General features: G+C 44.5%; 3 protein-coding genes across 3 annotated transcripts; 2 read left to right on the top strand and 1 right to left on the bottom strand.

The window, feature by feature from the left end:
• The first annotated feature begins 29,228 nt into the window (after window positions 1–29,228).
• On the top strand, window positions 29,229–32,985 carry pou3f1 (POU class 3 homeobox 1). Its single transcript, XM_010885365.4, has one exon. The coding sequence runs from the start codon at window positions 29,338–29,340 to the stop codon at window positions 30,466–30,468; it is 1,131 nt and encodes a 376-aa protein (XP_010883667.1). The 5' UTR covers window positions 29,229–29,337; the 3' UTR covers window positions 30,469–32,985.
• Window positions 32,986–73,401: 40,416 nt separating this feature from the next.
• Window positions 73,402–77,388, bottom strand: utp11 (UTP11 small subunit processome component). The gene is made up of 8 exons (XM_010885367.5): window positions 77,158–77,388; window positions 76,856–76,917; window positions 76,621–76,723; window positions 75,034–75,156; window positions 74,689–74,782; window positions 74,109–74,239; window positions 73,871–73,981; window positions 73,402–73,724 (listed from the first exon to the last, which is right to left on the bottom strand). Exons 1-8 carry the CDS (start codon window positions 77,368–77,370, stop codon window positions 73,641–73,643), a joined length of 921 nt encoding a protein of 306 aa, XP_010883669.2. The 5' UTR covers window positions 77,371–77,388; the 3' UTR covers window positions 73,402–73,640.
• Window positions 77,389–96,609: 19,221 nt separating this feature from the next.
• On the top strand, window positions 96,610–140,879 carry fhl3a (four and a half LIM domains 3a). Its single transcript, XM_010885368.4, has 6 exons — window positions 96,610–96,816; window positions 129,992–130,176; window positions 131,612–131,786; window positions 133,072–133,241; window positions 134,127–134,313; window positions 138,279–140,879. Exons 1-6 carry the CDS (start codon window positions 96,738–96,740, stop codon window positions 138,434–138,436), a joined length of 954 nt encoding a protein of 317 aa, XP_010883670.1. The 5' UTR covers window positions 96,610–96,737; the 3' UTR covers window positions 138,437–140,879.
• The last annotated feature ends 3,300 nt before the right edge of the window (window positions 140,880–144,179 follow it).

Here is a 144,179-nt window from a genome sequence, read left to right as displayed (position 1 = left end):
CAGACGTGCACACCACGCAGTAGTGTGATGCAGAGGGGGACCAGATGGTGGAAGCCAGCTGTTCCACACCAGTCTGGCAGTGGGCATGCAAGACCTGGTGGTCACACACACAAGCACACACACACCCACGCATACACACATCTGGTCACCCCAGCTGATCTACCTATGGGTGGGTGGGGAGGGGGGGGGGGGGGGTCGTGGCTCCATCCGTCCCTCCAAGGGCACGTCACTATGCCCGCGGAGAAGGCGGATCCTGTACCCGTCCCCCAGCGCTCCGGGGGGAACAGACTGCTCAACCCACTGGCTGGGTCAACGCTGTGGGACCCACATCGGTGGTGAGGCGTCCTGTACGGGTAGTTAAGGTTCCGTCCCCAGCGGAGCCTGCGCTCACCTCTCCCAACTCTACCAGGCCGTGCTAAATGGCTTGGCTAAGTAGCTAAAGTGGAGCGTTTGCCCGGGATCAGGTTGCCTGCTCTGTAGATGATAATTAGCAGCACAGCTGCCTGGCACCATGTGTTATAATAGGTCTCGCCTCTGCGCCGGGTCCGCCGAGAGTTTCAACGCCGCACGTTGCTAATTTCTCAATTTGTCCGACGCTTTCTTCTCCATTTTACTCCGGCTGACCTTTCGCCGTTGGCAGACAGCTAATGTATATCATCGCACGTTTCAAGAGCTTCGTCTAATCAGGGGCCAATTGGCGTTTCCAGGACGATACTCCTTGACGAGAGACTTGTCGTCTGCAGCTTTCCGGATTCAAATGATTCACTGATATTAAACGCGAACAAACAACGCTGTACATGAAGACTCTCTCCCACCAGGGACTTTCTAATAATAAGATGTACATAAGAAAATAGTTGAACGGTGAATGAATAATATGTTTTGTTTAAACGGCGACTGAACAATCCTCTCTAGGTATTTCAGCAAGTCAGTTTTGTTGTTGGTGCTTTAGAAGTGCCATCCGGTGCCTGTGGCTAAGTAAGCAGCACCGTACAGAGGAGGCCCACCTCGGAGGCCAACTACTGTCTACAGGGACCTCCTCCTCATTGCAGTAGCTGGAGGGTTACCAACAACCAGAGCCCCCACCATTCCTTTTCTCCCCTTTCTTTTCCCCACTTTGCGGGCACTTTGAGCGTGTTTATCTAGAAAAGAATAACAAGTTGTTTTATTGGTGTCGACGACGCCGAGTCCCGATGCCCCCGTGAGACACCAGAGACATGGGGTCCCTGGGTGGTCCCTGTGTATTAGAGAGGAGAATACGTCTGTTTTGTGTCAGGCTGCCCACAGCAGTGATAGAATGTAGCACATTGAGGGAGTCCCTACGGTTTAGGGGTCCTTTTGGTTGGGATAAATACTGACACCAATTTGGGTCGCTCTGTGTGACGCTGTCGGGTCGTGGTGGGATACCGACTGTCCAACACCGGGGACGTTCTGTGGCAGATCTGATGTCCTGTAGAGAGGAGAGGGACTTGGCTGTAGGTTAGAGATGTAATGGAAACAGATTTGGAACTGCCTGCGTATTCGAAGGCGGCTGACTGCAGGAGAAGCCTACACTCCTGAAAAGACTGAAAGTGCCTTAATATGTTATTGTGCATATCATTTAGTGTTAGTTAACTACGGTATATACTCTGGTAAGTTTGATCGAACATTTCTAAAAAGATTACACCATTCCTATTCATTCCTGTCACACACATCGGGACATGTTGACTCTGAGCCAGCCGAAAAGGCCTACAGTTGGAATGAAAGCTCTTCCTTACAACATGTGTAGTAAATGCATGCTCTTCTGTGCTGCTTTTCTTGTGTGAATTCCTTCTCAGCATGGTGTTTAATGGCCAGCAATTAAAATATTAATCATCTTACTATTAATTAAGCCAGTTAAGTGCTAGTTGTGGTTTTATTAGTGCGGCTGTTTGGAGGTCTAAGTGACAGTCCTAATGGGGACACTCTAAAAAGACGATAATTGGCTTTGGCAATTCCACTTCCTTCCTCTCCGACCACTCAGTCAGCCACCCTCCTCGTTCCATCAATAATTCATCTAATTACTGATATTGTGGCGCAAGTCACTCTCAATTTAGGAGACAAACATGATTATTTCATAATAATGCCCCAAACATATGCAATTTCTCCTCTCTGCCCTGGCATTATGTCCATCCATTTTTAATGACTTCGTAATACAATGGGTGAGAGCGATTCACTGATTCCAAATAAAGCAACAAAAGAAGACTCCCATCACTGACCTTTCTGGCTAAATACCAGGCTGCCATTAGAATAAGCAGACTCAAAAATATAACAAATATAGAACAAATGCCCGGGCGGCTGCAATTCACACTTTATTGATAAATGGATGGGAGCTTAGGAAAGCTTTGGTAACCTTTCGTGAGAGAACTAGAGTATTACCCAGATTCAGGAGCTCGACAAATAGGCCGGGGGGGCAATCGGTACACTCTTGGCATCCCATAATGATCTCAATAATAACCCTGACGACAGTGTTGGACAGTAAAAGGGATGTGTTTCCATGTGTAGTGCATGGATGGACTGGATTATGTAGAGCAGTAAAACACTGAGAAACTCACTGAATATGCTGGAGGTAAATGAAGTCCCAAGGGTGTAATATTATCCCACTGTAATAAGTCTGCCTCTGTCAAAAGCTGTGCTTGTGTGTGTGTGTGTGTGTGTGTGTGCAGGCACGAGCCTGGGTGTGCACGTGGGTGTGCCTGTCTAAATACTGCCAGACTGAGTCCCAGTCCCTTGCCCTTCTTTTCCTGACTCCCACCGTGGTGAACTCACTGTGGACGGCCGAGGGGGACTCATCCATCCGTTGTCTTGTAACTTCTCCGAAACCCCCTCGACCGAATGACTGGGCAGGCGAGCGGTGTGTTCATCCGTCTTTCTTCTGTCGGCTGAGTGGCGACGGTCAGAGAGAGGGGAACCGACCAACCCAAGCAGGCGCTGGATGGCGGTGGGCTCCGGGCACCGTCGGCTGTTACAATGCAGTGACTGGAAGGATGGCTCCGTCTCCCTCTACACCCTGAACGCCATGACTCTCATTGGCCCTCATTAGCCCTGTGGCACGGAGGTCACACGCAGAGGCGAGGCCCGATTACACGGCTACATCGCGGTGGAAGCGGAGGGAGATTACTAGCAGTGCACACACCTCGAATAGCTCTCTGTTGCGCTGCACAAGGTTAACTACAATACCTCACGCCAAAGCATGAATCCTTGTGGTAGCATTACTGGAAGGTGGATGGGCCCGTTTGAGGTGGTTAGCCCGAGGGCAAAAGCAGTTTTGCTGGTTGGTTGGTTGATTGGTTGTACAAACACGTGTTGTACGACATGTTCCTGGACGTCAAAGAACTTCTTAGCATGGGAACATGTGAGAGAGTGCCCCCGTTTTATTCCATGTTCAGACTGATCATGTTTTGTATCTCTTTTACCCCAAATCCCTCTCAACACAGAAGGGGCCTTTATTTCTCTGTCTTTCTTCCCGTCTTCTCTCCTTTTTTCTCGCTTTCTCTCTCTCGCACGCTCGCTGAACTAGTTCTACAGTTGTGTGTGTGTGTGTGTGTGTACAGTACCTGCATGTGTGATCTCTCAGCCTCTCACACTGCCTCAGGGCTTGCAGAAAACGTGCTGTAGCTGAAATGAGTCTCGGTGGGGAGTATGAGACAGATAAGGTGTCTCTTGTGCTACTGACTGTCACATACAGAGCACGTGTCAATGAGAAGGGACATTAATTGCCTTTGTGCCTTGGCAAGGACCCTAGCAGGGAGGCAGGAGGGCTGGAATGGCGTTCAGGTGATTTTCACCAACCGCCGTGCAAACGAGATGCAGAGGATGACTCAGGTACCTTCTTCCTGAAGATAATTGACCCTGGGGTCCAGCGCTGCCCAAAACCACCTCCCAGGTCCTTGACAGTCCAGGACGGAGTCCCTGATTGGCCCGTAGTCAGCAGGAAGGGGTTGGCCCTTTGACCCTCTCCCAGGCAGTCCCTTCCCATTCCCTCTTCCACTCCAGCTCCTTCACAAGGGTGTCCTGGTGCTGATGTGACGGGGGGGATGGGGGGGGGCTTCAAAATATCCTGTTGTACGTAGTGAACGCTTTCACACACACAAACATCACTAATACACACCCACATACATGCACACGAACATACATACACCCTTACACACAAGCACTTATAAATACCCACAAACATGCACAATTACACACATCTACACACACAAACACCCACTTATAAAAAGACACACACGCGCTTTTCATTCCTCATACTTTACCACACTACCTCAATGCACACGAACAGTCCTTTGTTTTTGTTGCTGTTAGCGCGTCAAGTTTTAATTAGCTAACAACCGCCTTGTCCGGGTATCTGGCCCGGAGGTGGTTCGTTATTTATCGCCCGTGAACTTTAATCCTGCCGCGGTATTCAATCACAGGAGACATCTGAAAACACAGAGGCGACAGCAACCTGCCGGCCCCGTCCCCGGTACCTTGTTACATCTTTGTACCATCAAGTACACAGTACATCTCCTCCCTTAGCTTGTAGCCTGCTGTGATGGATCGCTTCCTTTCATACTGTTGTGCTCTCTCTCTATCTCTCTCTCTCTCTCTCTCTCTCTCTCGCTTTCTATATATATATATATAAAAGAGGTTGTGTTTGTTTGTGTGTACATGATGTGCCCGCATGCATTTATGGGCACGCATATATGGGCCTGTTTGAAATGTCCGCGTTTTTCTGAGTTACCGTCAGTTTGTTTTTCAGACTGTGCTTTTCGAGTGTTTGCGCCCATCTCCACTTTGGCCTCTTACTGGCATAAATCAAGAGTCCTCCCTCCCACGGAAAGCCCAGTAGCCATTGCGGAGGGTGAGCGCTTAGTGTGTTTCATGCTTAATTCTGTGTCAATTAGTTGACTGCTACCTTCCCTCCAGCGAAACGCGCGGGGAGAAACAGCAGCCCAGAGAAATCCTCTGGCTTTGACAGGCGCGCTTTTCAATCATTTATCCCAGGGCCCGCGGCCACGAATCAGTGTCAACAAACATTCCATTGAAACCATATCAAGCCTCCGCTGTTCTTTCATTTTTCTCTCTGCTGCCGTTTTGCCTTCTCTCGCTCCTTCACTCAGCCTTCAGTCACCCGCTTCTCTTTTCCTGCCCCCCGCACCCACAAAAACAGAGGTTTGCATCCTCTTCGGCTGGTCCCTCTTCGCCCTTCCTCCCCCTGTGTCGCCCTCTGGGTTCTGATGGTACCGTGGCAGGGCTGGTGTTGTTTCCTTCTTTCAGCCTGTGTTTGTACTTCTCTCAGGACTTGGCCGGGCGCCAGTGATTTGTAAAGGCTTGTGTTTCGTGTTTAGGAGTCCCCTTAAGCTTGGCAACATAGTACTCGTGTATTTGTGATTCAACAGGAGCATGAACCGAGATCAAGATGAGAACATGACAAACCTGTGCTTTTTAAAGGGTGGCATGTGCACCGCTTACTAAAGGCTTTATAAATAATTTCAAAAGGATGCTTCACAAAGCATTTATAGCATTGTCAATCGTCTTGGTGGAGCATTGCAACAACAGGTTAGTGGCTTCCATCCATAGTAATGTATGCACACACTTTGGATAACAAGCTGTATTAGCGAAAAGGGATGGAGGGTGTGTTATATGGCCAATATACCATGGAATGGTTGTTCATATGTACTATGCAACACAGAGTGCCTAGATAAAGCCCTTAGCCATGGTATACAAGCCATTTATCACAAATCAATGCTACATTGTCATAAAAAGTTCTACTATATCAACTGCTTGCCAATAGGGGAGAGCTGCACCAATGAGATACTAAGGATTTAATCACATGAGTTTTACAGCACAGTGTTACTGGACCACTTTGGGGAATTGAAATGAATGACCAGGTATCTATGGATACATGACAGTAGTTCCCTGTCAGGTATTGCCTAGATGGCACCAAAGAGCAAGTAATATAGTTACTCAGTCACTGTCATCAAGGTGATACCACAGAGGTAGAAAATTTGAGATTGGAGAAGGTTAACTATACATCTGCATCAAACAAGCTGCAGCCTCAAATAAGACAGGACAACAATATGTTCATAGCTTGAAAAAATATGCCCATAACTAGAATGGAAGAAAGAATGACTGTGTGGCTGCACACGCCTTCAACTGTACTCCCTTGTTTGACTGCATACTTCACCTAGATTGGTTGTAAAGTGGAAGTTAGCAATTACGTATTGGTCCACTAGTCTCCTGCCGGGGTTGAGCAACCATTGGAAGAACATCTGGAAACGTCAGCATTGGTCTACCCGTGTTTTTTCAACACATTTCACTTGACATATTCTCTTTGTCGGGTGGAAAACAACAAGCATGACTTGTAGACATGTAGCTATAGCTATCTTGCAACACTGTGGAAAAAAAGTTCTGTTAGATTAGTCTTAACATCATATCTTTATGGTTAATGCTAATGACATCTCTCTCTCTTATTTCTCCAAACAAGTTAAGTCAAATAGAATCCCTAGTTGGCTAGTCATTATGCTAGTTATTGTATTAGTTATTTTACTAGTTACTAACCCAGTCATGTTTTCTGTCCACATACCATGTCGTTGTTATTGTCTGTACAGTATATTATAGTATTCAGCATTTATTACGATCAAAATTCCATTGTTGAAGTCTATGTTTTTGTTTCGTTAATTTAAGCCATGCTTTCCACTTCTATTGTTATTTATTTTTGTGCTGCATGTTAACAAAATGAAAGATCTCTTACTATACATTCTATAGATCGGAGCAATAATTATTTGCTTGAATGACAGCAATATACATGTCTGTTGCTATAAAATTCCAGTCCCCATTTGTCCCTGCCCGTAATGGGAATCCAATCATGAGCAGCTACTGGGTTCGACAGTAAAAAAGATCTACAACTCAGTTTGATTCCCTGTATAAAGGGAACATCAACATTTTTGAATGACCTTAGGACTTTATATTAAGTAGAAGGTTACATTATAATAGGCATTTATGTATGTGTTATAAATGTAAAAATTAGCTCTCCTTGAATTATCACTTTGAAAAAAAACTCTTATGAAAGTTCCAATATTCTGATGGTTTAGCTCATTCATGATTCATAGGTTACTGTAGGGTGTTTGTGTGTTAGAGACAAATTTATTTTGTCTATTTGAAGTTTTCATACCTTAGGATACGTTTCCAACAGGCAGGTGATCCTCTTCTGTCACCATGCTGAAGACCAGGGCTCCACAACAACCTGTTAGAGTGGTGCCAGCATTTTCTGGCTGGTCTTTTCACAAAGGAGTGAAAAGACCAGCCAGTAAGTTGTCAATTTCAGAAGTTGGGAGCTTTAATCAAGGTGAGGATTTTAATGAAGCAGTGTTCTAACCTGCAGTTAGAGTGATTCATCCAGTTAAGGCTTTATTAAACCCTTTTATGTTCAATGACATTTTAAGCAAAACCAAATAGTTGTTACTGATCATTAATGCATATAGAGACATACCTCGGCTTGAGTCTTTATTGCAGCCATCTCTCTCAATCAAGTGCTAATGCACTTTTTGAGCTACACAGACACCCTTATAAAGGAGCAGGTTATTTTAATGTTGGATCAAGTTTAAACATATATTTGATCTCACCATGTAGATACACCAGGTTTTCAAACCTCTGCATATGGAGAATGGGACACCATGGGAGGATGGCTTTCAGTGCTTTGGCATATTGCAGTGCAAAGTCCAACACTACGCTCACAGAGTGTAGTGCCTTGAGAAATGGCTTTGGGGAAAAAGAGAACACTGGATTTTTTAAATTTTTGTTTAAACTCCTGATTCTCTTCTCTCTCATCTGCCTCCCGTTCTACACAACCCCCCTCCTACTCTTCGTCTTTTATGTTGGCCCACTGGAACTCTGGGAAATATGCTGATGCGGAGATATTTGCAGGTAAGGTGGACAGAGGCCAACACTGGGTTTTTACTGGCTTCCCGTGCTTAGGGCTAGAAACAGCAGAAACACAGATACAGAATGAGATAGGGAACAAGGTTAGGAGAATCTTTCAGCATCTTTCCCTTGCTCTATCCCAGGAGAATTCATCCCAGGAGGAAGTCAAGTCACCTGGGTGTTGATTCAGTGTGGAGAGTCATAAATAACTCCATTACGTTAATTATTAAAGACAGCCTAAACGTATCCCTCCCGTTTTCCATTGAAGATGGATAGTAGGATGGTATCCTCTACAGGTTTGGGGTCCAATATATTTTCTTCCTCCTCTGTTTATGTTGCAGTTTGTTTACCCCTTAGTGGACCGATATTACTTCATCCCAAACATGTAGTGCTTATTAAAGGAAACTCACCATTAATGGATAAACCTGTATTAACACATATAGAATCGCACTCCCAACCCAACATACAATAGCACATTGCAAATGTAAACACCAAAAATATTGACTCCAACACGACCTGACATGAAAAGCAAACTTGAAACATAAAAACCAAATAAAAAAGGACTAAAGTGCAACTAGATTATGATGAATTTGAAGGAGTGTTTCTGGAGGTTTCTTGAGGATGGCGTCATTCTGACGTTCTACGAACAAGGTTCACAGGGTGCACACTTTCACTCAGCATGGCATTAGCCATCTACACAGAGCCAACCATCTAGCTCCTACACCGACCACTAATTTGTACCATTGTCCGGTCCAGCCCTACTTGAGTACAGAGAGGGCTTCATACAGCTGAAGTGACACAGAGGCTGGGAAAGGGTGTCCTTATGCATTGTGCCCCCGACACAAAATGCGTTTCCATGGGGTTTTCTCTGCCTTTGTACTATCTAGCTTGATGGCAACCAGTTAAATAGCTGTAGGTCTCTGTTTGTTGGCTAGCAATAGGCTATGTTTTATGCTAGCTATCCCTGGAGGTTTAAGTCCTCTTTCTGGAGATTGCCAGCAATGCCAGGCCCTTTTACTATTAGTTCCACGACAAAGCTAACTTAATATTTAAAGACTATTATGGACTGCCTGAAGTTAAAGTAAAAAACAAGGTATTTCATTGATTGAGCTGGGAGTTCCTCGTAGCAACAAGGCAGGAATAAGCGTTGATTATCTGTGATCTTATTAAGGCAGATCTGATCCCTCAGAGCATATGAAACCATATCAAATATCTAGGAGTATACTGTTTACAGTGTTATACATCTAAGTTACTGTATTGGCCGGCCATAGAGTGATAATCTATTTGCGAAATGGTTGGTGTATTCACTCTAGGGAAATGATAATGCAGTTTTTTGTCTTTGGTGCAATAAATAAATGTTATGTGTATTATTTGAACCAGCACAGTTGGTTTTAAGAGGATGGAGGCTATCAAAATGCTTACATAACAACCACTTTGTCTTCCATTGTTGATAAAAGGATATCAACTTGGCAGAAGACAATAGAATAGGAAATGTTCCACATAACTTGGCCCTATTCCTGTAACTCTTGGAGGCATAATAAAGAGTCAAGTGAGTGTTAATTGATATTCACCCGTTTAGATTTGTTGCTTTTGGAAGCCAAAGGAAGAGCCAATCTTGTTTTGGCAGATTATCCTAACGGTGTTCAAAGTCATGGGTCCCATATTAGGAGTAGGACAAAATACCACAGTTTAATATAATTTATTCAGGACCTCGGATTGGGACTGTGTCAACCGTCTGGGACTTCCATTCCGTTCTTTGGGTTAGGGAGACAGGGAAAAACTGTATTTTGTTTACATTGTCCCTTTCCATGTGATGTTTCCATGATGCACACCTACCAATATGGCACGATATTTTAAGGGATAAACATAACAATTTGCAAGTCATTTTCTGAATTTCTCCTTCATCGGATTCATATAAACTCGTTTGCGATTCCCCACAAAGTCCTTGAGAACAAAAGTGGAAAAGTAGCGCCGTCAAAAGTTTTGCTCTGAGACGTCTACGATGAGGCATGTTCTGGCATTTTCCAGATTTTCTTCAAATTTCAGAGAGGCATGTCATGAATGAACATGGTACGGCGGTGGTGCCTCTGTGTCCCGATGCCAGCTGGCAAGCAACACCAAACAAGTCCCCTAGACAACCACAGGGCCAGCTGGAAACCTGCCCACACATTCAACATGCTCCTCGCCGTGTTCAATGTAATGCAAACTTCATCAGCCCCAACCCTTCACTGACACAATGAAAATAGTGCGGGCACAATAGTGTGGCCACCAATCAGTGGATCGCCTGACTTCTTTTGTTTTATTTACTGGAACTATTGAGCAACTGAAGCATGTCAAAGACGCATCATTATCCCTCTATTAATATCTCTCTACCTATCTCTCTCTTTAGGAGACATTTATGAATGTTATTGCGATGAGCCCTGTCCTGTTTTTCTTCTACACATTTCTGTCTTTCTCTCCTCTCATTCTCTCTATCCACATCTCTCTCTTTAGGAGACATTTATGAACTTAGTTGAGATGAGCCCAGTCCTGTTTTTCTTCTACATTTTTTGCTCTCATTCACTCTCTGTCTGTCTATATGCAAATGATGATGGCTAACTCATAATGACAGCTGAGATTTTTTTATTTTTTATGAATTTACGGCTCACTAATATTTTCCTCATCATCTGACTTCAGCCCATAACTAATAAAATGTGCTACATCACTCTGTGGTCACCATCTGCTATTTTTAAAACCATTATTTTACACAGTTAGATAGAGGAACAAATGCGGCTCAAAATATGTTCAGGTGTCAGATATTTTTATTTCAATCTAACTAAAATACTGCAGATCCCTTGACATCAAGCGTCTGCCAGAAAAGATACATTCTGTGAAAAGCAAGCACAATGCTGATTGCACATGTGATTACGTAGGTTGTGTACATTTTCCTTTCTTCTCTTCAGGCAATATCTATCAAGTCATTTATCTTACAAGGTTGTTGGCACCGACTATCGAGTTCATTTTATCATCTTCAGCCATTTCAGCTGCTGAATTATTGGCCACAAGTTCGTCAAGGCACACCTGAAAAATGCCACAAGGCTGAGTCCATGTTCCTATGGATTCCTACGTACTTATTGTGCAGAGAATGAAAATGATGTTGTGACACTACATGTCATCAGCAGTCACTTGACATACTGACACCACAAGACTACTTCTGGGCGGGTTGATTAGGAAAAGCCTAACAAATTCATTTTAATATTTAACATTGTGGTTTTACAGAATTAACATCCGTTTTTTAGCTGTGGTCAAATGCAGCACATCATACATCATACATCAGACCAGTGAACGTTGGTATTTTGGGTGGTCTAGTGGATCCTAGTGGTCACATTAGCATTAGCAAGTGTGACCTCCTCCTAGGTACTGGACCATGCTGGCAAGACTGAATCATAGAGGGGTTTCTCCTTCAGAAGGCTAACAACAAAATCTTTCAGTTACGGCCCAGTGAATAAGGCGTCCCAAAAGGCACCTTGCACCCTACTTAGTACGCTATATTGGGGTTAGTCTATAGGCCTTGGTAGAAACAAGTCCACTCCGTTATTGGCGAAATGTATCAGTCCAAATTCCCAGACGGCTGAGAACTTTCCGTAGGGAATAGGCTGTTGACTGGAACACAGGCTAAATATCAGTGTCTGATCGGAATGCAGTGGCAGCCTACTCAATAGGCTGTGCATGGCCCCTGGCCAAGTCCCCGTCACTCCCTCACTGGGCAGGCGTCAGAAGCCACCCGGGGCTACTCCCTCATCAGGAGCCACGTGACCTAACTGCCTCATCTGCCTTCAACAACCCTCCCTGCCTCCACTCCTTCTGCTGCCCTCTTCACCTCAGTAACCCTGGCGCTGTTGACACATCAGGGGAACCCAGACATTTTAGAACTAAACTAGTTTACTTTTTGCACAAAAAAAATAAAAACAGAGCTTCACTTTTACGACTCCTGGGCTGAAACTTAACCACAGTGCTTCTTTCAAGTTGAAATTTGTTGATCATTTATTTATTTTTTACCCCCAATTGACATCAGTGCGTGACTGGGTGAGAAATTGATTTGGCTTAGGTGGAATTTAAGATACACCTCACAGCGTAGAGTGTCCGTAACACTCTCTGGCTAGGTTACACTGTTATGGGTTTAGGAAGTGAACTGTAGTCAGCTAGCTTTGCAGTTCATGTGTACCTGCCCACAGCGATGTAGAATGCTCTTTTTATAATCCCATTTCCTTAAACCCCTAGGTGTGTCTGGATGAGCAGTCCCTGCATTCTGCCCGGGGAGCCCCTGTATTCCAACCTGATTATAGGGATCAGATTTCAAACTAGTCATCCAATTCCCTCCGCTATAACCATGTCTTATAGTAGCAAGCTTGACGACAGTGTTAGGAAGATGATCCACGGCTCTATCACTTTGGTGTTGTGGTTGGCAAATGTTTAAGCGATAGAAATAGTACCGCATTGTTTCCGCAGTCTGAATATCAATCAATAGGATGTAGCCAGGTGTTTTCCCATGGTCTCGGGGACCCGGAATTGTGCATCGTTATTCTTTTTGACCTTGCACTGCACACCCAGAGGTCTAATGATGATTTAATTAGTAGCATCGCTAACTCAATCATAAATGTGCACCACTTTGGGTCCCCAAGACAGGATTGAGAAACACTGTTGAACCCTACAGGGACTGTACAATTTAGAAGTAACCTGTGACGCATAACATTCACTTCTGTCGAAAGTGCTCATTTGGTTCATATGGCAAATTTGAAACAATGAGCCTTTGTTTTATGTCAAATGATTTTATTTTAGGCTTTCAGGAATCACAGCAGAAGGTACCAATGAAAACACTGCCCTTCAGGTGAATGTGACGACTCACCGTCCTGCTGGCCCCTAACACCCTTTCACCATGCCAATAGGGTTACGTCCTGCCAATTGTGTCATATCCCCTTTGTCTGGGAAACCATACCCTAACCCTCTGTTTCATGGTCCCCCCCATCCCCGACACCCCCACCCCCTCGTGCATCACACAGGAATCAGGAGAGATTAAAAATTAGGAGGCGTGGGGATTAGGTCTTACTCTGTGACCCCCCCTCCCAAACCCCCCCCCCCCCCCAACCCCAACCCCCACATAATCCACCACAACAATGCTTTCTAAAATAGAGCGATAGGTCCCAAGGCATGTTTAAGTCCTCTCTGTCAGTTACTCCTTATGGGCCCTTTCCCTCGGAAAAGATGCGCGTAAGGGCAGCCAGGTTGTGTTTCCTGTAGCCCGGCATGTCCTCCGACCCGCTTCTTGATGTTCCTCCGCAGCATAACGAGGTAACGGGGTCGATGGGAGCTTGGACTGGGAACCGCGTTGACCCACGGACGTCGATAACACAAGGCGCCGTGTTGTATACGGGGGCACTCGTTGGTCGCCGCGTGCTGTTGCCGATCGCAACGGGGGTTTGGACGGTAACGCCGCCGTCGTCGCCAGAGTTGGTGATAATGAGGATGTGGATTAGAATAATATCGCTGGTGTCCAATGATGTACGTGCGTTTTAAATATGTCAAGGAGAAGGCAGGAGCTATAGCAGGCCATGGGATGCACTTTTAATTTCATCGCTCTGTCAGGTTTTATTAAAACCCATTCGTCACTAAGAGAGAGAGAGAGAGAGAGAGAATGAAAGAAAGAGAGGGAGGGAGAGAGAGAGGGAACGAAAGAAAGAGAGGGAGGGAGAGAGAGAGGGAATGATTAGGCGGAGAGATTTGCAGGGGGTAACAGTAGGGATGGGAGTGGGTGGAGGGGGTCTAGCCGGCGTGGGGGGAGGACTGAGGGAGAGAGGTTTGTCACCTGACTAGGCCTGAGAGAGGTGGAGACTGAGGGGAGAAAGATGGGGAGAGAGGGGGAGAGCTGCAGAGAGGTTTTCAGGAGGGCACCAGAGAAAGTGGGGGAGAGAGGGGATGAGGAAGGGGGAGAGAGTGGCTCACCAGGAGAGATTAATGATGAAGCCGGGGTACCAAGGGCCGAGGGACCAACACCCCCCTCACCCCCCACCATCCCGCTACCCCTCCATCCCCCCAACCCCGCCCCAAATCTCTCCCACCTCCGTGCCCATTTGTAACTGTCTTGGGAGGCCATCACGGCTCAACGCTATGTTCCTTCGTTTTCCTCGAGGTCCAGACCAAAAACATTCAAACCTATCGGCCCTTTGGTCTCCAAGGCTCACACGGGCGTAAATGGATTACTAATTGCATTGATTCAAGCCTAATTACACTCCCTCACTCCTGGAAAACAGGGATGGGAATTTCTTCAGACACAATAAGTGTCGGGTTTATTCAGGCACAGCCGTGCGCTGTCCCCGCAACACGTTTTGAAGTTTCACCGCTTTTACCGTTAACCAGATTACCAGCAGAGTCACTCAGTTGTAAGGGTTTGAGGAAGGAGGGGCACATGTTTGGGAGTATTTATTTATTTTATGCTAAGGTGGGGTTCATAGAATGGTGTGTGTGTGTGTTCGTGTATGTGGCTATGTGCACGCCCAGGTCCTTGCCAGCTTTCCTATCTGTCTGCCTCCCTGCATGTGAGCGCGTCACTCACCCATTCTCTGTCAGATCACTTAGACCAAAGTCTTCCACACCCACCGTCCCCAGCCATCCACCCAGGCCCTGGGTCCTCGCCCCCTGTCATCTCCCGACAAACCCACGCTCGCCCCCCGGGAGCACCCCGATCCACCTCCAATCAAAAAGGAACTTAATGATTCATAACATCTCCCCTCCCGCCTCATCATGTAAAAACATGAAAAATGAAAGAAAGGGAAGGGGTTTCGACTCGGAAACACTTTCACAACGCCTCCCCCCGCCCGGGCCGGCCTGAATAGTGCATGACGGTGGCGGAGGAGACGCGGCGAGAGGAGAAGAACGAGCTGTAGGAAAGGAGGAAGTGTGACAACATATGAATTTCAAATTTCCGAGGAGACATCAAAGTGCCCCATCCCGGGCACCTCCCGACAAGGACACTTTCTGATTTTTAATTCCGTCCCCTGATTGTATCGCGGGGACTAATGAAGAATGGGACCTGCCTCTCTGCCAGTCAGGGACATCAGACAGGGATGGATAGAGTCAGGCGAAGGAGAGGAGGAGGGGGAAGAAGAGCGAGAGAGATCAGAGGGGGGTAAGAAGAGGAGATAGAGAAGGAGGAGGGATGAGAGAAGAAAGGGGAAGCTCGTCCAAACATGGGCGGCCTGGCTCTTTGTTGTCATAGCGATCACAGAGCTTCTTTCATCAGACAGAGAGGAGAGAGAGACAGAGCTCCTCCACTCTCCTCCGTTTGGGCGACGGGTACAGGCTGGGCCGGGAGGTGGGGGGGGGGGGGCCAACGCTGTACCCCCCTCTCAGACATGTTACAGTTCAAGGCGTTTCTACCAAGGACTTACTCTCATGTTGAAGGGTTATGGAGGCGCTCGTGCTGCAAATGTACACGGTCTATAGTGTTTATGCTCAAACATAATATCTGTTAATGGGTGAACTGCCTCGTCAAAACGTGGTTTCATGCAAACTAACAGCGCTTGACTCCTCATCGCCACAGCCGTGATCAGGCTCCTCAAGGCGAACAGAGCTGGCACTCCACAGAAATACAATGAGCGGAGGAGTCTCAAAATCACTGGTGGCAGATAACAGTCAGCGCATCTGACTGGTAACCGGAAGGTTGCTGGTTCGAATCCTCAAGCCGACGTGGTGACAAGTAGTCAACCCCAGTTGCTTCTCTGAGTGGTTCTGCGTCAGAGGGTGTGCTGACCATTTCAGAACCATGACGTGTGGAAACTCTGCAGCCAATGACTGCCGCCCAATGACTGCAGCCAATGACTGGCGCCCAATGACTGCCGGGGAGGAGCCCAACAGGGACCCGTTGACGTCTCTGCTTTCCTGGCACCCTCACAGAGAGTCTGTCATGTCCCAAGGCCCGGAGGCTGCCACGTCCCACCACGCTGCTGGGCAGGGAGGGAAACCCTGCGCAGGCTGAACATCGGACCGCCTCATTCCATTTCGGTTGGGGTTCATTCAGGCGAGTCAAACGTCAAAAGTGCATCAAAGGGTAACCGGGCTTTCTTGTTGCATGGGTTTGACTTAATCCCATCAAAATGCCGTTGACACATCAAAACGGTGCGTCTTGGGGAATCGTGAGACCTCGGGCGAATGTGACAGAACATAGCCGTGAGAACATGAATCAGCTCGGGGGGATGCCCCATTTGAAATATTTGTCTCTGTTTGAAGACTAAGTCAAACCAGTGAAACGGGTCCTATTAATCACCAGGTGACGATGTTAGAATGAGTGGAGAGGTATGTGCTAGAGAGAGCCCTGCAGGACTTCCAGACCTTAACTGGGTTCTCACTGGAGATAACACTTAGCTGTTCCCCGGCAGAGAGCACACCCGGGTTTTGTCTGCGCATCTGAATGGTGTTCCTTCCTGCGAGGGATATGGATGCAGAGCGTATCAGCCTACATCTCCGGCATTACTTTCAGGTAACCCCCCCATCTCTCCTCATGTGTGACATGAAGATGTCCTTTAACCGACGACACACGGCAAACGGAACTGGTCTTTTGAGTAAGGCTTGTTTTTGGTGTTGGGGGGGTTTCTGCCACGACGGTCTATGTCGCACGGACACAAAGATGAAACATTCAGCGTTACGGAAAGGGGTCAGTGGCACCCATTATTATGACCCCCTCCCCTTTCCCCGCCACCCACCCTTTCCCCCGTCCCTTGGTCGCCCCGGAGGGAGAGGTCTGCGGAGGGGTGCAGAAGCAGCTGGGAGACGCGGAGCCACAATGGGCCTTCAGGGGTAGACGGCCTTAATCCCTCCCCCATCCCACAGCACCACTGAAAGGAAAGCTGTCACTCAAACACGGGTACCCTCCGGTCTCCGAGATGGGCACGCCGCTCGGGTGTCAGATTTCAGATTTACCGAGCCCCACCCCAACCATCCCGTTCTGCCCCCCTACCCCCTTACCCTCCTGTTCTTAGACAGTGGCATCCAACCAATAACAGTATGTAGTGTGTGTGTGTGTGTGTTAATTAGAGGGAGGGAATAATAACAAAACAAGATATTAAAACATCCCCTGGTTTGGGGAACTCCACAGACATCCTTTTGAATAGTTTCGATGAATAAAATACAAATTAAACAAATTAAAAAACTCTACCGAGATTTCATTACAATATTTCTTTATTTTGATGTTTTGCATAGTCATTACACAGATTGAAATAATGCATCGCTATACATGATATTACAGCAACACATTGTCAATTCAAATGAGTATTTTATTAATGGAGTTCAGTGAAGCAACATTTGGCGACAGTACAAACAGGCACATTATGGAGAGCTGAAATTTTGATGCAATTCCAGCGAGAGTTTAGCAGCACACACACACACACACACACACACACACACAGAGGAAACACTTATTAGTAGGTGTCACCCTCCAGTCTATGTCCCCCTAGCAGTGAAAGGCTTGAGGTTTGTTTGTGTGAGTGTGTGTTTTAGTTTTTTTGTGCGTGTGTGTATTTGTTTCTGTGTGCCATCATCTGATCAGCTGTGCGGAACAGTTCACTACCTGTCTACGATTTCCAGAGAGATCTGGGTGACAGTGATCAGAGAGAGGGAGAGAGGGAGACAGAAAACGAGAGGAGTGTAGGCACAGAGAGACACAGAGGGAAAGACAGAGAGATCGCCTCCAGCCACCAGCGCCAGGTCTTCATTATGTGTCCCTGTGTTCATGTCTGTGTCGGTATGAATGGTGGGAGGGAGATTTTATGTCGCTGAGTGCCCGTGTGTGTAACAGGGGACACAGTGGTGACAGCGTGAGCTGCGACCTCCAGGGCCCAGACGAGGCCCCTCTGGCCTGGGTCAAGCCTGGCCCACACCCCCCTCCTGGTCCTGGAGGAGTGGCTGCCGTTCATTACTCAGGGCTGGAGCAGTTAACGGAGCTTGGCTGGTGACCGGCATCGTTCACCATACTGTCGCCCACAACCAGCCATCGCTCACGGTGAGGGACAAAGCATGTGTGTGGGTGGGTGTGTGCGTGATCGAGCGCATCCGCGTGTGCTGTCAAATCACTAAACACACCAATAAAGCTGTATTAACTATAAGGATTACCAAATTCAGTTAGATTAATTAAGGCCGTTAAGACGAGTGAGCACCATCAAATCCACGTCCAATCAGTGGACAGTACAGGGTGTGAAACTTTCGACAGATGCCCGGAAATGAGTCAACACTCGACGTTATGAAAAACTGACACGAAACATGTGTACACTTCGTATTTAATGCTACCCTCTCCATCACTAACCAAACCACAGAGCACAGCAGCCCTCCAGATCCCAGACCACCGCAGAGTAAGTTTTAATGGTAAATCAACAAAGCCCCACATGAAAGAAAGGCTGGCTTTCCAGTTTGCGGGGTTGAGAATTATTCATTGGTGGGGTAGTGTTGCACTGCAGGCGAAACCTTGAGCAGAACTCCCTTTTAATTGCCAGAAAATGACTGTAAATGATACTGGGACGGGGGGCAAAAAGGAGAAGTCGAGAGCGTACCGCTAAAAAGAAGAGGCCCCCACCGTTCCGAATTTAGTAGGGGCTTGGAGAAAGAAAAAAAGAAAACTGTGTGGCAATCAGAGGAGCGGAGAGTCTCTTGTCACCCCCCCCCCCAGTCCCCCAAAAATTGAGAGAAAACGCCATGTATAAAAGGAGAGGAGGGTTGGAGGGATTAGGGCTGTGAGAGACTTTACTACGCTCGTTTTGTGCTGGGAACCTGCAGGATTGGAGATAACAAACGTTGGGGAAGAACGCACACCTGCTGTGAGGGAGGGGGCAAGAGAACACCCCCCATCCCCACATGCTAAAACCGCAAGAGTGGGCTTTGGTGCCCCTGTGTCGAATTAAAGGAAGGGTGTGGTGGGTGTGTGTGTGTATGGGGGCGGGGGGCCGGGGGTGGGGGGCAGGTGAGGGATGAAGGGGAAAGGAGGAAAGTGAAAGCAAACAACGGGACGGATGCCAGGTAACGTGTTTAATTGTCGAACAGACAGACGGATGAAATGGCGTGGATTTGTCGTAGCGGGTCGGATCAACACTGAACTCGGATAACCGTTTGAGTACTCGGTGGTCGCGTGCTTTTGCTTAAAAACCCCTTAACATGAATCGCTTCCATCGATCGCACGTACGAGGAAGAGGACAAACAAAATCCTTTCCAACCCCCCACCCCCTTCACTCCGTCAGCGCCTCCCCCCCCGCCCGCCCTTCGCTTGGTGGCTGAAATTGCACCTGGGGTCTAGGGACCTCCCCCTCTCTAATCTTAAATGACCCGAGCACATGCAGCACTCAGACTGGTCAATCAACAATTAAAAGCAGTCTGCGTCCTCTAACTGGATTCAGCCGTCTGGCTCAGTGCCCGGCGTGACCCCGGCTCGACCCACGCAGGGCAGGCGGCGGTGAGACGGGCCGGTCAGTCCTTCGGGCCACGAGCCACGCATTCGGTAAACTCGCTCCTGTACCCGGGGCCCGTGTTCCCATCTTTTAACCCAGCCGGGCATGTTGAAAACCCCGCCAGAACCACAGCGGTATGAGACACCGCTGGATGGTTGAACTTCTGACCGCACCCTCGTCACCGGGTCGTGACCCGGCAGTAGTCGGTCAGCGTATGTGCACGTATCGCCGGCTGCACTTCAACCTGAAAGATTTGACCCCGGTGTCCGTTCAATACTCGACCTTTGGTCGGAACTTAATCAATTTACTGTGTGGCACATTTGGAAATGAGAGCCGCGCACTACCTAACGCACACACGCACACTCAAACAAACGCACTTGCACACAAAACCCCTCCCAACAGAATGGACGCACACACATACACACAATTGCAAACACACACACACACCACCCACGCACGCCTCAATTGCTCCATATGTTTCCCTTATTCGTGGTATAATCACATTCTCTAGAAAGACTTGAAATGTAATATAAAAACAAAAGGGAGAATAACTGCGGGGGCCGGTAAACGAAGCATAAAGACCCCAATTGACCAAGGGGAATTATTTGGCCCCATTAAGCAAGCATTAACATGAATTACTATCTAATTAAAATTAAACAGTTCATTAATAACTTTCCAGTGAGCCTCTGTCTGTAGCTAAGTTCTCTGGTGAGTGTGCAGTAATGTGTGTGTGTGTGTGTGTGCATGCGTGTGTGTGTGTGTGTGTGTGTGTGTGTGTGTGCATGCGTGCGTGTGTGTGTGTGTATGATGTAGAGTCTGTTATTGTAGCAGAACCAGAGCAATCTTAGGGGACTAGTTGCTCCAGAGAAGACTCCTGTATCAAACACAGTCTCTGTCTTTCTGTCTTTCTCCTCTCTCTCTCTCTCTCTCTCTCTCTCTCCCTCTCCCCCTCAACTGCTGTGAAGACGTTTCTTAATGGGTTTGATGTCTTGCGTGTTGTAGGTTTGTTGTCCCTGCTTTATTTATGCTTTGTATGCACAGTAAGCATATCCATACTTAAAGGTAAGAGCAAAATCAGAATTGAGATTAAGTAAGCCTATCTATCTGAACATTTTAAATCCACTACTTGAAAATATATTGAAATGGCACTCAAGAGGTTGTTGGGCACAGACATATGCAGCTTTAATCCTATCCTTCCATAAGGGTTTACAGGTAAGTCTGATCACAGGACATAGAAAGACAATCGCTACAAGGATCGAAAGAAAGTCACTAAGTCAGTCTGATTCTATGGTTATGTACGCAGTAAATAGTATCACTACCTGATATTTAAACCAAAGTGTTCACGGACACTATCATCGCGTACAATCACTTCATATCACACACAAGAAACAATGCAAGAGAACAAGAAGAAAACATGAAGTTTACCTAACTTTTTCCTCAAGAAGAGAAATGCAATGTGTCAATAAGTGTCATCAAGTACAACAAATTAATTTGCTTTTGTTAGCGTGGGCGATCTTGTTCTCTGTCTCCATCAATGTCTGTCTCTCTCTGTTTCTTTCCCTGTCTCTCTCTGTCTCTCTCTCTTTATCTCCGTGTCTGTGAGGATGACAACTAGTTTGGGTCCGGGATGCGGAAAAGATATTAAGAATGAGAGAGGCGGATGTAAAGGATGTCTATGGTGACAGGGAGAACAGGGCAGGTGGACACTTTGCACAGGGAAAACGTGTGTGTAGGACATGCGACTCAGCCCACCACATGGAGTGGTTCGTCCTGTTCTGTCGAGGTAGTAACCTGCATGTTGCTGAGCCGCTTCTGCGTTGTCTTCAGGCCCCTATCAGGACAGAGGTAGAAAAGAGAGGAAGTCAGCACCGCCTCTGTGAGGAACATATGAACGCTTACCCTGGTCAGTACTGTGTAGGGGAAGAAAAATTTTGAAGTAGCTGGAAGATTTAGAAATTATCAACGACAATTTTTTTTAATGAAGCAGAAGAAGACCAGGAATAGATGGAGAAGGAGGATGATGGTTCAAAAAGGCACAAAGTTATGCTAATTTGAGCTGCAACAAAATAAGACCAAACGGGTGCTTCTGAAACTATGCATAATTTCCTAAATAGCCAGGACGTGGGGCTGAGTAACAATCACATAAAGCTGACCACTCATCCTATCCGGAATTCAAAAGCACGAAACCACCACATCCCGTGAAAGAGCGGAAGAACCACAATTCAACAGACTTTCGCGGGACAGGAGAGGGAAGACACAGAGAGAAGAGACGGAGGGATGAGACGGAGGGAAGATACAGAGAGAAGAGACGGAGGGATGAGACAGAGGGAAGAGACAGAGAGAAGAGACTGAGGGATGAGACAGAGGGAAGAGACGGAGAGAAGAGACGGAGGGATGAGACAGAGGGAAGAGACGGAGAGAAGAGAGAAGAGACAGTGGGAAGAGATGGAGGGATGAGACAGAGGGAAGAGACGGAGAGAAGAGACAGAGGGATGACACGGAGGGATGAGACAGAGGGAAGAGACGGAGAGAAGAGAGAAGAGACAGAGGGAAGAGATGGAGGGATGAGACAGAGGGATGAGACGGAGGGATGAGACAGAGGGAAGAGACGGAGAGAAGAGAGAAGAGACAGAGGGAAGAGATGGAGGGATGAGACAGAGGGATGAGACGGAGGGATGAGACAGAGGGAAGAGACGGAGAGAAGAGACAGAGGGATGAGACGGAGGGATGAGACAGAGGGAAGAGACAGAGCGAAGAGACGGAGGGAAGAGATGCAGGGAAGAGATGGCGACGCTACCCAAATGTATTCAGACGCATGCATCTCACCCCTCCAGCCCACAAGCTGTTTACCTCTCTATCAGTCTGACTCTAGGAGAGCAGGGAGCCCATCCATATTCACACAGCCACAAATTCCACTGCTTATCTCGACCAACCCTCTAAAACCTCCCTATGTTCCCCTCCACACATACATACATACATAAACACGTCTTTATGGAGGCAAGAGGCAAACCAAGAGGCTGAGGCACACATGGCCGGGAGGAGGGGGGATAAGGATCACCTTGAATTCAAAGTGGAGAATTGGGTCCCTCTGTGGACAGACAGACAGGCAGGAATGTGCCCAGGTTAGGGCTGATGGCTGGAACCCAGGCACCCCGAGCCCGGGAGACAGGTAGACAGGGCTGAGATGGGGCTTAGGGGATGAGAGCCCAGCCTGATGCTTTAAAACCCCTTACAGAGTTGGATGGAGGGTATGGAAGTCACAGAGTGAAATGCATCACTGATATGGTGAATTGTGTGTGGGCTTTAATTGTGGTATTGATTAGTGTGTGTTTGTGAGTGTGTGTTTACGTTTACCTTTGCTTTGATTAATCTATTGAGTGTTTTCGATATTGTGACATTCTCCTGTGCTTTTTAAACTTTCAATCGTGATTTTAGCTTTCACAATGAACTTCCCTACTACTATTATGATTACAATTACACCTACTATTTTTGATTACAATTACTACTACTATTATAATTACAATTATTAATACTATTATGATTACAATTACTACTACTATTATGATTACAATTACTACTACTATTACGATTACAATTACTACTACTATTAAAACGAAATGGAACAACAAGTTCTCCTCAGCATAAGCATAATTTCCCAAAACATGCAATACCGTTTCCTTGTTGTTGTGTATTATTTATATTTCTCTTTTGGGAAGTGTTATTAAGTGGGCCATTTTGGTGTCTGGCTGCTTTAAAATATGAACGACAGGAAAGGAGCGGACACAAATAGACTGTTCAAAGAGTGGTTGGCTGGGCACCACAGACGAATCTCGAGTAAGGGGACCGGTACCGCATTCCGTTGCGCGCGGTGCTGGTCGGGGATTGAAGTGAGGAACTCTCTCCGCGACTAATTGCGCCCTGGTGCCATTTCATGAATATTCATCTCATACAGTGTTCAGACCCCCGCCTAATTAGCAGAAAGATAGAGGGAGAAAATCTCGCACCTTATACCACAAGAGAAATGTTCCCCTAGCATTCTCAGGGGGATGCTGGCAGAAGCGCCGAGTTCATTAGCCAAAAAGGAAAGAGAAAAAAAGTTACCTGAAAAGCATAGGACGTTTCGGTCCCTTCCACACTAGGCAAATGCGTTATTGTATCGTATAGTTTAGTGCCTATTACGCATGTCTATCAAAAAATAAGAGGGGAGGAAATATAATTATCTGAAATGGGGAAGTTTGTGAATATAATTCAGAATTTTGAAATTCGGGAATGGCAGGTGCAATGGTCGATTACATAACCCTCTTGAAGTGGAATGGAAGTATTTAAAAGCGTACAATGTGTTTACATTCTGCTACTATGCAATGAGATGTGTATCCTACAACGTGCCGTTAATATTAGGAAATTAAAATAATATTTAATATAAATACGGGAAAGGTAGTCTAGTGAAATAGCTTTTCAGAAAGCACAAGCATCCAGTCTCGTTTATTGGAGAGGAATATTAAACATTCAATACAGTTTGAGTTTTAAAATGTTTTACATGGTTACGGTGTACTTGACCTTATAAATTGTTTCAGACGTATGGTAAAAGCTAGGGCTATAATTTTACAGGCAGTGTGTGACATGTGTTGAAGTTGATGAGATCCTAAAAGATACTCTCAGACAGCATGTTCATTTAATCCATGTAACATTATTTAACTTTTCTAAGTATGTTATTGGAGTAATAACATACTTAGAAACCTTTGAATATTGTGTACTAGTTTTGAATAATGTCATTATTAATTATATATATATATATAATTAAGGTGTGTATGTGTGTGTGTGTGTGTGTGTGTGTGTGTGTGTGTGTGTGTGTATTAAATATATAGGCTAATTAATAATGTGCGTTAAAGGGATGTATGTATATATATACATTACTTTAAATTCATATTTTGGACATCTGTGTTCTGGGTGCAGGCCTATTAAGGTCAGATATTTTAATATACATTTGTTTTATTGCTCAATCTTTCTGACTGGGTGGTTGGTTGTTCATTAATGCGCTTCCAAGGTGGTCCCTCGGCGCGAAGCATCCTTTAAGGAAAAATAGAAAGTAAAAGTCGAGTGGGCCAAAAATATCACACAACAACAACGTTGTACTTCACAAATACACATAATAAACACACGCATGATTGGGAATAATTATGATAAGTTTGTAATAGACAGTACCAACATGAAACAAGTACTTACAACCTATTATCTACAAACAGATTGTCAATCTTATTTTAGTACATGTTCTTAGCCGACGTAGACTGCAAGATATAGGGTGACTATGGTGAAGATGGGACACTTTCTAAAAATGTGCTTTCCTTAACCCTTTACAGAGTAATTCCATTGTTTAACCCCAACATCATACTATTTTAAATAGCTTAGGATCTCTACTACGTTATGAAAAAAAACACATTAGTTACTCTTCTTCGAAAATTGAGACTATTTTTTGTTCTCTTGATACCGCCAAATGTATACACCTTTAGTGGCAAGTTGGGACATTTAATTTGTATTAAAAAAAATGCTAAGTGTGGTATTGTCGCCAGTTAAATAAACATTTGTGAAACCTTTGTAGAAGGACTGTTTAACTACGGTCCTGGAGGGCCAAAGCAACATTACTGCCTAGTACACTTGTAACCTGGACACATCTTCAGTATGCCAGTGGGCATCAAAGGTGTGCATTTGGCCTGTAAAGTCGGTTACAACGTCGAACTTCATTCTGGTCAGGACTCGGTGAGGACAAGGCTTCCCTGAAGCAGTATCTGACAGTTCGTGCAGTAGATTATTCATATTCATTAACTGTCAAGATGGCTGATCTCAGATGATCCTGCAGATTAAAAAAAAAGGATATCGAGGTCCTTGGCTGACATGGTTAAGCATGGACTGTGGTTGTGAGGCCTGTTGGACATACTGCCAAAACCGGCTGGAGGCAAATTATGGTGGCATTACATTCTCTGGTAAAAGCTCTGGTAGACATTCCTACAGTCTCCTAACCAAATGCGTGCGACCTCAAAGCTTGAAACATCTGTGCCACCGTTTTGTGTGACAAAACATCCCACTTTTGAGTGGCCGTTTATTGTCCCCATCGCTATAACGATCATGATGTTTAATTAGTTTCTTCAAAAGCTATCTGTCAGGTGGACTGATTATTAAGGCAAAGCTGAAATGCTCTCAAACAGTAATGTGACCACATTTGCATACAAAGTTTAAGAGAAATAAGTTTTAGGCTCATGAAAGTTGGGAAAAACACTGTTTACATGTTGTTGGTTTATGTTGGTAATATGTTCACTGAAAGCTCCACAATAAATTAAACATTACATTGATCCTAAGTGTATCTGTTTTTGTCTCCAGCACCTCAGCTACAGACAGGTCTCAGGTTGTAGTAAGTTAAATGTAGCTAAGCAATACTAATAGGCCTATTGATACCAATACTCATAAAAACGGATAATTAAACACGTTTTTTGTTGGTTTTTAAGGAAAAAAGATTTAGCGTACTAAATATTTGTTTCAAAATACCCACTTTCCATTAAAGTTACCTACATAGGAGTGTCATATTTTGATAATAACAGGTTGTCCCATTTTGAAAGGCATTCGTTTCAATTCTCAATTACATCTCGTAGGAATATAATTTGCAATGATTCACTCTATACCTTTTCTTTATTTTTCATAAACTTAAAATGATTAACCTCGAAACATTTACTTTTCACATGAAGCCTTTGGGGACTGGTGTCAATGCACGTGATGCAATGCCCAAAACGATGATGTCATACTCATTGAACCAGTTGTTAATCTTCACATACTTCCTCTCTAAAATAAACACATTATTTTTGATTATGCTATTGTACACATTCAAATGTATCCATTACAAACCTTAACTTTCACATTTCGTGAATTTGCCCATTTTCACAACAGTCACCCTAAGTAAATTTCTTAACCTATCACAATGAATAGGATTCTAGATGTGCGCAAATTTCTGCATAGGCTAGTGCACTTGGACGTGACCGGACTATAAAAAAGAGCGGTGCAATGAAAAGGGGGTCGGGGAAGGATGTTTAGAAAGGGTTCAATGTGAAACAAGGCAGACTGTTGAAAATGGAGACTCTTATTTTGGGATAGGGTCACTCCGGCTTCCTCAACGTGAATCACAATGTCTCATACTCACTGGTAATCTGAAACCCCATACTTGTGTGTTCCATTGTTTTTTATGAATTCATCATATCGTTTTTTTTTTTTTGCCTTTTCCTGTAGGCGACCGCCTATCATTCATCAGCAGCATGTGCGTGATCCTTTCAACATGCTTTCCATAGCAACCTCGCGCGTCTTAGCAAAAATGCACCTCGCTCTACACAAGGCCATATTCTTTACAAAGAGAGGCAAGCATCTGGATCTTTTTTCCACAGCTTCTCGAGTTGGCAGGCAAGGCACAAGAGTTAGTCTGTGTGTGTGTATGTGACTGTGGCTGCCCCGGCAGCAACGCTTCACAGGCAGAAATGACCGCTTTTAATAGACTTGGAGACCGGAGACGAGTATGACTGAATGGTAACGCATCTTCATTAACTGAGGCATGGAACAAACTTTACCACATCATTCACAACCGGACTGAGTGCCCGCAAAGGCTTCGGGATCTGAACAGTCATTAACAAATATTCCGACATGTTAAAACTAAACACTCTCGTCAGATCAAGTGATATTCACATTAATTTAAACGAAACTTTATATTTGACCCAAATGGAAACATGTAGGTTACTGAATCGTATCAAAGCAGCACACAATATATTTTGATGAGCTGCTAAAATTATTTGCATGTTCAATAGATTAAGAGGTTCCTGTTATTAATTTTGGATATTCTATGAAATAAGGTGGCAAAAAAGAATATAGCCTACCTATAGCTTTAGTATTCAGTCACTGAGCTGTATAACATAAATATTAGCCTATCAATACAAATATATTTCATAACAACTATCATTGCGTTAAAATATATCCTCAAATATTTAACACAATATTTCGTATAATATTGAAAAAGCCCAGGAGGTCCTCAGTAACTTCTAACTGATTCCTAAACTACGCCAGACCAACTCCTGGCTAGGAATTGTCTTCCTTTAGTCATCTAAAATAAATATATTAAAAATGGTTGGACAAAACCACGCCTCAAGAGATGATGACGAGCACCTGTGACCCCAAGAACATCTTATCCACACACGCACTACATTCCTCATGCCGTGCTGTGCCAGACTGAAGCAATAACACTCAGACGAAAATAGTGCAAACTTACCGGTAAGTCGTGCTCTAGTCCCAGGATTAAAATGATTATTAAACAGTTCGTCCCACTGTAGCCTGCAAACAAAGAGCACTGACATGAGAGGCGAGAACACACACATAAACACGCGCGTGAGATAAAAAAAAAATGCATTCAGGTAAATATTTATAATAGTGATGCCTGATCTTCCAAAAATCTTCGGTTTTAGAAGGAGTGGAACATGCGCCTGATTGCAGAGTTTTAGGCGACTGGAACGGGAGAGATGTAAGATTTGTTTAAAGCCCCGCATTTCCATTTAAGAACGTGATTGTGTTTGCAAAGATCCCTTTCAATCTTCGCATCTCCCCCCTCTCTACCCCTCAGCGTCTCCGAGGCTGCTTTGCAATTCATAGAATTGGTAATTTGCTATTGGGACAAAACGTGAAGGGAAAAATAATCAGATCAACCGGGAGAGGAGTGTAGAAGAAGCCAGGAGGGAGAAACAGGATTTTCTCTCGAAGTTGCTGTTTAGTAAAATGCTTCAGAGAAAGCGATATAAAATATACTCTGCTTTTCATGAGCCTTTCTACACTGCAGTTACACATTTTCATGGGTGGCAAAAGTGATATTTGGAGACGCTTTTTGATTCTATTTAGCTTTTAAGACTTAAACACTTCTGGATCCTTAAATGTGTATAGGCATTTATGATATACGCCAATATTACATCATCCTCAAATGTAAGGATGTGTGTTACAATGTTCAAAAGCTCATTTTACCTAGTGACAAAGTGTAAGTGCACATTCGTGTGTGTGTGTGTGCGTGTGAGAGAGAGACAGAGTGAGAGAGACAGAGCGAGAGAGTGAGAGAGAAATGGCGAGAGGAGAGAGAAAGAAATAAAGAAACCTAATGATTTGTTGCAATAAAGTGAGCGTTGATGACGAAATCGTAATATTGGAAATAAAATCAACGATAGGGTGCATTATTAGTGTTGCCTTCATGTCAAAAGAAACGCATTGAGATGTGTCACACATTCTCACCGTATTCATAAAAACAGCCAACATCACACATTGCTTATTTACATGCATCTCTTTTTGTGGGTGGATGCAATTCTGGAACACCGCACTATAAGAATACTAATCTACTTAAATAGAGAGCGCTCCAGTTAGTCATCACTGACTAAAAGGATATCACGGTGGGGTGGAGAGGGCTCAAAAATCCATGTACTCCCCCACGTGTTTATTTGCAAAACAACCCGAACGAACCCAGCGAAACCCAATAATTCCCTACTATTTTTCCAAGCCTTTCCTCCCTTGCTTGGAAAGAGGAGGGATAAAAAAGAAACAGGGCGGCCAGTGGCGAATAAACAGGATCTCTGTTTATAAACAATTAAGAACCCCAAGGGTAGAATAACTGAAACATTGAACATATTCAGCGACCATAACGTTACCAAAAACCTCAAATAGAAATGTAATATATTGAATGTACTTGTTTCTATATAGTGTGAAACCAAGCCATGTCCATGTAACGTTGCGCCTATTGAATATGCCTCTGGTGGGCTTGAATCGGTGAGGAGCCAATACAAGCGAAGGGGAGGCGTGTCTTAGTTCTTCCCCAAGACCTCCCAAAGCAGGTTGTTGCGTTTTTGGCTCTAAAGCCTCCAGACCTCCGAAGTACTAGTCAGTTTTCGAAGTCGGAGCCATGGCGACAACAGCTCAGTATATTCCGCGGAATAACTCCTTACCATCTAACCCACTCATGCATCCGGATTCGGACAGGATGCATCAGGGGACGACTTACAGAGAGGTGCAGAAAATGATGCACCACGAGTATTTACAAGGGCTAGCAGCGACCAACACGGGACATCCGATGAGCCTGACGCACCACCAATGGCTGCCCACCTCCAACACCGACTGGACCAGCAGTACCCATATCGGTACACAGGAGCACAACAAAGCGAGCGTTCAGGCGAGCCGAGAGGACCTGAGCAGCGGTTTCCACCACAGATCTCACCTGGTGCACCAGCAGACGCAGAGTGGCCATCATGGGTCGTGGGCGCCGACCACAACGCACCACTTGTCCCCGCTGTCCCCCGCTTCTAATGGGCACCAGTCGCTAGTCTACTCGCAGCCGGGATACACAAACCTCAATGCCATGCTGAGTCCCCAGCCCGCCTCTCTGCACCACGGCATGCGGGACCCGCTCCACGACGACACAGGTAGCCATGACAACCAGATGGAGTCCCCCCAGCAGGCGTTCAGCCACCACCAGGACCACTCGGATGAGGACGCGCCCAGCTCCGACGACTTGGAGCAGTTCGCTAAACAGTTCAAGCAGCGACGGATCAAACTAGGCTTCACACAGGCGGACGTGGGCTTGGCCCTAGGTACCCTGTATGGAAACGTCTTTTCTCAGACCACCATCTGCAGGTTCGAGGCGCTGCAGCTCAGCTTCAAGAACATGTGCAAACTTAAACCACTGTTAAACAAGTGGCTGGAGGAGACAGACTCTAACACGGGCAGTCCCACTAATTTGGACAAGATTGCTGCGCAGGGCAGGAAACGAAAGAAGAGGACCTCGATTGAAGTTGGGGTGAAAGGGGCGCTGGAAAATCATTTCTTAAAATGCCCCAAGCCCTCCGCCCACGAAATCACCAGTTTAGCCGGCTCTCTTCAGTTGGAAAAAGAGGTTGTCCGTGTTTGGTTTTGCAACAGAAGACAAAAAGAGAAAAGAATGACGCCGATAGGGGTACCTCATCCGAATATGGAGGACGTATATTCTCAAGCGGAGACTCCCCCTCTACACCACACACTACAGAGTCCCGTGCAGTGACTGTTTTCATGAACAATCCTACAATGTCGGAGGAAACAAGAAAAAAAGAATAGAAAAGGGAAAGGACTATGGAGTTTACAGTATTTAATTTTGCTATCGTTTTCCTGAGAGAAAAGAGACATGGCAGGGTTGGACAGACAGATGAGTTTTGTCCCAGTAACTGGAGATTGAACAAATGGAAAATAGTTGAAAAGAAAAACATACACTATTACTGAATTGATTTCATGCATTTGAAATGAAACAAAGATCTTTATTTACCAAAATTCTATGGCTGAGACAAACCATGAAGTAAATTCGATGTTTCGTGGCTGTTCAAAGGGAAACGATTAAATGTTGCAAGTGGGGCCATCTCCTGTCGGTGTGTCTTGAACTGATGGCGCTCATCACAGGGCGGGTTGTTTGCCTGAAAATGACCAACAAAGGAGAGGCACGAAAGAACATTTCGCTTTTCAGGCTTAAAACTGATTAACCAATATTTCTAATTATTAGCCTATTCTTTATCTTTGTTCTATTAATTGTGATGTTTTATTTGTTTTGGGTATTTTAACTTCAGTGTATCTCCTGTTCTGAAGGCTGTGTTTACTGTTTCTTTCATTTTATTATTGCAGGCCTACTGTAACGCATCAAAAGCCTCGTTACTGTTGAGAATACGTCATCTGGTCAGGGTAGTTAGTGAAAAGATAATTGAAATGATGGCACCCGTTCACAAAAAAACCCTCACACTTAAATGTCAAATGCATTTCAAAAATGAAGAATGCAACAGGACATCTCAGTTCTGGCAGCCTTAAAAAATGTATGCTTTGCAGCTGACAACGTCGACATTTGCAGATAGCAACAGACGCTAAAAGAACAATATGGATTATACCGTATGAAACAGGTTTTTCTTGTCGGTTTTTGGTATTTGGTTTGATTATTATTAATAATAATTTCATTTTGCATGGAGCACTTATTCGTTCGTTGATATTATCATTGCAATTTTATTAGTTTTGTTTTCAGGATTTGTTTTCAGGTGGGCCTTTACACACTATTTTCATGTTTACAGGTTCCTAAAATCACTCCAGGGCACTGTCAGCAACTTACATTGCTAACTGCCATGTTATTCCAACTACAACCACACCCTTAGAAAGAGAATGGTTAAATACGGAATGAAAGTGATATTCTCAGGTAACTTCAGTGCCCAGGTCGAAGTGTCACTCTGTTGTCATTCTGTCTATCATTTACAAAATGAATTGGAATTATATACCTTCGATATTGATCCAAAAGATATGCTACACCCAATTCATTTATACCATTCCTATTATTGTATTATTAACACGATATTCAGAGAAATTCCGAAGATTCTCTAGTGAAAAGTGATGAAGGGACCTGTTTTAGATATATTTATTTTTTTCTGGTCTGGAAGAGAAAGGAAAAATTGATGAACTACTTGTGCGCTGTGTCGTTTCTCTAGGGTCTGGTACATTCTGATGGACAGGACAAATGCATAATGTAACAGTGCTATTCGATACCGTGAGGAAACAACTTTTTTCAAAAAAAGATTTTAAAGAAATTGTTGCCAGGATTATTTCCAATGTGTAAATATGTCGAATATGTAAACATGTATTTGTTCTGAGATATTGTTTGTTTTTGTTTTTTTTTCCGGGCAGTTTTGTACACTTACTAATTCCAAGAAGATATTTTAATATGATTTCATTTATGAATCTGACCATTTATATATATATTTATTTCCTAAATGTGTTTGGAGTTTTTTTGTTTTGCTCTGTTAATGGTTATGTTGCAGTGGATTTCAATATTTTTTGTTTACTACATCGGGTTGTATGTTGATTGCTAAATGTAGACTGCAAAGTCACATTTATTCTATTTATGTTATAGTAATATTTTATTACTTACATAAAACGTATATACAAGAAAAGGTCTTTTGTCTTCATTAAGGAACCAAACAGTTGTTCATTTTTGCTAACTATTGTGAAACCACCAGACGAGGAAAAAATATGTACTGTATATGGTAAACAAAGATTCAATGCACAAAGTGTGTTGTGCTTAACAATACTGATTTTAGCGGTCAGAAAGTGTTGACTACAACATGTGTTCAGTTAAAACCAGTATTCCGTTATGTAATTGGATTCATTTTAATCAGACGCTGTGTAAGCCTACGTGTGCTTTTGGGAATAGACAGAACAGTATTTTTACCTCAGGCAGTCATATCTGCATCAAGTCCACACGACCCCTGACGTTGTTCACATCTTTGTGTAATCGCAGTATTAAATTGTGCAATATTAATACGAAAATAGTGTCTTTTCATTGTCTGATGTACCCATTATTACGATCATGATTATTGTTTGTATTGTTGTTGTTATTATTAGGCTATTAGCTAATACTGTGACATGAAACAATTGCCAGGTAATTATTAGCAGCAATGTCTCAGACTGCCTCTTGGTGCGTAGCCTACCAACCTGCCGATATATGGTCATTCAATTTAAAATGAGTAGTCTATAGCGTTGAGGTACTTGTCTGTCCTAAAACAAATACACACAGTGTCTTGTATCTTAAACTTCTGCTTTGAGAACAAATAAAGTGCCTGCAAGGGATTTCTGATTGTCTATACTAATCATGACCAAATTTGGGTCATCAAAATGTAAAATAAGCTCAGTCCAAGATCACACGCACCTCAAGTCTTTTTCATTTTAGGGATCACGATTATATTATTAAAAAGGCTATAGTAGGGTGTAATCAGATTAAAATGCAAAGACATAGCCTTACATTGGCATCATACAAACGCACCAACTCCCTTGAACACTCTGTGGTGTACGCGGTACAGCTATAACTTGGGCTTCCAGATACCCATGCAAGTACATATCTGTAAAACATGTTTTTTCATTCTTTGATATTTATAGTAAACTGATTTCTATAATGTAAATGTTTGGGGAAGAAAACAAAATGTGGACAAAAATTTTAATGATGACAAGCCGTACTGATTCAATAAATAGCGAAAGGCATACTGTTTTACAACTCCTCCGCCAATAGTATTTCATTTTCAGCAACGCGTTTCAATAGCGTAAAGCATTGAAGAAGTCAACAACAACTGCAAACCGAAACAAAATTAAATGTATCCAATATATTAGAGCGAGTCAAAAGTTCAATTAAATATCACATATCTTCATATTGGCTGTGAATTCAGCACGAAAAGCAGGCTATAGTCGTTATGTTTAGTCTATCAAGGTCTTTTAGTAGGCCTAAAAGTTCCATCTGTGTACTCCATGGATATCTGCAGATAAAGAAATGCTGATTTCTGTCTTCTTTATTTCGTTATTTTACTTTAGCCTTATTCTCAACAGACATACTTTCGTTTACGATATGTTTAATTAGGAGGAATAGAGTCATGCAAACATTTTCTTTCATAAACAAATTATATGATGTAGATTGGATTGATTAAATTAATTATAGCATACAATAAAACCGAGTAAGATAATTTACATAAATTGTTGGGGGGAATGAAAAAGACCACACTTATTTATAGTAGACTGAGTTGCACAACAACAAAAACTTGCGTGAAGACAAACTTTTTGTTAGAAGGAAATCTTGAGCTGATGTTCGCCAAAAAATGACTCTAAGATAGAAAACCAGAGACCATAAGAAAACTCTCTGCAGGTGCAACCTCACAATTCAAATAATTTCCAAACGTTATCAATGACATAGTTTGATTCCCTTAGATTGTTTGATGCCATGGCACTTTATAATAATCCAATTAACCAATTATAGGAATACTTTTTTTCATGGAATTCCGTCATCCAAACAATACGGAGGACTTATAATAATCATTAATAGCATATTACAGATAAATAAAAATGTATTATTATGGCGCACAAACACGTAGAAATATCAAACATCAACTTGGGGTTCACCGAATTTACAAAATATAAACTTTCATAATCAATAAGTATCTATGAAATAACTTCACTTAGATACGTAATATAGTCTCTGACCGTGGCAAATTTCAACCGACTTTAGGACTGACGATAGTGAACCAACAGAACAGCGAGTCTCAAGCGCCCCCAAACGGTGAATTTGTGTTCCTACAAATGTAAGAGCTCAGACGAGTAAACAGCAATTTATTTCGAGTGTATTGGAAGAATAATGGATAGTATTATAACTGTATCATATTTAACAGGGATTTATATACATGGCACATCACAAGACAAATTAAAACAGCTTTTATACAAATCTATATTCAGCATTATGACTGATAGGTCCAGAGCATCTTGTGAAGTGGTTGTAGTAGGCTACAGATGATTTTAACTGCTTTCTAAATAGCATCCTATTCCCCACTGCACTAATTTTCATTTTAGCCATGGTCAAATAAAGTGCACAAGATAATAGGTTGCCATTTAGGACGCTAGTGATTCAAAACACCGCTAAACTGTCTGCCTTAATCACATATTCCCTCTGGATCCACATGAGACACCTGGGATTTTTACGTTATTTGTTTCATACCTGAACAAATATTTCAACTGCAGAATGATGGTTATAATGTATTATGGCCCAGGCAGTCTCCACTTTCTCCGGCATCACTCATTATCTGGAGGGAAACTAAACGGTGGCACCTTTGGGCATACACAAGGAATTAATGAGAATACGTTTGTACGAGAATTTGAGTTTAAAAATCTCCACAAAATCCCTCAGACAATCTGGATCTCGCTCAAATTCCGTCATGACTTGTCATCTATTAAAGCAGGTTTTGAACCACCGACTTAAAAAGGCAACGTCAGTCACGCAATCCAATCCGACCGGCCTTTTGAAAGTCGTCACTCGGTCACGTGGCTGAAGTGCTTGCTGATGACTGTCCTGAACTACAAAGATACATAATGCCATATGCCCAGTGGCTTGGATATATGCTAGTGTATTTGTATGGCCATCATGCAGTAGGAAGTAGTCCGGCAACGACATAGGCCTATTCTCATTTGAGTCATAGATCGTCAGTTTTTCAGTCCATATTCCTACTCCATCCCTTGCGCTCCTTCATAACTTTTGAACTTTAAAAAAAAAGGCGGGTGATGGAAGAAGATCGAGCTGAGCATTTCAAATTGAGAAAATACCATAATAATGATTAATTGTCTTTCACCAGCTCCATCCCCATTTGCCATGTGCCACACATCACTGGATGGACATCAACAGCAACAACGCCTTCCTGACACTATGAGTGTTTGCTAAATGGCACCCTATTCCCTACATATTGCACTACATTTGACCACAACACTACAGTAAGTAATACACTACAGAGAGAATAGGGGAGCATTTGGTAAATGTGCTAAACATATGTAACAATGTGAATATGTAACCCCAGATTTCAATACTGGTGCCCTATCCATCAGGGGAATTAAATAAAAGGGGAGTTTCACTCAGAAATAGTTACTTTTTCTTAAATGCCGTGGGATGTGGTTTTGTTTTGTCATTGTAAAGTTTCCAATACATTTTAGATATTGCTAGTAGAAAAACATTTTAAGTATGGCCTACATTTTGGACCTTTGACTTTCAGAATTTCACTGGGGGAATGGTGTGATTTTGGTTCAATGGAGTAGTAATCTGTTTAACTGTTCAGTCAAGTTCGAAGTTAACTAGTGACTGGTTCGAGATCTCTTTAACAATGACCACAAGTTGGAGGACTCGGAAAGACAGTCCCAAGAGATGTGTGACTGGACTAATTATCTTCCTGTTCCCTCAGAGTTAACTACTCAGTGTTACCCGCGCAGTGAAGGCTTCCAGTCATCATCAAGAGGGGTTCTGGAGCTAGCACTGAGCGCGTGAGCACAGCACATGTGTGCCTGCCTGTCTGCCTTCATAGCCCTTCATCAGGGAAGTATCATCAAACACAGGAGATGTGGATTAGCGATGATTAGCAGGGATTATAGCTGGTTAATGGTGGGAAAATACATTAGGAACCAGCGGCTCGGGGGGAGGGGGATTGTGCTCGCGCTAGCGGATTTGCATTGATCCGCAGCAAATGAATGAGGATTAGCCGCATCTATCTGCCAACAGATAAATAACATTAAGCGCATTATACAGCGCCGCCTGTTATCAACGACATTACAAAACAAGCACAACAATGCGGGTAATGGTGGAATTCTCTCATTTCCCTCTCATTAATCGCAGAGGAGATGCAGAGCGGCTAAGGAGATGGTAAGAGGCCGCTGAAGAGCTATGCTCTTGGGGGTGACACTTCCAAGCCCCGGTTGAGACTGTTACTAGGCCCTCAGGTGTTCATTGTTTGGCATTTCTTGGTACAGTAAAGGCACCTGCACGTGTTTAACCGAGCTGAGCCAAGGATGTGGTCCTGTTACTCCACCACCACATATGGAAAATGTGAACACATTTTTGTCCCAAGCAGAACACGGATCGAGTTAGCACGAAAGTTTGTTGGATATTAGGATAAAATGTGAATTAGATAAGTGTTCGCTGCAGAAATTGTTTAGCAGATTCCCCAGTCCAGATTTCCAATGTATGTCCGTGGTTTAAGCTTTCTAAGAAATGTTCTAGGCCCAACGTCAAGTTTAACGGCTGCTATGACTATCATGTGGTAGCACAACCCAAATGAAGTCGCAGCCATCAGACTGAGTTGAAGAGAGACAGGTGGCTGAATTGCCCCATAAAGTGTAACTCTCTCCTCTAGTGCAGACAGCGGAGAGTTCCAGCAGATTTGCCTCCGTCTCATCCTTCGACAGAATTTCTCTTTCCACCTTCCAGCCGTTTATGTAATAAATACTCCACACCCACTGTGAGAGCCCTAGATGTGGGGGAGTGGTTGGACGAGGTAGAAAGGTGGAATAATGCATTTTTTCATCAAATATTCCTTTTTTTCCCGCACCTCAAGGTTTCTTTTCCTCTGAGTGATTTGAAAGAGGGGCAACAATGTGGTTACCATATGAAACGCTCCACAGCTCCAGTTGTGAACCGGTGGAAAGAGGAAGGGAGGAGAGTGCTGTGTTATTTATGATACTGGGCCTTGTAGCTATATGGCTCCCCCTTCATGTAGACTCCAAGGGATATACCTATGGAGGGAGGGCTGTAAGTGCAGGTTTAAAAAGTTCCTCTCCCCCCTACCTCCCACCTCTCTTTAGGACTTTTCTGGGTTTTGAAGAAGAAGAGGCGTCGATGCTCTCCTGGCTTCATGGCTGTGAGGGGCGCCTTTCAACCAATGAGCGGCCTTTCAAGGCGACAAACAGTTGAGAGAGCAAAGCTCTTACCACACAGCGTATGGCCTGCAGGCTATATACATTCCAATTAGAGATTTGAAGTATTCAAAGACAGATTGTTGCTGATCTGGTTCACATTTTTGGAGGGACTCGATTATTGAGAGCTGGACATTCAAAAACGTAGTGAGAGTTTTAATAGTGGTGGCGTAGTATGCATGAGCTAAAATTGAATTTGTAAGAGTAGAAGTTGCCCTTAACTCACTCCAAATCCCTTTCCCACCTCTCTCTCTCTCTCACTCTCGCTCTCTCTCTCTTTCTATTAAGACCGATGTACAAGATTGCAAAATAATCGTTTGCCTATAAGGCTTTTCTCTAGAGAGCTGCTTGTGTCAGATGCTAAAGGTCGGCCCCTTGCTTTACCTTCAGGCGTGCCCTTTTGTTCACAGCCATGAAGGAGTGACTTTAATCACAAGGTTCGCCATGGACAACCGGAGGAGAAAGAACTCAACGACAGATGGGTTCGGAAAGGAGAAGGCGGCGACAATCAGGAGGTCCTCCGGGCTCCAGCATCACTGAGATGTGTCATGGCCAGATGTCATCTAGGGTCTTCATGAACATGGCGATTCCTATTTGTCAGATGTATAGGTAGCCTCAGTGAAGACGAACATAACATGGCGTTGCTGAACACACTGTGCGCGTGCGCGTGCGTGATACAAAAGCCTTCTTTCTGTTAGAGTCATACAACATTTAGCTGAATTCACAGAATTCTCTCAGGATCATAATAGAAACCCTATGAAATATCACACCACCACCATTCTGGACCTTGGAAACAGGGTCAATTTTCCCAGTCGTACAAATATCTCCACCTTTGACTCATCTGTCCGTAGAACATTCTGTCTGACTCATGACTAGTCTTGTCAGGTGCTAACAGGTGTGTTTAGACAAACTTAGGTCAACCATTTGAACAACATAGGTACCATTATGTCTGATGAAAAAACAACATTTTGTTCCACAGTATTGCCCAAATAGCATTGGTATGGAGGTGGCAGGGTGATATTTTGGGGATGTTGGCTGCATAAGGACTTGGCATCATTGACGGGACCACAAGTTCTGCTCTGTTTGAGATAATTCTAATAGAGTGTCAGGCTTGTGTAAAGCAGCAAAACAATCATTCAAAACACACAAGCAAGTCCACGTCAGAAGACCTGAAATGTAAAACATTTAATGTTTTGGAAGTGCATTTATCCCAACCTAAATCCAATTGAAATGTTGTGGCAGGACCTGAAACTAGGAGATAATGCTCAAAAACCTACAACTGTCGCGGAGCTAAATCAGCTCTGCAGGGAGATATGCAAAAATAAAGAAAAGTCGAAAGATGACAAAAACTTTTTAAGACACCGTTTACAGTAGTCAGATTAGTCAATGCAAATTTGTTCCCAATCCAATAGATGCGTGACAGTGGGGCTGTGAAAACACCTAAATAGGAAATTGACATTAAAGACGATCCACATCAAAGATTATCTGGCTAACCCGACGGTCCGCTTTGGCCCTGTGTCGCCGCATTCAAAGGAGAGAACCATGTGTGAATGAGTCGTGTGGTAAACACACACTCTTACACACACACACACAGACACACACACATACACACACACTAGTCAACAGAACAACAACAAAGATGACAAGCAACAAGCAAATAAATAAATATAATAAGGAGGGAAAGAAAGAAGTAAGGGAAGAAAAAGAGGGGAAGAGAGAGAGACAGAGCAAGAGATGAAATGGAGACCTGCCACTGAGCTCAAGGACGCTGCATGCGACTCAGTAATTAGAAATGTACACAGATGATTTAGATGCAGCGATATTATTCAGAAGGGGAGAAGATGAAGCAGCCCCAGTCTTAGTCTTAATCAGCTCTACTTCTAAAAGATCCTTCAGGAACATGCGAGGGGAGGTGAGAGTGTGTGTGTGTGTGTGTGTGCGGGGGGGGGGGGGGGGGGGGGGGGCAGACTGGTACACAATATGACACCCCCCCACTAACGAACAGAAGTAAATTATAACGATGGAAAGATTGACCATTAACTAATACCAACACCTGAGTGGCCCTCTTGATTCTAGTTAACTTCGTCACCTACTTTATGAGGTCAGAGGTTAGCAAGAGGACAAAACCTAACGTTTATTAAAAGCACTATTCGTATCCTTTAGGCATGGGGGACGCTGCCCGAGAGAAAATGGTCTCTTCTTCCCATAATAAGGGAATAATAACCAATTAAAAAAAACCACGCCTGCCCTCCACCCACTCCATCGCTTCCTTCCTCCCTTCTTCCTATCCTCCTCGGGTGCCCTGTTATTGGCAACCTTTGACCTCAGCTTTCAGCTGTGTCAAAACTACCATTTAGGGGGTTCCCCAGGGCTGGGGGCGAGTGCTGCTTGTCGATCGCATCGCGACCCATAAATCATTACAGACCCTAGGGGTGTCTGACGGTCGGACAGGGTGGGTGGGTGGGGGGGCTGGCAGTGTGACATTCAGACCCCTCCCCCGTCCATTCCCCTAGGAGTCAGAGGTCGTCGGCGACCTATGGATTAGGGATACATCCGGCGGACCCCCCCCCCCCCCCCCCAAAACACACACCACACCCCATGGCACGGTTTCAATTTTTAAACAAGACAAAGGTCAGATGGCAGTGACCACGGCCCGGCCTCATTGACGTTTCCCCATGTGACACCTCCTCCATACTGAGGATTCTTCATTTCCTAGCACCTACAGACACACAGGGCTTTTGAAGTTAAAACGCTTTACGTTTTTTCAGATGTCTGTAATGATCGCCTGTCTGTTGGTGTTGATTACTGACCATCATTATTACCCGTATCTGTTTAGTAATGATGACGCAGACAGTAAACATACTGAGTCCATGTCTCCCATTCGCTCCTCTCACCTCCTCCGGAGCTTGAAGGCACCTCACCGCCTGAGTACTCTTCTGGCTGTACGTTGGCCAGATGCCATCCCTCTACACAACCACACACACCACACACAACCTCTCCCGTTTTCATTGTTATTAACCTGTTAAGAAAACTTTATAAATGTGTTATGAAGGTGTTTTCATAGGCCAGCGTTGACAGATAAAGGTGAGGATGGATGATGTGGTTTACAATAGGAAGTGATCGGATGGGCAGGGTTTATAGTAGGAAGTGATCGGATAGGCGGGGTTTTCAGTAGGAAGTGATTAGATGGGCAGGGTTTATAGTAGGAAGTGATTGGATGGTCAGGGTTTATAGTAGGAAGTGATCGGATAGGCAGGGTTAATTGTAGGATGTGATCGGATGGGCAGGGTTCACAGGAGGAAGTGCTGGAATGGGTGTGGTTTACAGTAGGAAGTGATCAGATGGGCGGGGTTTACAGTAGGAAGTGATCGAATGGGTGGGGTTTTGGTTGCCATTGTTGGATCCTTCGGTCTCCCCACACCCTCATAGGTCCCTCACACCCCTGCCTCTGCCCCAAAGGAACGACCCCACCCTCCCTCCGCCTACCGACGCCCCAGTGGGGTGGCCTAGCCAGGGGGGCTGGGCGTCAAATGGGACGGGCCATTTGCAAAGAGGATTAATTGGCGAGGCACCTCTTTGGTACGCATGGCCACGCCAATTAAATGGTGGCCCTAGGCCCTTGATCGGTGGCCATTATCTTGTGGCTGACAACACAGCAAATTGGGCCTCTCTTCCATTTGTGTGAAACACGTTTATGAATATGGTTCTACATGTTTGTGCATTTGTGTGCGCCCAAGAGAGTGCACGTGTCTGTAAGCATGAGAGAGCGCATGTGGGTGTGCGTGTGTCTGTATGGTTGGTGCAGAGACGTGTACAGGATGTGGAAACAAGGCCAGAGGGTCAGAATAGGACCAAGAATAAGAAGTGGAGGGCTAGTGTATGTACAGTGTGTGTGTGTGTGTGTGTGTGTGTGTGTGGTATCTGGTGGCTTTCATATAGCTCGCTCTGTCTCTCCCTCCAGTCGTCAATTAGTGGGCTTGGACTTGAGAAGGCTGCACACTCTTTCAATCATGTCTTTGTTCCTGGCACATTGACTCTCCCTCCCTTTTTCTCTCTCTCCCTCTCTTTTCCCTCCCTCCGTCTCTTTGTCCCTCTCTCTATCTCTCTGTGAGCCCCAGCGTTTGAAGGTTAAGATAAGACACGAGACAGGTTACTGGAGCTCCTCTTTCTCCGTCTCTCCTGGGTTTAAGCTCCACAGGGCCTTGAGAGGGACTGATGCAGAGACCACGCTGAGACGGCAGAGTCCAAAGACCTCTCAGAACACAAAGGCACAGGAGCACAGACGTGGCCACCGACAGCAGAGCCCGGATTCACAGAGCTGAGTGCTGACCCAGGACCGGTTTAGACTACTCTGTCATAATCGCGTGCGTTTAGATGGACAGGGGATTCTGGGAAGATACGTGTTAAAACGCGGCGGTCCAGCGGTTTTTCAGCTGACCCTGGCTCTCCCTCCCCATCGCCCCCGTCAGTCAACAACACCAAATGCAGGCCTGAAAGAAAATCTGTCATTTCAGTTAGATATCCAGCTGCATCTTAATGCAACCTGACTTCCATTCAAGTCGAGGTGCCAGCTGGGCGAGGAAGCGCACCGGTCCGCGTGGAGTAACACACCTAGCGTGTTTTCATGACCGAGGCAGCGAGTCACCGTCCTCCCACTGGTTATACAGCCTGGCCAGCTGTTTCCCCTAGAAGGTGAAATCAGACAGCGTGTGTCTAATGAGTGGCTAGACATCATCACCCCCCCCCGCCCCCCAGACACTGGGACTGGGAGAGGGGGTCCGAGGGGTGTCCCGGGCCCCAGTCCCATCCATCACGGCGTCTGACCCGCCCCGCTGTGCCGAAAAGACCACCGTTATCACTCACCGGTGACACGGCCGTCGATGCCACCCCCACCCCGCCTCCTCCGCTCGTTCTGCCGCCGCCGCCGTCTCTCCGACTGAGACATCCCCTCCTGTCATCCCACCCACCTCCATCCATCACCCCTCTTTCGGAAACGCCAGCACGCTCAACAGATGGGTGTTGATTGGACAGAATGGACGGCTATTCGATAACATTGCGAGGAAACCCCCAGGAGGGACCAATCGCAGTGCTCAGAGTGAGGAGAACAGGAGGACGCCATTTTGAAAGAGCTAATGTGATCTTCAGGACCACAAGCTGCTCTGCGTTGTTGCTCCCTGTGACAAAGGCTGCCTTGTCCCTCTGTGCTTGATTACACATGTATGTGTAGATTGCAAAACAATGCAAGAGTTTGGCATTAACACTGATAGTAACAGTCAGGGCTGCTGCCTGGGGTGGTGGGCAGGCTGGTGTGTGACGTCCAATTAGTGTGAAATGCCACCAAAAGGGCCAGCTGCAGAATACTGTGAATGAGTGTTATGGGCACGAAAGTTATTCCTGAGCTAACACTGCTACTAAATGTGAGTTTCGAAGTCCAAGTTTGGTCCAACAAATTAAAACAAATGAAACCTACTGCACACAATATTTCAAAATTGTTTGGAAAAATTGTTTCATCAAGAGCAGTTGTTTGACGGGTCAATGGACGTATCCATCATACGTCATTTCTGACTTGAGTTATGTCACTTGGGTACGTATGTGGCTCTAGTGATGTTTTACTTCGGACCCATTCAATCAACGCTGGGTCGATGTGTATGAAAGATACACAGGACAATGGGCACACATAACGCCCTGTTCCTCTGGGGTTCAGAGGTGGTCCGGGCAACCCACGTCAACAGGCCGTCACAAGTGAAAGCGGAATGCCAAGGGTCAGTGCAGACTAAAACCTTAGCTCTGCCACTCCTCCAAACACACAGGAAACTATGTGGCACCCCCGTCAGCCCTGAGTCCTTAGACCCTTTTTCCCAGAGAGCTCACCGCCCACCCTGCCCCCCCCTCGCTAACTACACACGGGCAAACGTAGATAACAGGCCTCCTGATGCCCTGCTGATTCCCTGACTGACATTTGGTTGGATGGAGACAAGAGCTCGCACAGTTAGTTTGTGTGCCTCGGAAAGAATCGAAAAGAGAACGATACAGTGTGTTTTATTGTGCGCGCTCATCAACGCGCGTATCCTCGTTGAGCCTTGTCCGCGAGGAAGAGTGTGCACGGGAGGGATACAGCGCGCGCGCGCGAGCGAGCACATGCGTCCGGCTTTAAGTGTGTGTCTTAGGTGACGAGCACTCGGGCGCAGATGTCCTGCAGCAGTGGCTCATGAAAGGCTGCTGTTGTGAGCGCCACAGGAAAACGCGTCGGAGGCCTGACCCACGCAGAGCAGCCATTAGAATGGGTGGAATTTAAGATGGCCCAATAGAAGAGCCGATGCGTGCAGACCGAACACAATGTGCCCTCTCTCTCTCTCTCTGTCACTCTCTGTCACTCTCTTTCTCTACACCGCTTTCTGTTTCTCTTTTTCACTTTCTCTCCCTTTTCTCTTTCTTTCACGTTTCCCTCCTCTCCTCTCTTCAACACCTTATTTAGTTTAACTCCTCAGTATGGGAATTCGACAGGAAGATAAGAGGAAATGATTGGCCTGTTTCCTAATTAACAGAAAAGCAAAAAAAACAGACAAGGTGACTTTGAAAAGATGGGTCATCTTCCTTCTTTCTTACAAAAAAATCCCAGAATAACTGAAATGAAGCAGCGAGAGCCGAACCATGCCTTCATTGATTTGAAGTGGTAATTTTATGATTGATCTATTGATTTGCTGTCTTAGCGGTCCTCCGCTTGTTAACAGCAAGCATTTGCCTTTGCTCAAGGGATGTCAAGTAAGCCTCCAGTGGTCTACACCCCTCTATCTCCTCCGCAGCCAACCCTGTTCAATATCCCAAGCCCCCCCAACAGTTGTAGTCTACGTCCGCCAATCTGACCAAACAGGAAAACGAGACAGGAATGGAGGACAAAAAGGCTTCTCTCAACGTCTGTCATACAAGCCTAACATGGCCCTTGTTCACGGCGACGCATTCGGCAGCTTGAGAGGGAACGATATATCTCAGGTCAGAGAAGAAACCAGTAAACTGTTTCAATTTGCGGTTTCAGGCCACGTCTATCTGATTGGGAGAACGGGTCGCCAGTTCTAATCCCCCGACTGACAAGGTGAAAAAAAAGGTTGTTCTGCCCTGAGCCAGAGAGTTAACCCTGAGAGAGTTAACCCTGACTGTTCGCCTGTCGTTGCTGTAAATAAGAATGTGTTATTAGCATATTTAAATGGTTAAATAATGGGAAACATTTACAGATGTGAAATATCTTTATTTAACCAGCCAGCTCAGACGGAGTCATGTAAGTCCAGCACCTGGTGGTGAGAGGAGGACAGCCAGACGACACAGCGTCTATTCACTCTCCTCAAAAAGCAACACAACAACACCACCCACGGCCCAGCATATCATGGGGAAACACAACAACACCACCCCCGGCCCAGCACATCATGGGAAAACAGAACAACACCACCCCCGGCCCAGCACATCATGGGGAAACACAACAACACCACCCCCGGCCCAGCACATCATGGGGAAACACAACAACACCACCCCCGGCCCGGCACATCGTGGGGAAACAGAACAACACCACCCCCGGCCCAGCACATCATGGGGAAACACAACAACACCACCCCTGGCCCAGCACATCATGGGGAAACACAACAACACCACCCCCGGCCCGGCACATCATGGGGAAACACAACAACAGGAGACTCAGCAGGGTGCCAAAGCCATGAGAATTTCACATGTGGACTCGTACGGTTAGGTCCGGAAATATTTGGACGCTGACACAATTTTCATAATTTTGTCTCTGCACGCCGCCACAATGGATTTGAAATGAAGCAGTTGAAGTGCAGACTTTCAGCTTTAATTCAAGGGATTGAAAAAATATACAATGTGGTACGTTTAGAAATTGCCACAATTTTTATACAGTCCCCCTTATTTCAGGGGCTCAAATGTAATTGTACAAATTAACACAATCATAAATAAAATGTTCATTTTTAATACTTTGTTGAGAGTCCTTTGCAGACAATGATTGCTGGAAAGCTGGAACACATGGACATCACAAGACGTTGGGTTTTCTCCTTTGAGATGCTTTGTCAGGCCTTTACTGCAGCTGTCTTTGGTTGTTGTTTGTTCGTGGGTCTTTCTGCCTTAAGTTTTGTCTTCTGAAAGTGAAATGCAAGCTCAATTGAGTTGAGTTCTGGTGATTGACACGACTATTGCAGAATATTCCACTTCTTTGGCTTAAAAACTCCTGGGTTGCTTTCGCAGTATGTTTTGGGTCATTGTCCATCTGTAAAGTGAAACACTGTCCAAACTTCTTCGCTGAATTTGTCTGAATCTGAGCAGACAATACATCCCTATACACTTCAGAATTCATCCAGCTGCTTCTTCTATCTTCATCACATCATTAATAAACACATATGACCCAGTGCCATTGGAAGCCATGCATGGACATGCCATCACAGTGCCTCCACCGTGTTTTACAGATGGTATGGTGTGCTTCAGATCATGCCCCATTCCAAGCCTTCTCCGTACTTTTTTCTTCCCGTCATTCTGGTAAAGGTGGATCTTACTTTCATCTGTACAGAGAATGCTGTTCCAGAACTGGGCTGGCTATTTTAAATGTTTTTTGGCTAAGTTTAATCTGGCCTTGGTATTCTTGAGGCTTATGAATGGTTTGCACCTTGTGGTGAACCCTCTGTATTTGTTTTCATGACGTCTTTTCTATAAGGTAGACTTTGATAATGATATGCCTACCCCCTGGAGAGTGTTCTTCACCTGGCTGGATGTTGTGGAGGGGTTTTTCTTTACCATGGAAAGGATCCTACGATCATCCATCACTGTTTTCTTCTGTGGACATCCAGGCCTTCTTGTGTTGCAGAGCTCACCAGCACATTCTTTTTCCCCCAGATGTACCAAACTATTGATTTGGCCACTCCTAATGTTCCTGCTATCTCTATCTTGCAGACTAAGGCTGGCCTGTTTTGCTTGCATTGAGACCTCCTTTGAGCGCATGTTGTGGGTTCACAGCAACAGCTTCCAAATGTGAATGCCACCCCTGGAATCCACTCCTGACCTTTTACCTACTTAATTGATGAAGAAATAATGAAGGAATAGTTCACACCTGTCCATAAAACAGCTTTTGAGTCAATTGTCCAATTACTTTTGGTCCCTTGAAAAAGAGGGTGGTAAATATTAAAGCTGTAATTCCTAAACCCTTCCTCCAATTTGGAAGTGAATACCCTCTAGTTAAAGCTGAGACTGAACTTTAAGCCCATATTCATTATTTAACTGTAACTTGAATATATTTTGGTAAACAGACAACATTTAAAAATGTGTGTCAGTTTCAAATATTAACTGTACATTAATAACGTACGGTGTACATGTAAACCCATGTGAATGTAATGTAATCTTGTGTCAAATGTGATCACATGAAAAATTACGGTATTTTTAAAATGTGATGCCCGCATGTGAAACATGTAAGCACATGTATAATGTTCCAAAAACACGTTGGAAATGCATAAGGTTTTGTGAAATGCATGTGTTTTTACTGTAGGGAAAACATCAGAATGTTGAACGACTGAAAGAGAGAAAAACATAGTGTTGTCTTGTAGGGGCAGTTGTTTCGCTTTGTCCTGGTTCCTGGGTCCCGGGGTGTGGGCAGACCAGCAGAGATTAGAGGGAAACATTATCTCTCTGTCCACTCTGGTCGGGTCCAGTTTACTGGGCCTCCAGTCAGACCAGGCCGGCCTGGCAGAGGTCCAGGCTCCACTAGGTAATTCAGTCTCTGAGTGGCCCTTGTTCATGGGAAACAAAGTGGCGGCTTGTTGGAGGTCCACTTTCTGAGGGTGACTCCCCCCCATCGCCCTCTCCCCATCCCTCGGCCGTCCTCTTCCCGTGCCCCGGACCCGCCGCGGGGCTACCGAAGTTCAAGAGTGGCCACGTGTTGCCCATTAAACCTCCCACAATGGGCCTCTTGAGTCCCAAAAGTTAGAGTCCCATAAAAACATTATTGTCCAGCTCCTGGGATCGTTTGTCCACTCCACAAAGGGATAGAGAAAACCAAAATGTTAACTTCGCCCGGTCTCATCCAGGCACATTTTTCAAATTCTAGACTGCCCCCCCCATCACCCCTCCCCCCCAAGTGCCACCACATTGCACCCACGTTGTTGTCCCACCCACGAGGCGCTGCCTTTTAGGCCACAGCAGTCAGAGGAAAGGTATTTGAAGGGTGTGGTCCAAGCTGCTCATAAATTGTTATTGTGCCATGTTTTTGTGTGGGGGGGGGCAAACAAAAAGCTCCTGTTTATTTCAAAAAATATATTTTGGTTGGTTTGGACTATTAGGCTTAAAAAAACTTATTTTTCCTGTTTTTGCAATATGTTCCCAGAAACATGTAACCACTGTCCTTTTACCGATGCGTCAGATGAAACATCCGTTTAAGGTTTTGCTCTTTCAGTCTCTGAATACGGACACTTCATAAGGCTGTGCTCCGGTAGCAAATGTCTGCTGGCTGAGTCAATCGGCAAGGTCATGCCAGCCTAATAACCATATTAAAACCTGGCCCATTATGGTAATTGGGGAGCCCTAATGCAAGTTAAGGTTGCTTAGCGCCCATCAATTAACCCTGATGAATGCCTCTATGATTAGCGGTGAAAGGTAGTACCGCCTTCATGCTGCCTTGCTTTCACAAGCTTCTGGTCTTGAACTGTGACCTCAGTCGCATCCACTCAGGTCTGTTCCCAGCATAACATTTCTGGTCACCTCTGCATTCCCTCTACATCAGTACAAAGATGTTCTAAGTAGGTCAAAACGCCAGGTTCCCAGAGAGTTCCTAGAACTAACTTTCCAGAGAGTTCTTGACAGAGAATCCCAGGGATGTTCTTTAAGTCCCCATACAATATTTGTAATTGTTACTGTATTTCTAATAAATCACAATGTGGGTTTATTTAAACATAAAAAATAAACAAACAACAACATGAGCCTCCTTTGACTCTTGCAGTTTTCCATCTGATTTTGAAGGCATTAAGAAACAAAATAACAATGACAAGATATTTACACAAACAGCCCTGATCAGTTAATAAGAGGGTGTAGAGTCCACCCATCCCCATCATTGATCTCTCACAACCAGATTAACCTTCTAACATTTAAACAAAGGATCAGATGTGTGTTGTTTACTGTAGGTAGTGATCAGATGGGTGTTGTTTACTGTAGGTAGTGATCTGATGGGTGTGATTTACAGTAGGAAGTGATCAGGAGGGTGTGATTTACAGTAGGAAGTGATCAGGTGGGTACAGTTACAGTTTAGGAATTTCGGTGAGTTATTGTTCTTTAGTAATACGCCCAGATGACTTGGGTGTCTGAAAGCTAAAATGAAGTTCTTAGTCAAAAGAGCATGTTCTTCCATGCATTGATTTAGCTAACTTCCTGGTTCCTTACACAGGATTTTCCATCTGCCACAAATGCTCTTGGCCGTAACAAAAATAGAACAGCTCCTGATCTGCCCAGTCAAAACTCTTCTCAATTTTTGGGACCCCAAAAGTGGAACCAATTTTCCCTTGAGGCTAGAACTGCAGAGCCCCTGCCCGTTTTCAGAAAACATCTAAAACGTTATCTTTTCAAAGACTACCTAAAATAACTTCACAGTCACCTCTTCCGTTGCTTTCGTGAACTAACGCTAGCTCTGTTCATTTCTGTTTTAGTCCTCTATCTAGCACTGACTTGACATAGTGATTCAGCAGGATGTGATAACTATTATTGAGTTGTTAGGTTCTCTCAACTAGCTGCCTTAAATGTATGCACTAACTGTAAGTCAATTTGCAAAAGAGATTTTACTAAATGGCAAACATATAAATGTACATTTTGAGTGAGTTGTGGACTGTACATGTTTCAGAGAACCCGTTTCTCGAACCCTGTCACTCCCAAGCCCACTGAAAAATGACAGGATAACCATAGGAAAAGAATCTTCAAATGTTGTTTTCAACGTTATGTAATGTCCTAGAACATTCACTGTCTGCAGGGGTTGGAGAGCTTCGGGTGTCTGTCCCAAATCGGAACCCTTCATCTAAAGTAGTGTACTACAGTATAGGGCCCTATGAAAATATAGCCTTGGATGTTTGCCTCAGAAACCTCAATGAGTACAATAATGAATTCTACCAAACTGCAAGCCTTTTCATTCACTGTTTGGTTGAATTATAACATTAAAAGAATCACCACTGACAATGACAAAAGCATTCACCGTTTTTCTTAAAATAAAATATTGTGTTTAAAATCCCATCACACCCATACATACACACACACACACACAGACACACACACTGCCTTCTCTGTCCTCATCCCGCCATCCACTCCTCTGTGAGCGGCCCTGACTGGGTCCTTCTGGGAGGAGAGCGCATTCTCCTTTCATCCCCTTTTAGAGGACAAACATCAGTCCCATCTCGTTGCCCATCCATATTCATGAGCCTCTTATAAATATCTGATAGCAGCCTCACTACAGCTGTTTGGCTCGGAAAGCAACATAGTAAGCCCTACTACACACACACACAGACACGCACACACACACACACACACACATATATAAACACAAACAGAATGGAAGGAGACACATACACACTCTGGTCGGAAGAGGCCTGATCTCGGGCCTTCATCTCCCTAGCGCTGCGCCTGCCGATGTGGCCCCTGATATCATCGGCTCATTGGCGGAGTATCGTTGGTGCCTTAATTAAAGCATAAGTGTGACCGCCAAATGAGAGAGGAATCCTTAAGTGGCGTGTTTACCTTCCACCCTGACAGTCCCAGTGCTTATCAGAGAGATGGTGTTTTAAAAGAAGCAGGGTGAGAGAGGGACCTAACTAATCGCCAGAGTCACACACACTTGCAGGCATGTACAGGATGAGTATACACTTACAAACACACACACACAAACACACACTGTCCTTCCTTGGTTAAAGGTAATAGACATAGTTAAAGGTAACTGACAGGGGCGACTGGTCGTTAGGGGCAGGTGGGGCACAGAAAGAACTGCAACAACATTGTTATTTTTATTTCTCAAAGATTACTTCCTATAATTTATTATCTATGAATATAGCATCTTCCTAAATTGCATATAATTGGTGTTAGGATTTTATTTCATGTTAGTTGGTCCCTGCCTTGCTGCTTCAGCCTGCGTTCTGCCGATTTGAGTTTGCAGTAGTAGGCCATAGGCTAAGCGTGAATGTGGGGCTAGCCCCTCTCTCACAATGCAATGTACATTGTGCGTGTGAAAATATTAATATGCATGCTCAGAATGTTAGTGTGATCAATGTAGATCACACATATTTGATGCCAAGTGGGGCTGACAGCCGGTAGCCCCACTACAGCATCATTTCGTATTTCAGACCTGATTGGATGTCTGTCTGGTGCCAACATTAGTCGGCAAGAAGAGCAAGGAGGGTAGAATATCTTAGCTAGCTTGTTAGCTTCACAAACGTTAGATAACTTGAGAAAATTTATAAAGTGGATTTCATACTCGAGCACCGGATTGAAACCCTCAATTTGGAGAAGAAACTTGAAGTAGAGCGACTTGGTGCCCATCAGCCACAGGATATTGTTATCATTCAAACTGCTGGTAAAAGTAATAGCGGCTTTAACGTGGAGTGATTTTTGAAGAAAAAGTGGCTAATGGTTAGCATACAAAAGAAGGCACTCTTCTGTTTTCCATGACTGCTATTTGGTGGAGATGGTACTTGGTCGAGGATGGGTTACAAAGATTTGAAATATATTTCTGAGAGGACTGCAAAACATGAGAGCAGCGGGAGTCATCTGGACAATGCTGTGAAATTGGCTCACTTGGAAGGGTAAATGTCACAGCCCAAGTTGACAGTGCATACAGGCGCTCCATTGAGCAGCATAACAAACAGGTGGAGGAAAACAGGTACGTTCTCAGTCGGATCAAAATGTGGAAAATGTGAAACCACACTGCGGGGCACGACGAGTGTGTGGACTCCCTGAATCCTGAAATATTCAGATGCATTTTGGAGACTATGTGTGAGGGCGATTTGAGACTTCAGAGGCACTATGACATTCAGGCCATCTTCAAAGGGACATCTAGCACTGTACGAACTGTTAGACTGTATGTATGAAGTGTACAAGGAGGAGATAGCCAAGCAAGTGGATGAGACATCATTTGTTGCCATACAGGCAGATGAGACGACTGATGTCTCCTGTAAATCACAAAAATGGTGGTTGTGTTGCGACACACGTTGCCTGACAATACAGTGACAGAGAGGTTTTTGGAGTTTGTGGAAGCCTAAGATAAAACTGGACTTTTTAAAGCTGATCGCTCAGACTTATAATGGTGCGGCTGTAATGAGTGGAAACAGGGGTACATACGCTAATGAAAGAGACATGCCCAGTTTGTTCACTGCTATGCTCACCAGCAGAACCTGACCTTGCAGCAATTTTGTTCAGCAAGGATGAGCATCCTGAAGGTGTTTTTTGCAGATTTAACTGCTTTTGCCACTTTTTTCTCTGGCGCTCCAAAACATGTTGCGGCACTTGCTGAGGCAACACAGAGACGCATTCCAAGGCCACCCGCTGTACGATGGAACTTTAAAAGTAGAACTGTCAATGCAGTTTGGGAAAACCGCGCTGCACTGCTCCTGTGTATGGAGGACATACGCACACTACCAGGATGGGATGAGGCCACGGACTGTCAAAAAAACTCTGGGACTGTGCCTTTCTGTAGCTGCTGGAATTGTTTTTCTTTCTTATGCCAGAAGTTGATGTTTTATACAATACTCTGCAAAAACGGAGAATTGATGCATCTGGGATTAGTAGTGCGCTCACCCGTTTCAAGGACAATGTCCAGAATATGTGGAAGCATACAGATGACTGGCTGCCACCGTTTCACGATGGAACAGACGAGCCAGGCCGACGAGTAACCAATACAGCTGCCAAGCTGGTTGACAGCTCGCTCTTCCCACAATTTGTCCTGTCATTCCCTACATCTGAGCTTGACTGAGCGGTGAAACTATGGCCTCTAGGAAACAAGGAAAAGTTGAAGTCTGAGCTGACCACTCTGTACTGCCTCACTGAGCTTCACACTGGTAAGACGGCCCTGTCTCTGTTAAGATCCATCCATGAGAACAACCTAGAGGAGGCTTTTGCTGAGGCCGTCACTCTTCTGAAAATTATCGTAACAACACCTATGAAGACATACGAGTCAGAGAGGAACTTTTCTACCTTGAAGAGGGTAAAAACCTTCACTCGCAATACCATGGGACAGCCGCGACTCAACGCATTGGCCATGTTGTCCATCGAAAGCCAGCTGATTCCGCAGCTGCATGACTTGGTGAGTGAAAGCATATTTTATCATCCTGGCTTTGTGATTCTGGTCCATGCATTGGTCATATTTCTGTGCCTGATTGATATAGATGGTGACGAGTGTCAGTGTGTCCATGCTTATCTATTAAGGTTGTTGTCATAGAATGGATCTGTATAACTAAAAAGTTGTCTTTCTGTTTCATTGTGGCCTTCAGTGGTGTTGAGCTCATTGCTGTTTGCGTATGGCCCTATAGGCACATTGGTTCTGAGCTTGGTTGCATGCCTAATTTAGGTTTGTAAATTTGACAGTGGTAATTTTACATGTGGGGAGAGAGAAGGAGAGAAATTACACAAGAAGGTCTCTCTCTCTCTCCAGTATGTGTCCTACAACACCTGGTAGAAGAAGGCTGCTCTGTCATTAAAAGTATTTTGTGGAGCCACGCTGTTTGTTAAATAAACACATCAGTAGCAACAGGGAGTTTTGTAGATTTACTGGTATGTATCCTATATTTTGAAATGGTTTGAGCCCCACCTATTCTTTACATATAAAAATGCCACTGGTAACTAACATAGGTAACAGACATGGTTAAAGGTAACAGACATGGTTAAAGCTAACAGACATGGTTAAAGCTAACAGACATAATTAAAGCTAACAGGCATAGTTAAAGGTAACCGATATAGTTAAAGGTAACAGACATAGTTAAAGATAACAGACATAGTTAAAGGTAACAGATATAGTTAAAGGTAACAGATATAGTTAAAGGTAACAGACATAGTTAAAGGTAACAGATATAGTTAAAGGTAACAGACATAGTTAAAGGTAACAGATATAGTTAAAGGTAACAGACATAGTTAAAGGTAACAGATATAGTTAAAGGTAACAGACATAGTTAAAGGTAACAGATATAGTTAAAGGTAACAGACATAGTTAAAGGTAACAGATCATTAATGTAACCTCATTTTATTCTTTTCTAATCCGTTTCTTGATTCAGTTATGTGCTTTCTGTAAAAGACCATCAAAAGCATTTGATTGGCAGTTCCTCATCTTGACTACAGGACAACATTTTTCAGTGGATAGCAACGTTTGATGTTTTTCAGAATGTTTACCTCATGCCACGTAAATAGTTTGTAACTACAACAAATGACTCCAAACGTCACAAAAATTCTTAAGAATGTAAACTGTCTTTGAGGGATAATTATTCAAAGAAAAAAAAAGGCATTGACACTGTTAACATTGAGTGTGCACTCTCCCTATACCAAGATAACCCCTGTTTAACCAAGGAAACCTTCCATATACCAAGACAACACACATTTTACCAAGATAGGTCTGCCTATACCAAGACAACCCTTTAACAAGATAACTCTCCCTTTACTGAGATAACCCTCCCTTCACCGAGATAAACCCCCCCTTTACCGAGATAAACCTCCCTTTACTGAGATAAACCCTCCCTTTACTGAGATAAACTCTCCCTTTACTGAGATAACCCTCCCTTCACCGAGATAACCCCCCCTTTACCGAGATAACCCTCCCTTCACCGAGATAAGCCCCCCCTTTACCGAGATAACCCTCCCTTTACTGAGATAAACCCCCCGTTTGCTGAGATAACCCTCCCTTCACCAAGATAACCCCCCCCTTTACTGAGATAAACCCTCCCTTCACCGAGATAAACCCTCCCTTTACCGAGATAACCCTCCCTTTACCGAGATAAGCCTCTATTTGCCAAGATAAACATCCCTTTACCAAGATAACCCTCCCTTACCAAGATAATCCTCCCTTTACATTGAGAAAATAACGAAGGTATTACAGTTTTTCACAATTACTAAGACACATTTCTTAAAGCCTTCACCCATTTTCTCAAAACATTAAACACAGATCCAAATCTTCCAGCTACATTCATAAAACCCTTGATTCTTCTGTCAAAATCAAACTCACCTCAAAACCATTTAATCTTTTCTCATTTAAGCTTTCAAATCAAATGCTTTCAGATCATACGCACAGCCAGTCAATATATAAACACAAGTGCATCACTGTGCGAAATGTGATTTAGTGACTGAGAATGAGTTTTGCAAACAGAGTGAATGCAATTTGCAAATGGTGTCTAACTACCTGAATTTGTTTTAGGTCAAAAGAGTGACTGATTCAAGAAATGGGTTTAGACCACTGAGAATTTGGTTCAGAGAAGGGGGTTTAGTGTTTAAGAAATTCAGAAAAACTGTAACCTGTCTGGAAAATGTTCACCAATCTCTAATGCATAGTTAAACATCTGGATGCAAGAACTGACCAGCCATGAGAGTAAAATCATATTTTGTGTGATATAGTTTTACATTGATATGCCACTTTATCAGATCAGACTGCTTAATACTGTTTTTTAGGCACTATCTTTGAAACTATAGGTCATTTTGCGAAACTCAACCAAAACCAAACCAGCAAAACAATATCCATATCTTGCAAATACAGACAATTCTTACAAAACTCTTTCAAACAAATGGTGCTTTTGCATCAAATCATAATTTGAATAAGCACATGAAGCACCAACTACGTACTGATAGTAAAAATGAAAAACACTTGTGGCTGTATCTTTTTCTGTGTGCAGGGCATAGCAGTTTACAATAAAGTTCTGTCATACATGTAAACACACATACACACAGGGATCCAAATGTGTAATATATGGATGTGTATTCTGAACATAACATCAGTACAAATAAAGGGGAAAGTTAGTATGTTTTTCTCAAAATGTTCTTACACTTCTCAAACAACAGAAGCGCAGTAGAAGAACACAAAAACATTAGTGTTAGAAAAAAGAGAACAGAAAAAATGTAGGCCACATCCGCCCTTCAGTGTGGGTCATAAGACTTCATCCACTTCACATGCCATGTCGTCTTGAACTAGGCAGCGAATACTGTCATTAATAATGTCAACCAAGTCAATGGTGAATACTGTCATTAATAATGTCAACCAAGTCAATGGTGAATACTGTGATTAATAATGTCAACCAAGTCAATGGTGAATACTGTCATTATTAATGTCAACCAAGTCAATGGTGAATACTGTCATTAATAATGTCAACCAAGTCAATGGTGAATACTGTCATTATTAATGTCAACCAAGTCAATGGTGAATACTGTCATTATTAATGTCAACCAAGTCAATGGTGAATACTGTCATTATTAATGTCAACCAAGTCAATGGTGAATACTGTCATTATTAATGTCAACCAAGTCAATGGTGAATACTGTCATTAATAATGTCAACCAAGTCAATGGTGAATACTGTGATTAATAATGTCAACCAAGTCAATGGTGAATACTGTCATTATTAATGTCAACCAAGTCAATGGTGAATACTGTCATTATTAATGTCAACCAAGTCAATGGTAAATACTGACCTTAATAATGTCAACCAAGTCAATGGTGAATACGTCATTAATAATGTCAACCAAGTCAATGGTGAATACTGTCATTATTAATGTCAACCAAGTCAATGGTGAATACTGTCATTATTAATGTCAACCAAGTCAATGGTGAATACTGTCATTATTAATGTCAACCAAGTCAATGGTGAATACTGTCATTAATAACGTCAACCAAGTCAATGGTGAATACTGTCATTATTAATGTCAACCAAGTCAATGGTGAATACTGTCATTAATAACGTCAACCAAGTCAATGGTGAATACTGTCATTATTAATGTCAACCAAGTCAATGGTGAATACTGTCATTAATAACGTCAACCAAGTCAATGGTGAATACTGTCATTATTAATGTCAACCAAGTCAATGGTAAATACTGACCTTAATAATGTCAACCAAGTCAATGGTGAATACTGTCATTATTAATGTCAACCAAGTCAATGGTGAATACTGTCATTATTAATGTCAACCAAGTCAATGGTGAATACTCTCATTATTAATGTCAACCAAGTCAATGGTGAATACTGTCATTAATAATGTCAACCAAGTCAATGGTGAATACTGTCATTATTAATGTCAACCAAGTCAATGGTAAATACTGACCTTAATAATGTCAACCAAGTCAATGGTAAATACTGACCTTAATAATGTCAACCAAGTCAATGGTGAATACGTCATTAATAATGTCAACCAAGTCAATGGTGAATACTGTCATTATTAATGTCAACCAAGTCAATGGTGAATACTGTCATTATTAATGTCAACCAAGTCAATGGTGAATACTGTCATTATTAATGTCAACCAAGTCAATGGTGAATACTGTCATTAATAACGTCAACCAAGTCAATGGTGAATACTGTCATTATTAATGTCAACCAAGTCAATGGTGAATACTGTCATTAATAACGTCAACCAAGTCAATGGTGAATACTGTCATTATTAATGTCAACCAAGTCAATGGTGAATACTGTCATTAATAACGTCAACCAAGTCAATGGTGAATACTGTCATTATTAATGTCAACCAAGTCAATGGTAAATACTGACCTTAATAATGTCAACCAAGTCAATGGTGAATACTGTCATTATTAATGTCAACCAAGTCAATGGTGAATACTGTCATTATTAATGTCAACCAAGTCAATGGTGAATACCCTCATTATTAATGTCAACCAAGTCAATGGTGAATACTGTCATTAATAATGTCAACCAAGTCAATGGTGAATACTGTCATTATTAATGTCAACCAAGTCAATGGTAAATACTGACCTTAATAATGTCAACCAAGTCAATGGTGAATACTGTCATTAATAATGTCAACCAAGTCAATGGTGAATACTGTCATTATTAATGTCAACCAAGTCAATGGTGAATACTGTCATTATTAATGTCAACCAAGTCAATGGTGAATACTGTCATTATTAATGTCAACCAAGTCAATGGTGAATACTGTCATTAATAACGTCAACCAAGTCAATGGTGAATACTGTCATTATTAATGTCAACCAAGTCAATGGTGAATACTGTCATTAATAACGTCAACCAAGTCAATGGTGAATACTGTCATTAATAACGTCAACCAAGTCAATGGTGAATACTGTCATTATTAATGTCAACCAAGTCAATGGTGAATACTGTCATTATTAATGTCAACCAAGTCAATGGTGAATACTGTCTTTATTAACGTCAACCAAGTCAATGGTGAATACTGTCATTATTAATGTCAACCAAGTCAATGGTGAATACTGTCATTATTAATGTCAACCAAGTCAATGGTGAATACTGTCATTATTAACGTCAACCAAGTCAATGGTGAATACTGTCATTATTAATGTCAACCAAGTCAATGGTGAATACTGTAAATGCTTAGCATCATTTCTGCACCCCCTCATTTTTCCCTTTTGCATAATGTTTAATTTCACACTCAATCACAAAAACTCACACAAAAAAGACACAAAATACAGACAGACAAACACAGTGGTGGATCACCCTTTGCTTTTATATCCAGGAGATGAGTGAGGGTCCATGCTCCAGGAAAACCATGAAAACAATCGGCACGTGGGTTGGTGCACCAGTCTCCAGTGAGACTGTAATAATGTGAATCCATTTGTTCAGCACATATCCTGTTTCTGGATTACGTGCACATGTACCTCGGATATGTACAGTGGGGAGAACATGTATTTGATACACTGCCGATTTTGCAGGTTTTCCTACTTACAAAGCATGTATAGGTCTGTAATTTTTATCATAGGTACACTTCAACTGTGAGTGACGGAATCTAAAACAAAAAATCCAGTATATGTATGATTTTTAAATAATTAATTTGCATTTCATTGCTTGACATAAGTATTTGATCACCTACCAACCGGTAAGAATTCCGTCTCTCACAGACCTGTTAGTTTTTCTTTAAGAAGTCCTCCTGTTCTCCACTCATTACCTGTATTAACTGCACCTGTTTGAACTTGTTACCTGTATAAAAGACACCTGTCCACACACTTAATCAAACAGACCCCAACCTCTGCACAATGGCCAAGACCAGAGAGCTGTGTAAGGACATCAGGGATAAAATTGTAGACCTGCACAAGGCTGGGATGGGCTACAGGACAATAGGCAAGCAGCTTGGTGAGAAGGCAACAACTGTTGGTGCAATTATTAGAAAATGGAAGAAGATCAAGATGACGGTTAATCTCCCTCGGTCTGGGGCTCCATGCAAGATCTCTCCTCGTGGGGCATCAATGATCATGAGGAAGGTGTCAGGGATCAGCCCAGACATGGCAAGACCTGGTCAATGACCTGAAGAGAGCTGGGACCACAGTCTCAAAGAAAACCATTAGTAACACACTACGTCATCATGGATTAAAATCCGGCAGCGCACGCAAGGTCCCCCTGCTCAAGCCAGCGCATGTCCAGGCCTGTCTGAAGTTTGCCAATGACCATCTGGATGATCCAGAAGAGGAATAGGAAAAGGTAATGTGGTCTGATGAAGCAAAAATAGCGCTTTTTTGTCTAAACTCCACTCGCAGTGTTTGTAGGAAGAAGAAGGATGAGTACAACCCCAAGAACACCATCCCAACCGTGAAGCATGGAGGTAGAAACATCATTCTTTGGGGATGCTTTTCTGCAAAGGGGACAGGACAACTGCACTGTATTGAGGGGAGGATGGATGGGGCCATGTATTGCGAGATCTTGGCCAACAACCTCCTTCCCTCAGTAAGAGCATTGAAGATGGGTCGTGGCTGGGTCTTCCAGCATGACAACGACCTGAAACACACAGCCAGGGCAACTAAGGAGTGGCTCCGTAAGAAGCATCTCATGGTCCTGGAGTGGCCTAGCCAGTCTCCAGACCTGAACCCAATAAAAATTATTTGGAGGGAGCTGAAAGTCCGTATTGCCCAGCGACAGCCCCGAAACCTGAAGGATCTGGAGAAGGTCTGTATGGAGGAGTGGGCCAAAATCCCTGCTGCAGTGTGTTCAAACATGGTCAAGAACTACAGAAAACGTATGATCTCTGTAATTGCAAACAAAGGTTTCTGTACCAAATATAAAGTTCTGCTTTTTTGATGTATCAAATACTTATGTCATGCAATAAAATGCAAATTAATTACTTAAAAATCATACAATGTGATTTTCTGGAATTTTTTCACTCACAGTTGAAGAGTACCTATGATACAAATTATAGACTTCTACATGCAAAATCCTGCAAAATCGGCAGTGTGTCAAGTACTTGTTCTCCCCACTGTATATTGTGGATTGTGACCAGATGCACGACTGTGCCTGTCTTATGTTGTCTCGATATCATGGTTGGGATCTTACCTGTCATTGGCTAACCAGCTCTCTTCACTGACCACACGTAAGGTCACAAATCAGGGAGGATTGGAGGATGTAATATATGTCACACAAGTACTTCTCGAGTACAGTAAAGTGTGGACAGTATTGCCTGCAGTGCCATATCCAGGCCTGGCATGACCCCTGATCGACGTCTCCACAAGCCTCCTCCCTTGACTATAGAATGGGTATGCATTGGTGGGGCTGGCGATCGTACTGCATACCTTCCAACTCCATTTAGAGAATAATTCTTCAATACAGTTCTGGAAAAAAATAAGAGACCACTGCAATTCTTTCTTTCCTTTCCAAAGAAAAGTTGAAAAGGAAAGTTTTGAGTGAGGAACAGAAGTGTTCAATTTGCAGTGGTCTCTTAATTGTAACCAGTGTTCCTCACTGAAAACCTTCCTTTTTGACTTTTTTGGAAAGGAAAGAAAAAGGTGCTGTGGTCTCTTAATATTTTCTTTTGTATTTTTAAAGAACAGAGAGTATGGGTTGAGATTGTGTGTGATGAAATGTGTGTGACCTGTGCACCAATTGCAGACCACGGCAGCCGGTGGCATTGTCCCAGATGATAACAGCCCTGGCCTGCTATGGCCCCTGGTCAGTAGGAATTAGTCTGTTGTGGAGGGTGTCCAGAAATGGGATGGGATGTATACAGTGTGGTATGGGCCTAGGATTGCATGATGGTGAAGGACGTCGTTGACTAACAGGCGCACACATTGTCATTTTGCCACCACATTGTCCAGGGACTTTGATGATGGCTCTGTGTCCGATGATATTTCTGCCACAGCCTCTTGTTTTTACGAGGTTGAAACCTGTCTCGTCCACGTATATAACAGTGAGGGAAACATTTGCCCACTGACAAAGAAATTATCAGTAAAATAAAGAGACAGAATAACAACAAAACATCCATAAAAAAGCATGTCAACATTTTTATAAAATGATTTGCATTTTAATGAGTGAAATAAGTATTTGACCCCCTCTCAATCAGAAAGATTTCTGGCTCCCAGGTGTCTTTTATACAAGTAACGAGCTGAGATTAGGAGCTCACTCTTAAAAGGAGTGCTCCTAATCTCAGCTTGTTTCCTGTATAAAAGACACCTGTCCCCAGAAGCAATCAATTAATCAGATTCCAAACTCTCCACCATGCCCATGACCAAAAGCTGTCCAAGGATGTCAGGGACAAGATTGTAGACCTGCACAAGGCTGGAATGGGCTACAAGACCATCGCTAAGCAGCTTGGTGAGAAGGTGACAACAGTTGGTACAATTATTCGCAAATGGAAGAAACACTAAAGAACTGTCAATCTCCCTCGGTCTGGGGCTCCATGCAAGATCTCACCTTGTGGAGTTGCAATGATCATGAGAACGGTGAGGAATCAGCCCAGAACTACACGGGAGGATCTTGTCAATGATCTCCAGGCAGCTGGTAACACACTACGCCGTGAAGGACTGAAATCCTGCAGCGCCCCCAAGGTCCCCCTGCTCAAGAAAGCACATGTACAGGCCCATCTGGAGAACTGGGTGAAAGTGTTGTGGTCAGATGAGACCAAAATCGGCATCAACTCAAATCGCCATGTTTGAAGGAGGAGGAATGCTGCCTATGACCCCAAGTACATCATCCCTACCTTCAAAGATGGAGGTGGAAACATTATGTTTTGGGGGTGTTTTTCTGCTAAGGGGACAAAACAACTTCACTGCATCAAAGGGACGATAGACAGGGCCATGTACCATCAAATCTTGAGTGAGAACCTCCTTCCCTCAGCCAGGGCATTGAAAATGGGTTGTGGATGGATATTCCAGCATGACAATGACACAAAACACACAGCCAAGGCAACAAAGGAGTGGCTCAAGAAGCATATTAAAGTCCTGGAGTGGCCTAGCCAGTCTCCAGACCTTAATCCCATAGATGATCTATGGAGGGAGCTGAAGGTTCCATTTGCCAAACGTCAGCCTCGAAACCTTAATGACCTGGAGAAGATCTGCAAAGAGGAGTGGGATAAAATCCCTCCAGAGATGTGTGCAAACCTGGTGGCCAACTACAAGAAACGTCTGACCTCTGATTGTCAACAAGGGTTTTGCCACCAAGTACTAAGTCATGTTTTGCAGAGGGGTCGAAATACTTACTTCACTCATTAAAATGCAAATCAATTTATAACATTTTGCGTTTGCTCAATTTTTTCTTGTTATTCTGTCCCTCACTGTTCAAATAAACCTACCTTTAAAATTATAGACTGATCATTTCTTTGTCACTGGGCAAACATACAAAATCAGCAGGGGATCAAATAATGTTTTCCCTCACTGTAGGTCACGATGGACTGCATCTGCTTCTAGCTCCATGACTCTCTGAAAGGGACAAGACAAAACAATGTAGCGCAGTAGCAAAAGACAGAGATCAGTCAAAATCATGTAGCACCATACACATCCAGGTCCAGTACCAGTGATAAGATGATATAGCTTACCTGCACATATTCATATCTCAGTTGTTTCATGCGGCCTGAGTTTCTTTCGAAAGAAACTCTGTACAGCTGCTTCATCCTAATTTTATTGCATTTCAGTAGACTAGATAGTGCAGAGAGACTCCCTCGGTTGACGCTGTGGAATACAGTTTTATCTGTCATTATGTGGTCCTGCAGTTCTGAGTCTGATACAGGTACAGTTTTACCCAACTGAAAACACACTATTCTCTGAATAACACCTAAATGCCCCTAAACTGTTAACACAAAGCCCATTATAAAAAGTCACATCTCCAAAATCTTACACACACAGGGAAAAATTAAATTCTGTCCTAAAAACTATACACACAGCCCTCAAAATCACAAGTCCCTGTGTGCCCTTTTTTATAGCTGACAGAAAAAGGAAAACTGGGTGAACAATTTGGATAATTAGGTTTGCGCAGTTGAAGTGTGTTGTAATGCATTCGAATTCTGAGTTTTTTCTGGTAACTCACGTGTTCTCACAAATGGCGCTGGTGTTTTCTCAATGACATCACACATTGAGAGTTGTGTTTTGCAACATGAGTGAATTGGGATCGCAAATTCAGTTGAAGCAAGTAGAATGTGTGCTTGGTTCTGCAGAAATGGTTCATGGTTCTGGGATCTTAGATTGAACATCTGATCACTGTGTATGCTTTCAGTCAGTGTATTAATGACTGGGAAAAACTGTATTCGCAATGACCAGATACACAAGGTCGGGTGAACAGTCAACGTCTTCCGCCAGAAATGGGTTTTCTTGTAGTTCTGCAAAAACCTTTGAATGGTTTTAGGGATAGATCCTTTTCATTACGAACTTACATTACTGTACCAATAAGACATGCAGCACTTACAGTAATTTACAGGATCTCCTTTAGAAATATTCGGATGATGCCTGCAACATTACAGTGGCTCATATTTGGTTAAACCTGTTACCTAGCCTCCCTCATGCTCATCCAATGGTCCACAGTCATTCTGATTTAATCAGTTCTTGTGTTCCTGACTTCGCTTCCTCCTCCTGCAGCTCTGCAGCAGAAGACCATGATGGACAGGTCTGAACAGGAAGAGAAGTGTACAGTGGGCAACAGGATGATCGATGATTGGAAAAACATGATACATCCTGTCCTCTGTTGTAAAACAGAAACTTATATTTTCAGTATTCATCCTGAGTTAGATTTAGGGTTAGTTTTGGCACAGGCTTAAAATAGACAAATGAAAAAGATAAAATAGTTAGTGCCAAGCACTGGAACTTAACCCAAGACGTAAGAAATAAAACTTAAAGTTAACTAAAGTTTAGCACATCCTCAACCCCGACCTCCACACCGTCCTCAACCCTGACCTCCACACCGTCCTCCACACCGTCCTCAACCCCGACCTCCACACCGTCCTCCACACCGTCCTCAACCCCGACCTCCACACCGTCCTCCACACCGTCCTCCACACCGTCCTCAACCCCGACCTCCACACCGTCCTCCACACCGTCCTCAACCCCGACCTCCAAACCGTCCTCCACACCGTCCTCAACCCCGTCCTCAACCCCGTCCTCCACATCGTCCTCAACCCCGTCCTCAACCCCGTCCTCCACACCGTCCTCAACCCCGTCCTCAACCCCGTCCTCCACACCGTCCTCAACCCCATCCTCAACCCCGTCCTCCACACCGTCCTCAACCCCGTACTCAACCCGTCCTCCACACCGTCCTCCACACCGTCCTCAACCCCGTCATCCACCTCATCCTCCACCCCATCATCCACCCGTCCTCCACCCCGTCCTCAACCCCATCATCCACCCCATTCTCCACCACATCCTCCACCCCATCCTCCACCCCGTCATCCACACCGTCCTCAACCCCGTCCTCAACCCCGTCCTCCACACCGTCCTCCACACCGTCCTCAACCCCGTCATCCACCTCATCCTCCACCCCATCATCCACCCGTCCTCCACCCCGTCCTCAACCCCATCATCCACCCCATTCTCCACCACATCCTCCACCCCATCCTCCACCCCGTCATCCACACCGTCCTCAACCCCGTCCTCAACCCCGTCCTCCACACCGTCCTCCACACCGTCCTCAACCCCGTCATCCACCTCATCCTCCACCCCATCATCCACCCGTCCTCCACCCCGTCCTCAACCCCATCATCCACCCCATTCTCCACCACATCCTCCACCCCATCCTCCACCCCGTCATCCACACCGTCCTCAACCCCGTCCTCAACCCCGTCCTCCACACCGTCCTCCACACCGTCCTCAACCCCGTCATCCACCCCATCCTCCACCCCATCATCCACCCGTCCTCCACCCCGTCCTCAACCTCATCATCCACCCCATCCTCCACCACATCCTCCACCCCATCCTCCACCCCGTCATCCACTCCATCCTCCACCCCGTCATCCACCCAGTCATCCACTCCATCCTCCACTCCATCCTCCACCCCGTCCTCCATCCCGTCATCCACTCCATCCTCTACCCCGTCATCCACCCTGTCATCCACTCCATCCTCCACCCTGTCCTCCACCCCATCATCCACTCCATCCTCCACCCCGTCCTCCACCCCATCATCCACCCCATCCTCCACCCCATCATCCACCCCGTCCTCAACTCCATCATCCACCCCTTCCTGCACCCCATCCTCCACCCTATCCTCCACTCCATCCTCAAGACCAGAACTTTGACACATGCTTACTCCGTAGTAGGGGCTCCTAGCAGACTGTAAGAAATTGCCATGGAAATGAAATGCCAAGGCGTCCCTCAACCAGAGTATTGTTAATAACACCTAGGCAGTGTGTAATCCACCAGACGTTGGGGTTTGATTCCCATTCCATTCTAGTTGCTTTTTAATCCCTTCTTCTTATTCTCTTCTACCTTTTGCTTTGTGAGGAAAAGCCTGTGTCTGCTGTATGAGGAGGCATGCAGCCATTTACAATGCAGAACTCATTTGAGAGGAAAATAGACGGACCCTCTTCCTCAGGCTTCAGATTAAAAAGGTGATAAGCACACGGCACGCTGTACCTCTGCTCGTTTGGTCTACAGGCTTCCTATCCTAATCACATCCCTGGAAACGATACAGACAGACTGAGAATGAGAAAGAGACAGAGAGAGAGACAGAGAGAGAGAGGCAGAGAAAGAGACAGAGAGAGAGAGGGTTGAGAATGAGAAAGAGACAGAGAGAGAGAGGGGCCGAGAGATGGGAGGGGGTTGAGAATGAGAAAGAGACAGAGAGAGAGGCAGAGAGAGAGAGGGGCCGAGAGATGGGAGGGGGTTGAGAATGAGAAAGAGACAGAGAGAGAGGCAGAGAGAGAGAGGCAGAGAGAGAGAGGCAGAGAGAGAGAGGGGCCGAGAGATGGGAGGGGGTTGAGAATGAGAAAGAGACAGAGAGAGAGAGAGGCAGAGAGAGAGGCAGAGAGAGAGGCAGAGAGAGAGGGGGGCCGAGAGATGGGAGGGGGTTGAGAATGAGAAAGAGACAGAGAGAGGAACAATCTGGAAATCAAACTGCTCTGTATTTGCCAAATCTCAGATACCAGGGACAATGACAATATTCAAAGGTGACATACTGCAAAAAGGGGAACGTTGGACAACATTGTCCTGTGTCGAACAGGGGGCGACGAGGAACACAACAAACGGCACTTCTGAGGAACTTTCTGTCTGCTTTATTTACTTACAGACACCGCTTCCAGTACCCTCCAACTCATTAGAAACATTAGAATTGCTGATGCCGGCAAGAAAATACATTTTGCTTCGGTCTCAAGAAATTCTTTGTTCTGTTTCCAGTACAAATAGAAGGACATTTAAATATTGTGCTCTCCCTCTCATGTGTGTGTGCCTGGGTGTTTGCGAGCGTGTGTGTCTGCGTGTGTGTCTGCGTGTGTGTCTGCGTGTGTGTGTGAGATAGAGTGTACATGTGTACACATGAGCATGAGTAGATGTATAAGTGTACAAGCATGTACATGTGATTTTAAGTATTTTTATCCCTTACAGTCAGCTTGTCAGCTTGTCAGAAGAGTTGTCAAAATGCGGTCGGACAACGACGCATGAACGATGCATGGTGGGGCTAAAACCATGAGAGTAATTAGCAGAAGTCCGGGGTAACTACAGACAAACAAAATACCCATAAGTACCGTGAGGGTTGAATCAAAGTCAGGAGAGGGGGGAAGTTAGTGGGGTTCAGAAGGAGCCGAGGCTATGAGCTGGAGAGAGACAGAGGAAAAAAAACGAGAGAGGGATTTGTGAGGGGAAGATGAAACAAGGGAGGACGAGCAGAGGGAAAGCAGACAGGAGAGTGAGAGGAAATGAGGGGCAGAGAGAGGAGGGGTAAAAGACAGTAGAATGACATCACTGGCAGGGAGAAAGTGGATGGAGAATAGATAAGAGAGAGAGAGAGGGAGACAGAATGAGCGAGGAAGGATTGAGTAACAAAAACACAAATAGTGAGTGGATGGGGGGAGAACAGAGGAGAAAAGAGAGAGGAAGAGAAACAACAGAGGGTGAGGAGAGAGAACAGAAGAGAGTATAGAGGAGAATATAGAGTGAGGGAGGGAGAGGAGGGTAGAAAAAGACAGGGGCAGCATAACAGACACAGATGAAGAATGAAAGTAGAAAGAGCATTACAGACAGAGAAATAGAGAGCGAGAGCGAGAGAGAGAGAGGGAGACAGTAGCTAGTGTTTCTAGTGTTGTTTCTCATTACAGATGCAGAGCGTCTACCTCCTCTCCCACACCTCCCGGCTCATTACAGCCTAGGCCTTGGCTGCGAGCGCGCCCTCATCCCTTACCACCCCCACCACCAAGAACCCCCCCTGTCTCCCGTCCCCCGTCCCCTCCCCCCCAACACCCACCCCCGTACCACTCTGCAGCCCCCGTAATCACGCCCGCAATCACAGCCTCTAATTAGGTTAATTAATTTGTATCAGCCCTTGTAGGGACTTGGCTGATGAGGCAACCATCATAGCGTTAGCGCTTGGCCTCCTCCACATAAAGAGAGAGAGAGAGAGATAGAGGGAGGTGAAGAGAGAGAGAGAGAGAGAGAGAGAGAGAGAGGGAGGTGAAGAGAGAGAGACAGAGGGAGGTGAAGAGAGAGAGAGAGACAGACAGAGGGAAGGTGAAGATAGGGGTGGGGGGTGTTTGTCTAAGACTGAGACGTTGCTCTTGCCTGTGATGAGACAAGGCCGTAAACCACAGGGGTTCGTCCCATCAAGCCATTTCCTTACACACACACACACACACACAGTCACGCACGCACACACACACACAGGCACACACACATACACACAGGCACGCACGCACACACACACACAGGCACACACACACACACACAGGCACACACACACACACACAGGCACACACACACACACAGGCACGCGTGCACACACACAGGCACACACACACACACAGGCACACACGCACGCACACACACACACACAGGCACGCGTGCACACCAGAAGGCACCAGAATGCAGCACAACCTTCCCCAACCCCCTACTGTTCATTTTCATAGGGGATCATGTCCACTGGGATGGAAACATTCCCATATTGGTGTTTGAGATTCAGACCTAGAGAGAGAAAGTGGGAGAAATACAGAGGGTGGGAGGTGGATGAGGGTAGAGAGACTGAGGGAGAGGAGTGATAGAGGACTTATGTAGCGAGGCTAGGTGGTGTGTCTTTGGCATGGTTGTGCTGTCGTCAGAGATCTCGGAGGCATCACATTACAATCAGCGGCTCAGCTCGCCTCTCATCAGGACCCTGACGAACACACTCTGATTAACACCCAGATCTGATTAGAGCAATCACACCCGTACACCACGGTGCCGCCCCGGCCACACACAGGCGCACACACAGGCACGCACACAGGCGCGCACACAGGCGCACACACAGGCGCACAGAGAACATGTCATGTTAGATCATGATGAAAATGACAGGATGGGTGGAGAAGTGGAAACCAAAAAAAAACAACCAGCCCGGATATCCAGGTGGAGGCCTGACTGGATCTCCCTTTGGATGTGTTCTCCTGTGGGGTGGGATGGAGAGGAGACAACACCCTCTCTGGGGCCTCGATGTGTTCTCCTGTGGGGTGGGATGGAGAGGAGACAACACCCTCCCTGGGGCCTCGATGTGTTCTCCTGTGGGGTGGGATGGAGAGGAGACAACACCCTCCCTGGGGCCTCGATGTGTTCTCCTGTGGGGTGGGATGTGGAGACAACAGCCTCCCTGGGGCCTCGATGTGTTCTCCTGTGGGGTGGGATGTGGAGACAACAGCCTCTCTGGGGGCCCTCTCCCTCTGTGAGACGGATAATGACGTGGCGGTGAGAGACAAGGACAGATCCGGTAGTTAAAGCGTAATGAACGCGTGTTGCGGGCGGGTACCCCACCTCACGGGGGGGATGATGGACTGCCAGTAATACCCGGGCAGATGGCCGCGCCCCCCACCCACCCCCGGCCCATCCTGTCCCCTAGCGCGCGGTGTGCACCCCCTGTAGGTCTTGCGGGGTCCCGGCAGGGGGGCGGTGGGACGAGACCCCTATCGTGATTTAGGCTCCCATGCAAATTTAATCAATTGGAGTACCTCTCGCCTGCCCGCCCCCTGGCTCATTACTGGCAATTTAAAAAGGGGGCTCAGTGATCCCCGACTCATAACATGTGCACACACACACATACACGCAAACACACGCACGCACGCAGGAGTGTATCCTCGCGCGCGCGCGCGTGCGTGTGTGTGTGTGTGTGTGTGTGTGTGTGTGTGTGTGTGTGTGTGTGTGTCGGGGGGCACTGTCAGGGTTGTAAAGATTTTCCTTCAGACGTCTTTCCTCTGGCACGAAGCCATCCTGACACCCCACCCCCCACCCTCGCCATACACCACTTCAAACACAGTGACACCCAACTCAAGTGAAAGGGAAAAGATTTAAGGATAAAGACTAGCTGGCCACTGTTGTTGTCCCCCCCCCCACACACACCCTCCCCACTCTCTCGCTCACTCTCTCCTCAACCCCAGGCTAAACTCTTTCTTCTCAGCCTCTCTCTCTCTCTCTTAATCTGGCTCTCCTCTTCTCCTGTCTCCTCACTGTAAGTGGAAGATCGATTAAGTGTTATCCTTAACCATCCTTAACCTCGCCTACCATCGAGGCTGTCTTTTAGCCAGAGGAGGGCTGAGGAGCTGGACACTGCATGAGCTGGACCTTGTTGGGGACAGCACAGGGTTAATGAACTCACTGTGCCTCGAAGGAATCCTCTGGCTACTAAAGAGCTAATATAAAAAGTGTCTTCATGAGTGAAAGATTAGCATTCATCCAGAAAAAAAGTTTAATCAAGCCGTGTTTGATAATGGCGAGTAAATACAGAAACCCAGTTTGACTATTATTCTGCCTATATAACAGCATGTATTACTGTATTACATTGTATGAGAGCAAGTATGAGAGCAACGTACCAGAAATAGTTCCAGACATAGAGGTTGAGGAGCAAGTATTCTGTATAATATCTTACATTGAAATGCACTGATTAATTGTTGTCAATTGTTTTTTAGTATTTCATAATAACTAGCTGGCTGCTTATATTCGTCCTATTTCACGCACGTTAATGTTGTGTTACACACGCATGTGAATTTGAAAATGGGTTGTCTGCATTTCCCACTTTCCTTGAGTCAGCCTCTGAGAGCAGGATCACGGCCAGGAGATCAGAAATGTTTTACGCTGACCCCGGAGCAATTAGGATGAACTGCTCTGCTCAACAACACAACAAAAGACATATAACCTTGTCTGCTTGGGATTTCATTTTGGCAACCTCTCAGTCACTAGTCAGACGCTCTGACCGCTAAGCTACTTTTCCACACTTTTCTACTAGGCTACTGTGCACTTTTCCACACTTTTCCACTAGGCTAATGTGTACTTTTCCACACTTTTCTACTAGGCTACTGTGCACTTTTCCACACTTTTCTATTAGGCTACTGTGTACTTTTCCACACGCAATCACAAACTGCCTTTTTGTGACATTATTTCATGATACGTTGCTTGTGTCATCCGTTTTTCCATGAATATCGCTCTTTCTTTTTACAGTATCTCCCCTCAATAACCAGGCTGCACTTGGACTCTTCTAAACCACAGTCGAGAGCCGGCTGTATAAGTGACACGGCGGCCCCCTAAAACCCCCTCCGTCCCATTTCACTGTTGACCCTCAGGATTTCATTAACAAACCTCCGGGGGGCTCGATTGGGGGGTGGGTTGGTGTGTGTGTGTGTGTGTGTGTGCGTGTGTGGGGGGGGGGGGGGGGCAGGAAGTCTTACGCACATTGCCAGAAAGAGCTGGTACGGCCAAATAATACTGATAAACGTGGAGGAATGTTGGTCTATATCTTTAAAATCGGAGGGTCACCACCCTTCCAAACCACATTGCTACCCACCCTGGCCTCTCCTCTCCAGGCTCTGGGTGCATGAAAGGCGGGCTTCACGCGGAAACACTGGTCCGTCTGTTGTGGCTGGAGAGAGAGGGACAGAGGGGTCCCGGAACTGCGCACACAGCGGTATGACCCCAGTGACCTATGGGCCACGCCTACAATAGACACCCGTCCTCCCCCGGCCGCAACCCAATGACAACCCCTGGACCAGGAGGTCCTGACTAAGGCACACTCCACCAGCCATGTGACGCAGGGACGGATGAAAAGGCTGTGAGGGAGGAGAGAGAGCGGCGGAAGGGGGAGAGGGGAAATAAGAGGGGACAAAGCGAGGGAGGAGAGAGAGAGAGGGGGCGTCAGTCACTCTGTCACTGGGTAGAGCAGGACTCATGGGTCAATATTAAAATGGCACACAAGTTAATCAGCGCCTGCGTGTGTGTTTGTGTGTGTATCAAAGTGTGTAGCTTAAAAACCTTTTCGTACCTGCCATTTTTATGCTTTTTATTTGATAGAAATTGGGGAAAGTTGGAGAGTGGGTGGAAGTCAGCCCCATGCTGAAGCAACAGCTGGCCCACCATAGGCCCTTTATTTCCAGAGTCTTCAATGTTATGTAATAACTCTCCCAGAAAGCATCACTTAACATTGGTTTTGTGGCTTAATTCCAATGCCTCAGGCTGTGTAGAAATAGGTGAAAAAGTATTGACCCCTTGACTTTATTTGTGAAGTGGGTTAAATAGCAGCAACTCGTTTCCTATTACGACAGCCTTGCAGGGGTAAGTAGAGCCACTTCGTGCGAGGCCTAAACCACTCAGCGTTTTCTTGAGGCCCCTCCCGCAATAGCAGTTTCACCTTTGCACTGGTCAACACCACAACGGGCCAGACCTGGGCCACCAACCTCCACCTCTCCCAGGGCCTGGTGACATTTTAGCTGGGCTCTTTCCTTCCTGACATGGGTCCCATGAGAAACTGATGGATGGGGCTTGTTCATGAAGCTGCTACCACCAGTGATCAATCAAGCCTGGCTCGGTGATTTGGGTTCAGAGCTGACATTCGCCACAGATCAGCTCTCTCTTTCGCTCAAACCCTTGAGAAATCTGTCAGGGATTCAACACAAGAGCACACTGACTGTTTAGCGTCTCACATGAGCTCCTCTCCTGTTTAGCGTCTCACGGTTCTAGTGGGACACCTCCCTTCGACTGGGTTGTGACGGATAATGGCTCGGTAAGTTTTTACTCTGACCATTCAGGGGGAAAAAGTAGCACTTTTACTGGAGATCCGAAGGTTTGCGCATTAGCACATCACGTTCAGCGCATGAGTTCTTTGCATTTGTGGGACACCTCTTCACCTTCCAGGGGCACGGTGAGGCGTCTATTCCCTGAATGTTTTTAAGATGTGTAACCCGTTTGGTTTTCAGCAGTTTGTTACCCTACATCAAACATACTGAAGGGAGGAATAACATCTCCCAGCTGCCATTTTACATATCACTGCCTGAGTTGGATTTTCGCCATACACCATAGGCCATATAGTTTACTGTTGGTTCAAACGGGTGCACGTTTTTGATTTTGTCCTGTTTAATCTCAGATATTAAAATCTAAGCAGTGAAGAGACAGAATGCAACCATCCTGCAGTAGAGAGAAAGGATTAAACACAATCAAGGAACATGATCCGCACAAAGGCATGTAGAACTTTCATGAAGATGGACTCTCGACAGTTGGAAGAGAACATGTACGGCAGCAAGTCCAATGCTGGATCCAGTATGAGAATGAATCCCGGGACCTATCTTGGAGCCCGCTGTAGGCAGCCTGAACATCGGCTCCAAGAGGAAAGTTCAGACATCAGGGAGAAATGAGAGCAAACAAGAGGGCAAATACGAAACAGAAAACTGGGTAGGGAGGTTAGAGGTTAAGTTGCCGTTTATATTCAGCAGAGCGGGCAGGGCAGAGTAATTGGCAGGTTAAATCTGATAATGAAAAGTTTGCTCCAGAACTTGCGTTCCCAGCTTTTACTAAATAAACCGCATATTAATTTCAAACAGGTTTAATGAGTGATATCAAATTATGATTGGTCTTATTTTTGTTATGAAGAAACTATAATTGGTCTTATGACAGCAACTTATTGAACATTTCCTAGACTATGATGTGGTAGAACTGAACAGTCCTCAGTGAAGAGCAGGTTAAGCACCACTTCCCTTCACTGTATTTCTCAACTTCAGAGCTGCAATCCAGACCTACTTGTCCCCAATTCTAAAACGTACATCCATGTGTTACACCAGTGCCAGCTACTGGTAGAATAAGAGCACAACACAATGAAAAGACATTAGTAATAGAATGAGATTTGGCACAGACATACACACATTTGAGGCTTTAGAAATGTGTTTAATAACTATAAACAAAACAAATCCTTAAATATGTACAAATAATTTGCTTTACTGCAATCTAAGCCAAAACGATTGTATTCCTTGGCCATTTCACAATATCCACAAGCACTGTGCTGGACCATCCAACGCCCTGAGGATCAACTCATGGAGACCGGCTGGCGAGGGGGCAACAGGTTCGTTGATGATGCGTTTCCTGTGCTGGCCGTTAAAGCGTTCTCATCGCTTCCTCTTAGCTTCAAACTTGTAGACGGCGGCGGCATTGACCGTTTCTTTGCTGACTCTCACCTTCTTGTTCTTATCCTAGACAAGATGAGACCGTTACTGGGGAGGAGGGGACAGGGAAGTGCCTACACCAATCCCAGTGATCCAATTCACCAGGGAAAACCGAACGACCACAGATAATTAGTAAACCCACGTGGCGTGTAGCCTCGTCGACTCCTACTCACTTGCAGGTCCTTGCGGGTCTGGATCTTTTGGCTGATGACGAACAACTTCTTTTCCCTCTCTATCCGCTGGGACAGGATCCTATACTGGAGCTTCCTCTGCTTGGCCAACTTCTATTAGAGGGTAAAACAAGCACAGCAATCAATACGTGATTGTGAACCAACAGGTGTAGCGGGTCTCAGTGGGTGTAGTGTTACCACACAGTCAAGACAGATGTCGTTTATGGAAGCCCTGACTGACCTTTATAGCGGGGAACTCCACTGCACCTTGGATGGACCTGCTCTCCAGCGTGCGGAAGGTGGGCCGGTTGTACACTCTGTCCACCAGTTCAGGGGCCGTATCCAGGTGGGCGGCCAGATCGAAGTCTGCCACTGGGGGAGACGCAAAACCAGGAAATATCAGGGATCTGGCAGGTACAGGTGGACTTTAAAAAGCAGAAAAAGTTTACCTCCTAAATATCCTGTCCAATAATCATGAAGCACCTCTAGGATCAGTTCATAAAGTGAAACATCACATGGACAGGGCATGATGTTAAAACAACAATGCTACTCAGATTCTTCCAAGCACAGCTAATCTTCTTCGGTGTACAAAGTAGAAAGAACTGTGCACGTCCTGTATCTTAATTGGATATTCCAATAGTCAAAGAAATTGCAAACTTGGACTGTACACTTTTTTTGTAGTTTAAAAGGCTACCAGAGTTCATCACAACCACTTGAATTGGCCTTAATGTGAAATATGAAAACACTCAAAGTAGATTTATTAGTTCCTACAAATGACGATGCAACCGTGTGGAAAGGCTTGGGATGTGTGACGTTTTTACCTTCTGCCTTTGAGTCCACGAAGAAGGTGTGCTTGTTTTTCTGTTTGCCGTCTGCTTCCAGAAGATGTAGTTCCGATTTCAGCCTGTCAATTTTCTGAAGGCAAATTAAAACACCCCGGTCTACAGATTTACCACTAAATACAACCATTACCAGCATCAATGATTCAACTAAGTAAGAGCAAGAAAAACATCCAATCTGAATGTTCCAAATCCCACAGACCCCCCTCCCCCCCTGACTTTGCATGTGCTTGCTGTATCGTTTTATCTTTATAATTAACTGTAAAATCCAAACCATAAGGTACTTGGAGGACTTGAGGAGCTGTAACAGTTCATTCCAGGTCTCACCTTGGCCTCGGCCACCCTCTTCAGCTCCACATACCGGAGGTCCTTCGTCCTCATCAGCTTCCTCTCCTCCTGCGTGGTCGTCTCCTCCGCACCTTTAGCCTTGTTTGCCACGTGTTCGCCATCCTTTCGGAAACACAGGAGGACCACAGGCAAGAAGCCATGTTATTATCGGACTGCGGGAATTGACCAGTTATCACCAGCAGGGATGAGACAGGGAATGAAACGGTTAAATGGTGAAACACGTGGAAAAGATCATACATGCAAGCTCTTGCATTAACACAGCACCAGACTGTTTGCTAACTATGCTACCTCCATTTTAGCCATGGAAGAGACAGGGGCAGTAACAGGACTGTGACCAGGCTACTCGTTGATCTAGGTAGCACATCTGTTTGGATACATACACGCATATGCTCAGGACGAATTACTCACCATGTGAAGCTACGAAGAGTACATACACACAACGGCCACTTTATTAGGCACACATCTAGTATCGGGTAGGATCCCCTTTGGTGAATGTTTTTTGTTTATCGCATCCATTCTCTGTGAACTTATTTTTCTGTAGAGCGTGAAGATCCCAGGAGGTCAGCAGTTTCTGAGATGCTGGAACCACCACGTCTGACACCAACAATCGTATCATGGTGAAAGTCATTTAGATCACCCTTCACGATGTTTATGTGTGGTCAAACAACTAAACATCTTGACCATGTCTGCGTGCTTTATAAATATCATGTTGCTGCCCCACGTTTCGCTGTTTAGCAGCAGACCCTAATAAAGTGGCGGTGGATGTAGTTTATGTGCCAATGCAGTGGGGCTGCATGGAGTATCCCACCAAGACGACTAGTAAAATCAATCAACTTCCATTTCAGCCGTTAATTAGTAACTTATTTGTTGCCAATATTAGCTTGCATATTCAACTCTGAACAGAAGTCTCTCTGGCGCATTACTCGAAAGGTTTATGAGCCGACAGGGAGCAGTGCCTAACCCCGAATGGCATCCTGATAGGTGGACGAAATAACCTACATAATTTTTTTTAAATACAAAATTATAACCATATGCGGTAAAATAGGCTCAGAATTGGTTTTCACCATGAGCACAACTATGCTTTAGCCCTTAAAACAAAAGCATACAGATATGGAAGGTAGTTTGGGTGTCTGCGCCTCCAATCTATTGCTTTTCAAAGGGGTAAACTGGGACACTTGTGCCTATTTATTTATTTTTAACCATTTTAGGTTAGATATACTTGCAATATGTGGTTTACATGCGAGTGGTTTTGATGGGGCACGTACTGTGTCTGCCCATACATATGATATGGTACACTATTTTCAGAGACATGTTTTGGCTCAACAGCATAACATGTACAATCAGTGGACAAAAATACCATACTGCTTTAACTGTTCTTTAACTGTTTGATTCTCAGTTGTCAGACCATTCAACCAAAATCAATGTAAAGAAAACAGGTGACCGCTGAGGAAAGAGACTGGTGGTCAGAAAAGAGGAGGAGTGTTTGAATATAGTACTTAGTCAGCATCTATGGTGAACTGCAATGTGTGCAAAAAAAAATCAAGTACTTTCTGAGTTATGACTGACCTTTAGCTGAGACCTGACCATCTTGAAGTAGAACTCATCAGGGTTCTTGTCCAAGGCTTTTTTACGCAAAGCAGTAAGGGTGTTTTGTTTCTTGGCGTAGTCACTGAAAATGCCCAAAAAAAGCTGCTCAAATCAGAAAAACTGATGATACCACTGGCCACACAATGCAGACCTAACACTGTCCAGCAAAGGTGAATAAGAGTTATTTGGCCAACCATGAAGTAGATATACATACTCTGCACGAAGTTTGTAGTCCTTTTTCTTCTCAAGATGACCCAGATGCTTTCTGAAACCCGGCTATGTGGTTGGGAATAAAACGGTTTAGATAGCTAACGTAAGTTAGCTATTTGACAACAGGTATCAAATGCACTCATTGTCATTAGCTAACTAGTTTTATATTGGCAGCATGTCATACATTTTTTTTGGTCAATCAAAATTATCAACAGTTGGTGCATTTTACATTGGTAAACATAACGTCAATGCTACAGCAGCTAGCTATAAACTACAGTACTAGCCTTGTTATATAAATATTCTTACCTGAGATCTTTCTTTGTGGTTTTTTTGCTGGGACTTTAAAGCCTTTCTAAACGAAGACATGTTTGACAAATTTGTAATAAAAACTACTGGGGGAAAAACGTATACAACGCAATAGTCTCCCCGGCTAACTAGCTGCTTGCCACATTCAAAGAAACGTAATTTATTAATCTTGAGCGTAACACGTGGGTATAACAGGAAGCCACGATTTTCCATCAGAGCAGATTCGTCATTTCTTCCCCATCCGCAAGCTACTTTTAAAATCGAACAGTGTTGGATGAAAATAAATATATTTTTGCTATTTTGTTTTGTTAATAAAAATACATTTATATCTAAAATAGATCCAAACTACGTATAAATTACTATGGACTTATTTTCTAATCACTGCCATTTTCTGGCATGTAATTTGTTTTTGACAAACAAATTGTACATTTCAAGAAATATGTTCGACTCTAAAATATGTTCGAAATTTCTAAATCTGGATGTGGCCCTTGAACCCAAGTATAACACCCCTAAATGTTGGAATAAATACATCCCTATTTCCCAAATATGGCTGTTGCAATATTAGAAATTAAACAACGGATGGCGCTGTTGCACACATTTTGACAAAGTAGTTCCTGATGTTTCAAGGTATCAGATGCTAGAGATAGAAGTGTTTAGACAGTATAGATTTCTTTAAGCACCTGAAGGCATTCACTTGTACTTCAGCAGCCAAAATGTTTCTGTACCCTTCAGAAATGATTCTGCTGCTGTTGGCAGCGGTTCCGTGAGGCTAACTAGTGATTTGCACTTTGCACTTAACTTGTGTAGTCCTGTTGGTGAGGTCTTCTCCAAATGGTAGAAATCTGTAGATCGTTCAGCCTCTCAACAGATTTATTAAAATGACTTTCACACTCTTTAAACCGAATGTTAATAAACATCAATAGCAGACTGCAAAGGAAAAGCAAAGTCCAAAGCTACTACAAAACGCAAGACAAGTCAGAGGTCATGGAACACTCCTGCCTAACCCAACACTCCTGCCTAACCCAACACACCTGCCTAACCCAACACACCTGCTTAACCCAACACTCCTGCCTAACCCAACACACCTGCCTAACCCAACACTCATGCCTAACCCAACACTCATGCCTAACCCAACACTCATGCCTAACCCAACACTCCTGCCTAACCCAACACTCAGTACCCTGAAATAGGGGACTATGTATAAAAAGGGTTGTCATCAAGGCACAATAAATCAGCAGTAGCTACATCTATATTAAAATGAATGATTTAGGCATATCAATTGTTATATATATATATATATATATAAAATACCACAAGACAAGTACATTTTTCATATCCCATCACAGTCCAATAAATGTGTTTGTTTTACTTCAATATTTGTCTGCTATTAAAATAAATCTTAACAAACACTGTATTACACAGCTTCGAAACATGGTTAAAGCTACAATTTTGATAGGAAATAATTTGTTTCATCCAAATCTCTGTTTATGAATTGGAGAATGGTTACATCTCTCCAGCCCAATTCCACAGCTGCTATCCAGAAACAGGGCCGGTGAGACAGCTTTGTTATTGTTTCCACGGCTGATTGTCCTTTTAAACTTTGATTTATGTGAGGGTGGCTTTATATGTTTTACTGTCGCTTTAATACCTCAACTTTGACCTTTTTTCTTCATGCAGACAATGTCTGATGCCAACATCCTGCTATAGAGACACTGAGCACACACCACCACATTAGCTTTATACAGCATTTTTAATCATTCGCATCCATCACTGCGATCGTCCTGTCACATTCTGCATAAGGCCAAGCTTGGAACCAGAAAGAGATCCATAACAAACACAATATCACTGTACTGCTCAGTGGATACATCTCAGCCGCGGTGTTGATGCTCCAAATGACTTTGGTCACTATAATGAAGGCTTGCCTTAGCCAAGGGGTTTGGTTAACACTAACAGATAATACATTTGTGTTTGTCCAACATACATTTTTTATGTTTCCTGCTCGTGTCCAGAGCCCAATTTTGGATTCATGGGTTTCATTCCTCGGCTTTGACATTGCTGACGCCTGACAGAACTTACAACACTTGGATGTGTAATTTACCTATCAGATAAGAGAGCACAACCTTGAAAAAGTCCTGGAAAACCTTATTTTTTTTGGCTGTCTCGATCAGAACGATAAAGGAATAAAAACAGTATTTATTTTTCTTACATCTACTTGTTTTATTAGTCCTACAAACATATAGTCAAGTTGTAAAATAAAAATGTATTTGGCTCCAAGGACATACAGTACTTACATGTTATGGCTTTGTGCGCATTTGAAAGGATCAAAACCACAATGTATCATGGGTAAATTACATTTCAATAAACCACAACAATATTTAACTAGCTGCTATGATATGAGGTGATTTGTATCAGTCAATGAAACAATCGATGACATGGCGCAGAACCATTGGCTAATGCATACAATGTCTGAGCAACCGACATAACCTACGTTTTAAAATAACCCAAGACAACTGCCTCTTTTGATGGACATCTGAGGGGATCTCCCCCTCCCTACTCCCACATTCCCCTTGCCCGTATTTCCGTCAGTGTCAAAACATGTGGGGACACAGCGCATGAACCAGAACCGTGTTGGGAATAACATCCCGCCCCCCATCTCTCCGGCGCTATTGTTTATTATCATTGAATCCACCCCATGTACTGTCGCGGTTTGTCACAGACATGGAAAGCATGCTCTTCTCCTCAGTGAAGTGGTTCCATGACCACAACATTCCATGTAGAGGATAAGGGGTTCACAGATCCTCCTTGGGGAACGCCACTGTCTCTCCCCACTTCCTGATATGAGGTTCCAAGGAGGGACCAGACAAAGCCACACTGGCACCACCTCCCTATTCCCTAACTTTGCACAATATTCCCCAAATTTGGGAATGATGCGGTAAAAGCCCAAGAAGGAAAAAGGATATACCACTATTCTACCAACAGTTTATTTTTTGCGCGTCACACTCTCTGCCAAAAACTATGTTTAATCTGTGAGATTTGTCCAGCCAGCGAGCAGAATGCACTGTGGGTGATGAAAAAATCCTCTAAATGCAATCATTGATTATACACCATGTCACCCTCAATTTTTTTCATCCCTTTCATCTGTAACATCTCCGCAGTTAGGAGTCCGCCTCAGGGAAACTGTGACATACTATCCAATAACCTGAGTCTGATTACCAAAACACAGACAGCACTCAAATATTTATGGGTTAAATATCTACATTGGTACTGACTAATCAGCACCCTGTATAATTTTGCGTAGTAATTCTTGATTTCCTCAAGCCTCTTGAATTATTTGAAGTGGTGAATAGTGGAATGGAGTTTGTGAGTCATAACAAGCAGAGGGAGGACAAGGACGACAAAAGGTTGAGGGTTCACTAAAGGTCAGTGATTTTGGAATGCCCTTCTGCTGGCAGATCTATGGCTTGGCTGGTTTTTAATATGACTGTGTAAAAGGTACATCAGTGACATAAGCCAACTGGACAGCGGCTGATCTCAAAATCAGGTATGTCTCCCCTGGCACTGACCAAGGAGAGGCCTCCCCTAAAGCAGGCTGATACAAGTAGTCAACAGAATGAACACTGTAAAGCACATTAACATTGATTTATAATATGTTATAATGTATATGATATAACGTTTTAATGAAAATCTGGAATTGGTCCAACATAATTTTTTTCTTCTTCTGATTGAACAATCCTATAGGATTTTTATTGGAGTTTTCATGTTGGATGGGTTTCTCTGAAAATCTCTTAGGCAAAAAAATTTACCTTTTAAGTTTAAAGGATTAATTCCTCTTACAGTTGAATTAAACAAAATGAATAGGAAGACACCAATAAGAATCCTATAGGATAGTCCCAAGACTAGACTGTTAAAGTGGGACAAATATGTATAGTGGTATTCCTTCCTGTCATCCCTCCTGTCCTCTCCCTCTGCTCCTTGAGAGCACGCAACACTCCTGTTATTCCCACCCTCAACTCTCTGACCGCAAATTCCTGTAAAACGTAAATCATCTGTAATTAACTGCTAAGTCTGCTGCTTATTTTCTCCGCTTGAGTTTGTGGTGTATATTACTGGATTACCTGTTTTATTACGGATACCCACAGTGAGGTAGAGTGGGTGGTGGATGCTGTAAGACTCCAAAATATGTCTGCAATCTTGAGGTAAATAGAGTTCATCTCAGGGCTTGGGCTCAAGCAGCTGTGAGCAATAGGCCAATGGTTCCCTTATTGTCAATTAGTTACAATATGAATAGCTTACATTGTATATTTGGACAAGTAACCATTTGGACGTTATGGCTGGATAAGCATCTACTCTTCTTAGACATGGTTCAAAATAGCTACTATAACCCATGGTGACCCACTATGGCTAATCCTCTAAGCTGATTTTACAATTGCACTATTCAGAAATGAACATTTTATTTTTAGTGAATTATAATATAATTTGACAGACTTATTATAGCTGATGTGTGTTGGGTGTTCTGTCACAAATTGGACAGTGTCTATCGGCCAACTGCGTGCCACATTAATGGTGGATGAGGTTTCTCCTTACTATGTAAATCACTTAGAGCACCTCAGTTGGAAGAAATCTGGTAGATATCTGTAATTTGTACATGACAGTGACCTTGTTCAACTCATAACAGCTCATACCAGGTTGCATTCCTAACCAGATCCTACTCTGATTCTACATTGTACAACCATGTTTCCAGAAATGTTGGGAAAATGTAAATAAAACTGAGAGCAATGATTTGCAAAACGTGTGCAAATCATTTAAACCCTATATTCAATAGAAAAAAGTACACTGGCAAAATATCACATTTTGAAACTGTTGAGACATTTTATTGTCTTTTTTACAACTTTTAAATGCAAAGAAAAATAATTGTATGATTTTTAATAGGTCCAAAAAGCTGGTTGAAAATATAATTGCACTCACGTGCTTAGATGTCTATTGAATTAAGTCTCTGCAAATAAATACTTAAGGATATGGCTGGATGATAAACTGTCTTTTAAAATACATGTTGATGAACTCTGTAAAAGGCTAAAAATCTAAGTAGTTTCTATTTCTCTATAGAAACAGAACATGTTTTTCCTCCACAGATCTCAAGCCTGGATTACACTTGAGGCCAGTACTCGTTCTCTCAGTCGAGGGCTCCCTAGCAGTCGGAGGACCCCTAGTGGACAGGAGGCCCCTGCAATCTCCACAGAATTGTATATGACTGCCTTTTCCTGTTACGCTCCTTTTTATGGAATATCTGCAGACCAAACTTAAACTTGGGACTCTTGTCCTCCTTGCCCATTTCAAACATTTATTGGATTATTTTTGTTTCTGTGTTGCCTGTAGTTATTGTAGGCAATGCAAGTTCTTGTGCTGTCAGGGGAATACCCTCTGTGTAAATGTAACAATCTGCTGCTGTCTTTGTGTTAACTGTGGTCATTTTACCTAAACTGATATTTCTTGTTGTTTTGCTTGTAACTGATTTTGCAAGCTTTTGTATTTTATGCACTGACAAAGGGACAAGACTTAAAAGATGCTACATGTTTTGATGTTTTGAAGGGCTTTGTGCATGTTCTGTAGGCCGCTGGGTTAAACGGTCACAATCGCCATACATTGAACAGTGTACATTTTGTTTTAACGACATACACATATTTGTGGGAGAAATTGTGTAAATATTTCAAAACAGGCCATTGGATGTACGTAATCTTCCAGAAAGGTACGTCGGGGATGCTCAGATTGTACATGACTTATACACTGCTTGCACAATGATTAGGCAATTGAGTATTCTGATCTTATTATTATTATGCACATTTTAAACCTCCAAACCATATAGACTTGAATGCTCATTGGATTGAATCATATTCATGTGATATGTATTTGTGTAATGAGGGAGGGTCTGGCAACAGTGAATAACACCTTATATCAAGGTGTGCATAATTATTAGGCAGCTTTATGACCTCAGGTAAAATGGGTCATAAAGAGATTTAACTGACACTGATAAGTCAGAAATTGTAAAATGCTTTTCAGACCGATGCAACACTCTTGAAATATCTAAACTATTGAGGCGTGACCACTGGACACTCAAACATTTTGTTGCGCATAGTCAACTGAGGTGCAAAAAATGCATGGAGAAGAAAATACGCAAATTAACTGTAAAAGACTTGAGAAAAATCTAACATGAATCTACCAGGAACCCATTATCCTCCAGCGCCATCATATTCCAGAACTGCAACCTACCTGGAGTGTCCAGAAGTACAAGGTGTCAAGTGCTCAGAGATATGGCCAAGGTCAAGAAGGCTGAAAGAAGACCACCACTGTATACGATTCACACATTAAAGTGTATAGATTGGGCAAAGAAACACCTGAAGACAGATTTTATGGACAGATGAAATGAGAGTGACTCTTGATGGACCAGATGGATGTGCCCGTGGCTGGATCACTAATGGACAGGGCATCACTTCAAGTTAGGCACCAGCAAGGTGGAGGAGGGGTACTGGTATGGGCTGCTATCATTAAGGATGAGGTAGTTGGACCTTTTTCCGGTTAAAGATGGACTGAAACTCAACTCCCAAACCTATGGCCAGTTTCTGGAAGATACTTCCTTCAAAGATGCCCGAATAATGACCTGGCCCCCTTCCTTACCTGACTTAAATCCTATTGAGAACTTGTGGACACTTCTCAAACGTGAGATTTACTTTCAGGGAAGACAATACACCTCTTTGAACAGCATTTGGGAGGCTGTGGTTGCTGCTTCAGCGAAAGTTGAACGTGAACAGATCAAGAAACTGACAGACTGCATGGATGGATGGCTCATGGGAGTTATTGAAAAGACGGGTGGCTATATCGGTATATAGGTCATTGAATATTTTCGGTCACTGAATATATAAGGCCAGAAATGTTACTGAATTTTTTTGAAACATTTTGTGTTACTTATTTGTTGCACTTACTCTAAAAATTTAGAATAAACAAGTGAGTTGGAGAAATTATTTTTGGAATTTAGTTGCCTAATAATTCTGCACACAGATTGCTGTCTAATAATTGTGCACATTTACAATGAACAAAAGTATAAACGCAACACTTTTGTTTTTACCCCCATTTATCATGAGTTGAACTCAAAGATCTAAGACTTTATGTACACAAAAGGCATATTTCTCTCAAATATTGTTCACAAATCTGTCTAAATCTGTGTTAGTGAGCACTTCTCCTTTGCCAAGATAATCCATCCACCTCACAGGTGTGGCATATCAAGATGCAGATTAGACAGCATTATTATTGCAGGTGTGCCTTAGGCTGGCCACAATAAAAGGCCACTCTAAAATGTGCAGTTTCACTGTATTGTGGGGGTCCGGGGGGCACATTTCCGGTGAGTATGCTGGCCATGCAAGCACTGGGATGTTTTCAGCTTCCAGGAATTGTGTACAGATCCTTGCAACATGGGGCCATGCATTATCATGCTGCAATATTAGGTGATGGTCGTGGTTGAATGGCACAATAATGGGCCTCAGGATCTCGTCACGGTATCTCTGTGCATTCAAAATCCCATCAATAAAATGCACCTGTGTTCATTGTCCATAACACACACCTGCCCATACCATAAACCCACCCATGGGCCACTCGATCCACAACGTTGACATCAGCAAACCTCTCACCCACACGTCGCCATACACGCTGTCTGCCATCTGCCCTGTACAGTGAAAACCGGGATTCATCTGTGAAGAGAACACCCCTCCAAAGTGCCAGACGCCATCGAATGTGAGCATTTGCAAAATGAGCTTCCCTGAGACTGTTTCTGACAGTTTGTGCAGAAATTCTTTGGTTATGCAAACAGATGCTAGAAGTGGAGGTCCTGGGCTGGTGTGGTTACACGTGGTCTGCGGTTGTGAGGCCGGTTGGATGTATTGACAAATTCTCTGAAACGCCTTTGGAGACGGCTTATGGTAGAGAAATGAACATTCAATTCACAGGCAACAGCTCTGGTGGACATTCCTGCAGTCAGTATGCCAATTGCATGCTCCCTCAAAACTTGCGACATCTGTGGCATTGTGCTGTGTGATGGAACTGCACATTTTAGAGTGGCCTTTTATTGTGGCCAGCCTAAGGCACACCTGTGCAATAATCATGCTAATCAGTATCTTGATATGCCACACCTGTGAGATGGATGGATTATCTCGGCAAAGGAGAAGTGCTCACTAACACAGATTTAGATAGATTTGTGAACAATATTTGAGAGAAATAGGCCTTTTGTGTACAAAGAGAAAGTCTTAGATCTTTGAGTTCAGCTTATGATAAATAGGGGCAAAAACAAAAGTGTTGCATTTATAATTTTGTTCAGTGTATGTATTGAGGTTCAATTATATTTTGGATTGACTGAGAGCATTGTGTTTGTTCAACAATAAAATGTATATTGAGAAATACAATTTGTCTAATAATTTTGCACGCAGTGCATGTAAACCTTGAGAGTATCACATGATTTGTATTTTCAGAGGTGTTACATGCATTTGTGAGAACCTCATGTCAGAACCTTTTCCACCTTTAATGTGACCTATAACACGAACAATTTAATTGAAAAACAAACCAAAATCTTTGAGGGGAAAAAATGAAAAATAAAAAACTCACAATAACCTGGTTGCATAAGTGTCTACACCCTTAAACTAATACTTTGAAACTTTTGAATACTTTTATGAAACTTTTGATTTTATTACAGCACTCAGTCTTTTTAGGTATGAGTCAATTAGCATGACACATCTTGACGTGGCAATATTTACCCACTCTTCTTTGCAAAAGAGCTCCAAATCTGTCAGATCTCATTTGCACAGCCCTCTTCAGATCACCCCACATATGTTCAATTGGATTCAGGTCTTGGCTCTGGCTGGGCCATTCCAAAACGTTAATCTTCTTCTGGTGAAGCCATGCTTTTGTGAATTTGGATGTGTGCTTTGGGTCGTTGTCGTGCTGAAAGGTGAACTTCCTCTTCATCTTTCTTACAGATGCCTGAAGGTTTTTGTGCCAAAATTGCCTGGTATTTGGAACTGTTCATAATTCCCTCCACCATGACTAAGGCCACGGTTCCAGCTGAAGAAAAACAGCCCCAAAGCATGATTCTGCCACCACCATGCTTCACTGAGGGTATGGTGTTCTTTGGGTGATGTGCAGTGTTGTTTTTGTGCCAAACATACCTTTTGGAATTATGGCCAAAAAGTTCAACCTTGGTTTCATCAGACCATAACATTTTCCCACGTGCTTTTGGGGGACTTGATGTTTGTTTTTGCAAACTTCAGCTGGGCTTGGATGTTTTCCTTTGTAAGAAAAGGCTTCGGTCTTGCCACCCTACCCCATAGCCCATTCATATGAAGAATACGGGAGATTGTTGTCACATATAGCACACAGCCAGTACTTGCCAGAAATTCCTGCAGTTCCTTTAATGTTGCTGTAGGCCTCTTGGAAGCCCACCTGACCAGATTTATTCTCATCTTTTCATCAATTTTGGACGGATGTCCAGTTCGAGGTAATGTCTCTGTTGTGCCATATTTTCCCCACTTGATGCTGACGGTCTTCACTTTGTTCCATGGTATATCTAATGCTTTGGAAATTCTTTTGTATGCTTCCCCTGACTGATATCTTTCAACACTAAGATCCATCTGATGCTTTGGAAGCTCTCTGCGGACCATGGCTTTTGCTCTGTGATGCAACTGAGAAAACGTCAGGAAAATCCTACTAGAACAGCTGAACTTTATGTGATTAATCAGAGTCACTTTAAATTATGTAATGACTTCTATTTAACATGAGTTTGAATGTGATTGGTTAATTCTGAACACAGCCACATCCCCAGTTATAAGAGGATGTGCACACTTATGCAATCAGGTTATTGTAAGGTTTTAATTTTTCCCCCTCAAAGATTTCAGTTTGTTTTTCATTTGAATTGTTCACATTATAGGTCACATTAAAACTGGAAGAAGTTCTGACATGATATATCTTTGTCTTATTCTTTTACATCACAAAAACCTGTCTTTTTAACAGGGGTGTGTAGACATTTTCAGAGGTGGGGGACTCGAGTCACATGACTTGACTCGAGTCTGACTTGAGTCACATTTTTCAGGACTTGTGACTTGCTTGATTAAAGTATGAAAATTACTTGACTTGACTTTGACTTGAGAACAAATTACTTGAGACTTCACTTGACTTGAAGTGGAAGACTCGACAATGACTTGAACTTATAATAAACAAACAGCAATAAAATGATTGTATATGTTGTGACACCACTAATCAGCGTATGTGCCATTAACGCTGCACAATTCAAACCGCGCCAAACTTGGCAGACAGTAACGTTAGTCGAGCTCCACAAATAGTATTGTTTGGATACAAGGACTTTGAACTGGACCGTGTGAATAAAAAAAGATTTGCCAGATGCAAAATATGCAACACAAGAGTATATGACACGACAACAACAACGTCAAATTTCATTCGTCATTTCAAGAACCACAAGGAAAGGATATAAAGTAATCTTTTTATATTCAGTTTCACTACTAAGATCTATAACGATTAAGTTACTAATTTAATGAATTAATCTTTTGTTTGTCATAATTTGGCCTTGGTTGCATATTGTTTAGTTTTTTTTCTTGTTAGAAATGTGCCCATTATTTTACTGAATACGTCTGGTAAATAGATGTAAGGGAATTTCACTATAACAGTGGCATAGCATGAAATGTAATGTTGATGGGCATCTTAAAATGAGCGGGCATGTATATTATTACACGTAGGCTATGTCTGTATTAAATGTGCGCATTTTCAAGTGTTTGTGGACTGCGTGTGGAAACTAAAAAGCATTGTGCTTACACCATTACAGTTAACTTTACTGCATGAAAAGCTAACATGGATGTGATTATACTAGCACCTAAACATTTCGAATAGTTTTTTTTTTTTTACTCATACAGACAAGAATAATTACAGCGTAATTACTTATTAGGCAGTTTTTCATTCATTCATTTTCATTAGTTTATAAGGTTGTCATTATTAGCCCGTATTACATGGATTGGCTGAATTACAGTGCAGAATGCATGTTATTTCTTGATAACAGACTGTTGCCATGAAAAACATTGCGTTGCTATGGACGCAGCAGGATTCTAACCAGAGACGGAACGGACTATTTTCTTTAGAGGAAGCAATACAATCGTTTTTAAATCAATAAATTCCTTTTGAAATCAATATTTTGTGTCTAATTATTGATTTATTTGGTAGGTAGCCATGTAATAAGCGGGATAAGGTATAGCGAGGCGGTTGTTATAGCGAATACAACCCTTTCAGGCTGATTCCCTCCGCTTCGTCCACCCAAAAAATTGTACTGCGGAGGAGAAAAATATTTGATTTTGAAATCGAGCTTCGCACCGAGCGCACGTCAGAAACAGAGGACAGTGTGTGTGTGTGTGTGTTCATCTCTTTAGTACTGTGACTTGACTTGACTTGAAACTTATACGGACTCGACTTGACTTGCTTAGGGTGAACCCTTGACTTGACTTGCTTGATTTTTCTGAACTGTGACTTGAGACTTGACTCGAGACTTGATGGTTAAGACTTGAGACTTGCTTGGACTTGACCATGTGTGACTTGTCCCCATCTCTGGACATTTTATAACCACTGTATATATTAATACACCGATCTGCCATAACATTATGATCACCGGCCGAATATTGTATAGGTCCCCACTTTGCCGCCAAAACAGCCCTGACCATCGAGGCATGGACTCCACTAGACCTCTGAAGGTGTGCTGTGGTATCTGGCACCAAGACATTAGCAGCAGATCCTTTAAGTCCTATAAATTGCAAGATGGGGCCTCCATGGATTGGACTTGTTTGTCCAGCACATCCCACAGATGCTTGATTGGATTGAGATCTAGGTAATTCGGAGGACAAAACAACACCTTGAACTTGTTGTTGTGTTCCTCTAACTGTTCCTGAACCATTTTTGCTTTGTGGCAGGGTGTATTATTCCAATTTCATCAGGGAATACTGTTGTCATGAAAGGGTGCACATGGTCTGCAACAATGCTTAGGTAGGTGGTACGTGTCTAAGTAACATCCACATGATAGGCAGGACCCAAGGTTTCCCAGCAGAACATTGCCCAAAGCATCACACTGCCTCTGCCGGCTTGCCTTCTTCCCGTAGTGCATCCTGGTGCCATGTGTTCTCCAGGTAAGCGACACACACGCACCCGGCCATCCACGGGATGTAAAAGGCAATGTGATTCATCAGACCAGGCCACCTTCTTCCATTGCTCCGTCGTCCAGTTCTGATGCTTACGTTCCCATTGTAGGCGTTATTGGCAGTGGACAGGGTTCAGCAAGGGCACTCTGACTGATCTGCAGCTACGTAGCCCCGTACGCAACAAACTGCAATGCACAGTGTGTTCTGACACTTTTCTGTCAGTACCAGCATGACATTTTTCAGCAATTTGAGCTACAGTAGCTTGTCTGTTGGATCGGACCACACGGGGCAGCCTTCGCTCCCCACATGCATCAATGAGCCTTGGTTCACCGCTTTTCTTTCCTTGGACCACTTTTGATAGGTATTGACCACTGCAGACCGGGAACACCCCACAAGGGCTGCAGTTCTAGAGATGCTCTGATCCAGTCGTCTAGCGATCACAATTTGTCCCTTGTCAAAGTCACTCAGATCCTTACGCTTGCCCATTTTTCCTGGTTCTAAAACATCAACTTTGATGACAGAATGTTAAATTGCTGCCTAATATATCCCACCCACTGACAGGTGCCCGTGATAACGAGATTATCAGTATTATTCACTTCATCTGTCAGTGGTCATAATGTTAAGGCTGGTTGGTGTGTATGTATATGTATGCTTCATATACTGTTTCCAACGCATCTGCTGCATTTGTTTAGTTTACTACATTACTAAACCCTGGCCAGGACCAATATCCACACAAAAAAACTGAGGCCTCTGAGGAAATAATACCGGTATTTAAAGCAATGTACCTCTTGGGCTATCTGTGAGTGTCTTGTTTTTTCTGTTCTCTGTGGGATTTTTTCTCTTTGTTTTTAATCATTGGACCTAAACTATATGTGTAAACATATATACAGTAACATGAACTGACACCTTAACGTGGTGGAGGGGTTTGAGTACCCGACTGACCCTAGGAGCTATGTTGGAACAGGTCTTAGGCGACGGGTCAGACTAAGAGCGGTTCAAAACCCCCTTAATGATGCGTAAGATTTTGAGTACTGTGACGTCGCCCGGTATGGCGCAGCCGGGGCCCCACCCTGGAGCCAGGCCCGGGGTTGGGGCTCGTATGCGGCAGTCGAAGGCAGGGGCCTAGGCAACCCGATCTCTGGACACCGAAACTGGCTCTAGAGACGTGGAACGTCACCTCGCTGGCGGGGAAGGAGCCTGAGATCGTGCGTGAGGTTGAGAGGTTCCGATTAGAGGTAGTCGGGATCATCTCTACGCACGGCTTGGGCTCTGGAACCACACTCCTTGAGAGAGGATGGACTCTTCACCACTCTGGAGTTGCCCATGGTGAGAGGCGGCGGGCTGGTGTGGGTTTGCTTATAGCTCCCCAGTTCTGCCGCCATGTGTTGGAGTTTACCCCGGTGAACGAGAGGGTCGTTTCCCTGCGCCTACGGGTTGGGGATAGGTCTCTCACTGTTGTTTGTGCCTACGGGCCGAACGGCAGTGCAGAGTACCCGACCTTCTTGGAGTCTCTGGGAGGGGTGCTGGAAAGTGCTCCGACTGAGGACTCTATCGTTCTACTGGGGGACTTCAACGCCCATGTGGGCAACGACAGTGACACCTGGAGGGACGTGATTGGGAGGAACGGCCCCCCTGATCTGAAACCGAGTGGTGTTCAGTTATTGGACTTCTGTGCTAGTCACAGTTTGTCCATAACGAACACCATGTTCATGCATAAGGGTGTCCATCAGTGCAAGTGGCACCAGGACACCCTAGGCCGCAGGTCGATGATCAACTTTGTTGTCGTCTCATCTGACCTGCGGCCGTATGTCTTGGACACTCGGGTGAAGAGAGGGGCGGAGCTGTCAACTGAACACCACCTGGTGGTGAGTTGGATCCAATAGCGGGGGAGGAAGCTGGACAGACTCGGCAGGCCCAAGTGTACTGTAAGGGTCTGCTGGGAACGTCTGGCCGAGTCTCCTGTCAGAGAGATCTTTAACTCCCACCTCCGGCAGAGCTTCGACTGGATCCCGAGGGAGGCTGGAGATATTGAGTCCGAGTGGACCATGTTCTCCACCGCCATTGTCGAAGCGGCTGCTCTGAGCGGTGGCCGTAAGGTCTCCGGTGCCTGTCGAGGCGGCAGTCCCCGAACCCGGTGGTGGACACCAGAAGTAAGGGATGCCGTCAAGCTGAAGAAGGAGTCCTATCAGGCCTGGTTGGCTTGTGGGACTCCTGAGGCAGCTGACGGGTACCGACAGGCCAAGCGGGGCTGCAGCCCGGGTGGTTGTGGAGGCAAAAACTCGGGCCTGGGAGGAGTTCTGTGAGGCCATGGAGAGGGACTATCGGCTGGCCTCGAAGAGATTCTGGCAAACCATCCGGCGCCTCAGGAGAGGGAAACAGTGCCCTACCAACGCTGTTTACAGTAGAGGTGGGCAGCTGTTGACCTCAACTGAGGATGTCGTCGGGCGGTGGAAGGAGTACTTCGAGGATCTCCTCAATCCCGCTGACACGTCTTCCATTGAGGAAGCAGAGGATGAGGGCTCAGAGGTGGACTCGTCCATCACCCGGGCTGAAGTCACAGAGGTGGTCAAGAAACTCCTCGGTGGCAAGGCACCGGGGGTGGATGAGATCCGCCCTGAGTACCTCAAGTCTCTGGATGTTGTGGGGCTGTCTTGGTTGACACGCCTGTGCAACATCGTGTGGCGGTCGGGGACAGTGCCTCTGGGATGGCAGACCGGGGTGGTGGTCCCTCTTTTTAAGAAGGGGGACCGGAGGGATTGTTCCAACTATAGGGGGATCACACTTCTCAGCCTCCCCGGGAAAGTCTATGCCAGGGTTCTGGAGAGGAGAATACGGCCGATAGTAGAACCTCGGATTCAGGAGGAACAGTGTGGTTTTCGTCCGGGCCGTGGAACACTGGACCAGCTCTATACCCTCTACGGGGTTTTGGAGGGTTCATGGGAGTTTGCCCAACCAATCCACATGTGTTTTGTGGATTTGGAGAAGGCATTCGACTGTGTCCCTCGCGGCATCCTGTAGAGAGTGCTTCGGGAATATAGGGTCCTGGGTCCTTTGCTAAGGGCTGTCAGGTCCATGTACAACCGAAGCAGGAGCTTGGTCCGCATTGCCGGCAGTAAGTCAGACTTGTTCCCAGTGCATGTTGGACTCCGGCAGGGCTGCCCTTTGTCGCCGGTTCTGTTCGTAATTTTTATGGACAGAATTTCTAGGCGCAGCCAGGGGCCGGAGGGTGTCAGGTTTGGGGACCACACAATTTCGTCTCTGTTCTTTGCAGATGATGTTGTCGTGTTGGCCCCTTCTAACCAGGACCTTCAGCATGCACTGGGACGGTTTGCAGCCAAGTGTGAAACGGTGGGGATGAGAATCAGTACCTCCAAATCCGAGGCCGTGGTCCTCAGTCGGAAAAGGGTGGCTTGCAGTCGATGTATCGGTCTGTCGTGGTGAAGAAAGAGCTGAGCCGCAAGGCGAAGCTCTCGATTTACCAGTCAATCTACGTTCCTACTCTCACCTATGGTCATGAGCTTTGGGTCATGACCGAAAGGACAAGATCCCGGATACAGGCGGCCGAAATGAGCTTTATCTGCAGGGTGGCCGGGCGATCCCTTAGAGATCACCCGGGAGGAGCTCAGAGTAGAGCCGCTGCTCCTCCACATCGAGAGGGGTCAGCTGAGGTGGCTTGGGCATCTTTTTCGGATGCCTCCGGAACGCCTTCCTGGGAAGGTGTTCCGGTCCCGTCCCACCGGGAGGAGACCCCGGGGAAGACCTAGGACACGCTGGAGGGACTATGTCTCCCGGCTGGCCTGGGAACGCCTCGGTGTCCCCCCCGGAAGAGCTAGAGGAAGTGTCTGGGGAGAGGGAAGTCTGGGCATCCCTGCTTAGACTGCTGCCCCCGCGACCCGGCCCCGGATAAGCGGAAGATGATGGATGGATGGATATATACAGGGCATAAAATATTCAGTTTCTTGGCAATATCTCAGATGGAATAGTCTGATGAAGAAAGTTCTTTGTTTCTGGTAATTTTGAGCCTGTAATCGAACCCACAATTGCTGCTGCTCCAGACACTCAGCTAGTCCAAAAAAGGCCAATTATATTGCATCTTTAATCAGCAGAGTTTTCAGTTGTACTAACAATTGCAAAAGGATTTTGTAATGATCAATTACACTTTTAAAACGATTAACTTGGATTAGCAAACACAACATGTCATTGAATCACAGGAGTGATGGTTGCTGATATTGGGCCTCTGTACACCTATGTAGGTATACACCATTAAAAATGCTACAATAGTCATTTACAATAGTAATTTAACTACAATAGTCATTTACAGCATTTACAATGTCTACACTGTATTTCTGATCAATTTTATGTAATTTTAATGGACAAAAACTATTTAATAATAGACAAAATAATTCCTTCAAAAACAAGGACATTTAATTTGTAAGTGACCCCAAACTTTTGAACAGTAATGTACATACTACAAGAAATAAAAGGACATTATGAAATGTATCATATTCATAGAGCCACATGTCTTAAATTAGTCTCTGTGCATGTTTACTGGGTCAGATTCTGAGCAACAGAGATCAAACATCAATCCAGTAATCTACTTGTTGAAGCCTAGCTAGCGCACTGAGGGTGGGTTCTGTGTTGGGTTACAGACAAATCTCATTCTAGGAAGAAAAGACCAGTCAAGAAATCAAGCTATTTTCCCTTGTGATGAATAAAGCAGCTCTATCCTCTAATTTAATGTGCTGGCCTAACAAGCCTCCGCCTCTGTGTAAAATTAGAATTTATAATTAGGGGTATGAGAAAAGTTTCGAGTATCAGAGAGCTCATTCTTCTGATTGTATTGCCATTCAACATTGAGGACTCAGAACTGTCATGTCTGGAGAAATATATGAATAATGAACGCCTATCAATGTCAACTTGAGACACAATGTCAACTCCCTCAGGCGGCACTACATTAAAAAAAGATTCTGTAGAATGCATCACTGCATGGGCTCAGAAACATTTCCGAAAAACATTGTCTCTGAACACAGTAAATCACTGCATCCACAAATGCAAGTTAAAACTCTACTATGCAAAGAAGAAACCATGAAAGTTTCAGAACCACAGACAATTTCTCTGGGCCCGAGTTCATTTAAGATGGACTGAGGCGAAGTGGACAGACAAATCAAAATTTGAGATAATTTTCAGGAAACATGGATGCTACGTCCTCCAGACTAAAGAGGAGAGGGCCCATCCGGCTTCTTATCAGCGCACAGTGCAAAAGCCAGCATCTGTGACAGTATGGGGGTGCAATAGTGCACATGGGATGGGAGACTTGCACATCTGTGAAGGTACCATTAATGCGGAACAATATATACAGGTTTTGGAGCAACAAGTGCTGCCATCCAGATTACGTCTTTTTCTGAGAAGGCCTTGCTTATTTCAACAAGACTATGCTTATTTCACATTCTGAACGTATCACAACAGCATGGCTCTGAAGTAAAAGCGTCCGTGTGCTAAACTGGCCTGCCTGGAGTTCAGAACCAACTGAAAAACACTTGGCACGTTATGAAACGAAATATACGACGAAGGAGACCCCGAACTGTTGAGCAGCTGAAATCCTATATCAAGCAAGAATGGGAATACATTTCACTTTCAAAACTACAGCAATTGCTCTCCTTAATTCCCAAACTCTTACTGAGTATTGTTAAAAGAGGTGATGCAACACAGAGGTAAACACGCACCTTTTCAGACTTTTTTTGAAACGTGTTGCTGGCATTAAATTCAAAATGGGTATATGTATTTTTCCAAAAACAATAACATATCAGTTTCAACATTAGATATGTTGTCTTTGTACTATTTTTAAGCATCCCGACTTTTTTGGAAACAGGATTGTATAATATGGACCCTAGTTCACTTTCAAGACCATATCCATTTAGTTACTTTGACCAATGACAGTATCTTATTTTTCATCTACATTTATGTAGGATATCATGATGGTTTCCAAGCAGAGTCCAGCATGGTTTCCTTTTAATGGCTCCTTTTAAGAATAATCAAAGCAGTGCTCAAGATGATTTCATTAATCCTTTTGATTTATTTGAGAGTTTTGGACATTTGGTTTTATCACATCCAATCTTTCAAGGCCTGAAGTGGTTATGTAGGCACTCAGTTAGAACCAGTATGTGGAATGAGTTTGGGCTGAGGGCAAAACCATGCAAAAAGGTGAGCAGATGTATCTAGGCACTTGTGTCTGTGTAGTCTCAATAAAATGTCCTGATCTGAACGCATCACTTCAGGGAAGAACAACTGCCTGCAGGGTGATGCTTGTGTCAACATCATGTTCTACTGGCCCATTCTGATGAAACACTTATATTAAGCTCTGGTCTTTTCTTAGGACCCTATTTAAAATGTATATAAGATTTATAAGATGATCCCGTATCAGCTCACCTACTCTGAGACACATTTTCAACAGAGTGAGATCTCAGTTGGACAACTTTACTTCTACTCCAAGGAAATACAGCTGTTGACTTTAACATGGAGAGCACTCCCTCTTGTTGACTCTTAGTCACAAATATAACTGAAGACCGATGGTCATACTCAACAGGACGTGAGACGATAACACATTGGTGCAGGAAGCATTAGATAGTTCAGGCCGGGGTTAAGAAAAAGAAAGGCCTGTACCAATACTGGTCACAGTATGCAAAATAACATAAACATATACTTAAAAACGTACTGTAAAATGGACATAAACAAATCAACAGCGTTGTGTACATGAATGCTCCTATACTTCTCCTGCACTTAAATAACTTCATTTGGATGTACTGTAACTTCATGGCAATTCAAGCCCATACTAAAACAGTAAACTGTACAACGACTGTCCACTGCCTGATACATTACCTGCAATGTTGTGTCGGATACCTGCTAGCCGTAGGGCCTGTGACCAGCTTTAGATTGTATAAAATCGATTCCCATGAGGTGATTTGTTAATATAAGTTGTGAAGATACTCTGTTTCCAGATAAAATACATTCACGTATGTCAATTAGTTGAACAGGAAACATATTCTCGACTCGAATTTATATTTGATCTGGAGTCGGTGGAGTATAGAGTAGTCCTATAACCAGTAGGCTAGGCCTATGACAAAGCGCAGGAGAGTCCGAAGGTTCGAAGCAAGAGGGAGGAGATTGTTTCACCAATATCTGGGCGGGATCTCGTGACTCACAACCAACTAGAGAGCCGGTGAGCTGTGTCACTCTTCGTCATCGTACAGTTAACGGTTTAAGTAGAGTAAGTGAAAAGGAACGGGGAAAAATTGTACAGTAGAATCATCTAGCCCTGGAGTAGCGACCAGTCGACCAGCTGCATTCCTCATCGTTTGAATGTCAGGTGACACAGCGCGAGAGGTAGGCTTCGACTGCCAAGTCGCAAAGGTGCATTCGACTGCAGATATAACGTCCGGTAAGCGCAATTAACATCACCTTTTATAACAAAACGTTGGTTGCTTATGATACAACTTTTCACATTCATCTCTCCAGTTTTCTGGTTGTGAAAATACAGACTACAGATCTACACACAATTCGTTTCTTATTCTTTGCCCACGGATTTCTCGCTTGATGAAAACCAATCCCACTTTCTTTTGTACTGTCGCATTGTGTTTTGTTTAATTCATTACGTATTTCGATGTCCGTATTTATCGAACCACTGTACATAGTTGTTTTGAACTATTATTTAGGAAAGTGATGGGAATATGTCCAGCCGTATCTGCGATTTTGGAAATGAATGAAGAATAGGCTACAGCAATGCACATAATCAGTGTCAGAAAGGAAGGATCGTAACCATGTTGACGTTTTGTGCATATGACAGAGATAGCCTACACATAGTCATCTAAGAACAACTGGAAATTGATATAGCTATTGCCAAAGGTTTTCTGTAGAGCAATGCAACACGTAAAGGTTTAGAAATGATTGCCATAAGTGGTATGGCCCATGCTTTGTTTTGCTATGACAAACACAAGAATAACTTGATGGAATCTTCTGATTCGATCCTATAAATAGTGTTTAGTTTTGACATTTAGTGAAAGAAATACATGTGAAATAGCTCCCACAGAAATTGTCTCAGGATACTCTTATGATCATATGTATTTCCACGTTTCTGTTGGTTGAACAGATTTTTTATATTTAGACATACAGTACTTAATGTCTATAGTTATTTACTAAGTCTTTAGCCACAAGTCAGTCAAAAGTGGTATGGAAGTTGAACACATTGGAGAGGAGTTTTCCTTCTAGAGTGACTGAACATTCTCCAGTTGCACTGAGGGAAAATAGGAACATTCCTCCTACTTAGCACCTTAAGTAATTACACACTCCGAGAACAGAGAATAGAAAAGACAGAGGGAGCAGAAGACCGGGATTGTTCCTGTCACAAAGACTGCGGGCATGCCAAGTGCCTATCACTGGCCTGTAGGATACTATTTAGGCCACGTTACTCCATCGCTTTTCGCCATCCTTTGTGCTACACAAATCATAAGCTGTCAACGGGACTGACATGCCTGGGACATCCTGGCACTGATGCTGGTAGCCAGCTGAGCTGTTCCCTCATTCACTCCGTGGTCAAAGACCCCAACAATGAGCTGTTTTTAGTCTTAGTAGGAGGAGGAAATTAGATATGAGGAAAGGGCAATGTTTGGGTGTGGGGTGGGTGTGTCTACGTGGGTGTGTTTTGTGAATTTCTACCATTCCTTCATATGATGCAACATGTATAGTGATACAGTACCATACAATTGGTTGTAACATATCTGGAATCAAGATGGAATATGCCATTTATCTAGAAAACCTCCAGGCCAGAGATTTGGCTGGAGGTTTGTGTCACGGTCCCACCTGGACGTTCCTAGGATGTCCCCACTTTGCTGGGCTGGAAATCTTGAGATCTTCCGTTATTGTAATTTTTGCAACCCTTTTTGTTTTGGTGTCACCTGTTGCCATTTTACAAGATGCACAGGGTGGGAGAGGGCAGTAGCTACAGGGTGGGAGAGGGCAGTAGCTGCAGGGTGGGAGAGGGCAGTAGCTGCAGGGTGGGAGAGGCCAGTAGCTGCAGGGTGGGAGAGGGCAGTAGCTGCAGGGTGGGAGAGGGCAGTAGCTGCAGGGTGGGAGAGGGCAGTAGCTACAGGGTGGGAGAGGGCAGTAGCTACAGGGTGGGAGAGGCCAGTAGCTACAGGGTGGGAGAGGCCAGTAGCTGCAGGGTGGGAGAGGGCTGTAGCTACAGGGTGGGAGAGGGCAGTAGCTACAGGGTGGGAGAGGCCAGTAGCTACAGGGTGGGAGAGGGCAGTAGCTACAGGGTATATACTGTAAGGTTGACTTATCCTATTCTCTTGTTTGTGGCCAAAACCAAAATAGGAGTAATAAACTTTAACACCCAAAGATCACAGCAGCTGCGTCATTGCGACCCGGGTTCCTATCTTGGTTGCAGCATACAGTGTGCTTGTGGCTGTCATATCATGAGCCTGCATGCTCCATTTTGGTTGTTTGCTGGAGGATCGCTTTCCTCCATGTGCGTTGGTTTCTGCCTACCTTCTGTTTGTGCAAACTGTGTGATAAGAAGTCGGATTACTGGTCAGGATGCGCCTCAGAGGACATTTGACTTTCTCGCGGCAATGAGTGTAGACCATGACTGACTCAAACTTTCCTCAAACAGAAAAAATGCATCATGTATCATTAGATTGGCACTTCTGAAATGGTACATTGACAGTGGTTATCTAGCTCATAGTCATGTACTGCCGTCAACTTTGAAATAACATTATAGCTCTTCCTGTGACTTGCGCACCACAACTCAACCTCCTCCTATGAAGTTTTTTCACAGAGGCCGATAAAAGCAGACAACAACATCCTTTATGTAATATGTAGTGTCTTGCATTCATTCCTTGACAGAGCTTTTACTATGTAATGTATTTGTTTCCTTTTCCTCTCTCTCTTTCTCTCTCTCTATTGATCTCTGCCTCTCACTTTTTTTCCTTCACTTTACTCTTTATGGTGTTTAAACTGCACCACTCCCGCCAGCTTCAACCGCACGGTCGCACCACGTTTGCATTCTTTGGAGGTCTCTGTGTTTTGCTGAAGGTTAGCAGTGCTCTATTTTGGAGTGGAGCCAAGTTTAAACTTCTGTGGAACTATAATGGGTTGTGGTGGATATTGGGTAGTAGGTGGGTTTTGGGGGTTCCAGTTCCTAGCCCATGGCCCAACGATGACAGACAATCTACAGTCAAGTGCTCGCAGGTTGTTAGGGACTGGAATGTTGAATTAAAGTGACAGTTTTGACACTGCCCACCTTTCTTTCCCTTTTTTTTCTCAACTCTGTGTTTTTGTGAAAGCCACTGTAACCTGTTACATATTTTGGAGAACTAGTCCATCACATTAAGGGGAATATGTATATATAACCAGTACGCTACCATTATGTTGGTACATATAATGTAATGTTCATTAAAAAAATGAAAAAAAGAAGAAGAACAAGCAGAATATTAGAATGGTGTTAGCACAGTAATGGTTCATTTGTGGGACCGGTCAATTCTCAGAAGCAGTAACCCCCATTTCAAGCCAATAGCCACTTCAGTGGGGTGTGGGGGTGTGTGGCAGTCAGCCGCAGTGTGTCTGGTGAGTCTGTGAATGGAGGGAAGTGACCTTACGTTTCCTGCCTTCTTGGGGGTGGGTGGCCAGGTGCAGCGTGTTATTGTGAGGGGCGGATAGCTTCCTCCACCGACAGCTTTGTTGGTAAGCAGCTGGAATCCGATCCGAAGATCTGGGACCACTGCAGGAGGCAACGTTTGTGCTCCCGGCTCTTCCACTAACCGGAACTATGTCTCACTCTCTGTCTGTCTCTCTGTCGGTGTTTCCATCTCACTCAGTCTCTGGTTTAAAGAGCATGGCATGTCTTATCACTTCTTCACTCGCCACCAACTGTTCCTATCATATGTTTTATTTTGCCCCGTTTATGCCATCAGATAATCCGTATCATGTCTTTTAGGACTGGAAATTGCCTGGGACTTCACAACACATTGTTATCAGTATACTTGGTGGCATATGAATTGTGGAATATGAATCCAATTTAAAAAGCAAAAGATGGAGAACAATTTATGAAAGACATTGGTGCAGGTACAGAAAAGGAGTGCAAAATGTAGTAATTTTCAATACATCATTATACACCATTAAAAACAATCACCTGACATTCAGCTTGATGACCCCTCCCCCCACCACTACCATCTTGTCCATGTTTAGTCTTGAAGTGTTTGTCTGCCAGTAACGTTTTGCGAGAAGGCCCTTTAGCTGTCAACTACAGCCCCGTATGTCTTGTGTAGAAGCAGATGGTTGGGTGCATTTTTCACGTTGATTCATTCCTTCCTCATCACCCCCAGTCAGGTCCCTCCTGCTGGGAACATATCCGGCTCTGTGAGTCAGCCGTTCCCTGGCTGCACTCAGGCTTACAGCCCTGAGCAGGATAACGAGAAGAAGGTAGTCTACTGCATGACTGTACAAAGTAGCGTCGAAAGGCGTGACACAATAAGAAGGCCTGGACCATTTTTTGTTTTGTGCAGTCATGTGACATTCCAGCTTTATTTGGTGTTATTAGCTTTAACCAGAAACAGGAATTAGGGAGATGTAAGCAGTATGATAATCGGTCTGAGAACGACGCTGAAACATCTGAAATGATGTGTAGACAGGGAGGAGATTGGTAAGAAAAAGTTCAATGTAAAATCCAGGCACGCCACATGTTTGCTTAAAATGCTTGACCCTAGTCATAATGATGCAAGAATGACTGTGTCTAGTTTAGCATCAACACCTCCCTATTATGACTCATTTTACCCTGTCAGCGAAGGTTCATTATTTTACTGGCACGCCTTGACGATAGTGAGGTAGTCTGACATCAAGGTTTAACCATTGTGAAATGATTGTGAGCAATTTGATTAAGTGTGTTCAAGCTGTCTAATGCTTAATTTCATCACTGGGAATGCATAGGTAACACTCTCTCGTTTAAACTTGCAACACTGTTAGAGAATGTTCCCCGCAACCCTGGCAGCCACAACGGTTTTACGAAACACTCCTACAATGTCAGGTAGTAACAACAAACTTACTTCCCATCTTCCAATAAATGAAGGCCATAAATAAAGATGACAGATGGGTACATTTTTGCTGCAAAGAGGCTTCCAAAACCAACAAGCAAGGCACATCAAGCCATGTAGAAGAGGCACAAATTGTAAGTCTGTGGACAAATGGTAGCTTATTTGCTAGAACAACTGATGTATATTATGAACTTCATCCATACAGTAATGGTAACGTTGGGATGTGGCTAATGGTTAAATCATAGGATAGGCCTATATGGTTAACAGAGGCACTTGGGCTGAAAAGTATGTAGGCCAAGAGTAATTTTTACAGCGCGTGTTCAGTTTCAGCCTCCGACAACCCGGAAAATACAAACTGGTCTGTGTACATGCAGTGGGCCTTTCCTCGGTTAACAGGGAATTATGGGTATTCACGATACAGTAACATAAACATTCCTTTCGTAGCTGTCCCCATTATTACTTTGGCATCTCCCAGAGTATCTCTTTCGAGGACAGAAACCTACTCTCTGAGCCACCATAACTTCTGCTGAACTTCTCAGAGAATGTGAGGATGAAATGTGGCGTTTCATTGGTAGAACCATCTATCAACCAACCGCACATGCCTTTTGATTTGCGGTCTTTTAATGATAAGAATACATTAGTTTTATAGAGCGCCTTTAAAAGACCCAAGTAGCCTCAACACTGAGTTGACGCAGATTTTCCTTTTCTTTATTACCCACTGTAACCAAGCATATGGCCTAATAGTCCATCACATTGAGGCATTTTGGCTTTCATGATACTCACCACAAACTGATCCACAACAGGCCCTTAACAAGGTCTACAGTCAAGATGGCTATATTGCTGATCTCATCGCTATAACCAGAGAGCATTAAAGGGCGTGACATCTTTAATCTACAACAGGGTGCAGGGCTGTCAGTTTGGTGACGTCCAGTCTTAGCAGTTGGCCTGCGAACCTTGTTTGTTCCACAGTGTCATTAGCACCACCAAAACCAGCTCCTTGGCTTTGTCTTTATATGGCTAGGTGGACTAGCAAGCTCACCACAGCACTCACTGACACCTTCATTGAGCTAAGCTTCAAGGTCTCTGTATTAGGCTTGGCTTTTTCAAAACACTTAATAAGCAAAACCTCACTGTATTTGCCGGGAATGATACAAAATGGCTGTTAAATGGCGGGAAGACATCCTGAGAGGAGTTTGTTTGTGTGTATTTTCTTGAATTGATTGGTGGTTAGGCATTTCATTTTGTGAAGGTATCAACTCTGTTTGGCTATGCTCTACCAGAGGAGTAAGCAACTCGATCCAGCTGCTGGCTGATTGTTGTCTGAGCAGTCCTGGTGATTTTAAAGAATTTAAAAAGTAATATTATACTGTGCATGTATTAACAAATGCTGTATGATAATATTAGCCAACTCTTGGATGCCAAAAGATATCTCTGCAACGTGCCTGTTGCACATTGTACCATAACAAGTTACCTCCATCTCTGTCCTGAAGGCGCTGAGGTAAAGGGTATGCATGCCTCAACTCCTCTACCCAAGTTGTGGATTGACTCACCCTATCCAACTCTGGACGACGTGTCTTGCAGGAATGTGTTAATAGCTGTTACTTGTACAGATTAGATATGTACTTATTTTCTCCTCTGTTAAATTTGTATAGCTGTTTATTTGGAGTGCAGCTGTGACTGACTGTGTTTCCCTTTAAGTAAACACAGGCAAATCCCTACTCCGGAGGATAAAACGGGTGGGCCATCAAGAATGCAACTCCTTATCGGGTATCTTCCACAGCCGCCTCTCCTTTTCTCGTTCGCCTTTTCTTATTCTCTCTTTCTCTCTCTGTTTTGCTTTTCCCCTCTGCGTAGAATAGACATTGTCAAGAGTTCTCTCCCCGGAGGAGGCAGGTTGAGGCAGGCCAGGCCGACCTGCAACATGTACACATTCAGCTGTGGGTGTATGTCACCCTGTGGACCATAAATCCAAGTGAATATGACAAGTCGCCCAAGTCCAACACAAACAGAGCCAAGTGTTTATTTGGCGGCAGCGTAACTGCAGGTTGGCACCGGGTCCGTGGCAAAGTTGCCGGACGGTGATCTGTGGATGGATCGTTGAGGGGAGGGGGGCAGGAGTGTTGTCGTCCAACTCGCTTTTCCCACCTTTGCGGGACATTGGCTGCCATAACTGTTCCCATCGCAATACCTCGCACTCGTAGAAGCCATACATGGGAGAAAGTGTCCTTGGCTTGGCTATTAAAGGACGCCAGCTCCTGGTTCGTGTGGAGAAGACCGAGGTGATTTACTGCTGGACAAGCGACAGAGAGCCACTGCCAGCGATCTGCTTTGGCTCCTTCCACAGGGGAGGGGGAGTGAAGGGATGCACGAAGGAGATGAGATGAGAGGAGTGGCCCGAGAAGCACACCATTAACGCTCAGAGGCACATCTGTCAGTGGCGTGTCACTACATGGCTTAATCTGTGATGCAGGCACTACTGTTAAGTCCCTGTCCGCGCATGGGCATGCACCGAAGAGCAAGATGGAAGGGTTGGGCTTTTATCCAATACACTGAAATAGACTTTAGATGGGGAAAATATACAACTGAGAAAATGCATTTTCTGTGAATACCTTTGAGTAAAAAACATATTAGGTATACCTTTGAGAAAATACATTTTCTGTGAATACCTTTTTGAGTAAAAAACATATTAGGTATACCTTTGAGAAAATACAATTTGAGGTATTTTGTAAAATAATCTGCTCTATGAGATCATTGGACTAATGGAATTTCTTTGCTCAATAGGTCTTGCAGAACCTAGTGATTGAGCCCAGGATGTTTTTGGTAATTGAACATAACTCAAACCAGAGCACAGAACATCTAACACATTTTCTTACTCACAGATGGGTTCCAGACCTTAAATGCCAAAGAGGTTCTGTTGATGTTGTTCTTGTTGCTTCTGCTGTTGTGCACATTAACCTTACGTTTCCCGTGTTATTCTCCTCACGCAATAACATTTGCACTGGTCTATGTGGCTCTCATGAACACGTAGACATGTCTTGTGTCCTCCAATTGAGTTATCGTGTTCATGAGAAGGAAGAACAGTGGAGGGTATCTTTAAGAAGATGTGTAAAAAAAAAAATCTCTATTTGTGTTAAGTGTGTAGGTGGGATTTTTATCTCCCCCTGTAACATCCATAGAATTTTCTGGAATCTACAGTATGTTAACGATGACATCACTCCCATAGCCCGGACAACTAAGCTGACCATTGTTGCAGATTGAACCCTGACCATGGCCACCAACTTTCACCATGACTCTGAGCTGAAAGGTTTAGATGACCTTTGGTCTCAGTGAAATTTATAGCTCCCCAGCGGCATTCCTTTTCAGAAGTATTGCCCCCGTGGAGCCAGTGTACTTCTATCAGTTTTGCTCTTATGCTGAAACGTACATTCTTATAAAGCTTCGTCGGTGTGGGTTGAAGGGTAATCACTGCTTTGTGCTGTTCTGGGCTTCTCCAGCGGTGTAAAGCCAGGGGCTGGGAAATCATCCATTCAGGTTGCCAGATTTCCTCCATTTCCATTCAGACTAACTCATTGTGAGTTGCCAGATTCCCTCCATCTCCATTCAAACTAACTCAGTATGAGTTTCCAGATTCCCTCTTGAGTCTTCACTAACTCATAGCAGTGCATTTTTAACACATCCATGCATTCTTCTTTGAAAGTCTGGCAAACGTTATTCGTTGTTTGTTCTCTACTTTTTGACATACGTTAGTAATTCAGTGGTGCTTTAAGGGGAGTTTGGGACCTAGGCATCCCGCATCAAACAGAACCACATTCAGTGCAAGGAAATGGACATTAAAACAATAAGTAGACAAAGAGGTTCTTGGAAAGCAGTTGAGCTTAGGACCAGTGACACCAACACCATGAGTTAATTCAGAAAATATGTATCTCACCCCCCTCACTGCTCGCTCTCTGAAAGAACCTGGTAGATGAAGGTTTTGTGATCTCGGAGGACCAAACTCAGAAAACATGGTCACTATGAGGTGAAAGAAGGCGCTCAGTCTTGAGTCCACTTATTTGGTTAGACCGCGCCATATTTGTTGACTCTGTCGGAGCCAGCTTTTTAACCTTAATGATTTAGCCAGATTGTATGGTGTTTACTGTAGAGTGGCTTGGGGTGCTATTTGTCTCCGTCTGCTGTTGGCTGTGATGATCGGCTTGAAAGTACCAGCTGTGTAGTATATCTGGTTGAGTCATACGTTGTGTGACAAACCTGTACTTTTATTTGATCGTTGAAGAGTTCCTCAGAGAGGAGTGACTAGAACCTGACTCCTCGACTAGACAGCTTTTGTCTTTATCTCACTCTAAAGTCCTTTTATTTTTCCTTACACTCCAGTTAGAACAAAAAAGAATAGTGGATTCGGTTGTAAACTAGCTGCAATTGTATCTTACTTTCGCTCAGCGCGTTCCTAGTGTAAACTCAACAAAAGTGTTATAGGGCAAACTCAAAATCCGAATACATCTGGTTGCCTTAAAAGTTTGAATCAGATCAACTTCTTTCTTTTGTAAGTCTGTTGATCTGTGTCCTACGTAAACCTTTCACCTATAGAGTTTCTTAGAGCTGACGGCCTCCTGAAGTGGAGCCGTGTGTTGTAGAGCAGCACAGTAAAACATGGAGATGGAGATAAGGCGTCTGATTGGGACCCAGTATAATTCAACTCCACTATCTGTTTACTCCAACACCTGTGCTGCTTACAGTGTCTCCTTTAAGCAAAGTGCAGTAGCCACTTTGCATTTTATCACTTTGCCGGGAATTAAGCAGAGAAGACAAATGGTGTTTTGGATGACTGAATGATAAAGGTATCCAAGGTGACAGGGCAAGATAAAGGTGTGACGGATGGTGGCTCTCTTCTGGTAAACTCCAAATCAGATTTCTTAACTTGAGCTCTCCTTCAGAACAATATCCAAGGGAATTTCCCTGTACATTCACATCAAGGAATATTTTCTATATTGCATAGTGATAATGCTTATGATGATAACAATTTGTCAACTTTACTGATAACATCTTGGCACTGCCAAATTCCTGCTATAACGAGGAAGCAATGTCCTGTTATGGACTTTAGTATTTGACAGTATTGACATAACTTGAGGAGTTTGATATCTGGGCCCCGTCGCATCAGGTTATATATTCCTTGGGTTATTGTTTTGTAGATATTTTTTTGAAAAGTAATAATAATAATACAATAAGTAAGCATTGCAATGTTTGTCTATTCTCCACTGTTTGAGCTACCATCTAATTACACTACATGAATGTGGTTTCGGGTTGGAGAAGGACAGGGAGAGAGAGAAAAGGAGAAGGGAAGGACGAGGTAGGGAGAGAAAAGGAGAAGGGAAGGACGAGGTAGGGAGAGAAAAGGAGAAGGGAAGGACGAGGTAGGGAGAGAAAAGGAGAAGGGAAGGACGAGGTAGGGAGAGAAAAGGAGAAGAGAAGGACGAGGTAGGGAGAGAAAAGGAGAAGGGAAGGACGAGGTAGGGCGGGCAGGGTGGGGGAAGGGGGACCTTGGGATGGCAGCTTGATTTATGGACACCTTTTGAAGTGAGCTCATTCCGGCCGCATGCATGGCCTGTGTTCTGCATTCGTGTGTGTGTGTGTGTTTGTTTGTTCTGGGGCGTTCTCCCTGCGGTACGGGGAGGGGAAAAAAATGACCCGCAGGTCACAAACCCCCACTTGCTGCATCACTTACACATACACTTCCTGATTTTTGTGTCAGTTCATCGGCATGCGTCTGGGAGAGCAGGCTTCTCCAACAGACACGTTAGGTTCCCCTCTCGTATCCTGCGTGGAAGTCGGACAACGAGGCCAAAGTGAAAGAGTGTGGTGGGGGAGGAAGGGGAACATCATTTGGTGGTCCTTTTGATGGGTCCGCGGGGATCTTAAAAATAGGGTCCTTCCCTTCTTGCTAGACTCTGGAAGGATGTTTAACTGTGTGTTTATGTGCACACACACACTTACGCACGCACACACACATTGTGTGTCGTTATGCCCCAGTGGACAATGCTGATTTTAAAGGCCGGTGTGTTCGCAGTTGTCATGGTGCCTTTGTCAGCTATCACTGAAATCAATCACTGTATTTTAATGAGCACTGCTTTCACTGGTCGCTTATACCCGCTTGGAAAGTCATTTGGCAGGAGGATGCCTATTAAACCCTAGTGTTTCTGTTCCCAGTCTGGCCTGCGCTCTGTCTGGTTCCGTCCACTCACTGCACCTAAATGACTACGACTGCCCACTATGTTTGCAACTAATTTCCTAAATATATCAAATTGTTTGATCTTATCTGGTTCATTTATGAGCGGAACAGTTGGGGACTGTGAATATGAGCAGTAATTAGCCTCCACTCAAGGGGAAGTCCGTGCAAAGACCACAGAAGTCCCAAATGCCACTCTGTTTAGTGCGCTGCTGTTCACCAGGGCTCTCTGGAGTGGAGACTAGCGTGCTGTAGGTTATAGGGTGCCGTTTGGGACTCCGACTTCAACACGCTGCTGGTGTGTGTATGCAGCTGGGTCTGCTCTTCCTGCACAAGTCATCCTTTGTCCCCAGTGATTGGCTGTTGCTGCCCCCGTTTGTTAGTTTGGCCCTTTGAGTCCCCTGTCTTCCATTCAGCTCCAAGCTCCACAGCGTTAAGAAGTGGTACGTGTGCATGCGTGGTCGCACTTGCATGCGCTTGACTTAAGTACGCGTGGAACTTTGGTCCGTGCGTTTATCTTTGCGTGTGCGTGGTTTGTGACGGGCTCTGTGAGAAATCCCAAAGCAGGAAGTAACAACTTGCCTGTGGCCCCCACATGGTCAATGACCCTAAGCTGGTCATAGGGATCCAGCAGGAAATTAGCCTGCTTCTGGCCTATTCTACCCATTTCAGAATGACCGAAATGGTTATAACGTTATTTCTATTGGAATATGGTCATTTGTATCAGACCGGTCAAGCAGGGGGAAGACCGTGTTGGGCTGGCTGGCTGGGGGTGTCTGTGCACCAACGTTAGTGCACTTACATATCAGTCCTTTTATTCTATTTTATATACTGGATGTTTGTAAAAAGCTGATTTAATATGCTGTGCCGTTCTGTACAGACATGGTTGGACCTGATCCTCAGGTTTCCAAGACTTGGTTAAACTCAGTATTTGTTGTGAGTTTCATTTCGGGCCACTTAGATCCAGCTGGCAGCTCCGAACCCAGTGACATAATGTGGTTTTATTGGGATAAAAGTAGTGAAGTCAGCCAAACGAGTTCTACAGCATCCACCAGAAGTGAAATGGTACAGTGTCAATCATGCACTGCAGTGAGTGAGATGGTGAACATATTTGCAACAGCATCCCCTGCAGAACGCTCTGGCCTTGGTGAACCCGGCAAGGGCTGGAAACGAGGAAGACATCACTGCGAAATGTTTCATGGTGCTGGGGAGTAAGGCTGCTGTTTAGGAGTTTCCATAGAGACGTGCCTAAGAGAGGAAAAAAGAGCTTGGGATATTACTGGAAATGACTTCTAACGGTTATTCATCCCAGTCATTTCCCATTTGGCCCTCTCCCTTAGCATTTTCTGGATATACGTAATATATTTTTTTTTCTCTTCAAATAAACCCATCTTTTCAAGGTCACAGAGGGAGAAAAAGAGCGTTATGGTGAGAGCAATGTAGTCCTGTGAGTTGCACTAAACATAGCACAGTGGTCTAGGGTGGTCCCGTGGTCTAGTCTGATGCCACCGGTGACATGTAGCGCTGCAGTGCTGGTTCAAATCCACCCCTATGCTCTGTGTCTCTATTAAATGTAGCATAGAAATCACCCAAACCATAATAACATTTTGTATAAATAGGCTAGAGGAAATAAAGCCAGCTGTGCTACTTAGCTTTGGTATCATGAGTGCACTCAGGACAAGTTCATAGATGCCTATACCTGCTAGCCACAAAAGGACTTCAGATGGCCCGTAAATAGATTCAGAATGGAAATGGAGAACTATGGTAAAGACCGCGTTTTGCCAAATTGAATATCGGGCATTATCCCAAGGTTCAGGTGCCACCACAGCAGCCACGAGTGGCCGTGTGTGTATGTGGGAGAAATAATTGCTTGCAGTTGTGGCAAGCAGCGTGGCCACCGTGGGGTGCTCAAATTGCTGACTCTGCGGCCTCTGAAACCCTACACCACCTCCTTGATGCCCTCGCTAACCATGCTGAGTCGGCAGAATTAGGCGACCACCTGGGAATGGCCAGTTTACAGAGGCCATTTTAGTTCTGTGGCGCGTGGTTTAGTCTTGGTCTTTGGTCAATGCCGGTTGGAAATAGAACCTTTAAATGGAGATGAGAACTTGGGGCATAAGGGACTGATGTCAAATCAACTGCTGAAGTGTGATATCCGTACATTAACGAGCTGTGAATGATAGGCAAGGGAACATGTACTCTTGCAATGTAAAAAATCCTTTCCCGATTTCTATGCCCACTTTGTTTATTTATCCACTCTAAATGCAACCTGCACTTTTTTAGACACTTTAAGCAGTGACATGAATAAGCACTGGAGCTCTTTAATTCACTGTGGAGAAGAGAGTAAAGCTAAATGTTACATGGGTGAATTGCAGGTTAACTTGCACCAACCTACCTCAAAATCATTTTGGGGGTGTGACTGTAGATGAGACATGAAATGCTTAGTTGTGCAGGACTCTGGTAAAACGGGGGATGTGTTGGGGGAAATATCTTCCTGTAAGAAGTACACTTTGATCCCAGTTTACCCTGGTAGATACAATATTTTTACTGTCATGTTATTTATAAAACAGTCAGAAAGTAAACCCGATTGCTCAACGTATCTATTCATAGCCTCTTTTAAATGTGCATCAGCTCTGCTATATGTGACAATAATTACTGATGAAAGCATACCTGATAATGTGGATAATACACGCTATAAACATGGTCCTGATGTGAAAATTATTTTGGTAAATAATTTTAGAATAATTAACTTTCTACTAATATTTTTACTTCTACATAAAATTTCCCAGAACCACAAAACAAGGGAAGTGCAACCTTTTTTCTGATTACAACATATCTTTCCTATGGAAACACTTGTCCGCAGCATTTGGCTGGCAAATATTCTGCTAAGCAAATACCGACTTTGGAGTGTCAGTTGATCATTCAGGTCCGATCCCTAGAAACCAGGAGGAATGGAATTTGCATTGTGTCACAGACTAAAGGAAATGTTCTGTAATAGAAAGGAAGGATAGCATGGCAGATTGGATATTTCACCACTTCCTGCATGATGGACCTTGTTCTGAGAGATGCCTTGTATTGTATGTCACGTTTCTGGTGTGTTATCATAGCCTTGATACCAGTCCTACTATATAATGTAGCATGAAAATGATGATACGCTTTATTTCAATGGCTGAATCAGTGAACTCAAAGAAAAAATAATTAAACAGTTTAAAGATATCAGGCGTTTCATGTTTTGTTTATGAGACCAGACATAATAGTTTAGTGTCTGGTGAATAAAGAGTTTGTTGTGTCTGGCTGTGGGCAGTAGAGTCGATATTGTCTCCACGACAGTGAAGATATTTGATAGGAGCACCCCCTCCGTTTTCTGCACACACCATCCTCTCCAGAGACCAGCTGCCTTGACTCTGTAAGGGACTCAGAGCATACCCACCCACTGTAACTAAATATTCTGAATCATACTCCTCTGGTAGCGCAACTCTCCTTTGTGTGGCACAAACTATTTCAAGGAATGAGTAGGTGGACAGTCTTTTTCAATTGCAGCTATACAATTGCAGATACTCAAACAACTTCTACTACTATTGACTGTCCTCTCATCTCCTTGTTGACCTTTCTCCAGTGAAGCCTCAGAGCAGGATATTGAGACAAAAACACCCCCCACCCAGTATCCAATAAGGTCCGGTTTTCAAGGAGATGAAAGAGGTGCCCTCGTCTATTCCCCGGATCAGAGGGCAGATGATGACAGGCGGACCAGCTGGGGGAGGGGGGACAGGACAGTGACCAGGAGGATGGGTTGGCCATGTTTGGTCATAAATCTGTTCATTGCTGCTGGTCAGTGGGAAACAAAGAATAAGAAGAAAGGGGACTCCTGGGATTCAGGGCCATGTTTGTTTGTTCAAGGAGGAATAATATAGTCTGCCTTCCCAAAGACACTGTGGCCTCTGAACACTTCTCACCCAACTCAATGTACTACTAAGTTTCCACTGGGCATTAACTGAGACCTTTTGCTTTCAAGACAGTGAGCTAAATTCTTGCTCTTTTTTTCTTAGCTTTTATTTTTAAAAATCTAAGCATTTTTAACTGGAATCTCTTCTCCATAGGTTTGTTTTTATTATAATATTTTGGAAGGTATTTCCATATAGCCTTTACTCTCAGCTTGTTTGTTTCTCATGCAGTGCTGACAATCTTGTCATTACCTTCTGTTACTGCTGTTGTATTATACTGGAATTATATCTATTCTCCTTAACTTTTTTTTACTGTACCTTTCGCCTTTCTTATTCTCCATCAGTTTTTTTTCCTCTGCCCTCTAAACATTTACCGGCACATACCAGCACTGAAGAGAAAGTAAAGACAGCCAGGCAGTGGCTCCAAAACCTCCTTTGGCACTCTGGTGTTGACTGCATACTTTCACCAATGTAAACCAGATGTGAAATTGTAATGTATGGCAGCGTATTTTTTTTTCTTTCTCTTCAAAGGAAGACAAACGTGGGCCAAAAAACGTAGTCTTTTGACCATCTACCTTGTGATGTAAAAATCCCAAATCTAAAGCTGTCTTTCATGGTTGGGTGAAATACATTGCATTGTATGATTCTGCATCATTTTCATGTTGTTGTCTTGTGCTGGGAGACCATGCAGTTGGATGTCATCAGTATGGCTTGAGGGGGATGGGTGGGATACAGCAGTTTGATTTTTGACTGTGTTTCATTTCCGAGAGTAACTACTCATTCTTCCCTCACAAGGAGCACGTACTCTCTTGGCAAGTATGACTATCTTTTTATCACAAAATGTACTTTTTGGCCTTTACAAAGTCAGGAAGGCCTATAGCAATTATTGAGGAAAGCTGTGGTACCTCCTATTCTGTGGTATACTGACTCAAAAGGTGCTCTAAATCACCATAAAACTGCTGTTATAAGTTAAGCCCCATTTCTCCCTTTGGACCAGTTGGCATATCTCCCTCCTCAGTGTACAAAGCAATCCCTGCTAACAGTCTTCCCTTCTGTATTTCCTCTGCCTCGAATCACATCTCTTAACTACACCTGTTTGCTCATTGAAAGCCAAGACAGGAGACAAATTACAAGGCCAGTGCCTGCCATGGGTAGTCATTTGGCCTCCTTATTGTTTATGACACTCACCCCCATTGTCCTTCTACCACCAATCCAGGTTGTGTTTAAATGCTGAGGGACAATGACAGGTTAGACCACCTGTAGCCTCGCTGGAAACCATATTTCCCTAAACGTGATGCCTGGGGAAGTCCATAGTAGAAAAAGTAACACTAAATAGGGTTGGCAATCTGATGTAATTCAGTCAAATGACTGAATTCCAACAAGGCTGACTAGATTATCAAAGAAGGTATAGATGTTTGTGAGAATAGCCTGTAAATGAAAACGTCTTGGTTTATGTAGATTTGTTACACTGCAAAAAATGACAAATGACAATGTCAAAAAAGAAGGTGAAAAAACTACATTCAAGGAGATATTTGCTTGAAATAAGTGAAATAATCTGCCAATGGAACAAGACAAATTACACTTGATAAGCCTTCTTGAAACAAGCACACATATTTAGGCTTTTGAAAATGGGATGTATTTTGAAATAAAAAAAGAATAATAATCTGACTTAAAATAAGGAGCAGTTTTCAGTCTGAAAAGATCATTAATATTGATCTGATGTCTCAATTCTGTTTCTGTGTCTCTCCTAAGTCAAAGGAACTTGTTTCACCTAAAACATAACTCAAAACGAGATGTATATACACTTCGTGCACAATTATTAGGCAACTGAGTATTCTGATTGTATCATTATTTCTATGCACATTTTCCAACTCCAAACTATATTAACTTGAATTCTCATTGGATTGAATCATATTCAGGTGATATGTGTTTGTGTAATGAGGGAGGGTGTGGCAACAGTGAATAACACCTTATATCAAGGTGTGCGTAATTATTAGGCAGCTTCATGACCTCAGTTAAAATGGGCCAAAAAAGAGATTTAACTGACACTGATCATAAGTCATAAGTTGTAAAATGCTTTTCAGACGGATGCAACACTCTTGAATTATCTAAACTATTGAGGCGTGACCACCGGACACTCAGAAGAATTTAACATGAAGCTACCAGGAACCCATTATCCTCCAGTGACATCATATTCCAGAACGGCAACCTACCTGGAGTGTCCAGAAGTACAAGGTGTCAAGTGTTCAGAGACATGGCCACGGTCAGGAAGGCTGAAAGAAGACCACCACTGAATAAGATTTGAAATATACAGTATAGATTAGGCAAAGAAATGCATGAAGACAGATTTTTCAAAGGTTTTATGGACAGATTAAATGAGAGTGGCACTTGATGGACACATGGCACCACTTCAGTCAGGTACCAGCCAGGTGGAGGAGGGGTACTGGTATGGGCTGCTATCTTTAAGGATGAGGTACAGTGGATATAAAGTCTACACACCCCTGTTAAAAGGCCAGGTTCTTGTGATGTAAAAGAATGAGACAATGATAATTCATGTTAGAACTCTTTTCACCTTGTGACCTATAACATGTCCTATTCAATTGAAAAACAAACTGAAATCTTTGAGGGGAAAAAATGTAAAACTCACAATAACCTGGTTGAATAAGTGTGCACACCTTTAAACTAATACTTTGTTGAAGCACCTTTTGATTTTGGCACATTTCAATATTTGCCCACTCTTCTTTGCAAAAGCGCTCCAATCTGTCAGATTGCGAGGACATCTCCTGTGCACAGCCTTCTTCAGATCACCCCACAAATGTTCAATTGGATTGGGCTGGGCTCTGGCTGGGCCATTCCAAAACGTTAATCTTCTTCTGGTGAAGCCATGCTTTTGTGGATTTGGATGTGTGCTTTGGATCGTGCTGAAAGGTGAACTTCCTCTTCAGCTTTCTAACGGACGCCTAAAGGTTTTGTGCCAAAATTGCCTGGTATTTGGAACTGTTCATAATTCCCTCCACCCTGACCAAGGCCCCGGTTCCAGCTGAAGAAAAACAGCCCCAAAGAATGATGCTGCCACCCCCATGCTTCACTGTGGGTATGGTGTTCTTTGGGTGATGTGCACTATTGTTTTTGCGCCAAACATACCTTTTGGAATTATGGCCACAAAGTTCAATATTGGTTTCATTAGACCATAACACATTTTACCATGTGCTTTTGGGGGACTTGATGTTTTGTTTTTGCAACTTCAGCTGGGCTTGGATGTTTTCCTTTGTAAGAAAAGGCTTCCGTCTTGCCACCCTACCTCATAGCACATTCATATGAAGAATACGGGAGATTGTTGTTACATGTAGCTGTCACGTCCTGGCTGTGCCCCTAGCCATCTCTGCGCTGGGCTCGGGGCATAGCCAGGACAGGACAGGAGGTGGCCTTTAGCCACCTCTACTCCTTTTTTTGGTTTCCCCAATTGGAGGCAGGTGTTAGTCATTGCCTCCAATTGGGGACCCTATTTAAGTTTAGTTTGTAGGCCCCAAGGCGTGGTTCATTTTGGTTTTGTTTATCCTGTGTAAGGAATACCCACGTCACTGGTTGCTGCTTTTTGTTTTGTTGGAGTCCTGCATTCTTTATTTTGTATTAAATGGATTACCTTACCTACCTCTACTCTGCGCCTGTGTCCTCTTCATCCCACAACCGTGACAGAATGAACCACCACCAAGAGACACAGCAGAAATGGACGGTAGGGGAACTCCTCGGTTGGCCGGACAGCGACACCGAGGAGGAGGAGAACCCCTACTGTCCTCTGCGGCACACCGGGCCTCCACAGCATCCACCCCGGAGGAGACGTCGACGGAGGCGACGTAAGCAAACCTCCGTGTGTCCGCCCCAAGAATTTCTTGGCGGGGTGCTGTGGGGGCAGGCGGAATGGAAGGACGCGGCCGTGCCACCCGTGCTCACGTGTGGGGTAGTCCAGGTGCCCCAGCCCTGCCCGGTGCCAGCTCCTAGGCGTCGGGCAACAACGCCGGGGGGGCCTATGAGGGCTTTCCCTGATGTTGGGAGATGTGAGGACTGGTGGGGCTATCGGGACCCGCCGTACCGGTTCTCGCAGCCAGCGCCCCCTGCTGCCCGGGAGCCGCAGCCGGCGCCGCCAGCGCCCCACACTGCCCGGGAGCCGCAGCCAGCGCCCCCCGCTGCCCGGGAGCCGCAGCCTGCGCCCCCCGCTGCCCGGGAGCCGCAGCCTGCGCCCCCCGCTGCCCGGAAGCCGCAGCCTGCGCCCCCCGCTGCCCGGAAGCCGCAGCCTGCGCCCCCCGCTGCCCGGAAGCCGCAGCCTGCGCCCCCCGCTGCCCGGAAGCCGCAGCCTGCGCCCCCCGCTGCCCGGGAGCCGCAGCCAGCGCTCCCCGCTCCCTGGGAGCCGCAGCCAGCGCCGCCAGCGCCCCCCGCTGCCTGGGAGCCGCAGCCAGCGCCCCCCGCTGCCTGGGAGCCGCAGCCAGCGCCCCCTGCTGCCCGGGAGCCGCAGCCAGCGCTCCCCGCTCCCTGGGAGCCGCAGCCAGCGCCGCCAGCAACCCCTGCTGCTTGGGAGCCGCAGCCAGCGCCCCCCGCTGCTTGGGAGCTGCAGCCAGCGTCCCCCGCTGCCTGGGAGCCGCAGCCAGCGCCGCCAGCGCCCCCTGCTGCCCGGGAGCCGCAGCCAGCGCCCCCCGCTGCCTGGGAGCCGCAGCCAGCGCCGCCAGTGCCCCCTGCTGCCCGGGAGCCGCAGCCAGCGTCCCCCGCTGCCTGGGAGCCGCAGCCAGCGCTCCCCGCTGCTTGGGAGCCGCAGCCAGCGTCCCCCGCTGCTTGGGAGCCGCAGCCAGCGTTCCCCGCTGCCTGGGAGACGCAGTCAGCGCTGCCAGCGCCCCCCGCTGCCCAGTGGCCGCAGCCGCCAGCTCCTCCCGCTGCCCAGTGGCCGCAGCCGCCAGCTCCTCCCGCTGCCCAGTGGCCTCAGCCGCCAGCTCCTCCCGCTGCCCAGTGGCCTCAGCCGCCAGCTCCTCCCGCTGCCCAGTGGCCGCAGCCGCCAGCTCCTCTCGCTGCCCAGTGGCCTCCGCCGCCAGCTCCTCCCGCTGCCCAGTGGCCTCCGCCGCCAGCTCCTCCCGCTGCCCAGTGGCCTCCGCCGCCAGCTCCTCCCGCTGCCCAGTGGCCTCCGCCGCCAGCTCCACCCGCTGCCCAGTGGCCTCAGCCGCCAGCTCCACCCGCTGCCCAGTGGCCTCAGCCGCCAGCTCCTCCCGCTGCCCAGTGGCCTCAGCCGCCAGCTCCTCCCGCTGCCCAGTGGCCTCAGCCGCCAGCTCCACCCGCTGCCCAGTGGCCTCAGCCGCCAGCTCCACCCGCTGCCCAGTGGCCTCAGCCGCCAGCTCCTCCCGCTGCCCTGTTTTCGCCGCCGCCAGGACCCGCCGTGGACTGGCCGCCGCCCGGGCCCGCGGATGACTGGCCGCCGCCGCCCGGGCCCGCGGATGACTGGCCGCCGCCGCCGCCCGGGCCCGCGGATGACTGGCCGCCGCCGCCCGAGCCAGCGGATGACTGGTCGCCGCCGCCCGGGGCCGTGGATGACTGGCCGCCGCCGCCCGAGCCAGCGGTTGACTGGCCGCCCGAGGCCACGGATGACTGGCCGCCGCCGCACGAGGCCGCGGATGACTGGCCGCCGCCCGAGCCCGCGGTGGACTGGCCGCCTTGTCCCGCAGCGCCTTCACCTGCCCAGGAGCCCCCGCATCGTCCTACGGCGCCCTCGCCTGTCCCGGCCTCAGCGGCGCCCTCGCCTGTCCCGGCCTCAGCGGCGCCCTCGCCTGTCCCGGCCTCAGCGGCGCCCTCGCCTGTCCCGGCTCTCCCTGAACCTCCGCCGGCTCTCCCTGACCCTCCGCCGGCTTCCCTGTCTCCGGCTCCTTCGCCGGCTCTCCCACAGGGTTCTGACCCTCCGCCGGCTCCCCCGGCTCCTGCTCCTCCACCGGCTCCTGCTCCTCCGCCGGCTCCTGCTCCCCCGCCGGCCGTCAACCCTCCGCCGGCTCCCCCGGCTCCTGCTCCTCCGCCGGCTGCCGACCTGCTGCCGGCTCCTATTCCTCCGCCGGCTCCCCTGTCTCCTATGCCTCCGCCGGCTCCCCCGGCTCCTACTCCTCCGCCGGCTCTTCCGCCGGCTCCGGACCCTCCGCCGGCTCCCCCGGCTCCTGCTCCTCCGCCGGCTGCCGACCTGCCGCCGGCTCCTATTCCTCCGCCGGCTCCCCCGTCTCCTATTCCTCTGCCGGCTCCTATTCCTCCGCCGGCTCCCCCGGCTCCTACTCCTCCGCCGGCTCTCCCGCCGGCTCCGGACCCTCCGCCGGCTTCCCCGGCTCCTGCTCCTCCACCGGCTCCTATTCCCCCGCCGGCTCCCCCGTCTCCTATTCCTCTGCCTGCTCCTATTCCTCCGCCAGCTCCCCCGGCTCCTACTCCTCCGCCGGCTCTTCCGCCGGCTCCGGACCCTCCGCCGGCTCTTCCGCCGACTCTTCCGCCGGCTCCGGACCCACCGCCGGCCCTTCCGCCGGCTCCGGACCCTCCGCCGGCTCCCCCGACTCCTGCTCCTCCACCGGCTCCTGCTCCTCCGCCGGCTCCTACTCCTCCGCCGGCTCTTCCGCCGGCTCCTGACCCTCCACCGGTTTCCCCGTCTCCTATTCCTCCGCCGGCTCCCCCGGCTCCTACTCCTCCGCCGGCTCTTCCGCCGGCTCCGGACCCTCCGCCGGCTCCCCCGGCTCCTGCTCCTCCACCGGCTCCTATTCCCCCGCCGGCTCCCCCGTCTCCTGCTCCTCCGCCGGCTCCTACTCCTCCGCCGGCTCTTCCGCCGGCTCCTGACCCTCCGCCGGTTTCCCCATCTCCTGCTCCTCCGCCGGCTCTTCCGCCGGCTCTGGACCCTCCGCCGCCTCCCCCGGCTCCTGCTCCTCCGCCGGCTCCTATTCCCCCGCCGGCTCCCCCGTCTCCTACTCCTCCACCGGCTCTCCCGCCGGCTCCGGACCCTCCGCCGCCTCCGCCGGCTCCTACTCCTCCGCCGGCTCTTCCGCCGGCTCCTGACCCTCCGCCGGTTTCCCCATCTCCTGCTCCTCCGCCGGCTCTCCCGGCTCCTGCTCCTCCGCCGGCTGTCGACCCTCCGCCGGTTCCCCCGGCTCCTGCTTCTCCGCCGGCTGTCGACCCGCCGCCGGCTCTCCTGCCGGTTCCTGTCCCTCCGCCGGCTCTCCCGTCTCCTGACCCTCTGCCTCCCTGGCCTGTCCCTGCGGCTCCGCCTCCCCGGCCTGTGCCGGCGGCTCCGGGCGCTGAGCCTCCGCCGGTCCGGGTGTGGTCGTCCCGGTCTTGCGGTCGGGAGCCCGCGCCTTTGGGGGGGGGTACTGTCACGTCCTGGCTGTGCCCCTAGCCATCTCTGCGCTGGGCTCGGGGCATAGCCAGGACAGGACAGGAGGTGGCCTTTAGCCACCTCTACTCCTTTTTTTGGTTTCCCCAATTGGAGGCAGGTGTTAGTCATTGCCTCCAATTGGGGACCCTATTTAAGTTTAGTTTGTAGGCCCCAAGGCGTGGTTCATTTTGGTTTTGTTTATCCTGTGTAAGGAATACCCACGTCACTGGTTGCTGCTTTTTGTTTTGTTGGAGTCCTGCATTCTTTATTTTGTATTAAATGGATTACCTTACCTACCTCTACTCTGCGCCTGTGTCCTCTTCATCCCACAACCGTGACAGAAGCACACTTGCCAGAAATTCCTGCAGTTCCTTTAATGTTGCTGTAGGCCTCTTGGTATATCCTCTGTAAATGTCACTTTCACAATATCATCTGGGCAGATACTTTCTGTGTTTATCTAGTGAATTTATGTTTAAATCCTCCACAACAACACTGTGGAACAGTGTACTCTTTTTACACCACTGAGCCAAATCAATATCTGTTCATAGGAAATATCTGAGCCTGCAAAGTACTGCTCGATTCTGTAAATGTCAGAGACAAATTATGCCTGTTATGTTATTTATTTTTAACCATAGTAGCGACATTGTAATGGGTCAGAGGGGGCATACTGATTCTAGCCTTGAGAGATATGTGAGAATTGACAATGTGAGTGGGTGGCCCACGTTGTTCATATCTAAAAGTGAAGAAAAAAACTACTTGGAGCCTCTGTTTGTTTGCCAACGACGTCGGATCTGTGCCTCTGCTCAGAGACTGTAAGCGTAAACATTGCCAGCCACAGATTGCACAATGAGTAATATGCAAGGATTCAGACCGGATTCATGGCATTGTAGTTGGCCTGTCCCAATCTTGCTTGAGGACATGATGCATTATTTACCAGGAAATGGTGGATTTACAAAGGCTTGCAAAGCAGACACTTTTGAGATACTGTTCCACTGAATATGCCACCTCAGTAGAGGCTTTTTAATCATGAAGTGTGCCTTTGTCCTAGGAAAAAAAAAAATATGTTGGGAACAATTCGAACAGCTAACTTGATTTGTCTTGTCTATGTGTGCCTTATCATTTATCCATTAGATGCAGAACACACATTTGTGGTCACTGTGTCTGTGTTTATTGGGTTGCTGTAGTGAGTATGTTTGTAAGCGGGGTTTTGGTGTTCTCACTTTCATTAGCAATTTCCTCAGCTTCGTCTGATAAGACTTCCTTGGCTCACCCCTTCTTCTCAGTGACCAAAGTTCTTTCCTCTGATACTGTGAATGCCAGCAAGAACAGCTCACAACTAAAAAGTGCAAAACAGATGTTGCAAATTAAATACATCCCCTACTTTGACTTCCTTGTTCCCATGGTCTTGTCACCCTACCTTAGCTATTTAGCAAAATGGATAGCATTAAGGAGGTCATTATGTTCCAAAGACCCAAAAAGGCAATTTAACCTGACAGCCCGGTGATGTCAGGTGAAATGTCCAGTCATTTCGGCCTTGTGGTTTTCTATGAAAGGAGTGTCTTGAGAATCGTCTAGAGTGTTTAAATCCCATGCAAAGGACACTGACCTGTAAAAAGAGGGATTGTAATCCTTATGACACTCAAACATAAACATAGGTTCTTGAGTATTGAGTAAACAATGTTGTGTAGTTCATGCCATTGAAAATTACATGTAGCATTAGTCACTGAATGAAAAGTATTTCTCCTGTGGACACGGCATGAAGCATTGAGTAAATAAGACCAGGAGAGAGGTTCCCCATTTGGATATGTTTTGAGAAAGCCTTTGTCGCTCAACTGTAACGCAAATTAAGTTTTCTATTACAGCACTTTATTTTCTACCTGTATCAAAGCCAGTCAAAGAGCTTTACACTGTCTGGAAGAAATTCAGTCAGCAGAACTGAGGAGCACAATGTGATGGTATGTGTTTATCCAAACCCAGTGTTTAATTTCTCCTCTGCACTAATTTATGACGTGTCACTGGTTTGGATCCCTGTCCAAGAAAAAAAAAATATTTCCTCAAACCTATGACTTCCTCTCTTTTTTGTTTGTTCCTTCCCTGTATACCATTAGATTTTTTATTCATTTCTCTTCTCTTGCTTAGTCTTTGCTTCTGACCCTCTCATATTACCTGTTCTAGCCAATGTAGTCAATAAAGCAGACCTCCAGATGAAACGTCTAGTCTGGCCTAGGCTAACTGTAGCAACTGAACTAGATAATGACTTGACTTTTATACTGGGGCTTGATCTTACCTGTGAGTCAGTACGTCATTGTTTGACGTTTGTATTACTCCATACTGGGCTGTATCTCAGCTGTCAGTCAAACAGTGTACAAATAAAAGCAAAATGTACATAGGCATTAATTATGAATGGTTAAGTCCAGGGTTAAAATGTTTAGAGCGTGAGTTTGTGTACCAGTATTTTTGGCTGCTGCTCTGCTTGACTGTCTACCAATCCGGCCTCACAAAGTTTTAAAGAATATAGGATGTTCAGCTTCTATGCTGGGAATGTTTGGTGATTCTCATGAGGCATCAGCAAGATTGACCTCAACAGAGAGTCGTTAAGACTAAAGATTTACACTGACAGTCTCTGTCTCAGTCACATTGCCACATCAATTTTGGATATACTTCCTTCACTACAAAAGCCTGAACTAGTTGAAGATCCATTGTTGCCCTCTGTATTCAACAACAGCACCGCTCTACCACATCCCAAACTGATGCATATTGAGCCTCTTGCTATAAAGCTACACCAATATGTGCTGGCAGCAGCCCTTGGAAACCAAGCAAAGTCATCAGTGCCTTGCCTCTCAGAACATCTGACCCAGTGTAGCACAAAGCAATTTTCCATGAAGGAGAACAAAACCAGAGTATGCTTACTGCAGAAGCTGGACAACTGGATGCTCCCCGAAACTGGAGGATGTCTATGGAGGTGTGGGGGGCAAATGAGTTTGGGATGCCAGAATCCACTGTGGAGAATAAACAAAACATCTAAGATGTACCCGCCTGTCTATAAAACCACAATAAAGGGTCTGCCATATCCCCACCCCTGTTTCAACACCAATGACCTGTGTAATCAAAACTGACAGAAAATGTTCTCTGATATAACAACATTCTGATGTAAGCAGGTCAAAGCCAGCAAAGTGATTTCTTTTTTTTTTTCTGCCAGATGGAAGTAACAACTCATCCACATCAGACACATTCAGTCGATTCAATCCATTTCAATATGTTTACTGTATATTGAAAAACATATATTTTGAATTCAATGAGCTGATTCATGTCTGGTTCTTTGTTACATTAATAATTCCCTTGGTCAGTAGAATCACTAGGAATATATACCATCTATAAAGCAAACTATTTGAACATCCTTAAAAGACTATGACACCACTCCTTTCATCCCCGGACCCCACAGCTTTTTTTATCAAGGTGAATATGGTCAGAACAGCTCCACTCCGGAGTTACTTTTGAAGTGCCGTTGTAGGAGTGGTGTGGGTAATAGACTGCCCCCAGCAGGCTTTGTGTTTGCTGGTGAGCACATGCAGCCCCACACAAACAGACAGCTCAAATCCACACTTCTGTTGGTAGTACACATGCAGATTTTTGTTTACATTATCATTACTTTATTTAACTAACTTTATTTGTAGCTAAGACTCAAGCATTTTGCCACCCCTAAAACATCTGCTATAATGCACTGAATATGTGAACAATACAACATTTCACATTTTTTCTCCCAGGCCTAACTTACCTATAGAGTTGGCTCCATAAGCATTGTTGCTTTTAAATACACCAATGGTTAGCTCTCTGCTTATGAATTATATGAATAATGTTTGCAATGGAAATCCATCTTTGTTTCCACAACCTCTCCATGTCTCTGAGATGGTGTAATGTATCAGCACTATTCGTAACAGACTCTGCCAAAGACTCAAAGGGGCTGGCTTACCGGGGAACCTTCCTGAGAAGTGATTGCAAGGAAGTCGTTTTCTTACATTAGACTTCCACGTGGGCATAAGTTGAGGACTGGATTGATACTCCCTGTCTGACCTACTGCAGTGAGCTGTTTGAATTGCTTTTGAACGCTTCCAAAGTCTGGTAGTCCTTTTTTCTCTTTTTCTGAACTTTATTTTCTTTGCTCAATGTCCATTTCAAGGCATTAATGCAACATACATCCTTAAAGGGAAAATTCAAACATAGTTATGCACTACAGCAGTACTTTTTTTTAAATGTTGTGCCGGGAAAGTTTAGCCAATGCATCACAGCCAAGTTGACAAATTTTCTCTGGCTTTGTAAAGATCTCAGACTGATGGAAGCCCTGTTCCTACCCTAAGATGTACTGTAGGTTTTTCAAAAATAAGCAGTACTTGTTTTTCTCGGGAGCTTGCTAGGTAGCTATTCTTTCTGAGATTGCAAAATAATGGTACTTCCAATTCCCGATTACAAGAAATGCTGGACATCACTACGAATTCTGAATATTGTGGTTCTCTTCAAGTAGGAAGTGTAGAAGGCCTGTTTCTAGTAGTAAAATGGAGAAACATTTGCATTTACGCCATTTGAGGGCGTTTTAACATTTTTGATGGTGCATAGGATATGTTTATTAATCCCATATTAACAGTCATATATAGGTAAACAAGTAGCAGTGAAACGTCCCTTTAAATAGTAAACAGTGCTCTGAATTCCGGTCAGGAAAATAAATGACACGTTTTATATATTGGAGCATGCAATTTAAAACTTATGAGGTTGTATGAGGTCATAATAGCAAGGTTTTGCTGCCTTAGCCTTGACCTTCTTTGAGTCACCTTTGGAGAGCTATACAGCAGTGTTGACCGTGGCTGGCGTCTATGTGTATCAGCCGTGTTATTGGTGTGTACTTGCCTGTGCACATTATGCGTGTGTGTGTGTGTGTGTGTGTGTGTGTGTTTGCTTAATCATCAAGTACACAGAGACAAACAAGAGCTCAAGTTGTACACAGAACACCTGTTGGTTTGAAGTACATAGGGTGATGTCGGAGTCTAATACGCCAGGAACACCCCTTGCCATGTTTACATCGGCTCAGCTCCATTAGCCTAACGTTGACTCACCAACACACTGATCCATTCCAGCAGCCTAATCCTCAACACATGATAAGAGATGTTTACACCATGTCCAGAAATGCCACACATAGTTTCTCATCAACCATGGCAATGCGTGTTTGTTTGTTGCAAGGTGGACACAAATGTTAGTAGTGTGCAAAAGTATTGACTGCCTTGTGATTTTTCCAAAGAACTCACAATTGTCTCCAAAAATATGTTGATATTGACCAAAGTATTTGGTCTCCAAAATAATTCTTTATAAAATATGTTATTCTTTGTTAATATTACAGCACCTGTTTTTGATTCAGAACCTAATATATCCTTTTAAATATATATTTATTATTTTTTAAAGTGAAACTGAATATTTCACAGTGCAGCCTTATTTGCAGTCAATCATTTTATAGCCATGGATGAGCTTCCTGCATATTTGGACTGGTAGTTTGGCCCACTCTTCTTCAGTTCATGCAAATTTGAGGAGTGCCTCCCAACTACAGTTTTCAGTTCTGTTCATAGGTTTTTAATGACCATTTCAGAACAGTCCTGCGTTTTGTCTGTTTTTTTTTTTTTTATTCTCCTGATTTAATGATGCAATGCCCACATTTAAGGCACCTAGTGCCAGAGGCAGCAAGCAAACCCCCAAAACATCACTGAATCTCTTCCATCTTTGTCTGTGTGTAAGGTATTCTTTTCTTAGATGGCCTCATTTTGTTTTATCAAATTATCTAATTTGGTCTCATCTATCCATAGAAGATTGTCTCAGAAGGTTTGTGGCATGTTCAGGTGTGTTTTATGTCATAGGTCTCTCTCAAGGGTGTGGGTTTGTATTGAATATTAGGGGGTCGGGGTCAATGGGTGCCGTAATTTTCCCTTGTCCGATTTAGTATTAATTTCTTGGGTCTGTTTGTTCAACTGCGAAACTAATAAAAACCTATGTGGATACCAAAAGGTTTTTGAATTTCAACAGTTTTCAGCAAATTTCAAGGGTGCCAATATTTTGTATCACCCTTATCCACCCACACTCAAAATAAGTATTGTAGAGGCTGTTGCAAAATCATAGACAAATGTATTGATAATGTGGTAATGTTCCATACTCATGGAACTCGCTACAGTGTCCTCTCCCCGACAGTTGGCGACTGTCTCTCTCGTTTGTTGATGTAACATTCTGTCTAGTGCTTTGTCTGGCTACACAGGCCTTAGCCAAACAGATGTTTTACAAGCGGATCCTCCCATTGGATGTAGGGACTGGGGAAGAGCAACCGGGATGGTTCCCAGCACGCAGTATGATGGCTGGCTCGTTTGGAGTGAACCAGAGCGTGAGCAGAGTTTGGGCAGGGGATTAGCAGGCCAGTCAGTGGCAACAGACCGGCGACCGGGGTGTGAGCAAACCCTTAACTAACCCATTCTTATTGCACATCCTGAGCCCGCTTAAATGCCATTGAGTGCTGACAGAAGTGTCTGGAATGTGTTTCATGTGACACACACCATGCTATAGTAATTGCTCGCTACTCACTAGCATTGTCAAATAATGTAGCTTACAAACTAATGTATCTGCCACAACGTCTCCAGAAGACAGTATGCACGTTGCTTAGCAAGCTAAACTTAAGAGCATCTGTGGCAGCTCCTGCAGAGATGTTTCAGTGGGCAAATTGTGTTTTGCATTGCTCCTCACTGACCATTCCTTTGAAGGATGTTTACTCAACCAGGCACCCGTGCCAGTAATGTTAGTGGGCCAGTGGGGTATGAATTGACAATGTTAATCCAGCCCCGTCATGACGTAAACACTTGGGGATGTAACAATATGAGTGCCCCTGATAATGTCCTAAACATTACCCCGTATAAGCAAGCTAAATAGCAGTGAGAATAAAAATGTGGTTGATCAGAATTTTGGGGTAATGTATGTACAAGTCTATTTGGTTTTGTGGTGTTAACATGTTGCATATTCGCTTTCACTGGAGGCTGTCAGAATTGAACAGTATAGCGTTGAAGCATGGATAATTACTTAGCAACATCAAGGTCAGTCCAGAGTTATATATTTAGAGTTTGGCCATTTTGGTTTCTGTGTAAACGTTTGAGAGCACCACATTCTCCTCTGTTGCTATGGAGAATGTGGAGAAACTGGCACTCAGAACATTTAGACATAAACTCTCTAAATATATGACTCTAAACTGACCTTGACGTTCTCTAACTATCTCACTGTATCTTCTTGCTGAGAAGGAGGGACTTCAAAATCCAAACAACATCTTTGAAAAGGTTTTTAAAAAGTCTGAGAAAAAAGGCAGATGTGGGAAGCCACTTCTTCATATAGCATTTAAAGTTTCTATTTGGCTAAATGGATTTCAGGCAGTTGAAAATTCCATATAGTATATAAAACACCAGAGGCTATAGTAGATGGGCTATTACTGGTGTTAAAGTAACCTTCCCTTATGTAAAATATATTGTGTTGAAGTGGTGGTTCATTGGCTGTCCTTTTGTTGCCGTTATATAAGTCTCTCATGGGACTGTCAGTCACTACTGTAGTATTTGGAAATGCTTTCTGCAGAAGGTTTATCTTTCCGAGTTACTTTAAAGACTCAAACACAGAGGCTAGAGACCGCTTCCGGGATATATTGGGAGCAAAGCACTGTGAGAAACAATCCCCCCCACCCCACTGTAACTCTCTATGCCCCTCATCAGAGTTAACAGCAGCCCCCGCACAATCTTGGTTGTGGATGTTAGGGGTGGCGGAGGAAGGGGAGGTTCAATCTCATGTTGATGCAGAAAACCAGGGTCATACACCGACGTCATTAGAGGATTCTGGGAGGGCCGAGTTCATCTACTCTACAGGGTTGTCCGGTCGCATCATTACTCTTGCTGGACTCCATTACATTTCAATACTACAAGGCATTAGTCACTACAGCCTATTTCAAAGCACTGTAATATGTATTTATGCATCAGGCATTGGAATCCAGGCCAGTGTAAAGTTCCCATCTGTACTTTGGAGCCCTTTGAAGCCACTCGCTGCTACCTGATCCTAACTGATTGCTGGCAGGCAGGTTATTCTAGCTCAAGCCCTCGCCTCCCTGGGGACCATAAATACACTTGTAGTTAGGATGTTTGGCCAAAAGCTGTCTGGATGGCCCGTAGCAAGGAGAAATAAGTGGGCTCCAGAACACCCTGGATGATCCATTCCAGGTACCGAAACAGCTTGTACCCTTAGTTGTTTAGACATTTCCGAAGCAATATTGGTCCAGCCTTCACAGATCATGTGTGCTTTCATCAAACATAAGGCCTCTCTGGCCTTAGATTTAAGAACTTTTTTCAAGCTACTGACATAACTGGTAAAAAAGAGATCAACAGAGGAACGATGACGTCTGTCCAAAAGGCCAACCTTTGCTTTTATTACCGCAGGGGCATGCCCAGTCTCGTTTTTTTTTTTGGAAAGCGAGGCTGGCACATTTTCTACCTGGCTGGGCTGTTATGCTTTGGTTTGATGGTGCAGCCTACATCCTATCCTTGTGTGACGTGCATTGACAAGTCCTTGTCATGAACCTTACTAATGTTTACTTTGGCACACCATAGAAAGAAAGTTGGGTTACAAGAACAAACATCCAACCATGTTCAGTTTGCAGATGTTGGTTGTCGCTGACGAGCACCCAACTTAATGACTGGGAAGTGAATAATTGGTTGAGTTTTCAAAACTCTCGGGGGATAGGTATCAGTTGCCTCATTAGTTGTAGAGATGTAGCAATCTAGGGATGAAGTTGAGGTTAACCCAAAGCAGTGGGACTGTGACGGTAACACTTCCTAATTTATGGTTCTGCTTATTGAAGAGGGCGGAGAGAGGGTTGAAAGCAGTTCTCCAAAAAGGGGTATTATTGGGAGCAGGTGAGGCCATTTTTATCTTGACTCACCAGACTCATTTAAAGCCTTTGTTTCACTGAGAGCTGAGACAGATGAAACAACAAAACGTGATAGTCTATGGGTGGTCTCTTTGATCAAGTATCCTGTGTTGTGGTGATTGTACTTTTTGGGTGTGTATGCGTTTGTGTGCACGTGCTATGCCTGCATTTGTGTGTAGGAGTAACACACAGCTATCAGGCATGATTATTATTATTACTGGGGGTTTGTAAATGGAGAGCCATCTGCTTTGTTTTGCCGGAGCTCCGTATCACTTAACAATGGGCTTTCCTCCAGCTATGCTGTAATTCTTCGGCGACCTGACACCATTGTCATAATGCACAAAAATATTATTGTCATGTGCACTTCTGTAAAATGTGTATATGAATATATCATTAGATTATATTAGTACATATTGGTGTGTCTGTGTGTGTGTGGATATGCAATCAGTGGCTAGTTTACAGGGTTGGCCCTCTATTTGCCTGAGGAACAGGCTGAATTTGTTGGTCCGTGCTGACACGATTGCACCACACATTTGCTGGTGATTGGTGTCAGTACAGTCACACTGCAAACAGCCCTTTCCACCTCATCCCCAAGATCAGTTCCAATGGGTTCAGCTCTGGTTACAGTGTGGGCCACCCAAGCAAACTACGAATGCTCTCATGTTCCTGGAATGATTGTGAGATAATATCGTTCTAACACGTTGCATTATCCCATTGGAAGTATCCACGTAAAAGAAGCGTAAACTGTAGCCAGGAATGGATGCACCTGGTCAACAACAGATGCTGTTGCAGTCAAACAATGCTCGATTGGCATCAAGGGACCTAACGTCTGCCAGGAAAACATTACCCATATTATTACACACCCGCCACCATACGCTGGTGTTGACACCAGGCAAGATGGCTCCATTGAGTCATGCAGTTTATGCCAAGTCCCGACGGCATGTTGAGCCAGTCGGACCACTCGTCATTTGTCCAGTGTTAGGGATTGGAGCCACTTCATGGATTCAGCTGAACCCAGTGTGGTCATCTGCTTCAGCAGCCCATCTGTGACGTCAACCAATGAGTTAAGCGTTCCAAGATGGCATTCGGCACACCGATGTTGTACAGCAACGTTGTGGGGCCTTCTGGGTAGCTTGCATCCTTCTCCCTTTGAACTTCTTCGTCAGCAAGTTGCTTTCACCCCCCGGGCTCCTGCTGATTGGATGTTTTTTCTTAGCCTCAATACCAATGTCTGTCTGCCCGCTTTACATAGAGTACCACAGCCACGTTCCTCCCTGTCTAGAAGTTATCAATTTTCACAAATATGATGCTGTACCTAATAAAATGCCCTGAGTCTAGGTCTGTGCTGGGTATGATAGGCCTGTATTCCGTTTTTACAAGAGTGGGCTGTCATGGGTTTGACAAGCTCCGGTGTTGCTGCTCCGTCTGTTCTCTGCTTCTCTCACTGTTGTCGCGGTTGGTGGTCCCCACGTCTTCCCATCTCTCCCCAACATAAAGATTTACTGCAGAAAGATTTGCAGGTGAAGCGTGCAAATGTTTGTGCCTTCAAACACCACAGTGTGATGCCGTCCCTTCACTGAAACATGGGGAAAAGCTGACTTCTACCGCAGTGGTATATTCAATTTCGTTCCTTTCATCTCAGAGGCAGTAGATACAGAGGGCTTGATAGTGTTACAAAGGAGTGCAGGGAAAGGCCAGGAGTGACAAGTCATCCCTCTCTCACTCACTTTCTTCACACTCTCTCTCTGCATCTCGCTTTCATCATAAAGCAATAAAAGTTAATAGGCGTTTTGTACAACCTCTCATGAAAGTCACCATCTCCTGTTCCCTGTTCCCTTCTCTCCTTTCACTCCCAAGTGTTCAGTTATTGCATAACGCCAGAACAATTATAAGTGAACATTAGAGAGTGTGGCAAAGGACAAAAGTAACAAACACAAGATGACAACGCAGGTGTACTGTGCAGAAGACCTTTCCAGAGTTGATCTAATCCACTCCTCCCCATGTTTTTGTTTTTCTAATGCAGGGTTGGAACAGGTCACCATGAGCGACCGATTCGACTGTGACAACTGCAAGGAGTCCCTGTACGGACGCAAGTACATACAAGCAGATGGGGGTGAGGGGGACAACCCCTACTGCATTCCCTGTTACGACAGCCTTTTCGCCAACACCTGTGATGAGTGTAAAGAGCTCATCGGCCACGATGCCAGGGTAAGCCTGCTATCTGCTATCCACTGTTGGACTCGCCATAACATTTTCACAATTATCCCACTGCTGGGTCAAATGCCAGCCGAGACAAACTGCGCTGGACTTACAGGGCTTGGCTGGCCATCCACTAAAGTGTTTGGTATTGTGCTGAACAGGACAATGTAAAAAGCAAATGTCCGGGCCCATACAGGTCCGTTCACATCGACATGATGGGCTAAAAATGATATTAGTTATCCTCTCCAAGGTTTAGCAGTTCTAGTTGACTAATTTTGACACTGTACATGGGTCTTGTCTGCTTAATGATGAATTACTATGTTTGCTAAATGATGCAGGTGCCGTTCATGGTCTGTGTGGCAGTACAGGGCTTTGGCTAATTTAACATGCCATTACACATGGTTTCCAACCAAGCTAAACTAGGCCGTCATGCTGCGTCAGACCATGAAATGTTGTGTGAGGAGACTGTCTCCATGTTCCCCAGAATGAATGCATTTTTAATCTTCACTTAATGGAAAACACAAACACATGACGCAAATCATTCGGGACATGCCTAAGCTACTACAGTAAGCAAATAAAGTGGATGGGTTAGTATTGGTCAATGAGGCAGCACACTAGGCTATAATATGCATGCATGCACACACAAACACAAGTTATCATTGGCATTTGGCAACCTCAGAGGCAGTGTCTGATCCGTAAACACACATACACATTTTCTGACTCGTTAGTTTTGTTGCATATTGAATGTCTGGAGCAGACCCAGACAAATCATGCTCTCTCCTCATTCCCCCATATTTGTAATCATAAACTAAAACATGTTGCTTGTCAAGAATCAATCAATCAGTTAATCTTACTTCCTAAACCCCTTTTTACAGCACAGTTGTCACAAAGTGCTGTACAGATACTCGGCCTAAAACACCATAGAGCAAAGGAACCTAGAAAGAGACCTAGAGAGGAGCCAGGCTCTGTGGTGGGGCCAGTCCACTTCTGGCTATGCCAGATCAAGATTATACATTACCTTTAAAGGTTACATCATTAATCAAGACATTCACATTTACAGATAGTCAGGCTGTCAAAATTATCCAGATGGGAAAAGGTGGTCTATGGTCAAAAACTGTCTTCAGGCAAAAATCTCATTCCAGTTCTGCTACTTGTAGTGTTTTAATTACAGATTTAAGATGTATAATACTGATTTCAGATCATTTACTATTCTTGATCTTTGATTACATATTTCCTTTCCAGGAAGTCCCTGGTAGTCTATTTTTTATTATTTGTCTAAGTTGACTTAGAATAGAATAGTACTTTAAAGTCTTGTAGCGGTAGCGCGTACATTGACGGCTCCCAATTCATAGACGCCGGGGGAAGTTGTTTTTACTGCCTTGATTAGCAGCAGAGCAGTAAAGACACTGTAGCTGTGGTTCTGACCCCTTCGTTGTGTCTCCAGGAGCTGTTCTACGAGGACAGGCATTACCACGAGCACTGTTTCCGCTGTTTCCGCTGCGACCGCTCGCTGGCGGACGAGCCCTTCACCAGCCAGGGGGAGGAGCTGCTGTGCAACGACTGCTACTGCAACGAGTTCTCCTCCAAGTGTGTGGCCTGCGACAAGACTGTCATGCCAGGTAACAGATGGAGGGGTGCGGGCTGTATCTCATGTCTTGGTTGTCCTCCAACGTCACCAGTTGGCACGCTTCATCTTTGGATTCTGAGCGTTTCAGATGGCGTGGAGATGTGGACAACTGAACACACAAAAAAGCATGAAGAGTCCTTTCAGTTAAGGTCAAAATTAAGAGAGACAACAGATGTCGCACCAAGTGGGAGACAGACAGACTGACAGAGAGGGGGGAGGCAAGCTAGAGAGGGAAGGGGTGAGAGAGAGAGAGAAGGAGGGAGAGAGAGAGAGAGAGATGGAGAGAAATAGAGAGACATGATAGTCAGTGAGTCAGCGAAGCCAAGGCTGAATGTGACAGAGTAATTGCTTGTTTGCCTAACTTGCTGTCTCTGAGCCAAATCCTTGTGCCTTGGATAGCGGCCAAGTCTCTGATCATAACAAGAGATAAGGCTGTAAACTATTTCAGCACTATCTGCCATAACAATAAAGTTGTAAAACAGCAACTTTTTCCAGGAAGAGTGTGGTTTAGGTTTTGTGCCATTTTCTGGCAGTCTTTCGATTAAAAAAAGTTTATTATATTCCTTATGTGTTGACGATGTTAATTAGCAGAGAGGCCTTGTTTAGTAAAGATGTCAGATGCCGTATTTTAAGTAACTGTTATAAGGTGCTGTATTTCCAAAACCTGAAAAATATTGAGAAGGTTTAGTACAAACCAGATCATGTAAAGTGTTATATTAGTTTCTTTCACTGTCAAGTTTCACTTGGTGAAGCTCAGGAGTTATTTTCCAGAACTCCTTCTATTGGTGCGAATGTAACAGTCAAGGTTGATCAGGCACAGCTTTAATTATTTGAATTATATTGCATTTTTAGTAGAATTTCAACCCTGGTCTGGATTGAGCTACGGTAATGTCAGTTAGATATTCAGCCAGTGAAATGGGTGTTCTTGACAGGGCTTTTCGTTTGGTTCTCGCTCAATTTTCCCTTCAACAAAATATTTCCTAAACAGTAGGACACTGTTATTATTATCACCGTCACCTGTCATTAATCTTCTGACTTGGAACTGTCTTAAATTTTTTTTTAAATGCTTTTTACTTCAATATTGTCCTTTTTTAGCAAGATGTTTTCTTTCTGTCAGTTCATTTATCGTTCCCATCTATCTATTGGCCTTTCTCTCTGTTCTTCCGTTGCCCTTTTCCTCTCTCCATCCTCTCCCTCTCTCCATCCTCTCTCTCTCTCTGCTGTCCCCCTCCTCTCTGTTCTCCCCCTCTTCCTTGGTTCTCCCCCTCCTTTCCCAGGCACCAGGAAGTTGGAGTATGGTGGCTCCACATGGCACGAGGGCTGTTTTATCTGCCATAGCTGTGAGCAGCCAATCGGCTCCAAGTCCTTCATCCCAGACAAGGATGAACACTACTGCGTTCCCTGCTATGAGAACAAGTTCGCCCCACGCTGCACCCGCTGCAAGCTGGTAAGTGAGGACAGGCATGGTGGTGGAGTAGCGACATTATATCAACAAACCATGTCCATTCCCGCACACGCCTTATTTGAGCACCTTGCTTTTAAATTGTCTGGTTCTAAACCTCAGGTCACTCCTCATCTATCACCCCCCATGCCAAACCCTGAATTTCTAACTCAGCTCTGTGCCATTTCACCATCTGTTCTGCTACTGGGCCATTTCAACACCCATGTCAACTCTGCTGACTGCAAAACCACAACGGAACTCCTAGACATTCTTTAATATTTCAATATTACCCAACACATAGATTTCCCCACCCACAGAAAATGACACACACTGGACATGGTCTGGACATGGTCTGGACCTGGCATCACCATCAGTAACCTGTCCAACACTGACCTCACCATTTCCGACCATCTGGCATTCACCCTGGACGTAGACATCCCCACCCCCTTGTCAAACAGAAACGCACCATAACTTTCCAAAACTCCAAGTCCATCAACTCCTCCTCTCTCTCCTCCATCTTGACTGACACCATCTCTGACTCCTCACTCCTCACCATCATCCTCACTCCAAACGTCTCCCCCATTGACCTGGACAACACCTAGAATGACATACTCTCCCCCTGTGTGTTTACCCTGTGAAGCGCTTTGAGTACCTAAAAATGCGCTATATAAGTTTAAATAAATTCATTTTTAATATAATAATGATTACAGCAGCCTGAATCTGGGAACCACGGTGGTTGAGGAGTCCTGGATGTATGCAGAGAATATCCATTGGCTGTCTGTTTCATGATTCAGCAGAATTGTTTGACTCCACTTCTTTTGTGGTTTTGACTTGTGGTCGCTGACTAACTAAAATGACTTGTGACCTTTTGTTTTTCTCTGTTCCTGCTAGGCTCTGGCTAAAGGCGGAGTAACCTACCGAGACGAACCATGGCACAAGGAGTGCTTTGTGTGTACGAGCTGCAAGGTGCAACTGGCCGGGCAGCATTTCACCTCTCGCGACGACAGCCCCTACTGCCTCAAGTGCTTCGGCAGCATCTATGCCAAGAAGTGTGAAGCCTGCAGCAAACCTATCACAGGTAAATACAGCTGTCTATCAGTGGTTATTGACAGCCATTGTCAATGGTGACGACATCACTGGAGTTGTGTCAAATGGCCTATTCCCTATTTGCCATAGCCTACATCAGTGGTTCCCAACTACGGTCCTCAAGTACCCCCAACAGTACACATTTTCATTGTAGCTCCAGCCAAGCACAGCTGATTCAACTTGTCAACTAATTATCAGGCTCTCATTGAGTTGAATTGGGTGTGCTTGTTCAGGGCTACAACAAAAATGTGTGCTGTTGGGGGTACTCGAGGACCGGAGTTGGGAACCACTGGCCTACATGTCCAGCAAGTGGTAGTTTGCCTATTATAAATATTCTAGAAGAAAGAAAAGATGGCAGCAACGCAGCAGCAAATCTCAAGGGCTTTTTAAAATCATAATTTCAAATTTTCTCACCAATCCTAATTCGATTTGAATGACAGTTGTTGGCCTAGAAATATTCTTCTATTGATCAACTGTGAAACTATAGGCTTAACAGAGTTCCTTCTCAGAAATGTATTTTATGTTTATACCCCAAATAACAGTCTCAATTGCTGATAGTAGTAATGTGTCCCATACTTGTTATGCAGCTGCGGTGGGTTGAGGGTTGTGGGGGGCAGGTGTGTGCCAACATCAACGACACAAAAGGCTGGATGTGTTAAAGGCTACAAAAATGTTTTAGTGGTAATAAATACAAAACCGTCCTCCCTGTAAACCATTCTGTCTTGCTTGTCAACTTTATTTTCTTAACATTACACCGATCAGCCATAACATTATGACCACTGACAGGTGAAGTGATTAACACTGATAATCTCGTTATCATGGCACCTGTCTGTGGGTGGGATATATTAGGCAGTAAGTGAACATTCTGTCCTCAAATCTGATGTGTTAGAAGCAGGTAAAATGGGCAAGCATAAGGATCTAAGCGACTTTGACAAGGGCCAAATTGTGATGGCTAGACAACTGGGTCAGAGCATCTCCAAAACTGCAGCCCTTGTGGGGTTTCCTGGTCTGCAGTGGTCAGTACCTATCAAAAGTGTTTCAAGGAAGAACCACTTTTATTTGGTGAACTGGCGACAGGGTCATGGGCGGCCAAGGCTCGTTGATGCACGTGGGGAGCGAGGCTGGCCCGTGTGGTCCGATCCAACAGACGAGCTACTGTAGCTCAAATTGCAGAAAAAGTTAGAGCTGGTACTGACAAAAAGGTGTCAGAACACAGTGCATCGCAGTTTGTTGTGTATGGGGCTGTGTAGCCACAGACCAGTCAGAGTGCCCATGCTGACCCCTGTCCACAGCCAAAAGCGCCTACAATGGGCACGTGTGCATCAGAACTGGACCATGGAGCAATGGAAGAAGGTGGCCTGGTCTGATGAATCATGTTATCTTTTACATCACGTGGATGTACAGCTTACCTGGAGAAGAAATGGCACCAGGATGCATTATGGTGATGAACGCAAGTCGGCGGAGGCAGTTTGATGCTTTGGGAAATGTTCTGCTGGGAAACCTTGGGTCATTCATGTGGATGTTACTTTGACACGTACCACCTACCTAAGCATTTTTGTAGACCATGTGCACCCCTTCATGGCAATGGTATTCCCTGATGGCATTGGCCTCTTCCAGCAGAATAATGCGCACTGCCACAAAGAAAAAATGGTTCAGGAATGGTTTGAGGAACACAACAACAGAGTCACAGTGTTTACTTGGCCTCCAAATTACCCAGATCTCAATCCAATCGAGCATCTGTGGGATGTGCTGGACAAACAAGTCCGATCCATGGAGGCCACACCTTGCAACTTACAGGACTTAAAGGTTCTGCTGCTAATGTCTTCGTGCCAGATACCACGGCACACTTTCAGAGGTCTAGTGGAGTCCATGCCTGGACGGGTTAGGGCTGTTATGGAGGCAAAAGTGGGACCTACACAATATTCGGCAGGTGGTCATAATGTTAGGGCTGATTGGTGTATTTCACAGTACTTTCTCCATATAATTTACTAATAACGTAAGTCCTCCTCTTCAGTTAACCTTTCTTAGCTGTTCTCAAAAACATCACCTCCCAGATTCATAGTAAATCAAATAGCTATTAGCTAATATTACTTACATGATTTAGGTCTGTATCAGCATATATCCAAAAATACCATAACATTTGTTACAGAATTAGTTATCTAGCTATGTTGTTAGCATGCAAGCTAGCGATTAGCAACTGGTTAGTTTGCCAATGGACATTCAGACATGCCTACAATACTATACTATTGAATTATTTTTCATGTGGAAATATATTAACCAGACAAGTAATTAAATAGTCATGTTAAATAGTAATACAGTAGTTGGAAAAATTCTGTTTATCTGTGGTGGCGTATCACAATTTAGCAGCAGTGGAGCACCACTTTTATTATACTAAAAAGGAAAACACTGGAGAGAACTATCAATTGCAAGATAGATAAATCCGGGTGGAAGATTAAACAAGATAATAAATGTTCTAATATGGGCCGCCTGTCATTAACAGTAATTAACAGTAATAATATTATTTTTTGTGCTTTAAAATAAATGAACGTCTTATAAGCAAATGTTTGTTTCCCATTACATCAGACATTGTTTTATAAATTAGGGCACAGCTAATCTGCCTCATTGATTTTTTTCATGTCTGAATGAGTTCTCACTAATGACCGGCAACATATGATTCCCACTGAGAAAGCACTGGAAATCATGCATTAGAAAAAAAATCCAGTTTATGCCAGTTTGGTTGTACTTAGTGGACAGAATTTTTTCTAAAATGTTTCAAGCTGAAATAACAATAGATTTAATGAGGCTAGGCCTACTAAAAACTAGTTGTTTTTTAAAGGTAGACTAATATAACTGTATTGGTATGTAGGCTGAAAGAGATAAAATGGCCATATCCGAGTCATTATACAGGAATACATGGAAAATGTGTTTTGCCATTTTGTTTAAAATATGTTTTATATTAGGAGTAGTAGCCTTAGCTTATATAATTATTCACATTAATTAAAGATTCAGACTGCATTTACAGTTTGTGGCTTTTGTAAGAATCTAGTCAACCCCTAAATGTCACAGACAGTGATGCTATCTCAGCAACATGTGGCATTGGAAAAGTCCATAATAGACATTCAATATTTCTTATTGCAATGCTACCATCAATGCAGGTTTACTGTGGAACATTGGCCAAGTTCCAGACTGCCAACATAACAGTTGCACATCAAATCTCAGAAAGAATAAGTATTTAATATATCAGTTACAGCTTCACTTTTGCAAGGCTCAAGCCATGCACCCTAAAAATTTACCTCTTATGGACATCGATTGGCTCTATTTCAGGCATTCACTCCTTCACTGTAACGGGAGGTTGCTATAATTTCATTATAGCAGGATCCAATTTCCTTGAACTTTACTATCAGAGATCAGTGTTAAGTCAGGATATTTGACCCAAGTGTTTATCAACATTTATATATCAATGGGGATTAATTGCACTGACAAGTTATCTACATTTCTTAATGTGGGATAATAACCTCTTGTTTGAGTGCATGATCATGTAAACTAACTCACCGGACACAAAAACAAAACAATGGAAAATATTCCTCTATTGAGAAAGATATATGCATATGTTAATGTTCTCAACTAGTGGGTGTCATAGTGTCATTTAATCATAATTAATGTTGTATGTATTTGTGAAAATTACATGGTGAAAGTAGACCAGCGATTGTGAGGCGGCAGTTAAAAATGTTCTTTGAGGACTTTAATAGACGTTCCATTCATGCTCATTTATGCCTATACCCACAGTGTATGCAAATCGGTTGTTAATTTGAAACATTCAATCAATATAATAACGAAACATATAGAACAGTTGTGTGTAGTATAAAAAGTAAGCATATTTCTTGAAGTTATTATTTTTGACATTGAATAAAATACCTAAGATTCCATAACATAACATGTTATCCTTGTCTCGTCCAGGTTTCGGTGGAGGGAAGTATATCTCGTTTGAGGAGCGCCAGTGGCATCAGCCTTGCTTCAACTGCACAGAGTGCTCTGTGTCTTTGGTGGGAACTGGCTTTTTCCCCAATGGAGATCAGATCCTGTGTCGCGACTGCAACACCAATAGCAATTTATAGAACCCCTTCACATTGTGCGCACACACACACACACACACACACACACCCAACCTTGCCCTTGTTCCTAACACACTTCCATCTAAGTCTACCCCAGCCCCTCATCATTACTGCCAAGGCATCCCAGGCTATGCCCACTTACAGACAGACATCTGGCTCACCAGACCACTGCTGGCCGTCAAATAACAGGGCTAAGTATCAGGCTGCTGAAGCACAAGCACAGACAGAAATTAGCCTACGGTTGATCTAATTTGGCAGAGGCAAGTACTCATTGCTACCATAGACCTTGTTTTTCTATGCATTGGTGACTTTGGTTGTGTTGGTTTAAACAAAGGATATATGTATCAAGGGATAGAACCCAAACCATTATGAATGTTATTTGAAAGTTATCTGAATGTTCACTGATGAGTGCTTTTATTTGGTGGATTCTCAAGGATCTACCAACCCCAAAATTTCTACAAAAAGACAACTACCAAAGAAACCTGACATGAAACTGCCAAAAGAGAATTAACTGGGAATCTGAATTCACTAGAGAAATGAAAACAGTATGACTACACCTATGTGTTATAGTGGAGGTTACAGTACTGGTGAAAACCTTGACCCACATGCAAATTGTTTGTCAAACATTGTTCTGAAATTGTATTACTTTGATTTAGTTGCTATTTTGAGATGTAGATTTTCTCCACTCATGATGGTAACTTTAAAAAAGTTGGATGTGCCTTAAAAAAATATTTTTTATTTTGGATATAGCATCAAACCAAAGTACAAGAATTTGCCAACGGCTATGCAAATGTCTGGCTTAATTTGTATGTAACGCATCACCACTAATCTATGAAATCGACACTTTGTAAAGCAGCCACAAACCACTCCTATATACTACATTGTATATACAGTATGTTATATTTTTGAGTGTTTCCAATGCTAAATAGTAGTCTTGTGAGAGTGAATGTTGACTATTTCCATGTGTCAGTTGTTTCAAACCAATATTTTAGTGTTGTCACTTAGTAGCCTTGTCATTATATTTTTCTTATATTTGAAGAGGATGGTGCTGTGGTTTCTTAATGCATTTTTTGGAATCTGTTCCAGAAAGTTGACTTTATTTTATACCAAAGAATAGGTCAAAGATAAAAAACTAGAATTAAAAAAAAAATATGGTATATGACTGTTGATGGAAAAGATGAATGATATCGGTCAAGACATAAGTATAACGTTGTCATATACATGTATTTGCACTATGGCTCAAATATTTCCCTTGCTCCCATAATTTGTGCACATACAAATACACACACAACTCATTAATTTATATATTGCACAATACAGCAACACCAAAACCACTCTTAGCTTTTTAGAAACTGTAATTTGCTTTTGTCCATGCTGACACTTTTAGCATGTAATTATCTAGCAAACACAACATAGCTTTCTACCTAGCTAATTACACTTCTCTAGCTCTCTGCAGCTTCTTCATGGAAACAAATTGTTACTATGTAGCTATGTTACTAGCTATGATGACCAGAAAAGCTAGCTTGGTGCATGAACTAATTTTAATTTGATCTTGAGTTGAGCAAAATTAGCTGTATTCACAAGCAACAACAGCTGATACTTTGAAAGAAATACATATGAAAATGCTTACCTGCACTTATGTTTCTTCCCGTGCAACCACTATGTTTCAGGGGGTCGTACAGGAAAACATTAGTGTAGCTGTAGTTTACAGAATTAGCATTTTACATAGTATTCAGTGTTGAGTGATGAAACATCAACCAGTTGAGTTATCTTTTGTCGGTGGTCCGTAGGAAGAACTGTGTGCCTTGTTCTGCACGTACCACCTCATTTGTTTAAATGTCTGGTGCAATTCCAGCTAACATTAACTATCTAGTTAACTAGCTAAATAATTAACAAGTGCATATTTTTTAAACCTAATGAAACATTAAACAAAACTGCCTTGTTAGATGTCAATACTTGCTCTTGAAAAACATGTATTATGTGGTTTTAGAACAAATCTGATATACAAAGGTATGGATTGCACAAGCAAAATACCATCTTAAGTTTTGGTTGTCAGCCCTCTGATATACCAAGTGGCTCAAGTATACCAAGTGGACCAAAACATTCTACATGTAAAATAGTCAGGAATGCCTGTGACGTTAGGCAGATGGATGCCACATAGAACATGCATGGGGGTCCACAAAAAAAAAAAAACATACTGCGATGTAAGCAAGTGTTCAGACGGTTAATGCATTTTGTATAAGTAATATATTTTATGGTTGCATGTTTTTCCATTTAAATTTCCAGGGAATACAAATATATGATATATATAAGTGTATTTCATTATTTTGAACTTTGATGCTGGCAAGTCAGAGTTGTCAACAGGGCTTTTTATGGTTCTAGATTGAGAAACATGCCTTATAACCTAATAATTAAAAATAAAATAAAAAAGCTTCTGTTAATTTAATTAATTCAGATGGTTTGTTTATCAAATGTTACTAAATAAATCTTAATTGAATGTATGTGTGGGTTGATGTTATGCTAGTCGTCTGATATAGTCATCCAGTCTTATTTGTGGAACTAGGTTTTTACAGTCAGTATTCAAAATATTAATTATAATTTACTGGAAAATTCATAGCAATGCAATTTCTCTGTTGGCTAAGGTTCAGTGTAAGCTAACTACTACAAGCATGTAAGCCTTATTAATTTTATACTAAAAGGGTTTACACATGACAGAGAGGGACAGAGTTAGTGTGTGCACGCATGTGTGGGTGTGTGTGTACTTGCTCCATGCTCACAAGTGTACACAACTCTGTGTATGTGTAGGTAACGTGAGGGTCAGCATGTGTGTGTTTATGCTGACTAGGCCATTTCATGGCCTTGATGAAGCACATAGGCAAATAACAAACAGACCGCCAGATATGCTCTCTCCTGCCGGCATTGGTTCAACGTCTTTTTCCCTCCTCCCGTCTTTCAGATTTTTTCACCAAAAAAGGAAATGGAAAACTCTGTTATGGATAAGGGGGCAGGAGAGAAAGAGGACTGGGGGAGTGAGAGCGAGCGAGGGAGGGGGTGTGGGAGAAGGGAGGGAGGATTTGCACATCTGGAGCTGCTTCGTGGTAACTTGACTGGGGGTCAGCCGCGCACACCCACAGATTCATTGAATTAGGAATCAGGTTGTGTGTTGAGGGGTAGTCAGAAGGTTCAGAGCAAGCCCAAATAACTGAGCCATCTCACAAATAGACATGGCATAATGAGGAGATGTTACGAAAGCTGACCTTAAATACAGTGTAGTTAAGACTGCGGGGCTCTTAGAGGTTTAACAATGCTGGGTACTCTACAATGCACAATATCTTGTATTGAACTGTATACTTCTGTATTGATCACTCAGCAAACTGCAGTGACTGCAAAGCAGTCCTCACCTAGTCACATTTCACTGAGAGGGAATACTTATTGTACATTCTCAGAACGGTGCTGCTTGTGGAAGACAACACAGAGGGTCTGAATATGTAAACATTTCACAATGTTGAAATACAATTATAAACAGTGGGGAGAACAAGTATTTGATACACTGACGATTTTGCAGGATTTCCTACTTACAAAGCATGTAGAGGTCTGTAATTTTTATCATAGGTACACTTCAACTGTGAGAGACGGAATCTCAAAAATCCCGAAAATCACATTGTATGATTTTTAAATAATTGATTTGCATTTTATTGCATGACATAAGTATTTGATCACCTACCAACCAGTAAGAATTCCGGCTCTCACGGACCTGTTTTTTTGTTTTTTTTAAGAAGCCCTCCTGTTCTCCACTCACTACCTGTATTAACTGCACCTGTTTGAACTCATTACCTGTATAACTGACACCTGTCCACACACTCAATCAAACAGACTCCAACCTCTCCACAATGGCCAAGACCAGAGAGCTGTGTAAGTACATCAGGGATAAAATTGTAGACCTGCACAAGGCTGGGATGGGCTACATGAAAATAAGCATGCTCAAGATGACGGTCAATCTTCCTCGGTCTGGGGCTCCATGCAAGCTCTCACCTCGTGGGGCATCAATGGTCATGAGGAAGGTGAGGGATCAGCCCAGAAATACACGGCAGGACCTGGTCAATGACCTGAAGAGAGCTGGGACCACAGTCTCATTGAAGATGGGTCGTGGCTGGGTCTTCCAGCATGACAACGACCCGAAACACACAGCCAGGGCAACTAAGGAGTGGCTCCGTAAGAAGCATCTCAAGTTCCTGGAGTGGCCTAGCCAGTCTCCAGACCTGAACCCAATAGAAAATCTTTGGAGGGAGCTGAAAGTCCGTATTACCCAGCGACAGCCCCGAAACCTGAAGGATCTGGAGAAGGTCTGTATGGAGGAGTGGGCCAAAATTCCTGCTGCAGTGTGTGCAAACCTGGTCAAGAACTACAGGAAACATACAATCTCTGTAATTACAAACAAAGGTTTCTGTACCAAATATTAAGTTCTGCTTTTTTGATGTATCAAATACTTATGTCATGCAATAAAATGCAAATTAATTACTTAGAAATAATACAATGTGATTTTCTGGATTTTTGTTTTAGATTACGTCACTCACAGTTGAAGTGTTCCTATGATAAAAATGACAGACTTCTACATGCTTTGTAAGTGGGAAAACCTGCAAAATCGGCAGTGTATCAAATACTTGTTCTCCCCACTGTATAAACGGGTGACTGGCATGTAAAATAAGATAATGGAACATTATTAATTGATTTGCAGTTGTACACATGATACACCTGCTTTGTTTGCTGGGATAGTTACATTTCCATAATAACCATGCTCAGCATTTTGGCATTAGCCATCGCTACACAACATACAAGATTTGGGGAACTTCAAGGCTATTTTCAATAGTTTGGGGTGTTTTGTAGAACCCATTTTCTATTATATGTATAGTAGATAAAGAGAAAATGTAATGCAAAATGGACAGTCAAACCAACTGGTACCATTTTGGTCTTCCAAAAATAGTGTATTGCATTAACATGGTCGGGCACAATGAAACAGTTCAGGATTGAAAACTTTATAAAGGCTAAGCTATACCCACCTGTCATTAGAAAATGCAATCTGGCCAATATCCCCAGTATCTGGCCAATATTTTTTTTATTAGAATGCATGTTGCCAACATTTAATCATGAACAATTAGGAAGGTCATAAAAATGTGAAACCAAATTTGAATGAATGTCCTTGAATTAAACTGAATTCCCAGTTATCTACCCACAACTGGCAAACTATGGAACATCACAGTTCAGTAAGTCTTAACAACAAAAACCAAAATCATTCATCCCTCACTGTTTCCAAGTAGGCCTGTGTGAAACTACAGCACATTATGGTGACTGGAATGAGTGGGTGTGTTGAAGGGGTGCCTGAGTAACTCAAAGTAGTATGGAAAGTAAATCCACTAATTGTAGAGATTTGTTGCCGCTCAAGACATGTTTTTAGTTCATGATTGGCAGCACGATGAGTCAATAAGCTATTTCACTTCCAGTCTGTGTAGCAAAAGACACATTTACTCTTATGTTATTGCTGAGCAAACTACATAAACAGCACATAAAGGTGAAATCTAGATGGTTGTGATTATCATGTATTTCTTGTATAGGCTACTATAGTGCTCATTATGGGGAAAGAATGGATAGTTTCTGCAGGCGACCGTGACACAGTGGTCTAGTCTGAGGGCACCTTTTGTTGGCAGTCACCTCAATACATCATTAGTGCGCTTGTCTGAATGTTGTCTAT

The sequence above is a fragment of the Esox lucius genome, chromosome 20, assembly GCF_011004845.1.
Source record: "Esox lucius isolate fEsoLuc1 chromosome 20, fEsoLuc1.pri, whole genome shotgun sequence".
NCBI classification, from domain to species: domain Eukaryota; kingdom Metazoa; phylum Chordata; class Actinopteri; order Esociformes; family Esocidae; genus Esox; species Esox lucius.
The sequence above is the reverse complement of the archived record's forward strand: the minus strand, read 5'-3'. Positions and strand labels throughout refer to the sequence as shown.

Bases quoted from the DNA above. Each gene is read 5' to 3' on its own strand.
- pou3f1 (XM_010885365.4), top strand. From the start codon at position 29,338: ATGGCGACAACAGCTCAGTATATTCCGCGGAATAACTCCTTACCATCT.
- utp11 (XM_010885367.5), bottom strand. From the start codon at position 77,370: ATGGAAAATCGTGGCTTCCTGTTATACCCACGTGTTACGCTCAAGATT. The intron at 76,724-76,855 runs GTATGTATATCT...GGGCATTTTCAG, and splicing joins GACTACAAACTTCGTGCAGA to TGACTACGCCAAGAAACAAA. The intron at 73,725-73,870 runs GTGAGTAGGAGT...CATCTTGTCTAG, and splicing joins AGACCCGCAAGGACCTGCAA to GATAAGAACAAGAAGGTGAG.
- fhl3a (XM_010885368.4), top strand. From the start codon at position 96,738: ATGTCAGGTGACACAGCGCGAGAGGTAGGCTTCGACTGCCAAGTCGCA. The intron at 96,817-129,991 runs GTAAGCGCAATT...TTTCTAATGCAG, and splicing joins GACTGCAGATATAACGTCCG to GGTTGGAACAGGTCACCATG. The intron at 130,177-131,611 runs GTAAGCCTGCTA...TTGTGTCTCCAG, and splicing joins TCATCGGCCACGATGCCAGG to GAGCTGTTCTACGAGGACAG.